Below are 142,333 nucleotides of genomic sequence, written 5' to 3'. Positions count from 1 at the left end.
GCTCCTGCTTAATTACCCCAAGTCTGCCTCTGGGCAGTGGCAACTCCTGTAGTCACACACCCATATCTTCTGTTATAGGAAGGAAAACATCTTCTACCCCCTTTACACACCATGCCTAAACCCTTCTTTAAAAAAGGGTCAGCAGGTGACACTGACTCCATCACAGTCAGTAGCAGCTGACTTTTCCGGGCCCAGGTTTCATGCCAACTGTTCAGCTGACGTCCCAAGAACATTATCATCTCCATGGAGTAATTAGCATGTTTTAGTAGCTGGTGGCTTCAAAAACTGCATGAACTTCAGCAGCATTAGAAGTACCAGACTTTCTTTTTGCCTTGCTTTGCAGTCTGAGTGGTCTTCAAATCTGAAAGCAAATCTCAGTTTTTCGTGGTTTAGATTTGGAATCATGCACAGATACTGAATTTTGTGACATTTATGCCTAACTTCTGTGTCAGACTCCTTTCAAATCACTGCTGAAATCTGTTCATTAAAAATTCTTATTAAAAAGAAAACCTGAAATCAAAAAGATCTTTGGCCAGTTTCTGGAACAGAAAGAGGAAAACAGAAGAGAAAGTGGTTTTGGTATATACAACCAACCAAGCCCAAAGCTTTGAGACGAGCATTTGCTTCTAGAAGGAACACATGTCACTACAAGTATTTCTGTGCTCATGTATACCTAAACACAAAGAGTCACTTTACACTTGGAGTTTTACCTCAAAATCAGCCCTCCTAAACCCATCAGCACTGTCTGATCATAAGTAAGTAAAAAATTCTACCTGTTAGGCAACATCAAATAAACTGAAAAAAAAGCTGAAATGTGAATTCACTGTCAGAGAGTGGCAGCTCGAAGGACCAGACAAACTGCACACCAAAGCTCAAGCTGAAATAACAAAAATCCAAAGACATCCTCTTTTCCTTGGAACCTCCACGCACACAGCTCTCCTTCACTGAATTCATCAGTAATTTTTGCCACTGCAAGCTTTTTGGTATATCACCCACCAGAAGTCTTGCTAACAGTACAAAAACCATCAGCAAGAAAAAGATTCAAGGCTTGAGCTCCTTGGATCCCCCCAGAATGAGGTCACTTCAATTTAAGGCTGAATGACCCAGTCAGAAACCTGTAAGGGTATTCTGCCCATATTTATGTCTGCACAGATTAAGAAGAATGCTTTGTTAATGGTTTCGTTAAGGGGTTTTGGCCTTTCTTTTTCATCACAGTTTTCAAAAAACTATTAAACATGCTGTACCAGTAACAGATGAAAAAAGAAATGCATTTTGGCTTCAGCATTCATTAAGAGCACACAGAGCAGTGTAAGGCTTCCTGCTCATTGATACCATCAGTGTCAGACCTTACACCTCCATGCCTACAGCCATACTCCCTTTAGCTGTCATCTAGGCAGTTCCTGCAAGGCAAGCAGGGTCAGGTTGGGTTAATACGCAGAGGAGAGGCCCCTGGGGAAAGATCCAAGTGCTGCAGATCCTAGAGCTAGTAGTGATGTAGCAGCACTGCCCTGCTCTCTCACAGACTGCCTCCCCCCAGGGAAGCTGCTGTGCAGATCTGCAGCGTGGTACCTCACAGCCTCACAGCCCTGAGCAGACACTGAGGAGACATGCGACGCCCTTACGCAACACACACAGCTCCGCTTTCAAAGCTGATACCACATTATCCATAGAGGAGAGGATAAAGCAGAGCACCCTGGACATCACCCTGCACACCCCATGCCTTGGCTCACTGGCTGCCCTGCAACCAAACCTGGAGTAAGGAAAGTTGAAGCAAAGAACGAGCAAGTTTTTGTAACTCAGGAGAGAAAAAACCAGCCAACAACCAACAGTCTGCACTCTGCAGAGAAATGAAACTTCCCAGCCAGCCAACTGCTAAACTCTCGTGTCTTTATCAGCTCCTGTTTCGGGTTAAATTCTTAACCATTTCTACAGGACATAGTGAAATTCTCCCGCTTTTCATCCGAATGCCTTGTGTGCTGCCACGCTGCCACACAGCTGCCACATCCTACCCCACAACAGGCTGTGGCAGAGGAGAGAGGAACAGCTCCCCTCTACAAGAATCCACAGGGCAAAGTCTGTTAGGGTCTCTGTCACTCAGACTATTAGAAATATGCACTCTTGAGTTATTTTTGTTAGTGTTATTAATGTCACATGGGGGGAAAGGTGCCTGGAAAGCACCAAAACTCTTCTTCAGCATTTGTTTGCGAACAAGCTCCAAAATCCTTTGGGAAAAGTTTACAGCAACCTGTAGTCTCAGTTAATAACATGATTTGGTTTATACACCTAGTGCACACGGGGTAATTCCTGCCACCCCTGTCAATTTAGCTTGACTGGAGATGATACAAACTCTGAGAGGGACACATTTCACAAAAAACCTTTTTAATCCTTGCAACAAAAGGGAACTCTGAGAGTCAGATGAGGAAAATCCCCAGAACTCTCAACTATCGCCCCCGCAGAGTCAAGGTGATTTCAGAGTCACGCAGCTTTAATAATGGGACTTCCTCAGGGACACAGTATTAAACATTTAGAGAAAGCATTTGAAAAGAAACTGTACCATCAAACTGATTTCTAATCTTTTCACTTTCAGCTACTTAGAAGTACTACAAAGTCACTTCTAAATGATGCCAGAGTGATGATGCTTGGCATTTTGCAGGGGGCAGGGCTGAGGGGTAGACATACTCAGCTTCTCTCTCATTAGTATTTTTTACAGATAAAATTCAGACTTTAATTTTTATTGACTGACATTTTAATTTTTCCATCCACTGGGTTGTTTTTAATATTAAAGAACAGTGCCTTTGATAGAACACTATATGAAAACCAAAAGAATAAAACAAGCCCCAAAATACAGTTTCACTTTCCCCTGGTCTTTCACTAGGCAGTCTATTAGAAACTCAGCCTTCTCAAAAACATATATGAACATGGAGGGGACAGGAAGAGAAAGCAAAAGCAAACCACGGAAGTCCTTTTCTGTTGCAGCTGCCTGCAGGCTCCAGGATCATTGCCACACACACTCTTTGTGTACTCAGAAGGAAGAAACAACTGGATTATTCTATAAGGCTGATTGGAGTGAAGTATAGGATAGTGGAACTTCAGGCTGCCTTTTGATGTTGTTAGAAGAAAATATCCAGATAAATCATTACAAGAGTCTTTAAAAATTCTCACATCAGGAAATGGTATATAAAATAGTCTCAGGAACTCCCCGTCCATCCCCCAAAAAACAGATCTGAAGCACAGCATCACATTACTGCAAACCTAAGAGCAAGCAGCAAGATCACTACTTGTTAGGAGCTGACAAGTCTGAGATAAATTTTACTCTTAGATGCACATAATTTTCCCCATTGACCTCACATGTGACATGAAATAGACCCAATCTCCATATATTCCTGTAATTTTTTTTTCTAAATTTGGTGAAAAAATTAAAAGTATTCAACCAACCAGCCTTAGGAAGATAAACCATATGCCTTACTTTAAAAAAGCAAAACCCAAATGCTTTCTGTCCATTTTATCCAAAGGGAAAGCTAGCCAGCTCTGAAGTGAACACTACAAAATAAAGCAGGGTCTGTATCTGTCTTTACAGATTCTATGTCCCTGTGAAATTATATACATGTATACTTTCCCTTCAGGTTGCTCTGGAAAATACTGCCAGCAACAAGAAAATCTGACAGAGTAAAGGGGAAAAAAACCCAAAAAACACTAAAAACCCCACCGCCTAGTGAACCACAGAACATTGTTGAAAGGCAGAAACAAGTTAAAGAATAAATTGTGAAAGAAAAGCATTCTCTGTAACGTCTAATTTATAGTAACTTTCTAAGTCAAAGCTCATAGAAGATTTTTTTCAGATACACATGTTGATCTACTTATCCCCCTTGGCTATTTTACTTAAAATAACATTCATTATCCGCAAGGAGAAGAAGCCAACAAGCCTTCCACTTGCGAGAGGCGGGGCAGGCAGGAGGAGCCGGGCAGACCCTGCCAGGTGCCCGGCCACTGCAGGCACAGCTCGGCTGAGTTCAGCGCTGCCTCGGCAGAGCCACGCTCCGTGCTTGGCACAGGGTCCTGGCTCCTCTGCACGGCCCTGCCAGAGCCCGGCACAGCAGGAGGAAGCGAGCTCGGGCCAGCAGATGTTACTAACACTTACGCCTGTCACGAACAGAAAGGACAAGAAAAGTCTTGAAGAGGCAGCGACTTGTTTTCTTTGTCGGGAGTTGGGAGATGGGGCTGGGGGGAGGGAGCAGGACGGCACCTCTCAGCATTGCTGCTCGTTCAAAGCTGTCTTTGTCGGCATGCCATTGCTTGACTACTATTGCTACCAAAAAGGAAAATAAAATCAGCATTATAATTAAAGCCACTCGGCCATTTCAAATCAACACGTTATTGTAGTAACGAGAAAACTGAGTTTTTAGTGGTAGAAACAGACATTTCAGTTGCAAGAACTCTTTTTTTTTTGGTGTGTGTGTGTGTATTGGGGTGTGTATTTTTGAGGTTTTTTAGTGGTTTTTTTCCCCCGCCCCAAATCACGCTATTTTATTTCAGTTGACAAAAATTCCACAAGGAACTTGCACAGGTAAAAATGGGGGACCTCAACAGGGAACAGCAGTACCACAGAGCTGAACAGAGGGCTGTGCATTTTACCCAACTGTCCAAATAGCACACAAATCCCTATTCTGCTCAGTGTAGATCCATAAAAGTCCAAATTTGCCTGCTCATCAGTCTACCCCACCCTCTGCTCTGGTTTTCTTGATTTCCTTCTCCATGATGGGCTTGCTTGGCATTGCCAACAAGAAGAAATCAGTAAATTTCCTGTGCTTGACACCACCCTTAAAATGACCAAACAAGAAGGAGAACCTTTCCAGTCCGATGAAATGTCTGTGGGGAACTCTGGGATCCCTCTGGGTGGGACGGGTCTCACGTTCAATGAGACACGAACAAGGGAGGATGCCAAGGCATCACATGCTCCAAAGGACTCCCTGCCCACTAGGGAGAAATAATTACAGAGAATAAAAAAAGGAAGGAGCAAGCTAGGGTGGCTATCTCTAAGCTGTGAAACAGGATCACTGTGCCTCTCTCCTTTCTGCTCTTGCTGGTCGCTTCAGCTGGACATCCATGTTTTATACCAGCAAGATGTGAGGACCTGGCCAAGGTAGGAAACCATGCCTGGAAAATGTTCTTGGTTTTTTTTGAGTTCAGATAAAGTCAATGCGAGTTGCAAAGTTATTTTGCTCCTTCACTTTGTAGAAGTGTCTTAAACAAGAAAACCCCAAATCCCCAAAATTTCCTGGGACTGCCCTCTGCCTCATTAAACTCACTAAGGGGTGTGCTGGGTAAGAATCCACCCTCCCTTAGTCTTGCCAGAGCTATTTGTGCATTGCATCCATCTTACACTGTGATCAAACATGGGGAAGAGCCATCCTTATGATGATTCCTTACTATTCAGAAAAGTTGCAACATTTCAGGAGCACAGAAGGAGCAAAGGCAGGAGCATGTAACATTTCCAAGTACTGAGAAGCCATTAAAAAAGAACTTCAGCTCTACTACTTTTCTTTCGTTTTTTTAGCCCTTTATGTTAAATAAAAATCTTGAAAATATCAACTTGCAAGGATCCAAAATCATCTAACAGCAAAAGGATGTCCTCAGCATAATTTCTTTAGAAGCCTTGCAACGTTACTTTGAAGGGGCTAACCACAAGATGTTTCTGAATCTTTGGGGAAGGATAATTCCTTTCAAGATGCATGACAAAGCCGTTCCAAAATCACATCTTGATAGCAAACCAGCCTATTTGGGAGCCTTTTTACATTATTTTCCATAAAACCAAAAGCAAATTCAAGATCTTATTAAACTGATTAAAAATCTGTATTATTGTATACCTAGCCACTCTAAAGCCAAATGTAACTTTTCTTGATACCAGAGTGAACCATAACCTCTACAGCCATCCAGCAGACTTTGTTACATGCAGAGACAAGCAGGGCTGAGAATCCCCAAGGCCATTCTGCAGGTTTCCAGCAAGAAGAAACATGCTACAACATGTCTTGGCTTCTGGGTTAGGTCAAGGCTAGTGTGAGCAGTTCTGCCTAACTCTTACCACAGGCAGCAAATGCAAGTGTTACCCACTTGGAGGCAGAGAGAAGTGTAGGGACCTTTCCCAGCACCTCATCTCTCTATTTAGAGCAGTAGCAGGCTGGTTAAACGAGTCGAGAGACAGTAAAAGAAGGCAAGGGGAAAAAAACCCAAAACAACAACATAAAGGACCTTTCCTACTGCACGTCTCCTCCCAGTTATGGTCTAACATCATCTTCAGGGAGGCTGCAGCTGAGTGATTAACTACCCTTGTGAGCTGCTGGTTTGGTTTTTGGAAGGGGAAGTTCTGCTCAGGGCTGTGACAAGTACTCAGTACTGCTGAAGTGACCTAGGATGAGACCCCTGCTCAGCTACAGCCACTACAAAAATTTCACAGGGCTACAAGTCCCAGTTTTCCTTTTGCAGGCACAAGCCCAGAAAAGGAGGCAGGCTGCAGGGAAGGCATTGTCTCAGAACCTACCACCACAAAGAAGGAAAGACGTCATAAAGAGACCTAAGGCAACCTGTCCCAAAGTCTGTACACAGGTCATGGTGCCCAGCCTGCGGCACACTTGCCTAGGAAGGACAGCTGAAGAGGTCTGCCCTTCTCCTGCATGCTGGCAAGTTCACATTTGCACAGGGCCAAAGCTGTGATACTGGAGTTGCACGTTGGCCCTGAAGTGTAGGAAGTTTGACAGTTTTGCTCCAGCCAACTTCTCTTGAACAAATTCCCTACCTGAGCTGTCAACTATTCTGCTACTGCAAGCTCTCAAGCACAAGCTTTCTGACGGCTTGGCTTTTGGTCTAAAACTGTCCTGGGCTTTTCTCATAAATCAAGTGCAGTCAAGCCCTGCCACATGCCAGCCCCTCTGGGGACAGGATGTCAAGTAGCCACACGACTCTCCAAGGACAGTCAGACTCTCAGAAATTCAGGACTTCCCTGGTTTTTAAAGACCCATTGCTCACCGTTCCTTCCCCTCTGCAAGATCAGCAATCCCAGTTGTGTCGTTATGAGTTATTCAGTGACTATGAATTCACCAAGAAGTATAGGCTCACACAGGTCCTCGCTTTCTTGCCCACTTTCACAGAAGCTATGAACTTTTGAGACTAGTGCATCCCAATCAGATTTGGTCAAAAGGCTCAAAAACTGCTAACAGGGCAGACATAGTCCTAGAAAGAGTCCAATTTTTCCTTCCCTCTTGCATTCTTGTCCCTCCCTGCTAAGACAGATTTTATGATTAACCTAGTCTGAATGTACCCTAAAAGCAGATGTAAAAATGTGTACATTAGAAAATGTTAATATTGGCAGATATTCACATTCCTTTCCAGGGTTTCACAAAACTCTTAAATCCCTGGTGACAGGACCTAAATGGAACATGAACTTTTTGCTATCTTTGCAGCCATACAAGAAACAAAGCAGAAGTTGATGCACTATTATTTATGTCCTTGAAATACTTGCTTGGAAGTGTCTTTGATTCAAGAACAGCCCATCAGATAGTTATTCTTGTAGGTTTATCAACTTCTTTTACTTTAACATTCTGATTTTCTGTCACACAACACAATGATTTTCATGTTTGTTTTTCCTGTTACCAGAGCAAACCATTCATTTTTAACTGTTGATTTTGGCATAGGAGGACTCTAAGTTCATAATGGAAATGTGTTTTCAGCGGTAGTACTGAACAATAGAAAAGTCTCTTTCAACTGTCGGGTTATGAGGAGAACCAGCTGTAATTAAATTTAAGTCATAGTGGCTCTGATTCAGAAATGCAACAGTCTTCACTAACTTTGCAGTCAAGGAGTTTGTAGCATTTCAGGAAAACAGGTACTTTTCTGAAGGCCTTATCTAAAACCAGTACCAAAAAATAGTCTCTTTATTCTAGCTTAATTTGATAATGATGAATAACCAAGTATCTTTCAGTAAACCTTTTCTGGGTGTTGTGACCACAATGTGGGGCCTCAATGACTTATAGCCTACTAATAGAAATGGAATATACAGAAACCAGCAAAAATCTTAGCATTGCCAGGCTCAGGTTCTTTGAACTCATCTACAACTGAATAAAGCAAACACCAGGAATTGAAATCATAATAAAAGTGCTTAATTCAACACATTAGAAAAGTAAAATTTCATCATCTGCTTGATTGACTGTTCTACAGCACTTTAATTGTTCTCCAACTTCCAACAGGGCACGAATGTGAATTCTACAGAGCAGCCAGGATTTCAGAACCTGGAGAGAACAACTGCAGCTGATGAGCTGGGAATCAAAATACCCTCTGGTGTAAAACTTAAAAATCACCTCTCCACCCCGTATGAAGTTATCAGGAATTGCTCTATTATTTCTGTCATTAACCAGCCATTTCTCCCCCCACCTTTGCACCAAATCCTCTCAAGTGCAGCCAGAGATTATCAAACCCAGCGATAGCCTTTCAACAGCTCGGCCAGTTGAAAAATCTCTCAAGTTCTGCTGCTATCACTGCTGCGTGAGCTGACGTCAGGCTGTTGTTTACTGGAGATGGGACGGTGCCAATTTCCACTGAGCCGAAGACAGCCGGGTCCAGCCTCTTTTGGCTGCGCACAAGCAAGAATTCCTTGTGTGTGCTTGCGAGCATGCGAAGAGTGTGCACGCGTGTCTGCTTGTGGGCACACACAAATGTGGGGAAAAGAGAATGGCTCTTATTTTCCACTGAGATACCAGAAATAAAAACAGTGACAGAAAAAAAATACGGCACTTCATCTTCTCTGAGAAATAGAGAAGCACAGAGAGGGAAACACTGTCAGTTTTCTTGTAAGAACTATCACAGTATGGATGAAAACATAATTAAAAGCTTAGGATACGCCTAAAATCCCTGCAAAGAAGTTTACACAGTCAAATAATTTAAAAAAACCCTAATGCCTGTCCGTCCATAAAAGGATTGAGGTGAAAATTTAAATACTTGACAGAAGAAATACTCAAGTTTTACAAGGACTACATAAGCTTTCAGAGAAACTTCACTGCCTTCCACTTCTAAGACTATGAAAGCCCTGGCTCAGGTATAAGTACAATTACTTAATTGAATTTTCTGTATCAAAATATTCTAAATCATTAATAGTTCAGAGGGAAAAAAAAAATCCAACCATGTGTGATTTTTTCGTAACTTTTTATTAATTTACGTTATTCTCTGTAAAGGAACGCATTACACAATAGCATCAAATCCTGTTTTCAAGCACAATTTTTATATGGCACAAATATAATTGTCTCAATGGCTGTAAGATTCTGTTTCAAGTTTTAAGTATTACACTGTCATTTTTGCCGGGGAAAACACTCCAGCATATTTGAATTTGAGGAATACAAAAAGCAATTATTGGCACCTCAGGTGAAGTTTCCAATATTTCCATCGAAGCGTGGACTGCCACTGTCATCTGGGTGAAAGAATTAACTGTACTGAAGATTTTTGGTTCCACTTAATGGCTTCTTCCCCTTAGCACCCAAACACACACTGCTCTGCCTTCTTACATCCCATGAATGTATTACAAAAGGATTTCACCTACACACCAACTCACCCTCCTGGTGATTTTAACTCCATCTTGTCCTATCTTCCCATGTTTAAATAATTTTTCAAAAGTTTCTATTGAGTCAATTATCTGAAGAGGTTTTACAGACCATTAATACTGCTCTGTAGGTTAACCACAAACAACATAAATAATTATTTTCCTCTTCATTTAGGGAAGTACTGAGTTTGAGATCCGTCCCCCCCAACATCAGAAGTACAGTGCACACAGAAAATATGCAAAAGTGGGGAAACTTAATTTGAACTATCAGAAACAGTGAACTTTTACTCTGTAGATCCCATGTTCTATATTTTACTTACATTTATCAAGTTAATTATAAAAACACCAAGCTGAGAATCAGCACAACCATTCCAACTCACAAGAGAGCTAAAACATGAAAGAAACCAAAATATTTAACCTTTAACATAAAAATTTATGAAGAAGGCACACTGACTACAGCATGCAAGTTAGTCAAGACTTTTCAGACAGCCTTCACAAGAACATTCTCCATCACTGCTGGCCAGTGGTATTAAATTGATGCTCTATCAGACAATAAAATACATGCTGCCTTTCTCGTGTGACAAATTTTGAGGGTTGGTGACAATTTTCTAATGTAATAAATTTTAGGATCTTTTACTCTGAAATGATACAAAGCACCTCCTTACATGTCACTGACTGTTTCCTCTCAATTATTTCTCCTCAAAGATACCAGACAGGATATCACCACCTAAAACAAAACTGAGAACTGGCATTTTGAAGTCTAGACATGATTTCCTCTTTTGGAAGCCTCCTCATCTCTGTACCTTCCCCACATAACCACACTCTCAAGGTGGCCTCATGTAGACCTTCTGTATACAGACAACAGTTCAAAATAACATTTTTTTCTGTACATCAGAACCATATGCTAATAACTTGGTTGATAGCTACACTGAATTGTCTACCCTTACTATTAACACCTTTACCTTTTCGTTCATATTCCAGTGAAAAGCAGGATGCAGCATGGATCATACGCACTGTTGGAATGCCAGGACCTGTATCAGCAGCTCACACAACTTCTTTAATCCACTATTCCTTGATGTGCTTCTTGTGTTCATGAAAAAAATGCTCTGTTTCTGTGGTGACCTTAGTATTATGTTCTGCAGCTACATATTTTTTAACTCCTGCGTGGATTCTGTGCTTTGCAATCTGTTCTGACTTTCAAGAAGTATGATGGCATGTATTACCTACACATATATGTATTATCTATGCATGGTAACATTCCTTGGGCTGGTTACCTGCATTTCATACTGCACTCTCATGTATTGCAAATAGGTTTAACCACTGTCTCCATTCAGACTGCAGTTTGACCTCTGTTTAGCTGTGCTCTTCAGCAATTTGACTACTTTTTCATTAGGGAATAATTTTCACTTGCCTTCTACATGCACACTGCTCTTTGGAAAAAAACAAAACTCTGTTTCTCACTGTGACAGAGACTTTCAGTTTTGTCTGTTATCGGTGCTGGGAAGTTTTTTGGTCTGAAGGACTATCACAGAGATGTGTGCAGCACTGCTTTGAAAAGCTGAACAGGAGAGACTCTGGGGGAACTGCAGCTCCATTTCCCTCTCCCAGCTTATATTCAGCAAAATGTGGATTCAAGAGGACAGAAATCAATTTGAATTCAGTGAATAACCATAAAGATTCTTGTTTCCCTGAAACTAGAAAACTGTTTTCAATCACTCTTTAACCTAAAGGACTTTAGACAATACAAAAAACTTGGGTTTAGGATTAGCCAAAATCTTAATTTTTCACATTAGCAAAAGAAACTTTTCATGTTTCAGGTCAAATCGATCCACATTTTTGATTCAGCCACAAGATCAAAAGCAACACAGTTAATCACAGCTGTAATAACTTCTATTGCTACTCCTCAACTTGCTAACTAGTCAAAAACAAAATTCCCATGAATTGTTTTTATACTGCTACATAAAGCTAGAGAAAATGGTCTCAGTTGATCTCTTGTTCTCTCTAAAGAATCAAGAATACCCCTTTCTCGGGTGGTATTCCTCACAGAGCATTCAAACAAATTTCTGGGAGTCTGCAATCTGCTTTCATTTCTCCCCCTAGAGCCTACAGTAAATCTTGGGGTTTGGGATTCACAAGTTTCATTTTATTTTGTCTGGCAAAATGTATTTGAGAATGGCTTCTAGCAATATCAAGGGGAAAAAGGAAACACTTTCAGTAGGGAAGCATTCCAACTGTATCCACTGATACACAGGCAGCGTAGCAAAGCATGGAGTGATGTGTGAAAATACAGAACATCAAAATCTCTACTACTGCCCCATGCCGAGCCATATAAAAATTGATGGTGAAGTGAGCCTGACCAGAAGGCAGCCCTCAGATCTCAGCTGCAGAGCTCTGAATTCAACCAGATCCCATGGATGGTTAAGGTCTACTTTAGCACTAATAAAATCTCTTTCCAAAGATGCAAGGCACCAGGGAAAGACCACTGGCTGCATTCTCCAGCCTGCACACAGCCTTGGCATCATTGCAGATCAAGAAAGCTGACTTTTTTTTGTCACAATCAGCAACAAAAGCCAGAAAATTAGTTCTGCTGCCAACTATACTTTCCACAGGCATCAAAACACCAAAGGGACTCTGTGGACTTGCTGACTGCTTAGCCAGAAGCTTGTCTAGATTTCCTGGAACAGAGAGGACACTGAGGGGCTTTGCACCTTCAGTGCTTCTTGGTGAAGTCAGAAACACACATCACAAGCATGCTACACTGGAGTTACACAATCAAATTTAATGCTGTACTGAGTACCCAGTCTCCTGCTTACCACTCCCCGTCACACACACAGTGGGAAAACCTACTTCAACTGGTCCCAGAGATCCCTCAGTAACCCAAGTTTTGGTTCCCCATTAAAAAGGAAAGGCTTCTTCATGGTATTCCCTTCTTCAGAGACAAGAGGATCAAGATCATCACAGGCTGAAGGCCCCAAGTCAGAAAAATGGCACAACTTGTCTTCCCAGAGGCCAGCCTGCTTTGCACAGTGTGGCTGTGTGGAAGGAGGCACAGTACAGCAGTGTGCTCAGCTCAGACGTGACACTGGCCCCACACACAGCTACTACTGCCTGTGCTTGTAAAGGTGCCAGGGCTGGACACAGTTAAACATCCCAGGGTGAGGGGAAAGCCCCAGGGATTTTCAAGCCACAGCTGCTACACCATTTGTGCAGTGGAGAAAGGCCTTAGCAGGTAGAAAGATGCAGAAGGGGCTGGCAAAGGATTGAAAGTTTTTCCTTGCTGTCCTTTTCTAGGCAGTGGCAGATGATCTTGCTGTCTCAGGTGTCCTGAACAATAGCTATGGAGCCAGGCCCTATTTTGGTGGTAGAAAAGGAACTGGCTTTCTGGGGAGAGCCAGGGACAAGCCAAGCCAGTTTCAGACTGTCATTTTTCCTACTGGCTCATTCTGCTCAAATCACAAGCTAGAAAAACTGGAAAGGTAAGCAGTCCAAATTAATGGGAACATCAAGTGAACTGGTTTGTTTACACATTGGTTTAACTGGAATAGGGAGCACAATTCCAGCTTTGGGCACTAGCTTTGCAGACATTCCCTTAACTTACCTTTCTACCAGAGAAAGCCATATGCAGGCCTGAATTATTCCTGGTCTGTCCCCCAAAACACATCATCGTCTCCTGAAGCTTCATACCTGCATGGCACCCATGACTACAAGTCTTATTATTGGATGGCAGCATTCATATCCTACCTGCTCACTCTTCCAACTCCATATAATTAGGGGGAAAAAAAAAATCAGGAACACCCCAGAGCAGGAAGTTGTCTTTTTCTTCACACTGCTCTTCATGCATTATTGTTGCCATATCTTACCTGTAGCATTGCATTTGCCCACCAAACAGATATTTGTTCTTACAGAAGAAAAAGCAGTTCTTTGGAGTCCTACAACTGGTAGGAAATAATAAATTTAAGACTAATGATTAAAAAATCCCCAGGTATATATTTATAATTAATTTCTACCATAGAGCAGACTTCACCAGATGCCCAATTGCATTCCATCCTTAAAGCAAACAAGGGCTCCTGTAGGTGAGACCTTTCCAGCAGAGCTGCTGCAGATGGGCAGTTCGTGGTGTCCTGCTTAACTGTGCCTGAGACCACTGTGGTACAATGATTCTACTTGCTAAAAGCAGTAACTTAAAGTAAGCAGCACAAAGGGAAGAGAAGTGACATGGATCTTGCACATCATTCCTCTTCAAATTTTTTATTTAAAATATTTTATAAACTGCAGGGTGGGGCCAAATTCTGCAGACAAGGAAATTCGAGCATAGTGGCTTTGCTGCAAAACTCAGTGAGAGAGGGAGTGTTCGATATCCCTGTACACACCAAGGGCTGGCCATCCTCACCGTATTCCATATTATCAGCAATCCCAGAAAGCAGCTGCTTCTGTGTGCACGTTAGAAACATGAATGAGAACATAAATGAGCCAAAGTGCCTTGCACACTTTAATATTACAGTGTGACATAACTGTGAGTCATTGCCATTAAAAGTTTAGGGGGAAAAAAGTCCCCACCTGCCAAATTCAGCTCCATGGTCTACTGCTGAGTTTTAATGACAACTGCTGCATCTTGGAAAGCTGCTCAATAATAAGGGAGTACATTTTCCCTCCAGGACCAAAAATCGGGTACTGTCACTTATCTACACAAAAGGCATACATAGGAAAATATCCCAAAGCCATGTGTCGCATGCAGCAATCAAAATCTTGGACACCCTCTACATACATAAATTTGTTCTTATTACAATATATTTTAGTTGGTCAGCACGCTAAAAATCTCCACTCAAGATTTCTGGCTTTTCCAATTAAGATTATAGACAAAAAGTCTTCTTTTTTTCTTTCTTTTCATGACATTGCCATTTATTGCAAAGCTATGATGAGTTCTTATCTCATTGTGGTGCCCCGTGGTAACTCATTATTCACTGAACTTCACTTTTTGATGTATGATGAACAGCAACATATACTTCAATACTTCTATTTAAACTAGCTCTATAGTTGAAACAAATAATTCCAAGAACAGCACTGCATTACACTCAGAAGGGCTCAAAAGCTTAGGATATGCTATTCCACAGTATTCCTAGAGCTTAGCATCTTCAAGTAGAAGTTACTCAAGCTGATGTATCTTTCATTAAGTCAAAGTTCCTCCAAATGAGAAGAGGATGACTGATACTCAGAGATTACCAGGGCCATCACAGCGAGAGATCACACTCTTTGTGGCCACAAGCAAGCCTGACAGGGCTCAGTCCCCCACAGCCCACCACGCTTGGAAGGCAGCAAAGGAATCTCAGCATCCCTGTCCCAGAGCCCAAAATTCCTCCTCATTCATCACCAGGTCTGTCTGGTGCTGATGGGTAACAGAGGACTGACTGCTCCTTCTAGGCCACAGCTGCAACACAAGCTCTCAGATTTTGTGTAAGATGGAAAAACAAGAGAATGCACAACAACAAAAATCCCCAGAGGCAGAAAACAACACATGTACTAACACAGCTCCAGGCCTCTTCCCCACCCCTCCAGTTACTCTCCAGAGGGTAAAGTGAGATGTCAGGACCTTTCCAGTAATCAGCAGCACTGCTTGGATCAGGTTCTTTGCTCTGCCTAACATTGAAGGGATTGGCTTGAGAATTCAAATTGGTTAAAGGTGCAAAGTCTAGTTTGGGATGTTTAGAAATACTTTGGAAAGTGAAATACAGTCACTGGCCTGGCCTGCTCCTAGCAGCTTCCTACATCAGATGCTTCTGGCACACTGGTATTTCAGGAGAGGAGGAGCCAAATTCACATGTCCTAAATTGCTCCTAAGTCATCCTAAGTCACTGTATCTTTTATTTCCTTCCATCTGACTCCTGGCCTTCAAGCACAGAGCCTTAGGCACAATTTAGATCATGGGAACCTGGTCTTCAGCCTCTCAACAAGTGGAAATCCCACAGCTGACTTGGGCTAGAACAGCACTACAGGACAAACGACACCTGCTGAGTGTACTCACACACACATGGCAGAGCAATTCTTCTGCCTCAGGGGTCCCCAGACTGTAAACTCTGACCCATGACACAGAGAAAAGCAAAACTGAATTTATACACATGGAGCATGTCCCAGCTGGACACTGCAGGTGAAGTGTGCAATGTGAGCATCCTCCACCTGCTGACCGTGCTCTGCAGGATCCAGAAGCCAGTTTTCAAAGCAAGAGACTGAACATAACATCCCTCATCCCTGATGTCAATGTACTGCATACTGAAGTCAAGCTACTGAAATGTTTCTGAAAGTATAGGGAGTGTTACTTCCTTTCCAAAGCTGTTATGTATCAGGAAAGATCATAATCAGATCATATCTCAGGCACAGGTAAGAAAGATGGCAGAGTTAACATATCCAATCCTTTTCACATGCAAGCACACACCCTGAAATAAGCCAAAAATGCTAATTGTGTTTATTGCACTATACTATAAACAGCAATTATGAAGCTAAAGAAAGTAACAAGCATCCCTGCCTGAAGGATCTTCTCCGGGCTATCATGTATCTGAAAAAAGATATACACAGAAGCTTGAGATGTAGTCAAAGAAAAGCTCTCCCCAGATACAAAGTCCAACACCATGCCCCAATATGCAAGAGTATTTCACTCTCCAGGGTAGAACGGCTTTCTAGGACATTTTACATCCCAGATCCAGAGCAGTCCCCTAAAAGCATTTTGGGAGGCAGCAGACAGATACACAGTGTTCAGCTTCAGTGGCACGGGAGGGTTTCACAGTCCCTGCCTGCAGTCACAACAGCTCCAAAGGAAAGGGCACAGCTGTTCTCACCTCAGAAGAGGAGCCCTGCTTCAGAAAGCCTACAGACCCACCAGCCATCTCCCTCTACCCCAAACCCAAAGTATACCAAGGAAGAGGACAGTACTTCGAGCTCCCGAGGTCAGCATGTCACTGTGTAGAGTCAGTGACAAGAGATGTCAAGAACACGGCTGCATCTTGAACCCACCCTTTGCAAAGAAGCAGAAAGGAAGTTTTCCATCCATACACTAAGACAAGAACCTGTCCTTCAAAAAGCTGAAGTGCAAGGCACTAAGCAGCCTGCATTCTCCATGCAGCAGAGCAGGACTTGGTGCTCTCCAGTAAGACAGGCTGGTAATTTCCTCCCTGCCATTCCCACTGTGATCCAAGTCAGCTGAGGTCTTGCAGGAGCAGTGCCCTAAACCTCCACACTATCCTGCGTGAGGTGGAGAAATCCTCTCAGCTCCTGCAGCAAAAAATGAGCCTGCCTTGCTGAACAGACACTGGTTAAAAAGCAGAGCAGGAATGGGGGGCAGAGAGGCTTTTCCTGTCTGCAGAGGCACTCCCCAGCCACTGGTCCCAGCTCTGGAAACAACTGGTCCAAAACACAAGCTCATTACTGCACCAAAGACCCGGAGGGCAGCCAATGAATCCTGGACACTCCTACCTCATCTCCAATCCCCCTTCCAAAGAAGGAAGCAGCAAAGACATGTCCAATCCCACGGACATGTGTTTGTTGAGTTTCAGGAGTGTCTGAAGGAGCTTCAGCAGAACACCCAGTTTCTACATTTGAACTACATACAGAGCTGGCCACTGCTTGCAAAACAAAGATATTCCCAGTCATGGTCAGCAAAAGAGAAAGGTAACAATAGAGATGTTAAAGCAGGGCACTGAGATTTAGGGGCCCTTCTTTCTATTGCCTGTTCTGACACCACATTAAACACTCCTCTACCAAAAAAAAAAAGCAGAGCAAAACCCCTTCTTGACATCACAGGAACACTAAAGACTAAATTAATTGATTCAGGGCCTTGGCCTTCTTGCAAATCAAGTGAAAGACAAAATACATACAAGACAGCTAACATGAACAACAGATGACATCTTTAAAAATCAGACCCTTTTCCTTGTGCACTCAGTACTGGTATATTTTTCCTTGTTCTGTGCAAAGTATACAAGGTTAGAAGCAAAACAAAGTCTTCTCCCACACTTGATGTTACACTGGCAGTGCCAGATGCCTCACTGTCCATCTTCCCACACATGGGGATATTCCACGAGTACCCCACTGTTCCCATCCACTCCACATCACGCTTAAATCAAGGAAAACAGTTTATCAGTGTTATTTCCTCTTCCCAGGTTTTGGGCTGCTGAGGAGGTGCCACAAACAAAAGCGAACAACATGCAACTTTTCCGTTTGCATGTCCCAAGGACTGGCTCTGCACACTGATGCCTGAAGAACAAGCACATTGCAAAAGCATTATGTTTCCAGTGGCAAGATGGATGGGAAAAGTGCCAGCCACTTGCTATAACCCTTTTGTCATGCCAATTGCTGGCTGCTATGAGGATGTACTTTAGATATCTCCTTAGAAAAGAGCTCTGCATCTCATCCTTCCAGATGGAGGAGGAATGATTCATACACACATAAGCATGCTAGAATGATGGCTGAAGAGAAAACATTTTCTTTATGTTTTCTGTTTTGCATTACAGGCATGCTCAGGGCCTTAATCACAGCAAAAAAAATGAACTGAAGATGATGACACTTCATGCCCCAAAGAATGCTTGTGCAAAACCCCAATGCTACTTCTCCCTGACCATGTCAAGCCTCATATTGCATGCACACACCTTATGTGCCTCAGTCCCCGGCTCTCCCATTTTCACAGCATTTCTCTGCACAGAACATGATGGAATAACTCCACTTACAAAGCCGCCACATCACTCAATCACAAATACAGGGGAAAGGATCCAAGAGAGAGCTCAGGAGCTGGGAGCTCTAAACTGACCACAGACTGACTTGCAATGCAGAAGAAAAGCAGAAAGATCTCTTTTTCCAGACACACCAAATGCCTGTTTCTTTCCTGGAGGCTACTGCAGGCAACACCCTCTCCATCTTACCTGCACAGCACCTCTGACACACGCTTGCACTGCTCTCAAGGGCCCTGCATCTTGTGAATCTCGTTCTGCTTCTCAGCACTCAATTCCCACCCATTTACTTTCCTCTGGCCTCTCTGATTTGTGAAGTCCTTGGAGTAGAAACTATCTGTAAGCACCTGGAAAGTACCTGAAATATCCCGAGTCCTACTGCAAATAAATAAACAAACAGCAGCGCACAGTATGTATATTAAGCCAACCATATAACAGTCATTTCTGTTTCAATTTCATCAAAAATTAGGACTGTAGCTACTTCCTACAGACAGTGGCAGTAAATCCACACTTTGGGGTACATCTGTAGACCAGGAAAACCTTCAGATTTGCTTTCTCTGCTACTCATCTCCCTCTTTCCCCAATCACATTATCCATTTCTGGAATCCATGCCTCACTTTTTATTACAAATTATTCTAATCAGGGTTTGTGGCAGGGCAGAAATCCAGCATAACCTTCAGAAATATACATACACACTCGCTATATAGCTTCTTTATTTCATAGGAGCCTTGCAAAGAGCCTGGTACAGAGTCTGGGAGGATTTGGCATCCTTTTTCAGCAGCGTCCCTGTGGTGGTGATCCTTTCCTAAAGGGTGCTAGATGCATTCACCTACACTATTTCACCTCTTTGTAAAAATCTCTCATTAAGGCCAGGAAAAAGTGTTCAAGCAGGAATTTTACCTCTGCTATTTTCCAGGTTGAAGTAGTGTGACTTAGGGGTAGCAAAGGGGCTAGAGAGAGTATCTGAGGTCCAATGCAGACCTTCTTTCCCACTCCATCCTATTCTGAATGGGAAGATGTAAGACAGGCTGGGTAATTGCTCCAGCTCCTTCAGAATCAGGGTTCAAGTGGGAAAGAAAGGCAAAGAAAAAATAAAAAATTAAACAAAAACCACACGAAAGCCCCAACGATTATAAGGACTCTTAACTTTGCTTGGGCAAGGAGCACAGGCTACTTTAGTAGCTCTTGAAAAAATCCCTACACTTTGTTCCCTCACATTGCAATAGTTCCAGAAGGAATCTGGATCTATGGCTTTCCCATAAAACTAATAAGGAGGTTCTGAACCCCACACTGGGGAGGGCCAATAAAAAAACCCCAGAACAACAAGCAATTTAAACACAGAGCACTACCATCTTGTTAAATAATATGTTAAGAACTCATCTGCAAGTCTGTCTTGGCCAATGAGGGACATCAACCAGGAAGATACAGTAATACTCTCTAGCATGCAATTAGTCTCTGCTGTAAGCACTTTAACTCTGGATTTCTTGGATTATATTGTTGTTTGTAACAACTATTACTGTTGCTTTGTAGGAGTGATATGATAGCTGTCCAAGCACCACAATCAAATTATGCTACCAGGACATTTGGGCAAGGGATTATCACAGCAAAGGAAATGGATTATCACAGCTTTTATTCTGAACACGGATAAGAACAAGATGAGATATCATTTTGAACATGACAGGAGGGACAGAAGAAAACTCTAACTGAGATTTACTTTTTTACCTCCTCCTTCTTTTGGATTTTTCAAGACAGGCATGCTACAAAAATCTGCCAACCTGAAAAGAGAGAAACTGCCTTTTCTAGAATTTACACTGAAATATCTGAAACCAAAATAAATTAAAAATATTCCAAATCCAAGGGGAGTTAAAACAGCCTCCCTGGAGTGGCTGAATGCTTGTTCCTGGGCATTTTCCCACTGCTTATCTGCCACTTCCTTCACCTGATATCAGGCAACAGCCATCACCACCACCAGGCCTAAAGAGCTCAGCTCTGTTTTGAAAGTTCACTATCAGATTTGTTCCCTCTCACAGGAAGAAGGATGGCTCACCTCCCTTCAACTGAGTAGGTTCAGCAAAGAACTGATGTGCTCCTCTAAAAAGTTTTAATAGTTTAAAGGTTCTCTGAAAAAGGCTGCATCTTTGCCTTTATTCATTATATCATTTTATACCTTAGTTCACACACTGCATCTCAAAACAAGTATTAGATTTTTTAACTTTACAAATCTTGTTTGATTTTTTTTAACAGTATTTTGGTATTTTCAAGACACATGCATACACTTTTGATGCACGGTACTCAAAGAGACCCTGATTCTGATCTCAATTTCTTTGGCAACAGCCAAATATTCCAGACAGGATGAGGGAAAACACACTAGCCTTAACACTCCTGTGAAGCAGTTTGAGAGGTCATTAGTAGCTATTACATATTACAGAGGAGAAAAGACAAAACTAGAAAAGAGCCAAATAAAGAGAAGCGGAAAAACAAACTGGAAAAAAAGAAAAAAAAAAAAAGGGAGCTCTGCAAAAGATAGAAGAAGAAAAAACCTGCTTTGCTACATTACAGGGCACGTGTCTGGAAGCTGGTGACACCTGGGTATAATTTCTGGCTGTGGCCCTGACTCCTCCTAGATGACTGCACTGATTCAAGTCACACCTCCAACAGGCTCTCCCTTCACGTTTTCCATCGGACTACAGGTCAGCAGTGGTAAACCTTTTCCTTGCTGAGGACAGAGGACACTAAATACTATTGGCATGACACACCTCATCATGGACCTTGTGATTCCATAGGCAAGCAGCAACATTGGTAGCTGATTAAGGCTAGAAGGAACATAACAAATTGAAAAAAAATTATCCGGAAAGAAGTGGAAGGAATCAAAACAACAATGAAAAAGGAATTCAGTACGACAGAAAGTAGGAAAGCAGATGATGAAAAGGTTCTTAGAAGGAAGGAAACAAACAAAAAAAGATAAAAGAGAAAAAGGCATCCACAGGAATATCTGACTTCATTTGACAGGTGGAAAACAGGGTGCATTTCTTTTTTTAATAACAATATTGAAATTGGGTAATCCAACAAGCAGTATTTTATTTTGCCCCACAAAAAATACATTAATATAGATTTGCACATTTTTAAGAAAAAGACTCCAAGCTCTCAATGCACTTGTTTTTGGAAATAATGCTTTAACTATATTAGCAAGGTTACGACAAGACCAGAGAGTAACTACAATCCCTTCTCTATCTAGAACCTGCTTTTTCAGAGTCACAATCACTACAGTAATTTGCAGTTGTGAGAGACTTCACCCTCGTTATTTCTTGGGATTCCTCCCCATTTCAAACGGTAGGAGCTAAAGAGGTTTTGTTCTGGTTCAGCGAAGATCTCTTTATCCTTTTTTCTTTTTTCCCCTATGTATTTCTGTGCTTTTTAACTGTCCTTAACTGGACACACAAGGCCAATGCCAGATATGAAGTACTGTGGATCACTACAGCTATGGGTAAATATTTTAGAGGATCAGGAATTTAATTGCAGATCACATTACTCCAACATCTCTGCCCTTCCTGTCACTTCACCTGCTTGTAATCATTAGAAAGCAGAGTGTCATTTCTAAGCTCTAGTTGAGCACTAAAAGCACCATGCTGGCCTTCCCTGGATCTACTTAATTAGAGATTAGCAGAAACAAAGCATAGGGAGACTATAAACATAATTTTGCCAGTTTATCAGCAAAGAGAGAGTAGGGCTGCTATTTTATCTGTGCTGCTGGACCCCTGAGTTTACCCTTGCTGGGACCATGCCTCCATAAGAATTCCCTCTGAAACGTCAACATGAACCACAGTATTAATTTTCCAAGTTGCTGATCTTTAGTGTTGTCTGCATCATACACTCAGCATTTTGGACTGCGTCTCTTCATACAAGAATGTGCTCCACAAGCCTTGTGATATTTGAACTCTGTTACACAGGCTGCTCACATGTCACAGAACAGATGCTCGCCGCAGCATCCTTGAAGAAGACGCAGGGTTGGACCTTCTTAGCTCCAGAAAGTCCACCAAATTAGCATCCACCACAAAGGCAGAGGGGGTCCCCCAAACTGCAACTCGGCATGAATAACCCATTTCATCAGGAGCCATAACATACAGCTACATTAAAACAGAATAATTTGATGGTGAAGTTAAGTTTCATTTCAATCAGGAAGAAGAGAAGAAAAAGCGAAGCCCTTGGATTAGAAGACAGCCGTTCCCATTTACAGCTCCTCCCAATTAAAATGTTTTATATAGATCATCAGAACCTAATGCACTGTACATGTTCCACAGCGTGCAACATAAGGCTGTTGGTCTGTCATGTCTCTGTAAGAGCTCAGTGTGATGAATGATCTGGGTACTTGTCTCTCTGGTATAAAAGCAGGAGAAGCTTTGAGACAAAGAAATAAAGGCCAATGCACATTATACATCTTATAGTGCTTAATATCATTCCTCCTGATGCACACCTCTGAAAACAGTTAGGGTCACTATTTCTCTTTTATTCTGAATGTGGATTTCAGCATCAGTACCCTCCAAGTCCTTGGGAGAACTTAATTTAAAGCAGAAACAGGAACATCAGGAACATAGAGCATTTGGGCTACAACAGACAATGCCACACGAGCATGTCATAAGAAAAATAAGTGACCTTCCCTTTTGCCTCTGCTGATAAACAGACACATGTGAAGCCACTTGCAGGCCAGGATGTTAGTGTGATTTCTGGAAGACAATCTAATAAATAAAGATTTAAAAGAGTCTAAAAAAAGCAAAACAAAACAAACCTGACTACTGATTGCCGGAGCTGCAAAACCTGCCTTTCCATATCAACTAATGGTTTGGCAAGCCTACATGAAAGGCAGACAAACAAATAGCGTATTTTCCTTTTAACATGGAATCTGCAATAAGGAAAAGAAATCAGCATTTTATTGATTTCCATAATGCCATCTCTACAACTTAACCAACTCACTCAGCTGCTAATGCTAATTCACTGAAGCTATGGAGCCTTCCCATATAATTATACACCCTCCACTTCGCTGAGCCCCAGGGTGCTGTTTCTAACTTTCCAGAGGACCACTGCACCAAAAGTAGAAACAAAAAAAAAAAATCCCTTTTATTACTCAAAGCAAACTGCAAACCAAATTTTGCTTATTTAAATAGGAAGTTAGAGAGACTTGATTTTTAAGACAGGGAATAATCTGCCAGTCTGCATACATTTTCAGACGTGATATCAGGACTGCCAATTCCCATTTAAACTCTCCCCGCCTCTATTATTTTTCTTCCTAAGAGTACACAAGAATACAACACACAAACATTGCCACAAATTTGATTTCTAGGGAGAAATTCTAAAATCCTTCTCAGCTCAAAAGGGTTTCAAAAGGGTGATTCAGAATCAGACATGAAGACTTCTGTGGATGTCACTACAATTAGCATTGTAAAAAAATGATAAAATGTTACCATTGCTACAGGGATGTATATTTCAAAGATATTTTTATTAAGCTTTTATTTTAAAAAGACAACCCTGGAATACCTTCTAAACCAAATTTAAGGAAAATATCTTCTCCAAGTCTAAAATCAAAAATGTCCTAAATAATTAATTAATTAAACTCTGCTATTTTTCTCCATTTCTCAAAAAAATTCAAGCAGGCAGGTCCAGTATATTTTAGTGAGAGTTTCATTCAATTAGGGATGGCAGCATTTGGCCCAATTGATCCTAGTACTGTCTCTCTGGAAAAGATGTAATGGAACTCTGCAGTGTAAACACCCTCCCCGAATGACTGTACCTAGAGTCCCCTTTCCTGCTCCCCCTGTTTGCCCTGCCTTGGTATTTCAGATCCAGCCATGCTCGGTTCACCACATCCATCAAGGTTCATTGTGCCATTTGAGCTAATATAACTTGATTTTGTTATAGTTTCCCATGCATACATTAACTTGGAATCGGTTAATCTATTTCCTCCGAGAATGGTGAAACGTGTGGATTTTTGTTCAACAAACAAACAAGCTGACGGTATCAATACAGAGTTGGAGAGCCTCTAAAAACAATCTAGTTTGCATAATTAATGTTAATTACAATAACATCTCAATCAGTGACACAAAGGCTTAGCAATGAACACAGTCATACGAGGAAGTGAAAACATGAAACAAACATGCAGGGATCTTGTCTTGTTCTGAAAGAGCATCAAACAAACTTTCAAGAGATTTATAAATAAGTACAGAAAGGCAGAAGACAATTCTGCTTTGTTAGACATTTTCTTTACAGGCTGCTTAGCACAGAGCTTTCTTCTGACACTGTGGTAGGACAGTGGATCTGAGCTATGGACACGCCAGATAATATTATCTCTCTACAACATCACATCCAAGTCATTATCAACTGCTTTAAAGAAAACCAGCCGAGGGCCTGATCCTTCTGCCAGTGATTTCAACAGCAAACACCTTTAACAATGCAATGTGAATGTCTGGGGGGTGGGGGCGGTTCTAGAGACACAGGGGAATTAGGAAAACAACTCCAACTTGAACACCGCATATAGGTGTGGAATCCCACAGGGCAGAGGAATTTCAGGACAAGATAATTCAATTTTCAACAATCTTTTTCCTGCTTTCTGTAGAAACAGGGGAAAGCTAAACACACAGAAAACTTACCTGCCCGTTTCACTTGGCAGCACAGAAGTCTTAAACAGGGGGTTTTTGGTACGGTCACTCAACAAAGCAGATTTACATTTAATCCTCAGAAGTTTTCTTCGCGGCCCAAGGAAAAAATAGTTATCCACCACGTTGTCATTTCAAGGAAAGGGAATAAAACAATTATGAGAAAAACAAGCGCCACTCCCCCTCACCCAGACTGGCACTGTGGCACACAGGCAGCCCCAGAAGCATCGCAGGAGCACTTGCGCAGTGAAGTGCCACTCCGAGTGAGTAAGGGTGCTGTAATTGGGTCTGGTGAGGGGAGGAATCACGACTTGTCACGTCATTACTACAGGGGCCTTCCTCAAAACGTGAGCTTCTGGATTACTCCTCGCATTAATGCAAATCTGCTCTGTTAATGAAGTTACGCTGGTGCCAAGCCAGTTCCAGAGGAGAGACAGGCCCGCTTCACACTGACTCAACAGACTGCAGCTGAAGGACCCCTCCCCACAAAGGCAAAATTTAGGAAGTTTTCAGGTTATGTTGGGCAAGTCACCCCTTGGGAAAAGGACTGATTTTCTGTTTCATGTCAATCTCACAGCTGATTTATTTTTGTTTCCCTCCCTCTATTTATAGATAAAAGCAAGACAATATTTAGTAAAGATTTAATTTTCCCTAGAAATTCACTGACCTTCTGCATACACTTGAGTGCCCACTGAGTAAAGCCATTCTTTACTAGGACTTATTTACAAGAGTGCTTGCCTTTAGAAAGAGAAACTTCATGTGGAGGATTCCCAGAATGATGCTGGCCTTTCCTCATAACAAAAATTCAGTAGATTTATTTTTCAGATGCCTGAGACAGATGATTTTGGAGCCCTGTGAGGTTTGGTAAACCTTCAATTCACCAATTAGTTTCCATATGATATAAATTACAAAGATCGAGCAATTAATATTAATAAATAAACCTGGCAGAGTACTGAGGCTGTGGATGCCCTGTGCATGGAAGCACTGCTGTATTTGCTGGGGTTTTCCACGCCTCTGCTTTATTTTAGCTGCTCTGTACATACAGCACACAACACACACCACATTCATGTTCTAAAAATACATTGAGGGGAAAAAAAAAAAGAAAAGAAAAGAAAAATCAATAGCAGTGAAACAGAGACATAACCATTTCACATCAAGCGCTCCCAATACCAAGCCAAGACACCAAAACTCCCCGCTGCGGACCACGGCTTCCCCCTTCCAAACACGCATGTTCCTGCCACGGCAAGTGAAGCCCAGGTAATAGCGAAACATCCAGGACTGACAGGGTGGGGAGGAGGATGGAGCACCTAGAAATACAAAAGGTGGGATTCCCCGCTTTTCCAGCACGGACAGTGGCCGGAGCCCGGCATGGAGGGCTTGTTCGACCCGGGCGGCGTTCGGGATACCCTCACGTCAACCATCACCACAGCCTCAACCAGGGCGGGGAAAATAACCAACATAAAATCAAAATTACATTCGCCGGCAGCACGACACGCACTAGAAGTTGGCAACGACGCCGGGGGGTTATACCTGTATTTTTTTTCCCCCTTCTTTTGCAGTCCGAGCGGGCAGCGCCAGGCTGCGCCGGGAGGGGAATGCCCCAACTTTGGAGCAGTTGTCGGTGGCCGCCCCGCACAGCCCGGGGCTGCCCCGGCCCGCGCCCCCCGCCCCCTCAGCGAGCCCGGGAGGGCCGTGCCCGGCACTCACCCGCTCCGGGGGCTCCGCGGCGAGGAACGGCGAGGGAGGCGCCCGGGGGAGCGGGGGCTCGGCGGAGAGAGGGGGCGCGGGGGAGGCGAGGAGGCGGTGGGGGGGACACGCGGGGGAGGGATTTAAACTGCGGGAGGTCAATGTAAAACGAGCGGCGGGGGCGGCTGTGCCCGGCTCTATCCCATGCCGCCGCGGCGGCCCCGGGCGGCGGCCGAGCTGGGGAGGGCGAGCCGGGTCGGCAGGCGGCGGGGAGGATGTGACACGGTGACAAGTGCGGCCCGCCAGCCCTGTGCCGGGGGAGGGGGGCCGGGGCAGCCCAGGCAGCGCCGCCCGCCCGCACACGGCATTGACGGCGCTGCCGTGACTCACACACGGGAGTTGGTCACAGGGCGGCACCGCGCGGGCGGGGGCGGGGGGGGAGCGCCCCGCCCCCCGCCCGCCCGGCAGCCAACGGCGCGCCGCGGCCCGACGGATTGGCAGAGGGAGCGACCAATGGGAGCGCGGGCCGGCCGCCGGCGGCGGAGCGGCCCCTCCGGCCCTGCGAGTCTTCTGAGGACACTCCGCCGCCAAGTGCCGGGGAGGGCCGGGGGGAGCCCCGCGGGGCGGGACCCGTGCGCCGGCCCGGCCAGCGGCCAATCGGCAGCGAGGACCGGGTTGATGGGCGGCGGGGGCGGCCAATGGGGAGCGCGCGGGGGCGCGGCGGTGGATGGTCGCGCAGGGAGCGGGGGCGGCGGCCGCGGGCGGCGGAACCGCGGCGGGCCAGGCGGGGCCGGCGCCTCCGAGACCCCGGGGAGGGGCAGGGCCCGGCCCGGAGCCGCCTGCCGAGCGGGAGGTGGCCGGGGCGGATCGGGGCTGGCCCCGGCGCCGCCAAGGTCGTTTCCCGCGGGAGGAAGGAGAGCGGGGCCGGGGCCTGGTCCGGGGGAAGCCGGGGAGGCCCCGCTGGCGGCGGTGAAAAGCCTGGGGAGGGGGCTGGGAGAGGCTCGGCTTCCCTCGGGACGCCGCGGTCTGGAAGTGGGAAGCTGCGGGTTGCGTGTGTTTGACAGGTGTCACGGCTCGAGGTCTCGGTTGGTTTTTGATCCTGGCCGATTTTTAGAGAACAAAGCACATCCCGGGATCCGGCACGGTGTCAGAATTTAACCAGGTGAATGGAAAGAAATGAGAGCAATAGCACCGGCAGCGCAATTCCTCTCTCCTGCTGCTGGGGGGGAACTGACAGGTAGGAGCAGCCTCAGTGGTGTAAAAAAGCAACGCTGTTATCAAAAATGATTAATATTTGAGGAATTTATTTTGGGCACGAGAAGGAAGTAATGCCCAGTAGGAGTTTCCAACAAATGCTGGAACCTTACCAACATTTTAGTCCCCGTGAAGGAAATGAGATACTCAAATTGTGTTTCACTTCTTCATCTCTACGTACTAACCCTTATCCTAAGACCTACTTTTTGCAGTAAAAGCACAAAACAGCTGATAGACTTCTGTAAGATAATGAGATAACAGAATAAGTGACTACATTGGTGTTTTCACAGGCTGAAAAAATACAATTTTGTTTGCTTTAAAAACTTGTTCCATCAACAGACTGCTATAAATACAGATTTTTTTTCTTATTTTGACATCCACAGTAATTGAAGAGCTGAAAAATGGTAACCTCCAATAATTTGTTCATGTTTTTCACTTCAGAAATGGTGGGGCTAATTACAGTATTTTCCTGCTTGCTTTTATTGAAATCCAAGGGAGTTGGAGGGGAGAATTCACAGTTCCTCATTTGAAGCAGGAATTGTTAAGCCATACACCAAAAAAGGCTCTCAGATTTGTGTCTTAGCATCTAAGGCCCCATTCTGCCATCCTTGCCATAGTGTCTTGCAAGAAATCCAGGATGGACAGTACACAAATTGCTCTAATATGAAAGGGGAAGAAAATAAGACAATTAAAGCCATCCTGTCAGAATAAAAAAAAAGAAGAAAAAAAAAGACGGTGGGGGTAAGATTTTCTTTTCGACTAATGATTGGGAATAATGAAGGATGTTTATAAGCGACTCCCATCTTTGAATTGATAGCAAAAGCAGAGCATTGAGGATCTGTCATCTTTTTCCCCCCCTTGCCGTTAGCAAGAGGTTAAAATACTTGCAGGGTTCTGCAGCCTTCAGCAGTGCTCACACTGACTCATGCTGAGACTTCTGAACACTGCACTAAAAGAGGGCTTTGCATCAGGTCCTGTGCAATTTGGCAAACAGAATGAACAGAGAATTCACCATTCAATGATAGATGAAAAAACCCATATATATATATACATACACATACCCCTCTTCAAAGAACTGAAAAGGGTGGGGATCTCAGGGCAGACAATTGTCTTTTTGTGGTTGTACCTTCTTTAGCAGCAATAACGTGACAGAATTGACACAGAAATTTAGCTTGTGAGGTAGGGCACGATTGCTTGTGGCCGGTGAGAGTCCAAAAGCAATCATCCTGTGCTGCTGTACAGCCTTCCACGGGGGCTTTGCACACCCTTCCAGAGACAGCAGCCCAGGGAATATTTCATATCATCACAGCACTGCAGCTTTCCCAATGAGCAGCAGGGTTTTCTCAGGGCCAGCGCTGGCAGGGAAGCAGCAGTTGTATGAAGGCTTTTACTCTTAAAGTCTCAATTTCACAGCTACAGAGAAAAGTTTGGAAACGCGGCCTGCCTGCCAAAGGTGATTTCTCTCTGAGGTGGTTTGGTTTGGGTTTGGTTGTTTAGGACTGTGCTTGCTTCAGCTGAACAGAGCTAAGCTGCTCCTCAGTTAGACTGGGTTTAGAAGTTACAGCATTTCTACCAAACTGCTCCAGGAGTGCTCACAGGTGAACTGGGGCCTTGTAGACAAGGATCAGCTCTGCAGGGATAGTTGGTGTCCTGGCTTGGAGATCCAGCAGCTCTCCCCCTGTAATTTGTGTGTGGGGTAGAACTTCAGGAAGTGTGTCATGGGTTTGGCTCTGGCTGCACCTGAGAGAACCAAACCACAAAATGCAGAGCAAAGGGAGCTCGGGCAAGCAGGTCTGCTTGAGGTGTGCACTGTGTCTGAAGCTGGGTAGGTGCCAGGGGCTTGATGCAGCTCTTCCACCCTTGTGAGCAGGGAGTAATTCCCCTGAAGCTCACGGGTCTGAAGTTTCAAAGCCTGAATCAATTCAGGGTCTGGCAAGATGGCCTGATCCCTCCTTGCTCACATCCGTGCACATCCCAAGCAGTCAGAAATCTTTGATCCCATACAGGTGCCCTGCTGACATAAACTTCACTTTCAGCTACATCTTCTAGGGAGCATCAGAAAGCGTCTATCATGTTGAGGGGAACAATTGCTAAAAATATTTGTTCTTCTGCGCATAATTGAGATTATTTTGTTGATAGTTTCACACAAAGACCTTTGGAGCCTGGCTTTTTTACTGCACCACAGCTGTTTACAAAATAAGATTGTTTAGTTAGTTATTGACCTTAGGAATACCTTTAAAAACCTGCAAATACTCACTTTTAAGTGAATAAAAGCAGTGAATTTCCTCCATCTATGTTTACTTTTTGAACACATTCCCATCCCTTAGATTAGTGACTAGAAATGTTTATGGAAAGACTTTTAAGCCCATTTTAGAGGGTATTCATAGAAAGCAAAATTTTATCACAAAAACACAGTCATCTTACCAGGTGTTAATTTATATTCTGGGAATGCAAACCAGTATTACATGTTTGATTTGTTCAGGATTTTAGCTCTGCTGATTATCCAGTCTTGTCTCCTTTTCTGCCATGCTGATTCCTAGTCCTCTGCTGTGCCAGGCATGGAGAACTGAACATTTTATTTGTTCACTTCACACCTTCTGCATTTCCCTCTTGAACAGAGGGCTTCTTTCTTGAGCAACAGTGAAACTAAACCGCTATCACAAAGCAAACTTGGGGCCCTGGAATATAAAACCACTCCCTGCAATATTTAAATTCCTTTGAAAACCATCCTCTGCTGCAGGCCTATAAACATTGTCCAGCTGCAATGAGTTTATCGATTCTTGGAAACCATCTGTATTTAGCAAAGAAATAACAATACCGTGTGCTGAAACAGAGATAATTGCCATTTTCTAAATTTAATTTAGATACTGGGTGCTTCTGATCTACTACCCTGTGAAGCAGAACTAGGAACAAAAGTATACAAGTGTAATATGCCTACTTTTTTAAAATTACATTCATCTTTCTAAATAGTTATGTGAAAAGTATTTGGTTTATTACAGGACAAACAATTTGTGTTGTTTGACAGGTTGAGATTTAAGTTTAATGTCGTTACTACCATCACATAATTATGCTCATGTGCATTCTCCAAAAGTTTAGCATCACATTCCCAATCCCTTTGCTTTGCAAATGACCAGGAGAGAAGATCCAGAGCTCTTGTTGCAAGAAAACAGAGCTTTATCTGTTTATCTAAAGGCAAAATAATCTGTAATGTTTATCCCTAAATCATGCCATTTATACACATTTGTAAGCTGCTCTTCACCTTGGACTGTGTTCTTCTGTTGGTTATAATGTTTTCAGCTGTCCAGTGTCTGTCTCCCCACACAGCACTGCCAAACACCAACTTCTATAATTTTAAAACTCAAATTACTTCACTATTATCTTATAAATGCTTCTGCTCATACAGCTTTATTTCCTGGTTTACAAACATTTACAACCTAATCCATGAATGCGTAAGACACTGGGTTGCTTGTATTATTCCACTACCAGAAGCCACATGACATTTAGCATATTAAAATACAATAATGTTAAGTCCAAAGTTTGAACTGCAATTTAAATACGGAGTTTGTCCCCCACGTGTTTATTGTAGAAATTAGCAGAACTTTTATGTATGTAGAGCTCTGAAATAGCTAGTGGATGCTTGTGTGCAGACTTCCCCAGCCATGTGTGCCACCTGCAACATCTCAGCATTACCAGTTGTCATCTGACTGCAGCCCATCCAAGGCAGAGCCTGGGTGGTTTTTCCTGCTTAGGAATAGAGTGGCACAACGGCAGCACTGGAAAAAATACCAAAAATGATAGCAGTGAATCAAGTACATTCCTCTGTTGAATGCCAAGGGTCAGGTACTTGTAGCAGGGTTGCTTTTGTGTGAGACACGAGAACAAGATTTACTTGTAGGAAACCCCTGGTGAGAAAATTTCACACACAAAAATCAGAGGAAACAAAGCTGTATGTGGACCAGGATGCTGAATTCAAGAGTAAGTTACATCTTACGAGGTTTTTGTCCAGCTCAAATTGGAAGTCCGTCAAAATCAGGATTTTATTGTAGGAGAACTACCAGACATTTATTGTGAGTCATGACCACCTTACACATTGGTGCTGGCAGAAAATGAGGTGTAAATGAAAGGAACAATTCTAGTCATATGGCAAAAATGCTTTTACATGTTAATTGTGCTGCAGAAAGGTCAAGGTTGGATCTTTGTCAGTGGAGGGATAATTTGCTTTTATGGTTTATGAATGTGCCTCTCCAAAACTGAAGAAGTAAGAACTAAGGAATAGATCAAAATTTTCCTGTTGCTTCTGATCTGCTTTTAAAACAACCTGCCAGAGGCATCCTGCAATTTTACTGGCTTATCCTGCATTTCCAGGGTGACCATGCAGTTCTCAGGGCTAGAGCATCTCCCAAGTAGAGAAGGATGCAGCAATGAAGTGTCCCGGCTGTCGTTTGTGGCAAGTATGTACTGATTTGCCTCTGAAAATGTTCTGTAGGCTTTCAGCTCTGCAGAGAAGTAGTGTGAGGAGAGGGGTCAGTGGGGTACATGGCTCTTCAGTACCACACCGTGCATCTTCCAGCATGGTCAGATGAGAAGGGGTGCTTTCCCTTTGCCAGGACCTTTCCCATCCCCTTCCCATCTCTTTGTTTCTAACCATTGCCAGCCTGCTCACCGTGGCAGACACAGCAAGCACAGTTCTGTGAAGCTTCTAAAGAAGCTGCATAGAAGGAATAAGATTTCCTTTCTCTTACCCAGTTTCCAGTCCCACACATCCCAGATGGCCTGGTCATGACACAGCTGTGAGTAAGACACCTATAGCAAGAGTCCCATTCACACTGAGGTTTAGAAATGGAATCAGAAAGTTACAAAGGGACAAGCTTGTCGAGAAAAAGAAATTTTTGTCAAGATAGCTCTTAGTTCTGTGGCCAAATGTCAAGCACCATCTCCAGGTTCAAGTGAATTTCCTGTATCTTCATTGATAAGCTACAGAATTACAGAATGGGTCAGACTGGAGAAGACCACAGTGATCAGATCCAACCTCCCTGCTGAGGCAGGGCCATCCCAGAGCACGTGGCACAGGAGGGTGTCCAGATGGTTCTTGAATATCCCCAGTGAGGGAGACTCCACCACCTCTGGGCAATCTGTCCCAGTGCTCGGGCACTGCACAGGGAAGTTCTTCCTCATGCTCAGGAGGAACTTCCTGAGCCTCAGCTCCTGCCCCATTGTCCCACTGCCTCTTGTCCCGTTGCCCAGCCCTGCTGAGCAGAGCCTGGTCCATGCCCTGGCCCCTCCCTGCGGGCACTGGCAGACATTGGTGAGGTTCCTCTCAGGGTCTCTTCTCCAGGCTGAGCAGGCCCAGCTCCTCCAGCCTCTCCTCAGAACTGAGGTGCTCCAGTCCCTTCATCAACTTTGTTTCTGCTGGACCAGGAGCTCAATGTCTCTTATACTGAGGACCCCAGAACTGGACATGGTAAATACTAGAAATAATAATAAATTTGAAAAGCATAATGCATTAATTTTGGGACCACTTATTTGCAGCTGGGTGTGCCATTCCTCTCCGAAGAGAAAGACCCTGGCCCTGTTATTTGTCTGACAGCGTTTCTGTGAGCCTCAGCCCTCTGGAGATGTGCCTGGAGCTGGTGCTGGACATCCTGCCCTGCAGTGGGAGAGAGCCCTGGAGCCTGCAAGTCCACAGAGATAAGTGTGGAGCAGGGTGCCACACAAAAACCGAGATAAAGTGATTTACTTAAGGATAAGAATGAGAAGACACCCCACCCCCTGATTGCTTTAGCCCTGAAGTGCCGATGGAGCTGCAAGTAAAGGAGCCTCTCAGGTGGGGCAATGGTTAATTCACTGAGAAAGCAGAATAGCTTGCTCTAGATTTAATTCCCACAGTAGTCCTCTCTTACCTCTGTTGTAAACCTGAGGGCCTGCATGCAGACGGGAATGTTTCTGTTAGAAATACTTCTGACAATAAATACTGTGAAAATCAGCATTGTTTTGTTAAAAAAAAAGAATGGATGTGCACCTCCAGTGACCTCTACTTTTCACTTCACTGAAGTGATTATAGATGACTTTACTTCTCCATCAGTGCCTTTGCTGTGGACACTAGGCATTGTTTTTACCTCACTGCCTGTATCCAGGTACACTGAACTTTTTACTCACATTTCCAAATGCCACCTCTGTCCCAAACTGGAGCAGACTGTGCTTTTGCAACAACAGCACTTTAAAACTTGCTGCTGTGGTTATCCATGCTGAAGGAGCGCCCGGGGTCGATGTGTAGGTACAATTTCCATCCACAGCTCCGCTTAGTCCTCGCTGACTCACCCACCAGCACGGGAACAGGGCAGGGGCTGGAGAGACGTGGGTGACAAGGGTGGGGACCATGGGTTTGTCCTTCAGAGGGTGAACGTGGGAGTTGAAGCCTGGCCCTGCAGTCAGGAGAGCATCAGATGTCCTGGGCCAAAATAAGGGTCAGGGCTCAGCCTGGGTGTTTGAGAGAGACACCCAGGGAAGCTCCTGGCAGGAACCGGGGAAATCTGCCAAGCTCAACAGAGAGGTCTCCCCGTCTCTGGTGTGTATCCAGCCCTGCTGAGGGACAGCCAAGCCAGTGCCAGGAACTGGAAAGTGAAACTGCGCAGAGAGACAGGGAAGAAAAAAAAAAAAAAAAAAAAGCGTAACGGGAAAGAAATCCAGGCTGAAAAGGAGGAAAGAGCACCAGAGTGAAAGGCCGGCATGCTGGAAATAATTTGTTCGGACTGAATCCACCAGCGGAAGGGCAGAAATTTTGCTGTGCTTGGGAATGTGGCGCTTGGACTCGCGGCTTTACTGACAGCATTTCTTGTGCTCCCCCTCCCGTGCTGAGCTGAAGCCAGTGAGCGAGAGGGAGGGAGGGAGGCAGGGAGAAAAAGCGAGGCCAAGAGCTTTCTGCGGTCGGTGGGGGGCTATAAATAGCCAGTGAAGTCTTCTAATACCAATCGGGTGCGTCAGCAGGGCCCTGCCCGGCCCCGCTCGGCTGCGGCCGTGCCAGCGGCAGCGGGAGCTGCACCCGAGCCCGGCTTGGCGGGGATGGAGCCGGGAGAGCGAGGCCGGGAGGTGCCGAGGGGCTTGGGCGCTGTCTGCCGCAGTCAAGGGGAGAAATGATCCACCAGTCCCTACGAGCTGCCTTGCCTCGCCCGGGTGTTGCAAAGCGTGTTCTGGTTCCTGCTCTTGCGACTGATAAATGCTCCTTGCTGGAATAAATGGGTGTTCAAGGTCCGTGTCTCTCCTGACGTGGACATTCAGAGGATTTTTGAAGTCCTGCTGTGCTGTTTGCTCCCCCACCTCACTCCTCCTCTCCCCGTTAGTAAAAGGTCAGAGGAGGAAGATGAGGAGCTAAAGGCGGGCAAGATGCTCAGGCTGGTTCAGTGCCACCACTCAGTGACCCCTCGTCTGCAGGTTTCAATGCTGCTCTCAGAGCTGACTAAAGGCAAAAGTGTCAGGGATGCTAGAGAGCATTTCTAGCCCCAATTTCCCCTGTCACCGTCACTCCACACCACTGGAGACATCCCTCCCGTAAATAAAGCTGCTGCTCCTGCCTGGTCCTTTTAAACCACTGCTGTCTAAACCAGGTTCAGGACTGGAGTGATAGAGGACCTGGCCCTTGCTTTCCTGAGCTCCTGCTCTCAGCTCCATAGCAGCAAGCTGTGGTAAAGCACTTCTTCCACAGAACTTGTATCTAAGGCAGTATAAAATGCTTGCATAATCATGGAGATGAATTTTTATACTAATTAAAATGAGACTCCACTTCCCCCCCCCCCCCCCCCCCCTGGAGTTGGCTAAGAGCAGCCTCTGCAGGAGGAGGTGCAGTTTTCTGTGAATATTTCAATAGCCAGCAGGTTTACCGGTGTCCTGGGGTGACTTTATGATGCTTGTATTCCCATTCGTCTGTTTAGCCCAGAAATAAGTTTTGCACCTTTAAGACTGGTTCCAAGAGGGAAGGGGAGAGAAGCAGTGTGGAATTTGTCATCAGGAACTGCACCTGCCCCCCCACATCCTGCTCCTGGACTGTGCTGTCTGTGGATGGACAGACAGCAGGACAGGGCTCTCCTTTGCTCTTAGTTAGTTTTTAGCTAGCTGAGGCAGAGAAGTTCCCTGGACTGTGGTTTTTCTTTTTCTTGGAGCTGTTCAAGCCTGCTCTGGCCTGAACACCCAGCAGAGCACCAGCAGCTCCACCTGTGACCCCCTGGCCGGGCCTGGGCCGTGGCATTTCCAGCACCGAGGGACCGATCAGAGACCGAGTGAGCCGAGCTGCAGCCATGAAAAGGACTTTCTGAGTGTGTCATCTCTTCAGAGCAGCAAGGGGTTTTATTGTTTAATATTGTTAATTTTTTTTTTTTTTTTTGTGCTGGTGAATGCTTTGCCTGTTAAATAAACAGGTTTTTTCCACTTTTCTCCAAGGAAATCTTGTCCCAAACCAGTTGGGGAGCTGCCACTTGAATCTGCTTTCTAGAGGAACCCCTTTGGAGGTTTTATCCCAAATTTGCCCTAAACCAGGACAACCAGTACAAAGCCCAGGACAAAAAGGGGATGATGAGGTTGTGGTTAATCTTTTTGGTATCAGCGGAGATCAGTGGCACATAAGGAACAGCCCGTGGTGGGCTTTGCTGTCTCAGGGGACACTGCAGTGCTTGCAGCAAGTGATAAAATGTCACTGAGAGAGAGCAGGACCATCTCCACGTAGGAACAGGTCGCTTGAAGCTGGGTCACTCCAAAAATCACTGCATCTGAAAGCTTCAAAACACTTATTGTTGAGAGCATTTTAAAAGGATGGATGCAGAAAGAACTAGCAATCCTGCCTCCCCCTCCAAAAGAAACCACCCTAAAATCCAGTGAATAAAATACTTTATATCAAGTTTATGTCTAGTCTAACTTTTAAGAGGAGACAGTGGAGTTGGAAGCAATCAATAAGTAACTATAACAATATTATCGAATATAAAATGTAAATATAATAAATTGTGCACTGAATGTTGTAGCTGGGCTCACCCTTAGATGCGCTTTTCTGTTTCCCTTTCCACCCAAGCCGTGTTCTGTACAGGTTGCAACAGCCTGGGGTGTACACAGTAGTGACCTGCCCTGTTTTCTCTACACCAGACAAGTCCCACTCCTGAGGATGTGATGTCTTGGGTGCCCATGTCCTGCTGCTCACTCCGTCATGCCAGAAGTGACTCCATCATTCTGCTTTTCCTGCTCTGCCTGCTCTTAGCAAAACCCAGCTGGAGCAGGAGCAGCCTCCCTGGCAGACCTGTCTCAGCCACAGGAAACCTCAAACCCTGTTTCCCCGTCTCACAACAGCCACCTCCATGTCTTTATTAATCTGGATAAATTTGGGTATGTATATTTTTTTTCACAGGGAAAATAAAACATGATTTAAAAGAGGTTTAAAACTTCTTTTCTTTTTTTATTAACAATGAGGTCCACGCTGACAACAGGATGATACCAGCTGGGATCTACCTTTCTGATCTGAAATCATGAGGATTACTCACATGTCTAAAAATAAGCCTATGCTGAAATTCCCTTGTTGGATTAAGATCTAAACTCTGCAATTGTCACTTTTCCCACCAGTGTCAGTGGCTTAACTAAATATACTGTCTACACTGCTGCCTGACATTCCCAGATTGTTTCTCTTTCCCCTTTCACTGGAACTTCTCTGTGTTTCTGTAAGTTTATTTTACTTTTTGGTTGCTTGCTTGTTCTTCTCACCAATTCATCACCTTTCCTGCTACATTCCTTTCCCCAGCCATATATGATCTCCCATTCTGGTCTTTCCATTTCTTCTCCAAGGTTTGCCACCCACTGCTTCAAACCTGGGAGAAGATACCCAAACTACAAATTCCTGCAAGTGGTGGGGAAAGTATATACAAATTTACCCTGGATTTGTGTCTCTTCCATGCAAGAAAGGGTAGAAGTGTTCCCGGGGTTGGGCCAATTTGCTGGTAGGGACACTGTGGTGTCTAATAAGAGTTGTGCTGACACAAATTCATTTCCAGGTGGCACACAGTCTTTTGGATCACTCTGATGAAAAAAGTGGACTCATGGTTTAGTCACATGTAGAGAAGCAACCAAGAGCAGACATGGGGAAAAGGCAAGGACTTCATGTGAGTTCAGCATTTCATTCTGTGCTTTAGAGTAAAAAAGTTCACAAACAAGTTTTTAATGTCTTAAAGTTGCATGGAGTTTGACAGCACCCATGTGTGAGGAGGACATCAGACACTTTTGAAGAACAATTACCTCTATAGCTGCTTGACCTGGGTGTAAACCTTCTCACATAGGAGAAGGGAAGTCACAAATGTCATTTCTCATAATGCAGTGTAAGCTACCCCCATCCTTGCTTACAAGAAATAGCCCTCTCTGTCCAGAAGGAAGTAATTTTCCCTCTCTGAGCTGCTTTTTTTTTCTTCTGGGCCTTCCTCACCGCTGCATTGATAAGTGTCTTAATTTGAGAATTTTCCTAATGCACAATGTGTGCAAGATTAAGCTTTTTTCAAGGATTTGCTGGTACAAAAGAAATATATTTCACAATAAGAAGAACAATTGCCATTCTGAATATCAAAGCACAATGATACACACTTTGTAGTTCTGCTCCAAAGAACACTTTTGTTTCAAATTCCCTCTTTTCAGGAGCTGCTTCTTCAGAAATTTCTCACTGTTGTTAAGTAGCCCAAAGGGGGATTTCGTGCGTGTGCGTGTGTGCATGGGAAGTTTGGCATAATTCATTCAGGATATTGAAGTAATGGGGTTATTCTAAGCATGAAACGAGCTAATTTTCATGCCTTTTGGAAGCTGTTCTCCTGTTTGCCTAATTTCAGACTGCTTCCCTTTTGACGGGTTTCTCCTGTAGTTTGCAGCTGATGTGGCTGGTCTGCCCAGGGCAGCAAAGCTGACGCCCTGGGACTGGTCCTGCCGTGGGCAGCAGGCTCTTGCCCATCACCTGGGGTAAATCCTGTCAGTGTGAGCACAAGCCATGGGTAGGGCCAAGGGAAACCACAGCCTGCAGTCTCCTCACTCACTCCTCCCAGCAAGACCCCTCCATCACCTGGAAGTCTCATGGTACCCCCGCAAACAGATAGGGGTGTCATTCAAATTTGGGAGGTGCTGGAAGCAATCTTGCCAGGCTCATTGCCTCACTGGGCTGAGTGAACTGTGATTTTTACCTCACTGCACTCAGACCCTCATCTCCTCACCAAAAAGAGGAGACAAGCAGCAGCACCTGCTCTTACAAGGGACACATCCCCCAGTCCATCCCACCTCCCTCATGTTAGTCCAATTAACCACAGGTTAGATGCTTTGAGTGTGTTTAGAGGTCTGGAAGTGAATGATGCCTAAAATCCCACTGACAGCACAGGAGGCTGGGTGCTGAACTGGTTTAGATGCTTTCAGACCTTCCCATCCCACAGCAAACTTCTGCTAAGCTCCTACTTGTGTCTTCAGGGATGAAATTGGGAGGTTGACCCGTGAGCATGCACGCTGTGCTTATCTGCCTGTGCCGAAAGCCTTTGAAATCCTTTCCCTCAATTTGATAAGACAACAATTTACAACTGACTTATGCCATATCCCAGTCCTTCTCACTGTTATCCTGGCTGTACAAGTGCAGTGTGCATGATTCTGGTGATGATTTATAACACCCATAAACACTGCTCCTAACTCAGCCAAGCCCTGCAGTCGCCCCACAGCCCATATGATGCTGTGATTATGGATATGTATAACACATATGACAAGAGACACTCAGGGATTTGGGGAGGCCAGACCCCCAAATTCCAGCGTGATGGGAGCTGCATGTTGTGCCAGGCAGAGGAGGGATGAAGGTTTGCCAAGCGAGGTTTCATTTCACCTCAGAGCTGTCCCATGCTGCAGCTGGCAGGGGACCAGTGCAGCTCCTGGCATCTTTTCTCACCATCTCAGGGTGGCTCTGATTTATGCCTGGCTCCAGTGGCCCTCCAAGGGCTATCCCATTCAGTGACATCCCCTGTCTTCTGGCCTTCTCCCATGATTTCTACCCAGACCTGGTTTTAGGCAGAGAAATAAGGATTACTCTGCTTAAACTTGGCATATGTGGAGATCCCAGTTATACAGGATAAGTTTTATGACAGACAAAATATTTGTGTGACATGTGAACTAATCAATAAAACAGCTATTGGTAGTGGAACTGAGCATGTATGTCCCTGGCAGCTGAGAAGGTGCATTCCCAGCCCTCGAAGCTTACAAAACAAAAGAGATTACCACTGAAAATTTAATTCCAAACAGTGAAATGACAACCAAAAGAAAGGATTTTGTTTTCCATCTCCTTTTTTTTTTTTCTTGAACTGAACAGTACCTAACTGTTTAACATGCAGGGAAGGATTATTTATGTAGGGCTCTTGTGTAGGTAAAGCGCCACGTCCTTGGCCCTCTGCCCACGTAGCTCAGCGCGGGATCTCTTGTTACAAATTGCAGCTGTGTAACATAACAGGAAACGTGAGGCTTTAAGTTATTCCACTGGAAAGATTAATTATTTGGAAAATAGTTATGCAGCAGCTTTGTGTATTTTTGGAGCAAAGGTGACCAGCACCATCTTAAATTTAAAGAAAGAAAGTTGCTGGGAAAGGAAAAAGAGGAGCTTTGGGGAGTCAAAGAGTTTTGGGACAATTTTATTTTTATTTTTTGAAAGTAGTGTTTGAAATGTTTGCTATCATGGAAGGAGCAAAGCTGATCTCCACAAAGGACAGGCCTGGCAGGGTGAGGGTGAAGGAGGAAGATCTGTTGGATTCAGCTGGACCTTGACCCTTCCCATCCAAAATCTCACCCATCTGCTTGGGAGGAATTATGGGAATCCTGCAGACAGGGGAGACAGATGAGAAGTGAGTTTGGAGGCATAGGCCCAGTGTGGCAGGTGGTGGTATCCCCAAAAATATGCTGGCACAACCCATGGTAAGACACCATACTCTGGGGAGCCTCTTCCCTCCAGGCAAGCACTCTTGAAAAGGCAAACACAGTATCTGGAGGGGAATTTTTTCCATGGGGCAGGGGATGGGGTGACAAGTGATACTCCCTGCTCACCAAAGTAGTGTGGCCAGCAGGACCAGAGCAGTGATTGTCCCCCTTATGCAGCACAAGTAAGGCTGCACCTCAAACCCTGTCTTCAGTTTTGGAGCCCTCTCTACAAAAAAGACATTGAGGTGCTAGAGCATGTCCAGAGAAGGTCACTAAAGCTGGGAAAGGGTCTGGAGAAGCTTCTAGGGAAGCACTGGAATAGGCTGCCTTGGGAAGTGGTGGAGTCACTATCCCTGGAGGTATTTAAAAGACGTGTGGATGTGGCACCTGGGAACACGGTTCAGTGGTGGCCTTGGCTGCGCTGCCTTAATGACTGGATACGATGACCTTAAAGTCCTGTTCCAACCTAAAGCATCGCACAGTTCTGTGTCAGTCCCTCAGCCTTCCCTGGGCAGCTGTGAGCTTCTTTATAGAGCCAAGCTCCCAGGATTTTAATTTGCTCCTCTGCACGTGAGTGATCGCCCCAATTAAAGGAAAGCGCTCCAAGAGCCAACTCACTGCAGTGCCTAAGCATGGGTGACAGCCAAGTCCTCCCAGAGCCTCTGCAGATGCTTCCCAGTCACTTCAGAGAGATCTGTGGCCAGAGCAAAATATCTCCCTGATTAGGATTCCTCTTTGATCCAAATGTGCTTAAATACTGGAGCCCTCTGGAGGCATGTGGTTTGGACAAAGACGTGGTAGTTATTTTTAGGCAGCACAATGCACCTTTTAGTAAAGTTTTTCCACTCAGACACTTACTGCATGGCCATTTTGCAAGAGCAGCTATTCCAGAGCTAGCTTTGAGCTAACCTGGTCTCCTGGGGCTGTTGCCCACTGCAGTGACAGGGACCTGGTGGTCCCTCTCTGTTTGCTCAGCTAGAGCTGCTGAAATTAAAGCCCGGAGGGAGAAACCCTTCTGCATGAACATCTCAATGGGTTTGGGGATGAAACTCATGAAAACTGTGACTTTTGGCCTGGCAGTTGTGCCCTTGGACCCCTCTCCTCTCCTGCAGGCAGAAGGAGCAGGCAAGAGGTGCCCCAGCAGCAACAAGATGTAGAATCTAAACCATGTCCATCATCCCTCCTCCTTCCGTCAGCAGGCTGGGGAAGACTGTTTTCAAAGCAGCCCATTTTTCACAGTCCCTTCTGGGAAAAGGACAATTAATAATAGAAAGAAGATGCATTCAAGGTGTTATTGTCTCATAATTTATGCAGGACAGTCCATTATTTTTAATTTTTATGTTTCAGGTCCTGGCAAAGTAGAGCATCAGTTTAAGAACGGGAGTAAAGAAAATTTCCTATAAAATCAAGAATGTTTCCTACGTAAGTAGCAAACCAAACAGAGAGAGCGGTCTCTTAACTTTCCAAGTTTTTTATTTCTGCCTCATTTGCTGCTACCCCAGACTAACCAAAATCTCCATGTTTGTCTAATATAAAACCCCATATTTTTGCAAAAGTCTTCAAGCCACAGTAGTTTAGCTCTACCACAATAATTTGACATTCTACTATAGCAAATGTTACTATATGAAACAAAACACTGTATATTTAAGGGGGAAAAAAGAGGAGGAAATTATTTAATTTAATGTAGTAATTTCAATGCATTTGATAGAAGACAGGAGGCATATTTTTCACCAGCCAAAAAATAACACCAGTCAAAGGCTACTTTCTTCACTGCATTTGCACCTCATGTGGCTGTTGGCTCTTCTATACCCATAAATGCACTCCCAAAGCAGACTCCACAAAATTCTTCCTGCCTGGGACCTGAAGAATCCCACCCTGCCCCATAGCCCACATCTCCTGAGTGATGCCTGGACAAATCATCTCTGGTATCACCAGAGCACAAGTGAATTGCAACTCAGCTCTAAGCTACCTTGCATATCATTGCATACCACTAAGCTGTCTGAGATGTCCATGGGCATTCCAATGGAAAGAAAGACCTGGAGAACACCAACTGCCAAGCTGTAACTCCTGCTGGGAGAAATATCTCTTCTGTTTTCTGGGGCATTGACTCCAGGGACAACCCAGGATGACAAAACTCCTTATTTGGGTTTTTCAGAGAACTGCTTGAAGCTGGGTGAGACAGACAGAAGGCAAAAGTGAGGTGTGTGGGGAAAAGGTCAGCGCACAAACCTTTTCCGAGGAAAAAAGAAGCCACTGTGCCTAGCAGAAATGTGGTTAGGTCTGAGGCTAGCAAAGGCTTCAGCTGAGAAACAAAGACAGCATAGATAAGCTGAGAAGCTTTCAAGAAAACAGGTATTTTGGGCAAAGCAGCCAACCTTCTACATTCAGAAGTCACCTGAAGACAGAAGGTGCCCGGAAGAGCAAGCTTTTATTGCCAGCTCACGTACAACCTGATTGCACAACCAGAACCGACACCAGAGGGGTTGGTTGACACAGTGGTCTTTGGAGTTTGCCAAAGAGCCAGATACTCCTTGCCATGGGGGAATTGTCTTCCTCACCCTGGCACCTGGGTCCTGTAGCTGCCCGTAAAAGAAGGGGACAGGCACATTGTGCAGGGGGCAGGTGGCACATTGCAATGGCTTTTTCAAATAATTATTGAGAAGAAGTATTACAACAATTTTTGGCTGAAACAATACAAATAAACACTGTGGACAAGTTCTGTGAGCGTGGCTTAGGGAATCACTGAAATTAATATTTATCTCTTGATATTTCAGAGTGCTGGGACAGATGATTTCAGGAATGAAGGATTATTTGGCAATATAGCCCTGCTTCTGGTGCTGTGCAAAGAGCAGATCCTTAAGTGAGCAGGCAGGCAGGCTGTGAGTTATCCTGTGCCCACTCACACTGATTCATGCCCTAAGGGTAGAACACCAAGCTCTTGCTAACCTTCCTGCAGGGCTGGGCATTTCAGAAACCACAAAAGAACAAGAGAAGGGCTTCAAAAATAAGACAGAAAAATAGTGATTCTCTTCATACACCACTCGAGAAATAAACAAAATGTTTATAGTAGAGGCTGTTGCAAATCTGGCATCTCAGTTATGTGCTGGGGTCAGACTGCTGCCTTCATAAATCTCTGTGGGGTCCTTCCCTCGAGCAGGGCATTTGCCAGGTGAGAAAAGCAGTGTGAGCACAGGAACCAAGGCTCCAGGTGCAAATCCCTTCCTGATGGGGGAGGCTTATCTGTTGCAGGGCCCCACAGGGCAGAAGTTACACCAGCCTTAGTGCTCCCCACCCTGGCTCTGAGGGTTTCCAGCCGGTCCTTCCTGCCTCTCCTTGGCTGCTGCTCCCCCACCATCCTGTTCTGGCCCTTGCTGATCTCCCTGGAGCTCAGAAGAGGCAATGGGAAGGTCTTAAGGAGAGAAGTCTGGAAAAATCAGGAATGCTTCCTAAAACCCTGGCTTGTGTGACATCCATCTGCTCAGAGTACACATTAGTGGGTTGTTATTTCTAAATTGAAAGCTGTGATAAACTCAGCTGCTGCCGGCTCCATCACATCGTCATCCTTCAGAGTTAATTTCATGGGATGAAAGGGGCTATTCCCACTGCACAGATAACTCCTGGCCTGCATGCTAGGGCAGACCTCTGCATCCTACTGTAACAGACCCTGGGCCTTTTTTATTTTCCCAGAGCTGCCAAGGGAGCAGGGAGGGGGTGCGAGTGGTGCTGGGCACCCTCGCGATGCAGCTTGGAGCACACGTGGTGGCTGTGCTCAGCTCCCGAGCACTGCTGGAACCATGGTGGAGCCTGGGAGACCTCTGAGCCACCAACAGCAGCAATTAAGTGTAATTATCTCAGGGGAGTGTGTGTTACATGGAAACACAGTCCTGCCATGAGCGCTGATGTTCAGAGGTAAACACAGAGCTGAGTGGGGATATGAAAGTCAGCTCTCTATGAATTTTTAATTTATTTTTTTTTTCATTTTCATGCTCACTGTTACAGAGCTGAGCCTTAGGGGGTTGATTTCTTTACAGAGGCAGCGTTCAGGTGTTTGAGGTTCACCCCACTGCCCACCACATGCAGTAGTGATGATGACCTCAGCAAATCCTGCCCATGGGGGGATTGGTGAGACACTGCCATGAGGAAGTGAGAAATCTCAGGAGCTCTCAGTGTGGTAGAAATTAGGGTGGAGAAGGTGAGGTGAGTATCCAAACAATAGGTGAAGATGGGCCCTGAAAACTGGGAGTTCCCCATTTTATGGTTTCTGTGTGGTTTCAGTCACCTTGAGTGGGACTGAGCAGGAAAGGTAAAACAATGACCTAGATAACATTGCCGGGCAAAACAAAGGACAAGATGTTTATTGGGGAGTAGCTCCTGGCTGGCTCCACTCAGGCTGCAAAGCATTTACTCTTCTCAAGACTAAATCTGAGATTAAAAGGAAGAACTCAAACATTAAAGGACCAGCCAGGGCTTGGGAAGGAGGGGAGCGGAGAGGCTGCGGAGCCATGCCCACTGAGGAGAGCAGCCACATCTTTGGAATAATTAAAAATTGCTTTACTTGGATGGGGCTGGTTTGATGTTAATCTACCAACTGGCAAGGCTCACATGCCTTCAGACTGAAGGGGCCACGGGGCACAAAATCCCAGACAGGTGTGCCAGAAACATCTGGGGGAACTGTTCTTCTGCTTGGAGGGATCACTGTGCCAGCTCCTGTTGGATCTCACGAGTTGGACGCATCAAAAGAGGCCACCTGGGGGAACTTTTCTTCTGCTTGGAGGGATACTGTGCCAGCTCCTGTTGGATCTCACGAGTTGGACGCATCAAAAGAGATGCCAACACCTCTTCACCCTAAAAAAGGGGCACCTGGGGGGAAAAAAGCATTGCAAGGAAAAAAATTTGAAAAAAAAAATCTCTTTGGGTTGAGGAAATTTTGGTGGTATCAGACAATTTTCAAAAGTGGCTTGTAATTATAAAAAAAAATGCCATGGGTTTGTGCTAAAGTCTCCTGAAGTTACCAGGGAAATGACCTTGGATCTGTCCTGATCAGGGTTGAAGGGGATGGTGCATTATATAACCTCAACTTTATATTACAAATGCCTCAGGACACTGGGGTTTTTACATATCAGGCAGAGTACTTGGTGAGAGGCTTTGAGGTGGGAATTGCAGCCTTCTATTTCTCTGAGCATCACAGAAATGTATCAAGGCCGTAGGGAACATTAATATATTTTATTGGACAAGCCACTAGAGCTGGAAACGGCTTGCCAGCTGTTGGGCACACAAAAGCTTCCAGAATAAAAGCAAAAAAACTTAAAAGCTTTTATAAAGTTCCCAGAAATCTCCCACTTGTGCCAACAACACCTTAAATAAACCATCAAAAGTAGCCAGACAAAAACTAAAAATATTCACAGAAGCCAAAGAAGTTCTGTAAGTGTGGATCAACTTTGGACAAATTATAGCTGATTTGCTTGAAAAGCAAATTTTTTTTCCTACACAATAACAAATCCTCCTTTTTTTTTTTTTTTTTTTCTAATTTTCTATCAAGACATGAATATTTAATGAAGAGATTGATTGAAAACCAGCCAGGCTCGACACAGATGGAACTCTGACCTAAGCAGTTTTTATTGATTCCAAACTCTGAACTTTCTCTAAAAATAGACCTATAGGAAATCCCTGTGGATTGGCAGGGTGTTCTTGTGGTTGGTGGGAGGGCCTGAGCAATACAGGTATCTTGAATGAACAAGACCTGGTGGCGAGAGAAATATTAATATTATGAATGAATCTGAACTGGAGCATTCCAGCTCTGGAGCCTCATCCCATTTTGTGTTTCATCCTCTTCAGTGTCCAGGATCAGACAGCTCATAAGGCTGAAGCTCCTTCAGTCACTGGACTTGGATTTCTGAGAAATTCAGTCGAAAAGACAAGTTAATTCAAGGCAAAAGAGAATATTTCTCATTTTCTGTATCCTGCTTCCCTTGTTTTGTGAGTTGTAAGGAAGATTAGACAATTTCCTGTGAACCTGTACAGCTGAAGAGTTACTTGATCACTTATTACCCAGGCACTGCTTTGTCTATCTAGAAGGCATTAAAAAAAATAAAAGTTTTTACCCAAGTAAGAGGTTGGATATTACTTTGACATTTCTTATTCATATTCAGAATCTGCCATGTTGGGTCAAGCTGTAGGGTTTATCCCTGCATCTTCTCTCACTCCAGACACTTCTCTATCAGAAGAAAAGGAGGATATTAAAAGCAAAGTCCACAGTTTGTGCTTCTTGTTTGCTCTGCAAAAGGAATTTCAAGTGGGGCTGACATCAGAGAACAACCATAGGCACCAAGGAAGGATTCCATGATCCATAGGCCAGGATTGAAATAAGCAGCATCTCTTTCTCTTTGGGCTCCTTATTGAGCTGAGGTTTTTGTGAAAGGCACAAACCCTCAGCCCCTTGAAATGTCAGACATTTGCTTAAGTCATGGCGGCTGCCAGAAGAGAATAGCTGTCAGAGTAAAATTACAAATCATTCTGCATAATGCCATGCTGATTACCATGAAAGCAATGGCAGGATTGGAATTTTACTCCTTCTTCTTTTTTTTTTTTTTTTTTTTTTTTTTTTTCCTTTGTTGCTCAAGGAGGCAGCCTCTCCAAGGCAACATTTTTTGTGCTCAGGTCAGCGTGGCTGGCCACTTCTGCATCGCTCTTCTGCCGTTTGACAAAAAGGTTCAGCAGGTACCTTAGGGCAGGTGGATGATCCTACAGCAAAGCATCCAGATGGAAAGGGCTCCTGCTTGGATTCCCTTCAGCAGCAGCATGAGGGAAGCAATTTTCACCTTCCTTTTCATGGAGAGCCCAGAGAAGGGAAGCACAAAAGCCCAAAGTCTTTTGCATTCACAACGCAAGTGGCAAAAAAGGACTTTGCACTTGGATGTCTGGAGCCATGGGGAGTGACACATCCAGCCACTCACCCAGGGATCCCTCAAGTGCCTGTAGCAGGATGCTGCCATCCAACAGAGCTCAGCTAACATCCACCACCTCAAGTGTTTACCCTCAGTGTTGCTCTGTAGTCGTGGCTACCCTTCCCACAAAACCTGATTTAGATTGTTTAAGAGGAGCTCAGGTTAAGCCATGACATCAGTGTCATAGTGTTTTTGCAGTAGGAAATCCTGGAAAATTTTGACCAGGGGATAATTAATGAGGGAAGGTGCTTGGGAAGGTGCTATTTTGTGATGAGCATTTATCCAAAGGGAATCCTCGGCCCGGAGAGAATGTTTTGTAGTCATGACAAAAGCTGGCACTTAATTCTACTTGATGTGAAGAAAAAAAGATCATTATCAACATTTATTTCTCTCTGCTAGAGAATAAGAGACTGCTTGACTTGGGACTTTGCTGTGGGGAGTCATCTGGATTAAAAAATAATTAAGAGAGATGTAGAAATGAAGTATGACAGAGGGCTTAGTTATGAAACAAGAAGCAGAAGATGGGCTGGTCTTTTCACCTTAGCCATCAATAAACCCAGCTAATCCAACCACAAACAAAACGTATTTCATTGCCTCTCTGTGCCTGGACAGCTGCAATCACCCCTCCTGCAAAAAGCAAGAGTCCCTGGGGCATCAGCCAGATGTGCCTGTTGGCTCGACATTGCACCCTGCCTTGGGCAGAAAGGTTCTCTCAGAGCATTGCAGAGCTGCAGGTGTTGCGCTTGCCCCAGTTCATGCAGCTGGACTCTAACCCAAATTTGTTATATGTGCTCCACTCAGTAAACATATACATGTCTTATAGGTGTCTCCTTCCTTCTGTCCTGTAGCAATTTAGCACTTCATGTGTGGTGATAAAATTCTGTCTTTGTGCTGCTGATGTGAGGCTGTGTCCGAAGGGGAAGTATAGATGGGGTTTAGGGTGGTGCTCAGGTGCTTTGCTGGTCCCCATTCCCAAAAATTATTCTTAAAGAAGGCTGAAGAGTCTTTGTGAAGAGCCTAAAGGTGAGATTTTTGGACTCTGGGTCTATGGGGGCTATGGGTCACAAGAGCATATGGAAAATGTGACAAAAATGGGGTCCTGTAATAAATAATAAAAAAATAAAAGGCATCAGGCCCTCAGAAGAGCTGACATGTCACCCTCCCACGCAGGGTCCTGCTCCGTATAAAGTGGAATCCACCACTGGTTCACCATCAGGCTTCCCAAAGACTTAGAACACGCTGTCAATGAAGCTTTCTGCCTTTTAACCCACCCTGGAAGTGCTGTCTTCCCTCTTCCTGGCACCACAGAGCTGCCAGCAGCGCCATTTCAGGGAGCAGAGAAGAGACGTTCATCTTCTTCTGTAACACCCTCAGTTTTTGCTTAGGTCAAGATGTGCTCATCTACCATTTTCTGGTGAATCACAAGCCAGAAAAAGATTCTGGATGCTTCAGAGAAGGGCTGCACGAAGCCCTCAGTCACCATGAGTCACTTCTCTGCCAAATGCTAATTTTGCATCAGAAGCGTGTTTTACTTTTGAGAGGACTTTTTTCTTTTTTTTTTTCTTCTCAGTTCAGTCATTTGAGGACACATCCTGCCTGGGAGGTGGTGAGCACCCAAAAATCCTGTGAAATTTGTGGGTGCCAGAGCTTCTTATGTGGGATTTGGGACTAGAGCTTCTTTGGCTGTAACTTAGTGCAGACATCCTGATTTCAGAGGAGGAACTTAATTTTGTAAGCAGTACAGTGGTCTAAGCAGCATGTTAAAAACTAATCAGAAAAGGTAAAGCTTCACATAGCAAGGAGGAGGATTTCTTATGGGGGTCCTTGAAATCACATCTTTGAACTATTTGCTGCCATTGCACTTGAAAAAAATCTTATTCCCAGTGGCAGCAATAAGGATGCCTGGCAGGTTTTATGGCATTTTCAGGACTTTTCCTGTCTCCCAGTCTGTATGCTTGTGTCCTTCACCCTTTCTCTTTCTTCATTTCATCAAGCTAAACCACGTGAGTATTTAACTGCCATGGTTAATACACGTCAGTGAGGTCAGAGGAAATAGAGCAGTGGTACCATCACAAGCTTCCCTCTTCCTTGTGGATAAAACTTGGTAGGTCTTGTTGGATCCACATATGCTGTCGTGTTTAAATGCTTGAACACCAGCCCTGAGTGGGCAAAGCCTCTGGAAGCCACTGCACAGGAAGATGAAGCTTGCAGAGAACATCCCTCCTCAGAAATGGAGTCAGTGAGGATGCCTGAGATATGACCCTGCTCCCCAACAAACAGGATAGATGCTGCATCACAAGCAGGCACATGGAAGTTCCTCTTCTTCCTTCCTTTCCCATCTAGTTGAAGGTTAGAGGTTTCCACCTAATTGAGTGTTGGGGCAAAGGCTGCAGATGGAGGACAACCTGCAGAGCCAAGCTGTGCTGGCTTGGTAGGGTAACAGGAGCAGCTCCACTGGGGAACAGAAAGCCAGGGTGGAGAGGGAGGCAGACAAAAAAAAAGGACAAAGAGGAAGCAGAATCCAGAAAATTCTTTGATCACCCTCTCTCACCATAAGCATAATCACTGTGCACTCACATGAACAGTTAAATACCTGCTAAAAAGCCTGAAGCACCAGAGAAATACAGGCTGTAGCCCCAGAGGCAGTAGGAAGAATGAAGAGAGATATCCACCCTCCTCCAGGAGGTGTGGGACATAACCGGGCACCGGGAAACATGCTCTCCTTCTTGCTTGAAACATGCCCAAAGAAAGTCTTCAGTGCTGAGACCCTGAGTGAGGGCTTCTAATGATTTATTTACATCTGGGGTTGTCTCCCCTTGGTGCTCACCTATCTGTGTGCAGGGCTGGAGCTCACTAGTGAGAGGTGGGAAAGCTCTATTAAATCATTAAACCTCTCCCCTGAAGCGTGGGGCCTGTGCTCTCCATCTGATAGAGGCTGATACTGCAGTTTATCTCTGTCAGAAGTCTTTGAACACTAAGCATCTGTCTCTTAATCTAGTTGTTTTCTTAAAATACCACATCCTTGGGCTCTGCTGTTATTTCAGCAGAAAAAGGGAAAGGCCAGGGGGAAATTGTGTTTAACCAACCCGGGGTGGATGTGGTGGGAGTGGTGGATTTTCTTTACCTCAGTTTCAGCAGGGCTTTGACACTGTCTCCTGTGACATCCCCCTGGACAAAGTGCAGGTTAGAGGAGGGGATGGCAGTGTGGGTTAAAAAGCAACCCTCTGGCTCCAGAGGGTTGTGGTTGGTGGCATAAAGCCCACTCGGGAAAATGGTGCAGCCAGGGATTGACGGTGGAGCCCCCAGTGCTGCCCCACATCTCTGTCAAGGACCTCAAGGAGAGAATAGGGATGCATCCACAGGGAATTCACAGATGATACAGGGCCTTGTGACCTCCAGAGATCTCTTCCCACCTCAACCCTCAATTTCCTTTCTGACTTTTTTCCCAATGAGGAAGACTTCTCTGCCTCAGGTTGCCTATATTCTTTTAGGAATCGTCATCCAAGATGTGTGGCATCATCAGCCAAAGGTTTCCAGTGTGGGGAAACTGAGTCCTATTCCCAAGGTTTCAAAGGCAGATATTCAGCAAACAGTACTAGCTTTGATCAAGTATTTTACTGCTCTTTCCCAAAGAGATGGTATATTAATCATAATCTTTGGAGGGTTTCAGCAACTATGGGATTTTTTTAATCCAGTGAACCAGAGCTGTGTTACAGCTCTGTGATATTAGCAGAGTCTTCCTGCATTACACCGTGCCTATTTCAATAGGGGAAACCATTTGTTCCCTGCCACCTCCTGAGCTGGTCAGACATTCACAAGTCTATTGCTAACCTGCTTTCTCTAATGAAAGCATCAATTCCCAGCAGCGATAGTTGTCATTAAATCAATAAGACACGTAACCCATTCTTCTGGTGCCTCACAAAAATGCTCAAGCAAATTGTTAACAAGATTTGCTAATGCTGGGGTCCCACAGTCCAGAAGTCTCTGCAAAAAAATAATGGCATTTGGCTCACAGAAGAACTTTCCTGGTTTGCTTTGTTCTCTGACATATTTTAACCCTGTTTTCCCTACAATTTTTCAGTGTTTGAAACCTGTGGAACAACTTTGCTTGGGTGGAGGCAGTTCGGGCTGGAACAATGCACTGACAGCAAATATCAAGGATAGTTTTCTGCAGGTAGTCAAACACTGCCTCAGAGACTGTCAGTTCTTGGTTTGCCCTGCAATTTAGTTTTCCCCCAGGAAAGCACTAAACTGGCTCCTAGTAATCCCCAAGGGGTTTCCTTCTCTCCCTGGGATCTATTCCTGGTATTTTTCCTAAATCACTTGAATGTAAAAGTATGGCCTCTTGTCATCTCCCAACACTCTTCTGGGTGGTAAAAAACCCGTTCCTGGAAATCTGGAGGCTGGCCAATGTTTTAAGGATGAAGAGATGACCCAAAGGTTGGCAGGTTGGAAGTTTTGCCTCCTGAATATTTCTGACATTAAAGTGCAGCTGACGTGGCTTTTCTCTCGAGCACTGGGCACAGCATATGCTGACAAGGGAGTGCTTCTGTGATAAGAATCAGCCTTTTTTACTGGTTTTACAGGGTTTTGGTGTCTGGGCCTGACCACCTCCCTGAAAGACCTTCATCCATGTTTATGTGTGCATTGACATAGTGGGTTTGAGGGCTGCAAAAATAAGGATCCTACTGCTGACCTTCTGGCTTGCAGACCATAATTAGTTTATGTCTGAAAAGCATGGCAACAGCAAAACACATCATGTGTGTCTGTTCAGAGAGGCAAGCAGGGAAGCAAGGATGGTGATGATACTGGAGGAAGAAGAGAAATATAAAAGGAGTGAACAAGCTGGCAAAGGGGCCAGGAGCGCTCAAGAGCGAAGACACAGGGAATCAAGCTGATTATGAGGAAGCAGAGGCTGTGCTTCAGTGCATAAAGGGGAGCAGCACAGAGGGACATGAAGGAGCAAGACTGACAGGGAGATGGATTGGATGGGCAAGCTGTGGATTGAAGGCGAAGGCACAAAAGGGCAAGGACAGATACACACAGCTTTGCAATTAGCAGCTGTGATTTATGGTGGCTTCTTTGTCCTATCATCCTCCCCTGGCAGATGTCCTGCCAGCAGGGGCAGTCGAGGGGTGTCTAGGGAGGGGACAGAGCGGGTGTTAAATAGTCAGACTAACGGAGAGGTATGGAAGGGACTTTCAAGTAATCTGTACAGCCTACCCAGGCAATTCTCATTAGCAATATCTAAATTAAATAGTAGCTGACCTTTTTGCAATAATTTTAGGAAACTCTCTGTTAATCCCAACATCTGGGCTTCTCACAGCACGTTTCTGTTCCCTCAGACAGAGCCTGAACCCTGAAAGCTGGGTTTGGGCTTCAGCTGGTGGCTGCTGAGGGGCTGGGGGGAGTTAAACAGGAATGAAGGTGACAGAGATAAAAACATCCTTTGTTGGCACAAATCTGCTGCACTGCTGCCTGATCCTTTCTCCTCATCCTGATCATCCCCTTTTCTCTGTAGACACACACACAAATTTCTGTCCTATCCCCGGGCCAAAGCTCGAAGCATTGTGATTGCATGGCCATCATGCCAGGTAAGACTGTGAGGCTGATGGAGAAGCTCCAAACCAGGAAGGGGACTTAGATATTTAACTTTGATTTACTTTCAATGAGTTGTTTACACCTCTGGAAGATGAACACTGTCAGCAGGGAGCAATGGGCTGATCGTAACCCGGGGCTGCCCCACAGGGAGCTCCATCCCTGCCAGTCCCTGCCACAGAGGAAGGGGCATCTGAAGGAGGAACTGGGGCTGCACAGGAGGAGGAACAGGAGACAAACAGTGAATTTGGGAAAGGAGGGGTGCACTCCCTTGGGAGCAGAGGTCAGAGAGGCTCCAACATTCAGAGGGAACCAGCTGCAGCCACAGCAAAGGCGAGTGGTGGGGCAGGAGGGATGCACGGGTGACCACAAGCTCCTCTGCTGGGTGTCCTCAGGGAGTGAGTCAGGACATGTGGGCTCTCTCTTTCTTATAATAGCTAGGGCCAAGGGTGTTTACCCTGTCTGCTTGGGCAGCTGGAGCACAGGCACCCTTTGTAGTCCTGCAGGAACCCACCTGCAGCTCCAGGCTGAAGGGCTTCATGCCTAGGGCACCTCGGGACTCCTGTCGCACTCAGGGGAATCAACAAATAAAGCTCCTGGTATTGACTGTGTTAATAATGACACCATAGACATTTATACAAAGGCAACTACATGAGCATATTAACTTTGCTTCACTGTTCAATGGCTCCAGGAAAGCTGATGTTTGGAATGAGCACACTTTGGTAAATCATTCCCAAACACCTGATTTTTTGGCCTGGCCTCGAAATGAGATTAATGCACTTTTTTTCTCCCTTAATCTGCTTTTGAAATTTCTGTTGCTGTTTTTCTCTTATCTGCAGGTCCTTTAGATGAGCTGCAGATACCTGCTTGTCCAGCTTGACTGCTTTTTCTTGATATCCCACACTCTTCCTGGTATTCCTTGGAGGCTGTAGCAGCTCCCATGCCCATAGAGGAGCTCAGGAGGAGGTTCGCCTGAGAAATGGGGATTTGCTGCCTCTTAGGCTGAACAACAGCACACGCTGTGGTAGTAAGGCATTAAATCTCTTCTGACATTTTGTGTAAGAGATACAACCCTGAGGTTTTCTGTCTGGTCTGGGGAATGGACCTCCCTGTTTCCCCTCTAAGGGAATCTATGAGTGGCGATTTAGAAATGCAAGTCAGGTGAAATACAGGTAATCCTCATTTCCAGTGGCAGCTTTTAAAAGAGCCAGAATACCCAAAAAAAGGTGCAAAAATCTGCAGGGGACAGTGTCCCAGGCTTACTTCTGGCAAGAGCTCATCCCTGTGCTTGGAGGTGACTTCTCCTCCCAGCTGTGTCCTGCATCCCCCTGGAGCCAGGAGCCTGCAGCAGACTCTTGAGAAGATGCCTTCCCAGAGGTGCCTCAGTCAAGCATCCCTGGATCTCAAATTAAGAAGGAAAAGTGAAGTGAATCAATTTTTATCCTGGAAAGCAGAGGTTACTGGCCCTGCCTGGCTCAGTGGGGTGCTTGCAGCTCTCCAGAGGAGAGCTGGCATTTGCCCTTTGCCTGCTTGGAGCAGTTTCGACAAGTTCAGGAGAGAGGGAAGCAGTGGGGAAAAGGATGGGAATAAATAAAATAAAGACATGAGAGAGAGAAATTCTTTATGTTAATACTCACTGCCCACCTGCAGAAAGGGAAAGAAACATGCTTGGGTGTTTGTTGCCCTTTCAGAAACACATAGAAATGAAAGTGCATAAATTGTTTAAAAAAACAACACCTGCCAAACTGAAGGGGAGGAGGAGGAGGAGGGGAGAAAAGAAAAAGACATCAATTGGAGGGAGAGTGGAAAATATTTTGATTGAAAAATGTCAACAAGCTCCCCTAGAAGCAACAACAAGCAGCAGTGATTGTGTTTGTACAAAACAAGCCCTTCTCCCTGATGTAGAAGATTGATTTTATTTTTCCCATATGAAAGCCGAATAAAACCCCCCAGACAACCCAGCTCCATCCGCTGAACTCTCCAGAAAACTTTGGGTTGCAGAGAGGAGAAAATAAGGGGAAAAAACCCTCAGGCACAAAATATGACAGCAAGGCCCAGATCCCCATTGACCTAAAAATAGCCGTGAGGGCTGGACTCTGTGTTGTCAGTGACATTTCAGTGGAGATCTTCACACACATCCTGGCTCATAGCTCAAATCCAGGCACAGAAAGGGGTTTTTAAGGTGTTTGGGTTGTTTGCAGGTTTAGTGCCTCGTCAATGACTTCTAGGTTTTTTTATTCCCTAATCCTATGTGAGCATTGTAGGCCAAGAGAGACATAATCCAGACTCTTGAATGAATCTCGCAGAGTTTTGTTCTTAGACAGAAAATGAATTAGGTTAAGCGGGGATTAGAGCAGACACACCACATGCCCACTTGACCCCATGCAATCACAATTGTTTGCGTGTGAGCTGGAGGAAAAACTGGTTTGGGAAAAAGAGTAAGTGTAAAAAATTAATGGGTTTTGCAAAGGAAAAAAAAGGCAAATAAAAAGTAAGCTTGGAGGGTTGGCACTTTTCATGGTACTGAATAGGCCTGGAGGTGTGGGGAAAATATACCTAAGATGGAGACAGTATCCATGGAAAGACGGAAGCTCAGTGGCTTGAATAAATCTGGGAATATTGAAATAAAGCTTCCCTGAGCTAAGAAGGCTGGATAGGGAGGGGATACAGTTAGACAGCAAAAATCATGAAGATTCAGGTGGTGTTTTACAAAGTGCAGCAGGGGGTGGTGATGGCCTGTGGGCGATCTTCCTTAAGCCAGGCATTTCTCTGGCCCTGTGAGGCCAGATCCTGCCCTGCCTGCCATACTGGAGCCGGGCTTGCTGAGCATGGAGCACAGAGCTTGCTTTCTGGATTTTCTATTTTAAGCAGCTTCCGTCAGAGGTGAGGAGTTGAAAGTTGCCATGCCGACAGGGAAATTTCAGGCCCTAAAATAGTCAAAACTTGCTCCCGCATCATGTGAGTGTGCGTGTGCTTCCTGCAAGGGGGGCGAGGACCCAGCTAGAAGGGTGTAGGGTGGGAATGCTGTGAGGGTGCAGGGAGGGAAACCATCATCTCAAGACAACATCTGTAGGATGCTATCCATCCCCTCTCCTATACCTATAGGGTATCTGGATAAATTAAGCAGCAGTGGGCAACAGACTACATCAGTAATGGGGGGATCTTAATGATTACAGTATCAAAAACAATGATTCTTCCGGTTTTCACTGTTACTGACACTGCTGGAGGTCTTAGGCACTGGATCTTGATAAGGAATCCAGTCCTCAGGGGGAGACACAGAGAGAAGAAAATGAAAAGGGTGGTTTTTAAGAGGGAATATGTATTTCTAAAGGAGTTCTTGCAATGTGCTTGTGGAGCATTAGTGGTCCACCAGGATGTAAAAGATTTGCAGCTGTGTGCTGGAGATACCCAAAGGCTGCACCAAGCACTCAGGTGCCTCCTGTTGATCGTGGGCCTGAAGTCTCCTGACATGCAGGGCTAAATGTTCTTGGGTTTGCCTTTTTCCTGCTGTTCAATCCCATTTCACCAAAAATTCCCAAATGTGGAATTTTTTTTTACATTCTTTAAAACTGGAGTAGACCCTGCAGAAATGCCCAAACTATTCAAACCCATGACACAGATCTGCCAGTGGTTGGGGGGCATTTTTGTCCCTTGTACAAATATGTGAGGTTATTCTCCAGTCTCACAGAAGCACGAACACGAATGCTGTTCAGACATCCCCGAATGACGAGAAAACCTATTCCCTACACATGGCCTCATAAATGAACCCCAGCAGAGCCCACGAAGCTCCTCGCTGCATTTTGGCAGGGAGAAATCATAGCTCACCTTCCATTTCCCACATTCTGCCTTTTTTTCCTCCCTCCCTTGCTCCTGTTGTTTTTCCCTGCTCGCCCCTCCAGCCAGTTGTCGCTTCGCAGTCCACGCTTACAAATGTAATTTCTTCTGATGTATGAATATTTCACAAGCGCTCCCTCCCTGGGGATGCTGCCTGTGAGGAGGAGGCAGCCTCTGTGGAGATGGAAACGGTAGCAAACGACAATCTTAATGAAAGATCTCTTCTCCAAGGGCATCTCTGCAGAAGGGAACACCATCCTGCAAGAACTCCCAGCTCGCCAGAGCACGCCCTGCTCTCCGGCTGCTTGTATCGCCTTTGGCCATGGGTGGTGGATGTATAGAAAAATACAGCTCAGTCTTTTCCCAGGGTACACGGTTCTGTAGGATTGGATGGTCTTGGGATGCTCTGGTCTGAGCTCCTCATAAAACTGTTGGAAATATCTTCCCTTCTGTAGATGCAAAATGGCATAACCCAGAGAGCGACATGGCACTTTGGGTGAAATATTTTCCATTTGATGTCCAGACAGAGGATATTCATCACATAATTCCATTCATCCTGATACACATAAGTAGCTGATAATCAAAATATGTATCTATTGCAAACAACAAATTAAGCGTCTTCACTGAAGCATGCACATGGGCCCCTATTTCCCTGCACCACCACATCTCCATCCCCTCCCAATCTCCTTGACTATCCTTTCTACACCTGCAGACCACCCAGCGGGGCTGGCACCCAACTGATGTGTTTTCCCAGACATTTGTGACCTCCAGACACATCCAAAGTCTTTCCAACAAGGTCTCCTCCTCGCTGGATCTCCATTCACTTCAGCTCAGCTTTCTGTGACCCATCAAGACTCAGAATGGTACACAGATATTGATTGATGTAGACAATATTTATATTTATATTTATATTTATATTTATATTTATATTTATATTTATATTTATATTTATACACGCAACTCACCCCAGCAGTATGTATATATCTGTGTGTATATATTCTATGTATGTAGAGAGCTGCCTTACAGACTTCTGTCTCTCTTAGATATCAGAATGATCGATCTCAGATGAATGTCTTTGTTACTGATGGGAGCAGCAAGCGCCGCCCATCCCGCGCAGCGGCCCCGGTGCCGTCTGTCTGTCCGACAGTGGGTGGCACTGTGCAATCAAAATAGCTTTGCTTTCCCTTTATTCCACTGCCTTCATCTTCCAGCCCGCCAAGGTTTGAGCCCTGCGGTTCTGGAGGGACAAGGGAGCTCAGTACCGACAGCATCTCAAAGCTGAAGTTCACAGGATGGGAACCGGAGGATGTTTGCGTATAAAAACCAGAAATTGTAAAGTTTCTCCAAAAGGCTGAGCTTGGTTTGAGCTATGCTTTTTATTATTTCTTCTGTTCTTTAAGGAAACTATTTACTAGGATAAATCAAGTAAGATTGCTGCTTCCCCGCCCCCCCCCCTTTTTTTTTTTTAAATTAAAAATATGGATAATAACTTCCAGTCTACTTTTCCAGGATGATGTTATTTTGTGACACTTCCTATCCTATGTACAACTTCAAAATATTGAGACTCAGTGTTGTGACTTGCTCCTGATAAGAAGAGATGTGGAACTTGATTGGCATCTGTTGCAATAATTTTTATTTGGGTTTCACTTCTGTTAGAGTTGCAAGAGAGGTGCTTGAGCCTGACTTTCATCTGCCCTAGTATTTTCTCATCAGCAAGCTTTCCCTAACTAACTCCCATTACAAAAATTCTGCCAAATTGGAGGGACCTCATGTGAAAAACAATAAGACAGTGTGGTCTGTGAGTCCCTGAGCAATGGCACAGTCACGTTTATCATGAGGGGAAAGGACACAGAAATGTTTGCCTGGATTGCTGGGCTCACCAGCTGGGCTGGACTCGTATGAAAATGTTGTTCTCAAAAAAATTAAGATAATTTCTGCAGTATTAGCAAACACTGAGCTGTGTGGCAAACTGTATTTAAAAGCTGAATGGATTTTTTTTAAGCTAAACCACAACCTTGGCAGGGAAACCATGAGTTGATAAAGAAGCAATGAGAAAACAACCATATATTCATGACAAAAATGCAGAATCTCCTGACACCTCAAAGCAAGATCAGGTTCCAAGGTGCCCATGCAGCAGAGTAAAACCCAGTGTTGGGTGTACCCCAAAGCAGAGTGTCTCAGGCAATGGCAGGTGAGCCTTTTCCCAGTGATACACTATACCAGGAGGTGTCAGTGTCTCCTGCCTCTGCTCTGTGTGCTTGCAGAGAGATTACGGTAGGAGCTGCTGAGTTTCCAGCTGGGACTCTGGGATCTGTTCATGGAAAGCTGCCCCTGCCTTAGGCAGAGGATTGGGACCAGCTTTCAACAGCAGCATGGTCCACAGAGAAAAGCAGCAGGGTTTATAGGGGTCAGTAGGGGAATTAAAACTTCTGTTTGATTCTTTAAATAGAACAGGGGGACTGGGGATACCCACCTGGGGGGATCAAGTCCTGGCTTCACCCTAGTGAAAATGATCCCTAAGTAGGAGCAAAACTCTTTAGTCAGGTGGCCCAGGTTAATGTGGTACCCTGCTGAAGGAGGGCTTGTAAAACAACAATGCATCATCTCTCTGGAGGGTATTTTTCCCAAGGGCCCTTCCACTCTGTCAGTCTTGGCCAGTTCAACTTCCCTGAGGCAGATGAGGACCCAAGTGAGGAAACTGTAACACAAACATCTTCTGAGCCAAAAATGCTGTGTGACCCCAGGAGCTGCTGGTTGTGCCTGCAGCAGCTTGGGCTCAGTTTAGAGGACAGGCTGTGCCCAGCCTGGCACACTGACTGTGGACACATCCATCAGCAAGGATATAAGTCATGCCTGGGCAATAAAATGCAAACAAAGTGAGACTGCTGAACTGGAAATGCTCAATGTCATGCAATGGGGGCTGTGCTGGTGCTGGCAGCCAGGAAGACTTAGGGTGACTCTGCTTGTGGTGCTGACATGGGATCAAGCTTCTTTTCCCAAAGAGAGCACCCCCAGGATCTCAGAAAGCTACAGTTTACTTTGGAGCTGTGCAGCAGCTAATGATTCTCTTAGATGTTTGGAGGAAGCCTTTGGAAGAATATCAGTGCTCCTTCTGGGGGCCCAGACTAGAGAAAAGACTCACAGCACTCAGAAACCCAGAAACACACAGGGAGAGTTGCAGATGGTTGTAAAATCCCTCTGAGGTGCAGTGAGAGGCTGGGCAAGCATGCACAGGATGGGTGCCACATGGTGGACACTCACTGCAGACCCCAGAAGTGCTACACCACCAAAAGGGCGTGAATGTGCTGGGAGAGTCCTGCTTTTTCGACTTCCAGAAAATACCTCTTTGGCAACTGCAAAGAACACTCCACTTTTGCAGGCTACAGCAGGTGACTGTTGTCTCTATGTCCACCTCAGGGGATGACAGCTGCTATGATGCTGGCCCATGACCAATCCCAAGCCCTTTGTGCACACAGTGTGTGTCTCCTTTCACAGTCACACCCTGCTCTTCTTTATTTTAAAGTAAATTACTCCATGTGCCTTATGCCAGCACTTCAGATTCTACAGAGTCTATACATCAGTCTGATCCCAATGCAGTGTAGCTCCTGCAAGGTTCATCTTAGTGGGACTGGGGGGAAAAACAAGAGGCTCTTGTCCCAGGGGAGATGCCTGGGTGTGAGAAAACACCAGTTTCCCTGAGGCACACTGACTTTGTACACCGCAGGATCTGCACAGGCAGAGATGTCAACACAATGTCAGCCCCCTAGCTCCCACTTGCAGAGACCTGGGGCTCAGGGGTACAAACCACACGGGCCAGACCTTCACCCTCTCCTTCACAGCATCTTCTCTGCCTGGGAGGGCATCGCAACAGAGCACTGAGTGACAACACCTGCTGCTGTGGTTGCTGTCCATATGCTTATGGGTTTTGTATATGCTGGTGGAAAAGCCAAAATCTGCACTGGTAGTGAAATCTGTGAGGTTTTATGGCAAGTCAGGCAAGTATGGCCCTGTAATCTATGCCAGAGCTGGAGGTGTCCTGTAATTTTCTAGAGTTTCCCCTGAGATTCCCCCCACCAGTCTCCCATCTTTCTTACTCCAATGGGAGCAGAAGCCCATCGCCCAAGATCTGTCCCCACCATCCCCTTCCCATACATCATGTGCCTCAGTTCCTCGTGCCTTGAGTGGCAAAATGAAATTCTGCCTCTGCAGCTGGGAAATGTCAAGCTTTGCCCAGACCTGTGCCTGCCCGGTGCCCACACAGGCTGCACTGCTCAGAAAAACCCAAGGCTGAAGTGCTTGGCTCAGACTTGCTCTCCTGGCTTTGCTCACCATCACTCCTCATCATGCCAAGTGTGGACATTGTGCTTGGTGTGGCAGAGTCACAGCCCTGGCCTGAAGTCCTTGCTATCAACAAGATGCCCTTTATGAAATGATTTCTGCCAGGGTCATTTAATGAGAAGTGCTTTGCCCTGTTTTATCTCAGTCAGATGCCTCGGTGGGACTGGCAGGAGGTTTGCTCCAGCGGGGCCGGTGTCTCATCCAGCAGCCAGAGGCTCTCAGAAGTGGCTTTTCTGAAATTAGTCTGCTTGTGACTCACAAACTTGTGTCTTGCTTTCAGATGAGAGAGAGAGATAGAGGAAGGATGGGTAAATAGGCAGACTGGTGCAAGTTTCATTCCAGGCTCCGCAAATTGCTTTAGCTACATTGGAGATGCTGGTGGTGGGCTTTATGCAAGCAATTCCTGCCTGCTCCTTCCCTCTGAGCAGAAAATGAGAAGATTTCATTTCCTCACCAGGACTAAAGCACAGTGCTAGGAAGGGGAAATGACTCCTCCCTCTGGAGTGCTGTGGGGGCCTGAGAAGCAGCACGGTCATGAGAAGTGCACAGGGCTCCATCACCAGGGCTGCTGGGTTTGCCTGGGAAACCTTCACCAAAATCTGTTGCATTTCCCACCAGCCTTCCCACATGCCTGAGATCTGGAGGAGGGAACTCTGCATGAAGTAAGCAGCCACAGGGAGGAGTAGGGAAGGAGCCAGCAACAAGAAGCTGGGTAAAACTTCATGTGTCCCATGTCCCTTCCTGCTGGATACCTGCTTCACACATGGTGGGTGAAAAGCTCCCAGGAAATTATTTCAGAATATGCACAAGATTAAAAGAAAATGGTTGTTTTCCTGCTGGCTACAAGAGAGCCAAGAGTACAGCTACACACCTGGCTGCAACCATTTAATTACTGGAAATTTGAATTACTGGAAATTTGTATTTCACTGGATGCATTTAGAAATAATAGCTGTATTTGCCAGTGAGGCTTCTGATAGTGAAAAGACAAGCTCCTAAGATATTTGTGGGGTTTTCACTTCTGGAATTGGTTTATCTGGTGTTAATGAAAATCTAATTCCCTCCATTGCCAGCCAAAATTGTTTTCCATCGATTCCAGGTCCTGGGGAAGGGTCCAGAGTCAGGAATATGGCATTTCCTGCCTGGGAGTTGGACCTGTGTACCCTAAGTATGTGTGTGTACCCTCACACAAACTAACACATCCCTTCTTGTTTATCTAGTTCAGCCTCTTGTGAAATACTTCTACCAGATTCTGTGCATTTTCAACCCAGTTGCTCTGAATTTAATTACCCAATCACGCTAAAACTGTTTAAATGCAATTAGCCAATGCAATTATCCAATAATAGAATATGTCCAAAAATTAAAAGCAGCAGAAAGAAAAAAGAGGGAAGGACAAAAGAAAACAGAGGCATTTGCATCCGATTTTTAATAATTAATTTTCCTATTTGACAGTATGGAGGGAACAACCCCCTGCAGCTAGAAAAAGATTGGTTTCAGAGTGGGAAAAAAAACAACCCCACCTTATCACTAGAATTCATTCTTTGAAAACAGTTTCCTGTCTGAAAATGCTAATGCAGGGAAGATTCTGTGCCATTTTCCCTGAGGTTCTCTTTGGGCCCCTGGGGGCATTAGAGATGGTGCTGTCTTGTTCCACATGAGTGGGAACAACAGTGGTCAATGTCCCATGAAGAAAAATGCATCCAGAACCTGCTGGAGCTGGCTGGTGATGCTCTCCCGTGAAAGATGCTGAGTTCTGGAGGAACCATTTGGGGATGAATTGGAACTTTGCTCCAGATGCGTGGGCAAATGCTGTGTCATGCACAGCAGCAGCATCGCAAAAGTTTGCATCCCCCTTCACCCAAAATGGCCCTTCCAAGGACATTGTACGGTCACTGACTCAGCCTTTGCTGAGAGGCCCTGAGGCTGAGGGCTGCTGATCAGCTCAGTCCCTTTCTTTGCTGATTCCTCACCATTTTCTGAACCATGTGAACAACCACATTAAACATCCAGACACCAAATGAACACGGCTCTCCCAGCTCAGTAATGGAGGTTATAAGCCAAATTAACAAGTCAAGACTTAATTCTATGTATTCACTTTTCATTCTTCATTTCACTAATTAAGCAAGAAACCTGGGTCATAAATTAGTATGATTAAAGCAATTAAGCAGCATAGAGTACACCCTTAACTGTGCAGCTCATGTAACTGTGCAGATCATAGGTTGCTCCATCTGTACTTGTTTGCTTAGCCCACTCTGGACAAAGTCCTAGTAGATTTTGAGCATTTAATTGTCAACTCTTCTTTTTTTACGGTTCATTGCTTGCAAGCCCGCAGATTGGACAGACATCTAGAGAAAAAGGGCCAAATCCTGCCCCATTCTGTCCCACTGGGAATGAACTGAATCAACAAGACAGGCGACTGTGCTGCCAAGGGTGGGACATGGCAGTGCTTGGCCGCTCATGCTGCACTTTGGATTGAGCAGAAGTCAGAAGAAGTGGTGTTTTACCATGGAGGAATTTCCTACCTCCTACCTACCTTGCAAGACCCACCACAGTGAACTCCTGTCCCCATTAGCTTCCCCTTTTCAGCTCAGGCTGGATCTCAAGATTTTTCCTGAACACTTTCTCTGTTTCCAGTTGGCAGCAAGGGGTGGCCAGTTTCCCGTCACAGAACTCACAGCAGTCATCCTTAAGTATTATATCCTTGAGTATTACTCTGACATAATTCATCCTTGTGCACATCCTGGAGAACCCTTGCTGCTCCCCTGTCTTCCTGCTCAGTACCAGATCATTAAGGGACCAAGTACTACCCAGCCACCACTTGAATAAATGTGCTGCAGCACTGGGGGAATCTGAACCCTTCTTGACAGTGCACACAGTCTCCTGGAGAAGAAATTATAAGAATACCTTCATTTAATTCTGGGGATGTAAACCAGAGAGAACAAAGTGACTTGTACTCCCATCTCAGCCATTCATCTCCAGGATGGACTGGGGTGAAAATGCCATACGGCTTTGGCAGGCAGATCTCTGACCCTTCATTAGCTGAACCCAGCTGAACATCTCCCTTCGTGCTTTGTTAGGAGCTGTGGCCCCTGCAAAGGTAAGTCAGGATTTGGGATAGATGCAGGGAAGGAAGGGCAAACCTCCAAACACCAGTATTTTTCTGAGCCCCAAGGCTGTAGGTGAAGAAGTGAATCTGCTGGCTTGAGGTGAATATTGTTACTGGAATTTGGGATGCCTTTTGGATTAAGCATTAGGCAGCACTCACAAGGCTCCACTTAGCTGACATGTCTGAGCTCTGCCTGAAAATCTGATCTCCCTGTCGTTACTCCTAAAGCTGCCTTTGCCTCTCCTTTCTTTTCTGACTCTTTTCATCCTGGCCAGTTGTAACACGCACCTCCCTGTTATGTTCTTCAGATGTGCTGCTCTGTTTTTACTTGAACTAAATAACCCTGTGCTCTTTTCTCCCCCTTTCCCAGTGTTGGCTCTTCCCCCCCCCCTTCCCAACGCAGGCAGTTTGTTTTCTATGGTTTTGCTTCAGCTGAGTTTCGTTATTGAATGTGCTTTCTCCTTTCCAGGGAGACTCCTGGTCCAGCCTCTGAGCTGCTTTTCCAACATATGAAGTATTTCCTTGTCTTTCCTCCACTCCAAGAAGATTTCATTGTAATGTTAAAAAGGTAGCAGTAACCTTGGACAGCTCTCTTTCTGTCCCATTTTCTAAGGACACAAGATTTAGTTAAGAGTACTATGTGTGGGCATAGTTGCTGATTCCTTCACAACTTGAATCCATCAACCAAATTTAATGAAGGTGGACAGAGGGTCAGAGGGCTCGAAGACTTCAGGTTCTGAAGTCTCATGAATGTGCCTGAGTGAGCAGACAAGGAAGATGCTCTGTCATGCCTAACCAAAAGGCAACCAAAAGAATAAACACTTCGTTTTGGGCTAAAAACTCAAAAATATGATCCAAGGGTTTCAATACCAAAGGCAAATTAAGAACATGCACTTATTTTTCTTTCAGACCTCATACTTTTGAAACCATAAAGTCTCATGCTTTTGGAGGGACCTGACTTATGACTTTTAAACCCTTGGGTATGGAAGCAGTCATGTTGGAGTCTCCTTGAAGCCAGGAGTAGTTAATAGACCATCTCAACCCCTAGAGGGTAGAGCCTCACCTCCTCCTTCCTGCTTGTCCCCTGCCATGCAATTCCGAGAGGCAGGAAAGCAATGCTCCCAGCCTGGAGCTGTGCTATTGCATCCTGATATGTGATACAGGTGCCAGAGGGGACAGCATGGGACAAAGCAGATGAAAGAGTTGGGTGTACTGAGTAATCCTGGGCATGTCTCTTTACCTTCCTGTGCTTCCACTTCTCTACTCATCCTGCAGAAACAATTGTTGGGTGGGGGTTTCCCTGGTGTGTCTGTACAGCACCGACTACTACAGCATTCCCACCAGGCTGAGCATGCAGGGAGGGAGTACACCAGGTCCTAAAACAAAATAGTTATGGGCACAGCAATCTCACAGGATCAGCTTCACCTTAGAGAGCAAAGGGGACAGCCTGTCTTGTAGGCTGTCATTGCTCCAGGGCTTTGTTCCTTGGATGGGTTCCCCTTGGCTAGGGTTTGTCTCACAGGCACTCATCTCAAACAACACCGCGGAGATAAAAAGCTGAGGTGTGGTTATAGAAAGAAATGTAAGAGCGGGCAGGAAAGGAAGGCAGAAAATGGGACAGAGACAGCTCTCAGTTTTGCCAGAACAGGTAGTTGCCGATTCAGGGCAAGATATTCCTACTGGAAGACCAAAAGGCTTCCAGGCCCCGGCCTCCTGTGTGCACAGCCCCTGCACAAGCAGCCAGCCCGGAGAGGGTCAGCACTGCTCCCCGCTGAGGAGCACAGCTGAGAACAGCCACGTTTGCTACCTACAGTTCCCACACGAAAAACCCCTCAGCTGTAACCCAGCTCCTGCCTCCATGCAAACAGCTATTTACAGAATTTCAATGGGTAGGGCCGAAACGACTCCATGTCCAGAAGTGCCACTGCCAAAGGAAGGAGATGGGGGTCTTTGCAAAGGGCTTTAATAATCTCTCTGTTGCTCTGGCTGGCAGTTTTCGGCATGCATCCCACATTCTTCAGCAGCCCTTTCCTTAGCAATGAATAGGCTTTTAGCACACTCTCATAATGGTTTCTTTTCCTGTGGCACTCAGAAAAAACGTTCAGTGTGCTCCAGCAGCCGCCTCTGCTGCCTCTCCTTATCCACCAGAAAGATGTGGTGGCTCTGCTCAGCATATCCTCTGCCGCCAATAGAGCCACTCTGTCACCTCTGAAGAAAGGTGGCGTGTGAGCAAGGAGTGGAGGGTGGCTTTGCCTCTCTTCACCTTTCTCAAAGCTCCTTTGCAAGCTGGGGGTAACAAGGCTAAGCAGGACCTCTTCACCTTCCCCCCAGAAGCACATGCGTCCCACAGATGAGCAGCCCCAGTGCTGATGAGGGGCTTCACCCTGGGGCTGACTCCCTGCTCTGTGGCTGCACTGTTCTGTCCCACAGATGAGCAGCCCCAGTGCAGGATCAGGGGCTTCACCCTGGGGCTGACTCCCTGCTCTGTGGCTGCACTGTGCCAGAGGTGAATTGCACCCTGATGCAGGTCTTGGCTCTGACCTCAGGCAGGTGGAAAGTTCACACTCGTCCTGCGTTGTTTTTCTCATCTTAATTCCCAGCTGGGCTATTACTCCAAAACCTGCAGTAACAGGACTGTTACACAGCCACAGTGGTGTGTAATCTATTCTGCACAGGTATGTTGTTGTTTGTTTTGTTTTGCCTGGTTTTGATAATGATGCTGCTTCATTAGGGAGCTAAAATTGCTTCAGTCCAGGCAAGTAAAAGGGCCTTTGGAGCTCCCAGCAGGTATCTCACATACCTACATTAGCCTAGGCAGCTTTGAAAATTGTACAATAAAGAAAGTAAGCTCAGATTCTCAAAGGCTTTGCGATCACTGAGAACTACAAGCCCCAGAAAAACATCAGGTACCTATGTACTTTCCTAGGTCTAGCTAAGAAATGTGTCTGAAACTGTGGACTTTAGCAACAAAAAGCTCATTTTCCATGATGCAAACATGTTGGGAGAAAAGGGGGAGAGTAGCAATGCAACACCCTGCTGTGACTTTGCTTTGAAGACTGAGGTTATTTTCATACTAACCTTCAGGCTCATGACACATGTTTCTGTGTTCCTCCTCTCTTTTGAGTATGCATTTACCATTTTCCTGAGATATACGTGACTGCCCTGTATTTCCACATATTTTATGGGTCTTTTCAGGATTAAAGGGAAAATCTGCATCAGCCCTTTCTCCCAGATCAGGAGAACTACTTTGTGAGTCACACGGAGAGCTGGGAGAGCAGTAAACATAAAGGTAAGTTTTAGCTGGGTACATTGGCACATGCACTAGGAGATGTGTCTCTGCTTGACTCCATTTACCTGTCCCTCATTAACAGCACTTGATTCCAACATGCAATTCCACTGAATATTCTGCTGAAGGGTAGAAATCTCACAGGAAGTGTATTTCTGTGAGTTTCCAAAAAAATGGCCAGGTTGGCTGAAGAGAAACCTCTGCTGAGGAACTGCCTGAGATCACCTCTGAACAGAAATTCAAGGACTGACAGCCTCAGATACCCACAACATTATTAGACTCATGAGCCGAATAACATCTCCTGAGCCAGAACGCCAAATTCCCTTCCTCATGAAGGAGGGAATTGCACTTGGTGGCTGAGCAGCAGCCTTGGAAGACAGAGGCAAAAGATAACACCTTCTTAAATCTGTATGTCATGGACTGTAGTAAACATGGAGATTTTTAGTGGATGCAGTCCTGGTAGTTACCTGTCTCCACCAGGAAAGGTGCAGAGGGTGACAGAAGCATACAGTGAGCTGTGCAGAGGATTAACCACTTCTCTGGAAAAGAGATGAGGGTGTTGAAAAACACAGCAGACAAATTTCCAGGTGGAAAATTAATGGAAGGCTTTTAAACCAAAGGACCACCTGGAAATATCTGAATTGCAGATTGTTGGATACTTGGAAAGTATTCCCTGAAAATATTACATTCTTGCTTTGCTTACCCTTATGTTCTTTTCCAGTTACTTCTCAGATGTGCTTGGTCCCCACACTGGCTCCCACAGCTCCTTAGTGTGGCCACTGTCACATCCTGCAGTGAGCTGGGGGCATGGGAAGACAGCCTTACAGTGGACAAAGGGCAGCTGCCTGGTCCCCTATGTTTCTTGGCAGAAGCTTTGTCATTCCAGTTTGCTGTCATCCCAGTTTACTGTCACCCATAATCAGGGATACAGTATTCATTGTCATACTGTAATCAGGGATAAAATATGTAAGGATAGAGATTCTCCTTGTTGTTTCTAGTCACTGAGTCACAATCAGCGTTCAGAAATTGCTCACACTTTTTTTTTTTCCCCCTAATGTGGCTTTTTATAGCATATTCCATGCAACTGATGTAAATCAATGCACGCTCTGCTTGTGTATGGATCCTTGAATGCCAGGCAAACCCTCAGATGTCCAACTTATCCACCTCCTGCCAGTGGCAAGGCACTTTATCAACCCACTACCATGGGAGAAATCAGCAGGCACTTGGAACATTTTCAAGCTCTTCATTCAAGCATGCTTCCCATGGCTGAGACGTCCCGGTCGCTTCCCTTGCCTCTTCAGTAGCAAAGCTTCATTGCTTGTTTTCAGATCAGCCCAGCTTGTTTTGAAAAGCCTGACCCTAAATTTCCCCCACCAGCTAGAGGCAATGTCCCCTGCTAGGACAGGTTGTCACATATCTAAGATCTTGAATGTCTGTTCTTGTTCTTGCCCTTTTTTCTACTACTTTTCCTTGATTTAAACTCAAAGAGAAACCTCAGGGAGAGCTTATGAAGGAAAAAAATTCTGCTATTCTTGGGGGGTGATTGGTTTTTCTTCATGTTTTCATATTATGATAGTTTTGAAAAAGGGAACAACACACAAAGTTTAAAAATTACTCTTGCCTCAGTACAACTTTGTTTCCAGAGCCATCAAAAGATCCTTAGAGTAAACAAGGTATGTGTGTGTATTATTCTATATTTTTCATCTTCTTTCTGGTAAAACTGCATGTGCCTTTGAAGGATAAAGTTAAATATTTACCCTAGGTCAACCATCCCTGTCTGCAGAGTTTATATTTTGTTGGAGTTTGGGCAAGCAAGTGGTATTTGCAAAATTCTTTGTCTGCCTCTGCTATTAGAAAATGCATTTACAGACGACGAATTTTTTCCTACTCAGAATATTTTTGATCAGGTGTGAGCACTTACCCAGCCTGGAGAAATGCTGAATCAACATGTGACGCTGTGGTAGGATTGTGTTTGGGACTGTGTTATTTCAGTTGCTGGCCAGGAACCTTAATGGAGCAGGACCAGAGCAATATTCTATGGTTTTGTCATCACAGGAGGCCAGGGGGGTTCTTTCTGTGGTTTCAGATGTCTTGAAATCTAGCTTGTTCTGGTAAATCCAGGTAACTATGCATGGGTGGCTGGTCCTGCATCCAGCTTGCAATGAGGTGATCAGGCCAGAGGCATTGGGAAGAGCCGAGGAGCACATCTCATGTTCCTCCCAGATGCAGGCGGAGAGGTTTTCTTCAATGGGGCTGGAGTCTGTCCAAATTGCTTGGCATCCCAGGCCCAGCAAAGTCTTCTTGCCAAACTAAAGTCTGCATACCAAGAAAGTGCTCTAGGCCTTCCTGCCTCAGCTCATGTGCTGTGGCTCTTCTGAGGACTTCATTTTGCTCAGTAGAAAACAAGATCTCTCCCATGTGCTCTTTGTGAATCCTCCTCAGAAAAAGGCCACATTGTAATACAGCCCCTAAGGACACTGCAGGCTGCCCAGCACATCTCCGTTGGGAAGTTTGGGAGCACCTTTATTCAGGCTTCTCTTGAAAAACATGGCTATGAAATGCAACCCCTTCCTGCCCTCTTCTCTTTCATCTTGTTCCCTCCTCCCCACCATGCCTTTGAGGCACCAGTCTTCAAACTACTTCAAATCAAAGCAGTTGCAGGAGGTGACTGATGGATGACTTATCTGGAATCCTGCTGATGTTTCTCTTGGGTCTCCCAAGAGCAGAGAGCAAACAGCAGCCAGACCCAAGGAAAAAGCTGCAGATGACCTTGCCAGTCTTAGGAAGAGGGAAATAGCAGCAGGAAGATGGGGAAAGCGGAGGTGGCAAATGAGTGTTCTCTGCACTCCTGCTGCTATGCAGGTTTGTAGGAAATGTGGCCTGAGGGCTACTCTAACCTGTGCCAGCTGCTGAGACTTGTGTGTATCAGGCATGAGACTCAGGGAGCTACAAACAGCTCTTTGAAGGCCTTCCTCTCCTCCCCTAGCAAAGAAATTAAAATCTAATTTCTTCCAGTCTTTGTGTTGACCTTCCGCAGGTGTGAAAAACAATCACCTCTGTTTCCTCAGGGCATTAAAATCCTACATTTCCAGTGTGTTATTATAAGCATCCATCTGCACTGATGTGCAGATGAAACATAGAAGGGAAGGACCTGGTTCTCTTACAGCCATTAAGATTTTTTTATCCCTTACACTGAGGACAGAATTTCAAATACCACCATCTAAAACTGGTGTCAAGTTGAATTTGACTGGAAGACAGCATGACATCTTCCTTTTGGGCCAGTGGTGAAAACTATACTGGCTGTTTTTTCACTGAAAGCAAAAGGATTTAAAAAAAATATTTAAAAGTAACTGGAATTTTTTTTCTGGTTGTTTTGTTGTTGTTGTTGCCTGTTCATGATCCCTCTGCTGATTTCTGGAGGAAGCACTCTAGCCCTATGCAGGTGAAAGCCACTTAAGCCAAAAAAAGAATCTTCAAGTTCCAATAGCGAAAGTCAAAATCCCTAATTTAGAAGCACCAGTGGGGTGGGCATTGGAAACATGCAGACTCACTCACTGGAAAGCTCCCAAGAACTACAAGCGCTGAAATGAAAACATGACACAATGGATCAGTCAACAATTACTACTGAATAAGCCAGCGGGCTTCAGGGTTAATCACTGCAGCCATCCATGAACTCTCACAGGGTGGAAAACCAGCTAGCTTTGCCTACAACATCTTTGGGATGATGTCCATTTGTATGGTGGGAGGTTCATGTGCTCTGTTGTCTTCTCATTGGCAAAAGCATTGTCATCTGGGGATATGTCAAGGAGGAAGGATAACAGTTTGGATCAGTATTTGAATCAAACAATCACGAGAGGGGAAAAAAGGAAGGGGAAATTAGGGGGAATTCTCATGGTGTCATTGATGAGGAAGCTTGACACCAGCATCCCTATGTCAAAGTGTTGTTTTGGAAGGGTTGGCTATCACCAAACAGCCTCAGCATGGGTTCAAGAACTTTCAGTGGGATCTACAGTTCTGCAGGAGGTGTGTGTTCCTGCAGGCGCCCTGGCTGTTCTCATGGCACTGCTCTGAGCAAGGTCAGTCCCACAAGGACATGGCGGGATACTCCAAGAGAGGAGTCCACTGTCATATGGTGGAAAAGGTTCTGTGTTGGTTCTTGCACTGGTCTCATACATGTGCTGCTATCAATGAGTTTTCTGATTTAATACATTCTTCTTGTTCACACTTTCCTGAATTTCTCCCCTTGCTTTCAGTTTGCACAAGGGAACGGCATTTGTGTTTGTTGTTTGGTTTTAGAATCTTTTCTCAACTGAAACAAGGAATAGATTTCCATATTTTTATATTTATTTTATAATTTTCTGTTGTAATTTATTTTCTGCTTTCTCTTTCCCTTTTCATGGGTAAATTGAAAGAAAAAAAGGTGAGATCAGGAGAGAACGGCAGGGAAAAATGCAGGGAAAAAATGAAGCATGACATTTTCACAAAGAATTTTCTGAAAATGTTAATTTAAAACCATTTTAGAAATGCTTCTGATGGAGAAAGAAACAATTAGGTCAGACAGTAGCTTGTTTATTATTCACAAACCTATTTGCAGAAAAAAATTCAAACCCGATTTAAAAAGATCTACATTATTTTTTGTTCCTTTTGAGGTTTGTGGAATTGTATGCATTTAAAAGTGTTTGCAGACACTTGTTTCCCTGTTTAGTCTTTGTTTCCTACATCTGTTGATTTGATGGGACATTGATTCACAGACTTCCACAAACCAAGTGTTACTCAAAGGGAAAGTTATCAGGGAAAAAAATACAAAATCAATAACAACGTGCTGGTATCGTGACTCTAATTTCAGTGCAAGAGCAAATCAAGAATTTTCATCAAGGTCTAAAGTGGATGGTAGTGTACACAACTGCTTGTCAGTGGTGTTACCTATTTACACACAGAAAATTGCCAGGAGCTCCAGCCGTGGTATAGCAATCTTCAGGTCTATCCATAAGACTGGAAAACAGAAAAGTCTTATTAAATCGGGATTATTGTTGCATCATACCCTGTCAGTCTCCTTAATTAGTGCAGTCTACTCAAAAAGCAGATGTGTGCCTGGCTGTTTTCACAGCGTGTTTTCTGCTAGGCTGTGCTTTGCTGATGTCAAGGGAATGAGCTGAAATGGAGCCCCTGACCGAGTCCAAACACCAGCTGGAGCTCCTGGAAGTGCCCTTGTGAGCAAACATGACACTAGTGCACCCATGAGGCTCTTGTGCTTTTGAAAGCCCCAAGTGCCTTTTATCAGCCCCACGCACCATCACAGATATTGTCTTCTCCTCAGACAACCAGCTTGTGTGGTGAGACATGGGTTTCCTCAAGGAAGGGTGCTCAGAGTCCCTGTGTCCACGTCACCCTGCCCTGGATGAACCCATGGACCTGCTGAATGGCTTCGACCGTGTAGACAGGGGACACAGACACAACCTGTCCTGGTGCAGAGGATGGCTCCTGCCTCCATGAGAGGTTCTCAGAGAGGAGAGGGGGACACTGAGGGCACAAGTGAACCCCACTGATGGGGACAATGTGTGAGTTGTGAAGACATTGAGGGGGTGTCTGAAAGGACAGGTGAGCTGTGGGAGCACTGATGGGGAGGTATGCAAACCATGGGGACACTGAGGGAGACGTGTGTGAGCCACGGGCACACTGAGGGGACATGATTGAACCACGAGAACATGGAGAGGGACATGTGTGAGCTGTAGGGACACTGAGGGGGCATGTGTGAACTATGGGGACACTGCAGGGGTGTGTATGAACCATGATAATACTGAGGGGGGACAATGAGGGGACACGTGTGAGCCAAGGGGACATGGATTCGAACAGAGGGGACATGTGTGAGACCTAGAACACTGAAGGGACGTGACTGAGGGAACACGTGTGAATTATGGGGACACTACAGCGGTGTGTACGAACAGTAGGGATGCTGAGGGGGGAAATGGAGGACAAGTGTGACCCACAGGGACAAGAAGGTGGACGCTGTGGAGACATTTGTTAGCTCTGTGACACCGATGGGGATATGTGTAAACCGTGGGGAGACACGCGTGATCCCTGGGACACCGCGGGGACACTGAGGAGGCCTTCAGGACGCGGAGGGGCCTCACGGCGGCGGGCCGGGCGCGGGGGGGCAGCGCGGGCCCTGAGGCGGCGATGGCGCGGAGCCAGCCCGCGCCGGGCCGGCACGGGGCGGGCCGGGGGCTGGGCGCTCCCTCCCCCGGGCGGGGCCGGCGCCGCTCCCGGGCCTGGGCGGGGCGGGAGCGCCGCTCAGTCCGTGCCTGGAGCGCCGCACGGTAGCGGCACACGAGGAGCCGCTGTTCGGCGCAGCATGGAGGAGGCAGCGGCGGCGGGTGAGGGCAAGGCGGGCCACGGCCGGAACGGCCATGCCGAGGGCCCGGCGGCGGAGGAGCGGCGGGGCGGCGCGGCCCGGCTGCGGGGATGCCGCGGGTTCCTGCGGCGGAACGCGCTGGTGCTGCTGACGGTGTCGGGGGTGGTGGCCGGCGTGGCGCTGGGGGCCGCCGTGCGCGGCGCGGCGCTGGGCCCGGCACAGGTCTCCTACCTGGCCTTCCCCGGGGAGCTGCTGCTGCGGATGCTGCGCATGGTGATCCTGCCGCTCGTGGTCTGCAGCCTGGTGTCGGGCGCCGCCAGCCTGGACACCCGCTCGCTCGGCCGCCTGGGTGGCATCGCGCTCGCCTATTTCCTGGGCACCACGCTGCTCGCCTCCGGCCTCGCCGTCGCCCTCGGCTTCATCATTCGCCCCGGCGCCGGTGCCTCCGCGCTCAACACCCAGCTGGGGCTGCCGGGCGCGCTACCCAAGAGCAAGGAGACGGTGGACTCCTTCCTCGACCTCATCAGGTGAGGCCGCCCCGCTCCCCTCCTTCCCCCGCCCTCCCGCCGCTGGAGGATGATGACAGACCCGGCAGTGTTGCACGCTGCAGCCGAGGAGCCCTCCTCTTCCTCCTCCTTCTCGACCTCCTTCATCTTATCCTCCTGCATCTTCTCATCTTCCTATATCTTCCCCTCATTTTTCTCCTTCTCCTCAACATCCTTCTTTATCTCCTTTATTTTACCATCCTCCTCATCCTAATCCTGGCTGCTCCAGAAACACGGCTCTCTGCCCAAGTACCCGCAGCCCCATCAGGTGTAGGGCTTGGTGCTCTGTTTCTCCCCGCTTTGTTTTTAATTTTGCCTAGGTGGCTGCAAGGATGAGTCGAGGCTTGCTCAGAGTTCTGGGTGCCTAGGCCCGTTTTTGGTTCTGCCTGGAGGCAGAGCGGCTCCTGGGTGCCGGCTGCAGGGCAGGCTTTCCCTGGCACCTTCCCCTGCCCTGCTGCCTGTTGTTGCCTGTCTCCTGCAGGCAGGGCAGGGCTGGGCAGCTCTTCTCATCCCTCACACAAACTTTTTTCTTTAATTCTCCAACACTTTACCCAGTCTCCTCACCCAAATGCCTACCTGCCTGTTAGAGTGCCCTCCCACACATGTGGGAATGGAAACACAGCCCTGTAATTCCGTGGAGGACATACCTTAAACATAGTCCAGTGTAAGGATGCTGTGTAGGTTCATGAGCTTCCCTTCTTACCTCTGCATCTTTCAAAGACAAGACTTACCTTCCACAAATCTATCTGGAAGCAAGGCTTCCACTTCTAATCAGATGATAGTGTTTTAGTGTATCTTTACTCCTCCTTGCAAAGTTGCAAACTTCACATTTTTTGTTTTTCTCCAAGCCCATGTCTTGTTGAGATCTGTCTGGCTTTTTAAATAAGATAGGAGCACACAGACAAACGAGGCAGGCATCCAGATGGTGCTTTGAGTATTGTGCTTCCAACTGCATTTCCTTGTGCTTTGCACCCAGGTACAAACACAAGAATAAGGGAGGTGACCTGTGTGTCACAGCGAAGTGGCTGGAAAGTTGAGCTTACTGGATATCCTGGTAATTACAAAACTGACTGGGGATTTTTTTTTTTTTATTATTTTGATTGTTTGCTTTGCTTTTATGAGTCCAGTTTTTCAGCTGAGAAATGTTTTTGCTCTGTCTGGACAAGTGAATGTGTCAATAAAGATAAAAAGATCTTCTAAAAAAAAAAAAACAGCCAACAGCAAACCCAGACCTGTATTTACAAATTCAGGTTAATGTCCTTTTCTCCCCCTGAGACAAGTATGTTCCCTTTGGATAGAAAGTGAGTCTCGTTTGTTCCATTGGCAGCCATGTACTCAGTGTCCTCAGCTCACCTCTCTCTTAAGAACCAACAATTAAGGATCTTTCTTAAGGACCAGCAGTTCCTGACAGCATGTTAAGAAGGAGTAGCAGGACAACGGGAGTACGTAGTCTGGCTGTGGTGGTGATGTGTTGTTGAATGGAGGGGAGGGAGGTGAAGGAAAACTGCAAAAAAAAAAAAAGGAGTAGGCACATCTGGGAGAGTTGGGAAGATGCCTGGAGTGGTGGCTGCCCCAGTGCATCCTGATGTGGCTGCTGTAGCTGGTGTTACATCCCTGTGTCACCTGGCAGCGTGGAGTAGGATGGAGCTGAGGAACAGGCCAGGGATGTTCCAGTGAGCCTCAGGCTGTGGGTAATATCTGAAGTTCAGAGGAGACAGCTGTTTCTTGGTCTGGTCTGTAAATGCAGGTGTAGAGTTCATCTTCAAAGGGGTTGTGATGGTGATGGGATTGAGTCCCTAATTCCAAAGTAGAGCTCATAATGATGAGACTTGGGTAAAGCATGGTGGGTTGAAGAGGAGTTTCTTTCTTGGAGATGAGGGGACAGGAAATTTCCCCCAGTGCATGTATGGGGGGCTGTGAATACAGCTTTCTATTGGAACCCCAGGGAGAGGCTGTTGTAGCCACACTGTTGGGCTGTCAGGTTGTTACAGCAGTGAAAGTGAAATCCAGTCCAGAAAAGTTGTGTTTGGACACAGCCATCACTAAAACTTTCAGTCTTAGCACAAATCCTTGACAGACTGAGGGATGGAGAGAGTATGTGATTTTCAGGAAATAAGATCTCTTTCTCTGCAGTGTAATGTTATTCTTTTAACTGTTCTTGAAAACCTGGGTGTTTTGGTTTGAGCACTGAACTTGGTCCCTGCTGTGATGAAACTCAGTAAACTCATCTTGAGATAACAAAGGCTTGATTCTATAGGGCCTGGAGGGTCAAAATGATTGCTTTTTGTGTGGGTGGGTCTTGCAGCATCCTCTTCTTTGCTTCTCCTTTTATCTCATTTGGCCATGAAACTTTCTATTAGATGCAAGAAAACTTTTCAGTTTTCAGTGTGGCACAAGCCTGACTGTGACCTTCAAGGATTCGATGCTGCTTGGTTTGAGAGGAGAGGTAAAAATGAGTTGCAAATGGGTAAACTGAGTCCCACATCAGCACTGAAAACCAATGTAAAGCGTGACTCAAGGCAAAGAGGAAATCAGAGCTGTGTGTCACTATTTGGTTCTGCAAATCACTTCTGCCTTTGTGAAGTCTTTTAGGTAATGATTCAAGATGTTGCTTTTCATTGTTGCAGTGATATCTGGAAGCCAGCTTAGTTCTTGGTTTTCCTTTTCAAAGTCTAAACCTTCCCCACAAACATGCGTCTAGGAATGGAGAAATGACCTCTGGAAAAAAGATTTATCTTGGGCTTTGGTATCAAATGAAAGATTACTCTCTGGTGAACCCAAAGGCTGTGCCTGTTTTGTTTTGTCCATTGACCATAACCTCCAGGTCTGATTTGTCTGGCTGGAAATGCTGGAGCACCCTTCTGGCAAGTGCTAGAGGCAAGCAAGCCTTGAGCATGTCCAGTCAGGGCTTAGGCACACTGTCCTCTGCCCCAGGACATGGGGTGGGGACAGCAGAGCTGTCACAAGGGGCTTTTGTGCCCCCAAGCAGGTCTGTCATGTGGGCAGCTCCTTGGAGCTTCCTAAAGATCAGCATGGCCAAAGGCAGTGATCATGGGAGGGGATCCAGCAAGAGTTCACAGCTACTTCCACAAGGCTGATGGCTTTAAAAAAGGCACCCAGAAAGTGGAGTGTTCCTTGAACTCAAGGCAGAATCTTAGAATTCCTTAAGTCTGTCAGCAGAAGATGAGGGGAATGAAGGGAAATTTTAGAATTTCTGGGATTTTCACTTACTCATTTATTTGGTGGAGCAGATAAAGCAATAGAGAACAAAGAGAGCTTGTGAGCTTGATTGTGAAGTGGTTGGCAGCTGGAGGAAGGGGCTGGCTGGGATGTGGTGGGCGCTGGGGCTCAGCCCTCACCTGAGAAGGTGACACTGTAGAGAGCCAGCTTGGCTGTGCTTGTGCTCTGCATGTAAACAGGGAGAGGGAGTCCCAAGGATGGGACTCCAGCCACCTGCTCACACAGCCCACCTGCAGCTTGTTGGAAAGCAGTTGAAACAGCAGGATCAAGTGTTTTGCAAGAATCTATTGATCTGTTAACACTTTTGATGAGCCATTGACACATCTGAATGTTTCAATAAGGTCAGAGTTTTGTTCTAGCTCTGATTTGTATTTGCTGATTCAACAAAATTGAACAGTTTCACAGGAATCTATTGATCCTGTCAAAATTTCCATCAGTGGGTGATCGTGGCACTTCATTCCAGTGAGGTCAATGTTTTGCTATCATTTTATACAAAGGACTTAAGCAGAGACTCTCACTCATCAAAAAAGGAACATTTCAACAGAGTATTTTGCAAATTTTTTTTAGTGGAAAAAAGGATCTAAAACAGGCTTTCTTTGCCCAATTTTGGGATGAAAACATGTTTTGCAACTGTGAAATTGGCTTTGGGGAAGTGAATTCTGTTTTTAATCCAACCCTAGCTGTAAGAATCTGGGAAGTGAAGGAGGTAATCCCTTTTTTTTAATAGGAGGAGTACACACAGGTCCACATGTCTGCCCCAGGCAGTAAGGTCAGGGTTTCCCAGTTTGCCAGCCAAGTCTGCAAAAGCTTTTTGAATTTTACTGCTTCTCAATGCCCTTTCTGTCTCTCTGCTAGATATTACCTGCTGAGCTGCCAAAGGCAGCACCCACAGCAAGCTCATGCCTTTGCTCCAAGTGTCTTCAGAGCCATAGGGAAGGCAGACATGAGCCAGGGAGAAGCATCTGTTGTGTTTGCTGGCTGGGCTGCAGAGCAGGTGGCCAGAGCGGGCCACTCAGGCAGTGACCCTGTCCTGGGCACCAGTTGCTCCAGTAGCACTTGTTCCTTATAGCCTTGGTCTTCCCAGTGAGTCACTCAAAACCAGCAGCCATGAAGGCCATCTCTGAAATCCCAATGTGGAAAGACAGTAAAATGTGACTGTTAGAGGAGGAGGGGGAGATGCCACCTTTGAATTCATAAATAGAATAAAAAGTGTCCAGGCAATGGCTGCAGTTACACCAGGAGACAGGCTGACCTCTGGGTTTGAAGCTGATGGCTATTTCTTAAAGTGAAGACAGCTGTCCCACTTTGCTTGTGTCACTTTCTGAGTCTGGAATGAGTTCTCTAGGAAGAGCTCAGTGTTTTCATTCATGTGCCTGAACTCTTTGACAGGGTTTTGTTAGTAAGCCTCTGAACATTTCTGCTCCTTTCATTTGTTGCCTTTTACAACTGACTCCCCCCAGTTATGTTTTATTTTGCAAGAATCAAAAATACAGGCTGGACCATTAAGACAAAACAGTGTCAAATATCTGCTATAAGTAAACACATTTTCAAGTTTCTCTGTTAAAGCAAATGCACACACTCACAAATATGAGTATGTACAGGGCATGTGTTGTGCATCCACATATCAGAAAGCAGATGAGGAAAATTGCTGTGTGGTATTGAATGAAAATCTTGGGACAGAAAAAAAAACAGGTACTGGAGGAATTCAAACTGGGCTCTGGCATTTTGCCACAGATGGCAATAAAGTTGTTGTGAGTGGACTTGTACCATTGAAAAAAAACATTGAAAACTGGAGATAACCAACACAGAATATTTTTGTAGACTTCCTCAAAAAAGTATCTTTTTCAACAGCAAGGTTTTTGGCCTCAGAAGTGGAACCTTTTTGTAAGAAGCAATGTGAGAGGAATGCATAGTATTTTAGGGTTTCATTCCATTTGTCTGGATTTCCCTTCACGCTTTTGCTGCCAGAGCAAAGTTGTTTGCAGAGCTCTAGCAAACGAATCATTTAGAAACAGTTGTTAATAATAATCCCTTACACGTACAATGGAGGAGTTCCTGTGTAATCCTCATCCCGCTGGTGGAAAGATACAGACCTATAAAGAAGACAGCAATTTGACCATAATATCAAAATGGAGAAGGAGGAGAGTTACAGCCCCCCTTTTCTCCATTTGCCAGCTCCAGGTTCCCTTGGTTGTCCAGGATTCCCAAGAGTGGATGTTGCAGCTAAACTAAGATTTCTATTACAGCAGAAATACAGTGGGATCTTCTTGGGGAGTAATGGTCCATTTTTGACTGGTAGGAGCAGCAGGAAGAAAGGTGCATTTATCCAGCTGTGCATAGGGAGGTGGTGTGATGAGCACAGTATTCATTCAAGCAGGAAATACACACTTAACACCTGCCCTTGGTGCTGCTACTTTCTTGTTCCTCTTTTAAGAGGATCTGAGAAGGGTGCTTTCTCACCCTGTGTGTTGTGCAGTTACGTGGAGGTTTCCTGGCTCAGCCCAGCTGTCGCTTCAGCCCCAGGACACAGCTGTCCCCATTGGCAGCTGTCAGATGGAGTTCTAATACGGCTTTTTTTGGGGCTGTCTGCACAACTTGCAGCAGGCAGAGAGAGGCTTTCCTGCCTGGTGCTTGCTGAGGGGAGTAAAGTCTCTCTGTGCCACTTACCTCACTTTCATGGCACAGAGGAGCTGGGTTCTGTGCGTGTGTGGAGCAAGGTGCCGGCAGCAGTGGAGCATGTGGGGTACAGGCAGCACATCTGTCCCCCTGCCCTGGTGTGTTATTGGCCTGTCTCGTTCGTGCCACGTGCAGCAAGTTTGTGTCCCTGCTTTTGGGGCCAAGGCTGTCTGATCCCACACTGCTGTGCTGGGCTCCTTATCACCCAGACCCAGGGTTTGGCCAGCACCGTGTTCTTGTGATAATCCACATGTGCTTCAGAAAGACGACGGTGTTTTCTGGCACAGGTCATGGGGAGGGGGTCATCAGGAACAGTCAACAATCCAGCCATACAACCAGGGTGATTTCCCTAAACTCCATGTTCACATTTGCTACAGGCTTTCAAAGCACAAAAACCTTCTAAACCTTTGGTCCTTCCAGAAAAAACAACTGGCAGACACCCAAATTTCATTTGCATGCCCAATTACCCTGTTCATCAGCTTTGCTGTTTGTTGGTTCACCCTCACAGGAGGGGTGTCCACACTTCCCCACACAGCTCCTCTGCTCACAGGGACGGAGCTGTGTCTGTGTTTCTGTGATGGTGAGCTTCACCTTCCCAGGCGTGAGGAGCAAACCCTGCAGGCACAAGTCCATGATGGGCCCAGGCAGGTCGCCAGCCAGCTTTTATCTCTCCCTATAGCACGCAGCATCTTGCCCCCTTTTTCAGGCACTGCGGTAGTGTTCTTGCACAAATCCATCCAAAGGTAAGAACTTGTGATCTGACCCACCTGTAATTAAAGTTTAATTTGGTTCACATGCTGACTGATCTTAGGTGAGCAGTAAGTATACTCTGTGCAGACTGCGTGCCTCTGAGATGAGCCATTTATTTGTAGATTGCTTTTTATGACCCGACACATTTTGTTCTTAAGCTTTGGGATTTGAAACAGAGGAGCTGTTTTGCTGGTTTTATTTTATGTGGTTTTGGTATTTTGCAGTCAGGTGTACTTAGAAGCTGGATTGAACAGAACATAAAACTCCTTATGAGCTGCTTAAGATCAACATTTTTTGCTTGGCAAATTATCAAGTCCTGCGACTGGTGCTGGAGGAATAAAGCAAAGTGTCTAGGTTATTTTTTAGCACTATTCACACTTGAAGTAAGAACCTGCCCCTTGCCGTAACAGGATTGCTGGCATCACTTAACTGTGTGCTTTAAATATATGCTTGGAGATAAGTTAATGTTTAGTTACTGAGGCCCCTGCCTGACATACTGTGCAAATTATGGAGGGTTTGGTTTCCTGGCCACATTTAAACATTGGAGAACCATGTTGTTTAGGCTTTAGTATTGCTTCCTTTGGTTTTGTTTTCATCAGGATGGAAAAGCTGATTTAAAAAAAAAGAAGAAGAATTGATTTCTGGTTGGTTTTCAGTCTTTTTTCATCTCTTTGCTTCTTCAAAGTCCAGTCAGTTCTTTTTTTAAGAAAAGTAATCATCCTGCTATGAAAACCTGAAAAGAAATATCTTTCTTTTCCCAACAGCATGAGCCCATTTGTATATGTGATATTTTACTCCTGATAAAAGCAAGTTTGCTTTTACTTTGCTCAAGGTTTTTATCCACCAGAGAGTTCCAGCTGTGCAAGAGCTGATGCATGTTAGCTGTTCCATTGATCTTATTTGGCCAATTCTTGAGTGTCTTTGCTGAGTGAGAGCTCACTCTCCTGCTTCCAGACAGACAGCTGTATTGTCAGCTTATGAGGAGAAAAAGTTGCTGTTTCTTTCATGCTTGGTGGAATGTAGACTCCAGAAGACAAATTATTCTTGCAGCAATCCTCCTAATACATTTTTAGTGCATGAGGGAGAGAGAAGCCGAGGTATTTCACAGCAGACAGCTGTTTGACGAAGTTCCATGTCCTTTACTATTGCTGTCAAGGCTGTGGGAAAACTCCCTGTGTGGCAGGAGGACACAGCCATGCAACCAAAAGGGCCAAAGTCCTTATCTTGGCCACATTTTAATCTCCCTCTTGCTTTCAAAGATTTTACTCTGCTGCTCCTTTTCTTGCTCTGGTTTGGATTTGCTTGTTCCATGCCATTCGTGGAATGACCACAGCCTGGTTTAATGTTTGCCTGGGTAACTGTGGCAAAAATGGGGGAAGTTAGCAGGGCACAGCCTGGAGGGAGCTGCAGCTTCCTGCAGCACAAAGAGCAAAGGATGGGTAGCAGCTATCCGATTGACTGGCTGTGGGTAAGGTCTTCTGTTTCCTTACCATCAGAGTTCTTGTGCCTCTGTGATGCCTTCTACTGGCAGTATTTTCAGCTGATACCCATCACATTCCTGCCCTTGCCAGCTGTGGTCCTGCCATGACCCCAGAAATCAGCTTTTATTCCTGTTTTCCTTTCTGACACAGAAAACCAAGAGCTGTCATTTGGCTAGAGGAACACGTGCTCTTTGTCCATAAGGGGAGAAAGGAATTAGAGCATTAAAACCAACTAAAAGATACCACAAGAAGCTTGGAAGAATGCTCTGCTTGGTCCAGTTCATGACTTTAATTTCCTGTATGCAGATACGTACGGGATGGTCAGAAAGAGTGTACATCACTTTGCATGCTGTCCTCTCTGCACTAAGCTGATGCTAGATGGGCATTTCTGTGTGAAGGCACTACTGGATTCAGGTGTTCCATAGGAGTTGTCTGTACTTTCCATCTGTGGTGTCTAAGTCCTTGCAGGGAAGTCTGGCCTGTGATATTGTTCTGCTCTGCCTTGGGGATCAGGGAAGCTGGCCTTGCTGTGTTGAAGGGTTAAGCCATTCTCATAAGTGGATTTTGCTGATTGGATTGTCCTTCATGTTGATGCTGTGCGTGGAGTGTAGTCACATGAGCAATGTTAAAAACCTGCCTGACACTGGAGGCCATAAGCTGGTGCTGCAGATGGTGTGGCTGAAGCAGTTTCCCTAGCCACTGGGCAATGGGTGTGTAAAACCAGCACTGTGTGTGATTGCCTCTGGTGGCCCTGCCCAAAAGTGAGGTGTGGCAGCAAGCATCTGTCATCTCTTTCATGTGAGCCAAGGAAGATGTCATCCACACCTCTGGACACTTAGCAAGCTCCATGCTGCTGGAGAATCTTCTGTGCTACACACTTCACCAGTGCCGAAGTGCTTGTCTTTGAAAAAGGCATTCTGTTTAAGAGTAAGATACATTGCTGCATAAATTTAGAAGTTCTCCAAGACATATTTCATTTTCTTGTTCGTCTTTTACAGAAACCTGTTCCCTGCAAATCTTGTTGCTGCAGCTTTTGAAACGGTAAGATCTGTGTGGACTTTGGACATGAGCTACAGTGCATAGGCTCTTTTATTGGAAGAGGGCTAGAAAGATGGTGTAGAAAATACCAGAAGTTAATTTACTTACAGAAGGTAGGGTTTTTAAAAGCACATGATATAGTCAGACATACAACTTCTCTGGCAAATTATTGAAAAATATTCTTCAAACAAAAGCATATTCAACGCCCATCTTTTCTGCCTTCACCAAAAATATTTTTTAAACTTTGAGTGCCATGTTGGGCAGCAGTGGCAATCCTGCTTTGTACCAGACTGCTTACCATGTTGCAGGAGCTAGCTCCTGAATCCTTGAGAATTCTGAGAGAATCCTTCGGCTCTGTCGTTTAGAGCTGGGCTCAGAACAGACAAGGCTGAAGACCTTTAGGCTCCCATGTGTGTAAGCATTACCTGTTGCTTGATGGGTTTTTTCAGTAGTTTCCATTGTATCCCTTGCTGGATTAATTACTCAGCCTGGTTTCTCTCCAACAGAGACAGTATGGTGGGATGATAACTGGCACCAGAACATAGTGTGGTTTAAACTGGTGAATCGGAGCTGTAGGGCTCCAAAAAGATTTTGATTTAGTTCTCAATGCTAATTTTATATGTCAGGATATAGAGTGTTGAGAATATTGTCATGGGGCAGAGTCATTCCTTATTGATACAGAGGCAGAATAATAGCTTTTGCCTTCATGGTGGGTTTGCTTTTGTATCAAAACCAGGGGCAAACTCTTAAAATCAAGTTCCATTTTGCATGAATATATACAGCACAGTACAGGTCAATATTCCATGAGTAAAACCAGAAGCAGTACAAAAACAACACTATGAAAGGGATATTTTGTGATGCCTCTAGTGTCAGGGTTATGTGAATTCAGGGATGAAATAAAGCAGTCCTCTTTTCCTCTGTGCTGCTGTTGTCACAGGGAATTGACAAGGGCAGAAGCTTTTTCTTCCCTCCTTTTGTATTGAAAAAAAAGAAGCCCAGAGAAGTGCCCTGCTTTTGTGAGGTGTCTGGTTTGTTTATCAAAGTAAATTGTTGCCCTAGATTTTAGATATTTTGCTGACAATTTTAATGCATGCCTCACCATTTTTGTTTGGTTGTGTTTTATTTCTTACCTGCAGTATGCGACAGACTATCAGATACTGCTCAGGAACACAACCTCTGGAAATGTCACATGGGAAAAGGTAAGGTCATTTCTTAGGTTTTTAAACAAATTGTTGTCAGTAGTATTTGACTACTTCACAGCCTTTAATCCTTTCCGGCAGCCTTGAGAAAGAAACAAGTACTTTTATTTGCCTGGAACTGAGACACGCACAAGCTGAGTGAGTACCCACAGCCACAACAGAAAGCTGTGATTGAGAGGAGAGTTGAGCTCAACTGATGTGACCCTTGATACTTGATTGTTTTAGGCCATGCTTTCTTAGACCTGGTCTCACTTGATCTAAATTTTAGACAGTCTACCTAATGTTTCCAAATAACTTTCTGTAGACTTGGAACTAAATAGCAATCAGGCTGGCTGAGTATGTCCCTTAAACCTTACTCTTCATTAAGAATTTGGAGAGAATGAGGTTTTTTCCCTCTACCCAAGGCTCTTTAAAAAAAAAAAAAGAGATTTGTTAGGTTGAGAATTTTTTCTGGTGGCTGAAATTTTGAAGAAGTAACAAGTGGTCTGAAGGAGTAAAAATTACGGATAGAATATTACAAATAGGCTACTGTTGCAATGGTGTCAAAAAGGGAACTGGTGTGTAGGTGTAGACAAAGTAGAGAGTGTTATCTTCCATATGTAGATGGCAGGACTTTCAGAGATGCTCTGTATCCCACTAAGTGTCATTTCTCCTGCAGACAGGGCTATCAAACATGTTTATTATTGGCCAGAGCCAACATGTTGCAGGCCCAGCAGTAATTACTGTTGTCTTACAAGCAGCATGCTGTGAATCAGACCCAGAGTCCCAGCCTGCAAGGTGTCACCTTGCTCCAAATAAGTATCTCATGTGCTGCCATGGGATTTTTGGGAGACAGGTCTGAGAAATTACTTTCAAGGTGATTTTCTCTACCTCAGGCTCATTCTGGCTGTCTGAGCTCAGTATTAGATGTTGGGTTACTACGTTTTTAATATGATTTCAATTCCCCTAGAGCAAGAGACTTGTAGTGTTTGCATTTGTCATGGAAGGGTTCAGCTGGGGTTTGCCCACCAGTTTGTAAAACCATCAAGGAAAAAGCAGTTTATGCTCACCCGGAGGGACTCTGGAGCCTATCCCTGAGCACAGGAAGCATTAGCTTCATTGCCTTCTCCTCCCCATGCATGGTGTGTGAGCAGGTGATGCAGAACAGTGTTTGTGAACTCTGCTTCTAGCCCTGACCTGAACTTTCCCCAGCTCTGGAGACAGGGTGACAGGTGACTGGGATGACGCATGAACTGAGCAGGGGCAAAGCTGTGCCTTGCCTGAGAGCCTGGCATCACAGGGTGAGCAGCTCCGCTGGGGAAGGAGGCAGCTCCCCCTGCCCGTGCCTGCTGGATCGCCTTAGCCCGGATCCGAGGTCACTGTGGAATCCCAAAAGAGCACTTTCTCTCTGCATGCCCTGGGGCAGGGCACGCCCCTGCAGCTTCGTGCTGCTGAAACTCGTTCGGTATGGGAGGCTGTAGCAACGTGCACTTAGATTTGTGTGTTTTTTGCAGAGTGCTGAGTTATTTGACATTTAAGCAAGGGTAAGTGAAATGGGAATTAAGTATTTTATTTATCTTCACTGTCAGGTTTGATATGAGCTCCGTAGCAACCAAGCATGGATTAAGGCTAACCATATCCATTGAAAATGGTGCTGATGTCAAGTACTTTTTAAATGCTTGTTCAACACCATCACTTTTCCTTAAGAGATAAGAATGCATCTTTTGGCCCTTTAAAATGCAACATTATTTTTTTCATTTTTCCTCTCTCTTTTTCCGGCTTATCAGTCTCCTGTTTGATGTAACATCAGAAAAAATATTCTGAATATGCCACTGGTATCTGTTTTTGCCAACAGTTGTGATGATGTAAAGGTTATTTCTGCTATTACTTTTCCAAAACCTTTTTTGAGTTGTTGGAGCAAAACCAGACTGAGCTTCTTTAATTCCAGAAGACGCCCTACTGTCTCTAGGGAAGAACAGACCAAATAAAAAGAGAGCATCATCTCAGTTTTGTTAACTCAGCTTTAGTACTGGTCTGACCATAGTATTTATGGATAGATGAGGATTAAGTTTGGAAAGAAGAGTATGATTTTTGGATATCATAGTGACAGAAGTTTGGTTCCAGAGGAATAAGGTCATATTCCTATCTACTTTCTTCTTTCATCAGCAGAGTATTTGAGTGAAGAGGAGAAATATTTTCCTTCAACTTTTCATCTGAATAGAGTAGAGCAAAAATTTCCATTGAATATATTTACCCCCCCCCTCCCCCCACTGGTTATTAGGCTCTGTCTTCTCTCACTGATGAAGTGAATAGTGGGACACGTACTTGTTTGCTCAGCCATGTCCTCTTGTGTTGTTTCACATGCTCACCTCATGTTTACCCAGCTTTTATGGCTACATCCTCTCTGTCTCATTGGCAGCAAGACTTCCTGGGGCACAGACTATCTCACTTTACCATCTGCAGCACAGGGAGCCTGGGGGGCTCAGTTCCTCTTTGGACAGGAGTAAAAATACACAAACCAGTGGTTGCTCTTCTTCCTCACATCACATGGCTGCGTTTTCTTTTCAGCCACCTACTACTGGGACTGTTCAATGTCAGCAGTTGTTTCCTTGATAAGCATTTTGTTTCAAGAGCTAAAAAACAATGGGATCTTCAGAGAGATTCAAGGACCAGAAGAGCTCCATGAATCTTCCTAAGAGAATGCATAATTTCAGGCAAACAATAACGTGTCCCACAGTTTGTCCAGGAACAAAGTTCTCATTAAAGCTGTTTTTGTTTGGTATCCACAATGCTGCTTGGTTTGGCTGCCCCTTTGGGGTGATGCACTCTTGTGTGAGAGTACAAAAAGGCTGTTCAGCATCTGCCAGTTTTAGAGGCTGGGATTGTGAGGATCTTCCGCTGAAGATTTTCTGCTGGACTCATTCCATATGGTGTCACAACGAGGTGGAATTCCCTGAATGCTGCAGATCGTGCCCTGGGTTTGCAGGGAGGAATTTCTTGCAATAAGTTACTACTCTAGGCAAGTGGTGCATCTTCTGCTTACATCTGCAGTGTTGGGAGGTGATGGTGAGTGCTGTGTGTTGTAAAGAAATCAGTGAGAGAGAGACAAGGGGAGAGCAAGGCCTGAAAGTGGGGACAGGATGGCAGCAAATAGAGGGAGACAGCTCACAAGCTTTTGGCAGTGGCACACACAGTCATCTTCTGGTCACCAAGAGGTCAGGGGGTCCCCAGGTCACAAAATCTAGGCTTGAAGTGCTGGTGAGTGTGAGCACTTGGAGAACAGCAGCAGCAGTTACCACAGTGCTGGGAGCAAGGTGGACAGAGACCTCTCCAAGGGTGAAAGAAGACCATGTACTGTCATTCTGGACAGTACAGAGGTTCTCTCCCAGCAACATCCAGGTCAGAATTCTGGGCTCTTAAAGCACTGAAACACTGAATTTCTGTTTCATGGCAAAGTTTTATACATTTTTTTTTTCAGAATGGGAACCAAAACAAGAGAGTATTCACTGTTTTTAGGACTTTTTTTGAGGACTGGTTTGGGCCCATTATAGTAAAATTCTGTTCCAGCTGAACTTTTCATATTACCCCTGTATCAAACGAGCCCAGTATAAAATTATATATATTATAGAATAACATCCCATATACACAGATGGTTTGTTTAATTAATAGGAGGGGGTCATTTGTTTTGTCTTAACTTTTCTAGCCACAGAAGAGTTTAGAGCTTTCAGTCAGAAAAACCAGAATATAACCAAAACTATCCAGACAGAAAAGTGTTAGTGTGTATGACAGCATGTTTCCTCTGACATCTCTGATGTGCCTCATGCTTAATATCTGTCTATGTTCTCAGTTCTTTCAATCAGGAATGAAATAAATAGTGGCAGCTTAGCCCTGAACAAGCAACTACCATAAAAATTGCAGATTCCATATCTATTTTTTTTTTACCTAGTGAATAAAAAAAGCCAGTACCTTCACTGTTTGTAAATACTTCTCTTAACAGCAGTTTAATCTTCCTGCTTTTGTGTATGATTTACATTTTATCCCTTTCCCTGCAGGACCTTGTTTCCACCTGCCATTGAGAGACAGTCCAGTTCAGCAGTGTACTTCCAGAAAAAACATCAATCTTAAGCAGGCTGGTTTTATCAGATTTAGGAGATCAGTATCCTGAGTTCTTTAGTCAATATTCATTTCAAACTTGTAGCTCAGAATGTATTTTTCTTTCCTAGTGTTGAGCTAGTGTCCGCTTAAACTAGCCAAAAGGCCAAAACTTGTACACAAACTTCATCTGTTATAGAAATTCTTCCAAATAAAACAACAATTTGACATGTTTGTACTGCCAAGTTGGAGAGAAAAAAATCCCAGTTTGTCAAAACAATTATATTTTTATGTAGCCACAAGAGTACTCATTCAGCTCATATGATACTATATTGCCAAAGAGAGCTCTCTTTGAGAAGCAAGCCATGAAAGACTAACAGAGCAGACCTGTGGGTAGACTAGTTTTTGTCAATAGGTGGATCCTGTTTTTATTCTCTTTTCACAGGCAGTGAGAGATTTCTGAGAAGGGGAACAGGTATCTCTCTTTCTGTTCTCTCTCTCCCACAGCTGTCATGGACAGATGAAGGAGTAGGTTGCCACAGTTTGCTGCTTTTCTCTGCCTTTCTCCCCTCCTTCTGCTTCGTGACATTGGTTGTTTTCTCATGGTTTTCGCCTTGATATCATCATTGCACTAAAGTCCTGAGTAAACTGGGGAGTTTTTTTCTTCAGGTCACTGAGAACACAACTATTATATTGAAGGGCACATGGGGAGGTAGCAGCAGGCCCTTTCCTTCTCAGTGAATCCGTGCCAGCTCATAACTAGGGAGATTTGTACCTGAACTGAATCTTGTACCAGATCTCCTGGATTCCCTTCAACAAAATAGGTTCTGCTTGTTGATTTCAGATCAATCAGACAGCAATAAAATGAAATTACCCTTTTGTTTGGTTTTGTCCTATTCTCATATGTAAAAAGCCTTCTTTTTTTGTCTCTGCAGGTCCCTGTTGGTACTGATATCAGAGGGATGAACATCCTGGGACTGGTGCTGTTTGCTCTGGTTTTAGGAGTGGCACTTAAAAAGCTTGGCCCGGAGGGGGAAGATCTGATTCGCTTCTTTAACTCATTTAATGAGGCAACAATGGTCTTGGTTACCTGGATTATGTGGTAAGTGTGTGACTGCAGATACGTCTGCACTGCAGTGTTATGCTCAGATCAGCAAACTTACATTTCATCTCTCTGTCCAGCTCTTTCCTGTGAAATCCCTCATCACAGCAAAAGTGAATGTTGTGATGTAACACAATGGGTTTTTTTCTCCTTGCTTGTGCCCTGTAATGAGACAGTCACTCATAGCTTAAGGTATCAGGCTGGAGAACTTTAAAGGGTTGTCTATAAATCCTCTCCAGGACTCCATTTTGATTATTTAGTGGAAAGAAAACTCAGTATTTCCTAATGCTGATTTTTTTTCTCTTGCCTATTAATAAGCAAATACATTATTGCACTTAAGTCCTTGGAGTTTGGAAAAGTTTATGGGCTGACTAGTGCTCTGATCAATCCCACAAAGCTTTTGATGCCAAAAAAAGTCTCTTAGTTAGGAACTGGAGCACACTAAACTTTCTCATTAGGCAAGAAACCACCTTTGGAGGAGGCAGGCACCTCTAGAGGGTGGTCAGGCCCCCTGAGCTGGGGTAGGAGCAGAATCCTGGCTGGGTTTTCCATCAGGTGGGATGAACCTGGGCCTCAGAGCAGTATCATGGCTGTCCTTGGTAGCTGTATGGAGTTAGGCTGCTCCTGTGAAACCAACAGTACTAATACCTCACATACAAACTTTAAAATATTCATAAAGATGGCTAGCAAACAAATGAAGTGGGACATTTCTCACTCCCTTTCCAAAACTGGTGAAAAAGCTGTAAATGCACCTAATGTATTAAATGTATACTTAAATGTATTTCTTCCTTCATTCTGCATTTTTCATTCCTACTGTTTTCCTCTTCCTAAGAAGAAGGGTTTTAACAAAACACCTGATTTTAAACAGGCAGGTCTCTGTGTTAGTTGCTATCATAAGGGATTGAAAAATTCAGTCTCCAAGCAGCTTAAGCTTTCTGCTCTTGAGTGTAATTCCTTGGACACTGAATACTGATAAGAGGCAGTTCATGTATTCAGCTTATTACAGTGCTAGCACTTCAAGCCAATCAGTTGGTATGTAATCCTTCATTTTGTGGATTATAGGGACTACTGCTGACCCTTGACAGTGAAACCCTTACTTGTTCTCTTTCCTTCTTTAAGGCTCTTGTGTAGTCCTGGTGTTTGTTCAAAATCTGTAAAGCTGCATGTGCTTCCCAAGGGATACTTTGGAATGGTGAAATCACACTACTGGGAGCAAAGGCAGCTTGAGCTCATATCTGGTCCCATTCAACAGCCACTCTTGTGTTTTAGCAGCACTTGGATCTCAACTTCCAGTTCTTTCCTCTCCAGCCTCCCTCTTCAAGGGGAGGAATTCAGTGTTCAGAGCTTGTGCAGGACCAGGGCTCAGCTGGATCTGGCTAATCAGGGTCTTCGGAAACACAGCTCAAAGGCAGAATTGCATAGGCTAAGTGGGGAATGTTCCACAGGCCTCCCTAGAGATTTGGCCAAGGGAGGACAGAGGATGCTCACATGGATCTGGGATATAGGGAGATGCTCTCTGCATGGAACAGAGGAGCTGCAGAACCACTGAGGGAGAGGCAGGCCAGGAAGAAGTGAGTAAGCTGAGCAGCCTTAAGGCTTGCCCACCTTTCCAGACCTTTGCATGCTTAATCAAACCTTTTGAAGTTTGTCCTGACTCCACAAATCAGCTTCTCTGAACATGGGCATTGGATTCTTTATTCCTAAGATGTACAGGTAAATCTTTTTTAGTCACACATTTTCCTGGGGCAGGATTTTAGGGAGCTGTGTGATCTTTTAGTATTTCTTAACCTTAGAAGAAAGGGATGAAGTGTGGACAGCATCAGCAGATACTCAGATGCAAACATCCCAGTAGAGCTTAGGAAGGAGCTGGCCCTGGGCCTGCAGTGATTCACACAGTTTGTTTAGAGCTGCTGTGCTGTTGGTGCAAGGGCAGTTCAGCCTTTTCAGGGCTACTGAGACCAGAGCTGTAGCCTGCAGGTAGCCCTTCCCCTGGAGCAGCTCCACTTGCTCTCGACAAAGCAAACTTCAAACAAATGCTGACGTGGTATGTTTCTAGATAGGAGCCATGGATGTGTGTGTGCCTGGCTGTTGGCTTGGGGCAAGCTCTGGAAGCCTGATCATTTAACTTAGTCCTTTTTAGGCAAATAGCAGAATTAATTGCTGTCTTTGGCACATGCATCAGCAGCCTTTAGCTGAGCTCTCTGGTATGTGCACAGCTTTTTCTTAACCTCCACAAGAGTTGGCACATAGTGTGTCTGTGATTTTAATGACCTGACTCTGTACTCGTGCTGGGAGTTTCTGCATGTCTAAGACCCAACTCTTTCACTCCTCTCTGTACTCCAGAGATGTGATGCTGCTCCCTTCCCTCCCCTCCTCACTGGTGTCTTGTACTGGTAGCTCCTGGCAGCATTTCTGCTTCCCACTCACCTTCCCTTTGGCACTCTCCTAGTCTGTCTCTGAGTGCATAAGTGACCAGACCTTTTAAAATTTGACTGCTTACCATCCACCAAACAAGAGTCTTAGAAAAGCCTTCCAAATTTGCCTAACCTGAGCGTGTGGTGATTAAGGAACTACCCTTCAGTAAGAGCAGCAGATTGTTTAGGGGAATATTATCTCCAGGACACAAAATGTTGTGTTTTCCAAGGCTATTTGTTTGTACTTCATGACAGTCGATATTTCATTTACACAGGTATGTACCTATTGGCATTATGTTCCTTGTTGGGAGCAAGATTGTGGAAATGGAAGATATTGTGCTTCTGGTGACCAGTCTGGGAAAATACATCTTTGCCTCTATCCTGGGCCACGTCATCCACGGAGGAATCATTCTGCCGCTTATTTATTTTGCAGCCACACGGCAAAATCCGTATCGTTTTCTCTTAGGACTTATCACACCACTTGCTACTGCCTTTGCCACTTGCTCCAGGTGGGTTTCTGTGCCACTTCTGGGACTATAGCCTGGTTATGTTTGTCACCATAAACTGGCTGTATCCAGTTTTAGTTTAAGGTGTGAATATTGTTCCTGAGATTGCAGAAAGAGTCTTCTGAGCACAGAGTGTCATCAGCCTGCTGCACAGCACATGCTGATTATCAGCTGTTGAGAAGAATTCCTCAAAATATTGAGGCCATAGCATGATGCTTAGTTGGAAATATCTTGGGGGAAAAAAAGAAAATTATTGTCTTTAAATGGTCCTGCCAGCTGTCCTTTCAATTTTAAGTGAAGTGAGGGTCAGTAGTGAAGACTTTGTCTTCAGAAGTTTACTTTTTAAGTTCAGAAAAACATGGAACAAATTTAGACTAATTTTGTAGGAGCAAAGCAGACTTGCTTGTTAGTGTAAAGGCATTTAACATTATTTATTTCAAAGATCTGTCCTGATCAGCTTTTATTTGTCATAACCAAATGATTGAGCGTGTCATTTACACTTTTCTCAAGTACAAACACCTGATCAAATGACATATTATATAAAATCATTTCAGGTCATCCCCAAAAGCAGTTGCATGTCTGTCTGTGGAGCTGAAGTACTATTTATAAACTCTCTCCTTCTACATAGTAGGAGAGGGTTTATGAATAAAACCATGTAATTTATAATGCAAGAAATAAATCCAAGAGTGATGTTTTGTTTTTAATTATTTTTCTGTTTGTTTGAGAGCATACTAATACAGCATTAACAGAGATTGCTGTTGCATCTGTTGTGTTTATATTGTCATAGACTCATACAGTGGTTTGGGTTGGAAGGAACTTTAAAGATCATCTAGTTCCAACTTCCCCTGCTGTATTTGCATCTGTTACTGCATGGTTGTAGTTTGAGATGTGTTCATTCTACAGCCATGTAATGCTGCATACTGTGTTAAGTCATGAGTTCTTGCTTCTGGGAGATTAAAGTCCTTATCAGCTATTTCTGGATGAAAGCAGATTATTAAATACCTCTGCTCAAAACTCAACAAGGAGGGTCCCTCATTGCCATCATTCCAGAGAGGGACTGTAAAATGCCATTGTTGCCTTGACAGTCCTGCCTGCAGCATGCTAGAAACGTGAAAGCCATGAGACAGTGATGGGCCATTCAGAGCACCCTGGTGCTCTGTTTCATTTCTCCCTGTTCTGCTTCCAGCTCAGCCACGCTCCCATCCATGATCAAGTGTATCGAGGAGAACAACGGAGTTGACAAGAGGATCAGCAGGTTTATCCTTCCCATTGGGGCCACTGTAAACATGGATGGAGCTGCTATTTTCCAGTGCATGGCAGCTGTGTTTATTGCTCAGCTGAATAATGTCGACCTCAACCCTGGGCAGATCTTCACAATTCTGTAAGTTGCTTGCAACCACATTCTTCTGGCCCCCAGACACATCCAGGCTGTGGTCTCTCCGTTAATACCTAACAGTTAGCATTCCACATCTCTGACCTAAAGCTTACAAACTGCTATGTAACATAATTATAGGGTGATTAAAGGATGGAGTCTTTAAACCTTTACAAGATTTTCCAGAGTCTCAGTGTAATGAAAGGTAGAACCTGGGAGGGGTAATTGAATTCTGAAACAGTCTTTGAGCTGTTTAAAGCTCTTTCTCACGTGAAATTCCTCTCCTTCCTTAAGCATCTCACTCCTCCATCCTTCAGTCACCATTAGGCTGGGTAATTGAGGCATTCTGTACTGCACAGAAAGCAGCCCCTGATTCCCACTCTGGATGTCTTAGAAAATTCTCCTGCCAGCTCCTTGGTTCCTTATGCATGTATTTTGTACTAAAGACTCAGTTCCTGCTTATCTCTGTCCTTCCTGCCATCACATTGCTGGCTTTCCTGATCAGATCTCTTGTTGTTCCCCTTCTAACTGCTTTGCTCCATTATCCCCTCCACCATCCCAGTCCTATCTCCTTCTCTAAGACTCTCTCCCCTCTATGCCTGGAATATCCTCCGATGTCCCATATCCCATGAAGTGTCATTATCTTAATTTCTCGCCTCAAAATCCCTTAAATGAGGATGCTACAAGCAGTTCTGGATCCTCACTGTGCCCAGCAGCCACAGCTGCATCCACCACATGCCTCCTAGGGCTGGTTCCTGGCATTTTTTACCCTTCCTGGCTAGGTTTTGTTTTCTTCTTGATTGTGTTTCCCAGTGTGTTGTTTGTCTATTTAAGGCAGGGCTGGGGCACTGCGTTTTTTTTTGTGTGGGTAGCCAAATTAGCTTTTCAGGTACTCTCAGTGAATCAGGTGTGAAGACAGGTCTGAGGATGATGCCCAAGGAGAGCTCAGTTGCAGACATCTGCACACAAAAAGGTGTGTTGAGCACATGCACTGCAGGTTTGCAGCTCCTGGTTTAGGGTCTGTGTTGGGATGCAAACGAGTCACAGAGAAGGTGCTGTGCCCTGCATGGTGGAGTTTGCCCTTATACACGTGGGGTCAGGAGGTGTAAATCCCTCAGCGTACTGGAGCTGGGAATGTTAGTCAGGCAGCAGGATACAGTTGTGTTGGTTGTTTCTTATCCTGAAAAGGCAGTCCTGGTGTTGAACCCAGAGCCATCGCCATGGTAACTGCTGCGGATCCCTGCTGAGCCCCTGTCCTCTGTACCCGTTCCTTTGCCTGGGAAGCGAAAGCTCCGTGTGTCCCATGCTGGAGCGTTTGTTTACAGTTCCCATAGCGGGGAAGCACATGACAGAGCGCAGCAGAGGACAGCTGGGAGTCCTCTAACCAGGCATGGACATTGATTTGCAGCGTGACAGCCACGGCGTCCAGCGTGGGAGCAGCCGGGGTCCCTGCCGGAGGCGTCCTCACCATCGCCATCATCCTGGAGGCCATCGGGCTGCCCACCAACGACCTGTCCCTCATACTGGCCGTGGACTGGATCGTGTGAGTACTGCAGGCCTCACCTACCTGCTGTTGGGAGGCACAGAAACATGGAATTGCAGAATGGCTAAGGCTAGAAAAAACCATTCAGATTTTGTCCATGTGGCACCACCCACCATGCTCACCGTTAAGCCGTGTCATGGGGACGCCACCACTTCCCTAGGCAGTCTGTTCAAATGATTTACAACTTTTCCCATGAAAAGATTTTCATAACATCTAATCTTAATCTCCCCTGGTGCAATTTGAGGCCATTTCCTCTCATCCTGTCACTTGTTACGTGGGAAAAGAGAGTGACATCCACTGCACTACAGCATCCCTGGAGCATGTTTAGCTGGAAACGTGGTCAAAGTACAGAATATAACCCAGTAGAAAATAAAACTGGGTAGGAAATAAGACCCTACAAGATGTCTGCCTACGGGACAGGTAACTTGTGATGGGGAATGGAAAAGGTGATGCCTTCCCATTTAAAGTAGTCAGTATGCTGAAATCCCTCTTCAGCTTTTTTATTCAGCCGTTGTAGAAATGTGTTTCTTCTTGGCTTCAATTCCCAGTAGAATGGTTGTTAAAAGTCCATTTAGAATGTGTTGATATTGCTGGAAATTAATTGGATGCTAAAAGGGCATGGGAGGACAAGGGAAATTGAGTCTGAACATCATTTGTGGAAAACTTCCTTAGTCACATGTGGGAAGCAGTTTCCATCAGAAGCTCTTGTCACCTATTGTTTGAACTTTTTTAATAGTTTCAAGACTGGTCAAAGCACCACCACAGGTGTCAGAGGGGTGCTGTTCATTGGCAGGGCAGGGACACAGAGGGTTTGTGACACTTGTCACTGCCGTGGGCACTGGCATGGCTGGAACACACTGCTGAGTGTCACAAGTTTAGTAGACAGTATTACCACCTTTCCTTTCCGATTTGGGGAAGGAAGTAAGAGGTCAATATGGGTCAAGTGATCTGAATCCTGCTTAAATAATTTGTTTCCATTTGGTGGATTATTGGGCAGCTCCTGGTTTGGACTGCACATAATGCCTCAGCATTGCCTTTTGGAAACACCAGCCTCTATGTGCAGATGGTGCATTCCCACAGCAGATGTGGAAATTAGGATGCCTGAGGACACCCTTGAATTTCAGAGACTGGGGAACGTGGCAGCTGTATTTTACCTTCCCTTCCCACACAACACGTCTGTGGAGCATATTCCTACAGCCTCCTTAGGGTCATTACACTCTTTCTTACTGTAACCTCTTGGGGATCAGTCACTCCAGAGGACAGGCAAAGCACTGGCTAGCCCTTTGTATCCTGTCTTGCTAAGGAAGTACAGTAGTGGCTGGGTGTTCCACACCTGTACTTGCAAGTGCTTTGAGGCAAGAGTGAAAAACTTGCCCTTCCTTACACTCTGGGCTGCTCTCAAGCCTGTGTTGTGCTAGTTGCCTTCCTTTTAAAATAGGTAGCATCCCTCTGTGGTCAACAGTGTTCTAGTCAAGGAGCTCAGCTGTGTGGTAACAAAAGGGGAAGAGAGGGACGAAGGAGTCCCATGTCTTGCTTTAATGTCAGCTGTTTAATTACCAGAGAGGACCACAATTACAAGTTGAGCCTCTTAAAGTTAGGCTGTAGAATGCCTAGCAAGTCTCAAAAGCCACATGAAAACTTTGTTCATCTTTATGACTCATAAATCTCTTCCATTACACCCTGGCACACTACTTTTGTGTTGTAGGACCAAAAATTAGGGCAGGTGCTATGGGGAACAAATGCAGAGAACACAAATCATTCTGCCTGCTTTTGGAAGGATCCCTTAAGTAGGTGCTTGGATTAAGATACCAGTCACAGTAATTAAAAAAAGAGAGCTGGGTGTTCTGAGTCACTGGATAAGCCTGAAGTAAGTTCCTACTCTGAACATGCATTTGAAAAATGCTGGCCTGGGGAAAGGGAAGAGGAAGGAGATGAACTGTGAAAAGCAGGATACCTGAGAAAGAGTAGTACCATTGCTGCAACTCACAGAGACCAGAACCAGCTGGTAGTAAGTCTGACTGACCTTAAACCTGCTCTGGTGTGCATTTTTAGTTCTGAAATAGAGATGATACTTCAGTGGAAAACACCTGTGATAACTACATCTCCCCTGTCTAGTTCCACTGATGTTAGTGGTTTGGCAGGGGTGAATCAGCTCCCCTTATTGTGTTACAACTCTCTTAAAACTAAAAACTTTGGTTTTTGTTTCTGATCTTCACCAGGGACCGAACCACCACAGTTGTGAATGTGGAAGGGGATGCCCTGGGAGCAGGCATCCTTAATTACCTGAATGAAAAAGACAAGAAAGAGAGAGAGCAGGAGCTCAAGGAAGTCACTGTAGAAGCAGTTGCTAACAGCAAGTCTGAAGCAGAAACGTCACCTTTGGTAACCCACAAAAACCCAGTCTCCAACACAAGCAGCACAGCAGACCCTGAGTCCAAGGAATCAGTACTGTGAACTCGAGGCCGCTCGTCAACACCAGTCCTAGAGGTGGCTCAGGGACTTGTCAACGCACCCAGACGTTTGCAGTGCGACCGGGGGCTGGATGGCTCTTGGAAGTGCTCAGTTCCAGTCTGTTTTGAGATATGCTGGCCTGGGGAAGGGGAGGGAGGTGGGGTGGGCAGAGAAGGGGTGTTGAGAAGGAACACTCGCTTTATAATAGTATTTTGATAGTTTATGTGTGTACATGTATACGTGTTGCCCTGCACACTTGTGTACATGTACATGAGAACTGCCATCAAGGCTTCTGGTGTAACAAGACTTCAATTAGGGAAGGCTCAGATGGGTTGAAGATAAAGAGGTAGACAAACTCAGTATGTGCTTATTGTAGGGAAAATTTTTTGCTGCTGTTTGAATGGAGAAGCAGTCTAAAAACTCCAGAGTGGGTGAAAATGTTGCTTAAATTTGTTTTCTAGCCTGGAAACACCAACCATTACAGCCATGATATGAAGCAACATTTTTCTCCCACTCCCCTTCCTCTCATGTTCTCCGATCCATTAAAAACATTGAATATGTCCTTAAAACTAGCTGTTTTCTATTTTTAATTTGTTTTTGTTTCATACCTAAATTAATAGCTTACATGGATTTGTTTCATTCTCTCTATATTGCAGCTCATAGCAGCTTTCCTTAGTTAGTGACTCCCGAACTGTGGGACCAAACAGAGGAGATCTTCATGCAGATCAGGGGTTGGTTTCCTCCTTTCTTCTAACCAAGCTGTTAAGGAAAAAATCCAGAGGAAGAACAAATTTTGTTAAAGTAATCCCTTTGGGGCTGAAAAAAAATGTAGAGTCTGTTCCAGCATTAGTATGTGTGAAAGAAGCTTGCCTGTGACAACATCCATAAATCCAGAAGTCAGTTCCCTTCATGAAAACACACATGATTCTCTGTTAGCACACCACGTCCTGCTCATGTTTATTTAATGGGTCAATCAAAACAACTTTAGTCATACTCTCTTTCAGCAAAATTGAATAGGGGAGGAAAAATTCTGAACATGCATCACGTGGAAACTGATGACAGGCAACTCTGAGTCTTGGCTTGAAAGGGGAAGAAAAGAGGTGAGTTTATAACCCCAGTGATCTCTGTCTGGGAGCTGGCTACCTGTTCCTGCTAGGAGTTTGGTCCTGTCATAAATGTTTTTCTGGCAGCAGTTTACTTGTAGTAATTCTGGGTGGTGCTGGGCCAGGGTAATGCTTTCATGGCAGATGGTAACCTTTGTTTGCAGCTCAGCGAAATGCTTCTGGATTCTTACTCCTCCTTTTTGCCTTTACATTGTCCTTCCTGAATTTACATCCCAAACCTGAACAAAGTCTGGGAAACTCATTACAAAGATCCTGTTGCTTTATCTTGGCTCTTTGGATGCTAATAGTTAGAAAATTATGACTACGCATGCCAAGATTTGCCTGGACTTGTGATGTTTTCCCTTGGATTCTTTCAACAAGAAATTGCATATGGTCCATCTCCACACTGTTAATTCAGCAATATATATTTACCCTTAGCTTTGATATAAAGTAATGCTAAAATATCCCTTTTTCTTTCTCCTCTCTTGCTTCAGAGGAATCTATCTTGGAAAGATATCAGCACTAGGAAGAGGCAACTCCCAATTCCATAGCAGCAGCTGCCTTCCTTTGCAAAGCATCCCTCCTGGTAAAGGGACACAATGAATTTTGCAGGAAGACACTCAGAGTGAGATGTGGCCACCCCTGAGTGCAGTGAGTGCGTCATGACTGGCTGGTTAATCTGGTGCACTGCAGCCATGCAGACAATCCAAGTAGGAAAGGATTAGTCAGCCCTCTGGGAAACTGCAGGTGGAGTTTCTTCTTAACCAGTTTATTTGTAACCATGTCCACAAAATTTGGTCATTCTTTGGCTCACCTTCAAAATGGAAGGAGACAAACACAGTTTTGTAGGGATGTCTTTTGCCCAGCAGATCAACTTCGCATTTCTTCCTGTTAGAATCATCCCGGCTCCTTTCAACTCAGGAAACCAAAAACACATTTTTAAGTCTAAGCATCTCTTTGAAATATCTGAGTGCACCAGAACCCCAAATACTTCGATTTTAAAATAGTATATGGATGTCTCAAGGAAGCTGAAAATCTTGACTGTCCCCTGTGGGCTGGGTTCTGTAGTTTAATTTTATCCCTCATCAGACGTTTAGCTCTTGTGCTTTTGTAAGACCCCCTGGAATACTGTATACAGTTCTGGTGTTCCCAGCATAAGAAGGACATGGAGCTGTCGGAGCAAGTCCAGATGAGGGCCACAAAGAGGATGGGAGCACATCCCCTGCAAAGACAGGCTGACAAAGTTGGGTCTGTTCAGCCCAGAGAAGAGAAAGTTGCATTGCAACCTTCCAGTAGCTGAAGGGGGCCTACAGGGAAGCCAGAGAGGGGCTTTGTCAGGCACTATAGTGGTAGGACAAGGACCAATGGATACAAACTGAAAGCGATGAAATTTGGTGAGATACTGGAACAGATTGCCCAGGGAGGTTGTAGATGCCCCAACCCTGACAGTGTTCAAAGCCAGGCTGGATAAGGCCTTGAGTAACTTGATCTAGTGGGAGGTGTCCCTGCACATGTCAGGGGAATTGTGACTGGATGATCTTTAAGGTCATTTCCAACCCTTTAACATTCTGTAGTTCTGTGCTGCTCTCCCTCACTGTCACACGTGCAGCCAGGATCAGCACATGAGGGCAGTACTAACATGACAATCCATGAAGCATCACAGCACCATTTCAGAGAAGACATCACAATTTTAATTTTTTTTCACCCTGAAGCTGTTGTTGCTCACAGGTAGAAGTACTGCCCTGGGCAAACCCAAAGGCTGGACTACCTTGCCATTGCCATAGGATCCTTCTTCCCTATGGTTCTGAACCTGGAGTGTGCTTCATCCTTGTAGCAGTGTGCCATAGGCTGTGGTACATTGTTCCTGACAGGGGATCCCAGGAAATGGAAAATTGAAGCAAATACCCCAGTATTAGAATTTTCCAATAGCAATGCAGAAGCTCACAGTCTTCACTGACTGCCTCTCTCAGTCCCCACTAGTGGGTTGCCATATTTTGCATCAAAGTGAATGTCTAGTCCCATGTGAAGCTTGTTAGAGCAGTTGGATTTAAGGAGGTCAAATCATTCTCATAGCAGGAATTTAATCAAGGAAATCTGACATTACTTTTCTTGGAGACAGGTATTGTAGGATTTATATGAACCATGAGTATTCAGCTCTTAACCTGCCAGAAATCTGTAGTCTTACAGAAACCATGATTTAGACTTAAAAATGTGCCAGGTCTTTTGTTGTTTGTGCACGAGAAGATGGATCTATGGAAGCAGTAGTGCTGGATAATTACTGCTTGTCAGAACATCTTCTTGGTCATTTTTTAATCATTTGTGTCAGAATTTACATTTCTTGTTTTTCTGTGATGTTCCCATTCCTCACAATAGCCGTGATGCATTCTAGAACTCTCTACCTGGATTGTTTTCTTGAGGTAGGAATATGAAAGATCCAGTATTGCACTCTCTGAGACTGTAAAAAATGTGGTACATTCCAACAACTGCCACTGTAATGATGTGGATCCTGGTGGGAAGCCTGATGAGGTGGAAGACTTGCCATTTGCTCTAAGTGGTCAGGGTCTTCAGGTAAGGCTGCTGGGAGAAAAATGAAAGGGCAGATGTGGGGTGTACATATGAGATGCTGTTCTTGACCTGCAGTGTAATGTGTTATACTGAGAGCATCCTGTTCCAGGAGGCTGTGAGCTGGGAAGGAGCTCAGGAGCCTTCCAGGTGCAGCCAGGGGTACCTGCTCTGCTCTGCTCTGCTTTCACCCAGGCACTCCACAGATCTGGTACTTAACTCCAGTGTCTCTTGACAGGACATATATTTCTGTTCTTCTCGTATAACTGTAAATTGGTAACCTTTAGTCAGTTGCTTTTTTTTTTTTTTTTTTTAGAGGTTATAGAAAACACTATTTTCAGAAAACACTGTTTTCTATTTGATTTTAGGTTGGTTTTCTTGTGGTTTTGGTTTTTTTCCTGGAAGGTACAAGTTCTCTCCTCAGCTCACGTGCTACCCTCTAGTACAGGAATTGCTTTTTGAGAGAAAGATACGGAAATTACATGGTGTGTTTCTTGGGGTGTCCTGTGCAAGACCAGGAGTGGGACTCGATGATCCTCTTGGGTCCCTTCCAACTCAGTGGATTCTATGAAATATTGAACAGTCTGCAAGCCTTTTTGTAGTGAAGTTTCTTTGACCATTTTGCACCATCTTTTATTTCTTCTCTAGGATTCACTTCTCACTTCATGCTTTATTTATCACTGCCTGATCTCATCCTGTTTCCTGGAACACCCCATGTTCTTTTTATGTTTCAGTGGCTCAGAAATAAATGGGAGAGTGGACAGAGTTTTGAGGCTCCAGTTTGCATTCTGCCTTGCTCCTGTCCTGGACTCAGCAGAGGTTTGTGAGCCTTGGTAATTTAGAGTGGCTCTGAGAGTGCCAAGCAGTATCTGTCTCCCGTATTGAGAAGGGTGCTTGTTCTGTGCTGTGAGATGTGAGTGTAGATGCCTGAAAAACTGTAGTGAGCAGTGGAAGATGCCAGGACTTGACTGCTTGTAGGATATTTTAAGTAGGATATTTTAAGGCTGCTTGTATTCCTAAGAACTGAGCTTTAGCTGAGTCTTGGTGTTGGTAATTGCTCTACAAGCCTGGGTAATGGCAAAGGACTTCAACCCCTTCTGGGGATGTCTCTTGCAATCAGGATGGCTTTTGTGTTGAGAACAGACTAGAGCCAATCCCAGGGCTGCCCCTGCCAGGATGTGACAAACAGGACTGTGTCCCTCAGCTATAACAGAGATGTGGAGCCAGCCAAAGGCTGGTGAAACAGTCTCTGCTTTGTCTTTCCTGGGCAGCCCTGAGGAGGCAGTGGCCCTGAGGTGGTGAGAGACTGGGGGAGGCTGTGAGGGGCAGGCTTTCCTGGTGCTTGCTCTGTTCCCATACTCTTCCCTGGACATTTGCTGTGACTGGTGCCAGACATGGACCTGACCCAGTGTCACCATTCCTATTCTCCTGTGGTTCCTCCTTATTTTGCAGCAAGAACAATGAAATCTGAGGTGTTTATGCAGTTCCTCTTTCAGTCAAGTCAAAGTCCCTGTCATCTCTGTGACTGACCACCCAGCCATATTTTGTAGGTTGTGTCCTCAAGAGCTTGCAAAAGGGACAAAATCACCACCTCTTCTGCAAAGATTTGCAGCATTGGTCAACAGTCTGGGCTAAATCTTCACTCTGGTCCTCTGCTAACACAGAGCATTTCTGCAGCCACTGTAAAGCATCATCCTGTTGGAAGTGATAATTTTTAATCCTGACCCTCCCACAGGCAGTAAGCAGTGGGCCTCAGGTACCAAGTCAAAAGACCAAAATATAAACTCTCACCAAAGAAAAATTGTTACATCTTCACTGATCTTAACAGAGCCTTGGCAGTTCATAATGACAGAGCTGCCTGTAATGACTGATCTGGTGACAGATGAAGAGCACAGAATTAGGCAGGTTGCATAAATCCTATACCTGTGTTTCCTTTTCTGTAAATTATGTTTACAGATATTTACATCTCTCACAGGCCATAGTGTGGAAGATAGTGAGTTGCACTCTTAAGACACAGAGCAGTAAATCTTGAAGAATAATGAGCTTTTCAAAAATTTGAAAGAAATCAAATAATCAAAGTATGTGGAGTTGCATTATGCTAGAGGAGGAATGACTGATGGAAAAGAGATCAGGTGGATGCATTTGCTGGGCAAATTCGGGGGGAGCAGGGGAGCTGGTGTCAGTGTGAGCTGCAGTTCAGAAAAGGGATGTGACTTAGTCAAGGACAACACAGTGCCCTGTTCTATCTGCCTCCTTCCATCTCCACTTGACGTGCCATGAAAGCTTAGGCTCAGGTAAATTAACAGACATCACCATGGATTCAACATCTAAATTGGGAGTCTTGACAGCTTAGTTCCTGACTAGTTTCAGTGGGAGAAAGAGCTTTTCAACTCAAAGAACAAGTTGTCTTGTTGTCAGTATGGGTGACAAAGGCACAGGGTAAGCAAGAGGATGATGAAGAAGCATCTTTTCCTTGGCATTTTGATACGGATAGGATCAAAGAGGCTGCAGGCATTTATCTGGCACATAGCAGAGACAATGCAAATCCCTGCCTGCTGCTTGGGCGGGATTTGCAGGGAGAGGCAGGAGTGCTGAAGTTTCTGAAATGCAACAAGGCAGCATGCAGAGGGCCAGCATGGAGCTCTGATAAGCTGCTGCTGGCTGCTGGCCATGACCAGAGGAACAGCAGTACAGTTCTGGATCAGGGATTGACCCACATTCCTGCTTGCAGGATAGCTAGGACAAATGCTCCTCAAATAAATGCATGGAGACCATTATTCTCCAAGGACAAAGACCAACTTGTTATCTATGGGAGCATATTGATGAAAGCCATGCTCACTTGCTGCTTCAGTTTTCTGGCAGGAGGGAAAAGGAAACATTTGACAAATGATTTAAAACTTTTTCCAGACTTTGGGCAAGACATTGAGACAGTTGCCCCTGAATATTTTAACTCTGACAATAAGTGATCAAGAGCCTTATTTGGCTCACGTAGGTCTTCACATCTGAGCACTGTCTTGGGAAGTTAATGTTAACACAGAATTCATTCTCTGCATGGGGTCTTTACAGGCATTTGTGACCAGCAGGCATCAGTTCACATCTGCACAAGTGAATGAATACAGGAAAAGGTGAAAGAGCTCTCTCCTGAGTCACATGAAGAGTTGCCAAGCCAGCTAGGAGCAGACTCTGAGTCCCAAAGCCAGGTTCATTGTTAGCTAACAACTATCACCTCATTAAAAGAATCCACATCTGAGGGTTTATAAATATATTTGATTCCATACCAAGATTTTAATAGGAGAGGAAAAAAAAATCTTCATGATTTCACAGGGTGGTTACTTATCAAATTCTGTATCAGTGTCAGCAGATGCATCATCCTTAACAGTTATGAAATCTCATTTGGATTTAACCTCCGATCTCGGTGCCAGCAGGAGGTGAGGACTGTGGACATTTCAGCTGGCCAGCAGCTCTTTTGTAAAATCCTGCTCAAGAAACATTTATACTTCTCTCCCAAGGCCACAGATGTTGCTTGCAAGGCAAGCAGGGCTACCAACAGGAACCGGCATGAGGAAATGGATTTTGAGGCAACTCTGTTGTAATGCAAAGTTAACGGTGTGGTTTTGAGCCACAGAGACCAAGAAATTTAGCATTAGATGTTCCTTAGGATAGCTTTCACTTGCTCCTTCTGGTAAAACAACACTGAGAAAGTAATGCTCTTCCTTGCCAAGCATGTGTTTAGTAATTGAAACTAAACTGCATATGGCATGTGCGTGCAACTTAATTGCAGTTACATGTTGCACAAGGAAATTACTGAGGGAACTCTTCTCTCAAGGAATTGTTTACAATATCTGAATCCCCCAGATTACATTCCCACATAAAAAATACTCTAGATATTAAGTGGTTTCAATTGTAGCTTTTTTTAGAGCCAGAAGGAATGCTGCAAAAAGGACAGGCCAGGGCCTTCACTGATGTGCATTGATGTAATTTCCTGAGCTTTCTGTGGTTTCTGGATTTCTGATGGAGATACTTTTGCAGCAGCATAGAGGAATGGTCTGGGCCCTTTAGGACGATCATGCTCAACAAAGCAGGAGTAAAGCAATGTTTTTAAAGCAATCTTTCTTGACTATAACTAAAGGCATTTTACATGCTCAGAGTATTCTTATGATGTGGAGCCTCTAGTAAAAAAGTGTTTTCCTAGTGGTCGGTGTTGATGCAGAAGGAAACTTCCTCATGTTTTGTTCAGTTTGCCTTCTCTATATCCCTCCTGCAGAGTCTGTTGTGCTCCTTGGAGTCTGCCCAGATCCCAGCAGGATCAGGCTCCTATAGTACATAGATCAAACTTAAAGATATTCTGGCCCCATCTGAGGACATGGACTGTTTCCTGTCCTGTTGGGAGGGGAAAAAGACATATTTTCAGCTTTGGAGAGTGTCTGACTGAACAAACCCTGCTTCATTAAGGCAATACCTTAATGACATTTTACACTTAATTAGTCAAATAATTGTGACCAAGGTGGCCCAGCTGTCGCTGCTTCCCTGCTCTGCTCCACAACAGATGCTCTGTTGACTTCTCTTCCCTGTAGGCCAGTGTGGAGGTGATGTGTTTGCCATCCATGAGAATTCCATTCTTTTAAGGACACAGTCTTATGTAGACTTCCTCAGTTACTATCCTGGCTACACTCTTGTAAGGTCATGCTGTGTGGGATGGAGAGCATGCGTAGCACTGCAAATAGCTGAGCAAACCTCTGCTCCTGAACTGCTTCTTGGTTACAGCAAACTGAGACTGACTCACTCACACTTTGTGAGGGTGAAGGCTTTGATTAGATTTTGATTAATCCCTCAGATTCAGGGATAGCAGGGCTGCCCCTGCACATGAGGAGTCCCATTCTGCCTTATTATCCTTAAAGGTGCCTTGTCCTGGTTCCCTTCAGGACAAATTCCAAGTTGCTGTTTGGCTTTCAAGTATAACTATGCACCAAAGCTGAAAGACTCCATTATTCCTGGAGACAGGAGGGAGAATGTGATGTCCTGGTGTGAGACAAGGAAAATGGTTTTCTTTTCTTTATCCTGTGAGCTCTCTGGCAGCAATCCTGAGGTGTGTATGTGCGTGTGTGTGCTTTTATTTCTACCTGAACACAAATTGCTCTAATTAGGAGGGAGTATTATTGTATTTTTATATGCTAAACCGTTTGCTTAATTACTTTAATAAAAAGAAAGATGAACTCTGAAATTCACTGCCATCCACTCCAATACAATCCAGTATCACTGATACAAATGTATCTGCCTTGTGCTTAGAGTAACCACTCCATTGAAGAGTTGTTTGTGCCATGTGGGTGTGTTGACCCTTGTGCCCATCAGTAGCTGTTCCTCTTTCAAAGCTGTGGGTTTCACCCCTGTGACTCTCTATCACCTTTCCACTGTCTGCCAAGAACATGTAGGTGCACATATGCAAAGAACAGACCATCCTGCTGTGTCTGGGGGTGTGTGACCCTGGAGCAGCTGTTACACATGTTTGTTGTGTGCTGTAACCTTTGCAGTAAGAACTCCCTGCCTACCTGGGGAGCAACCAGTCCTGTGGCTCTGGCTGGGATGGTTTGTTGTATTAGGAGGGTGACACAATGGGATATTCTCTTTTTCCCTTCTCTCATTGAAATGTATATTTGTTCTCTCTTTGTGTAGCTTCTCAATCTAAAATAAAAATCACCCCAAAGAGAATTCATGTTTCCATCTTTGTTTGGAGAAGACCTGGCTTTTCAGTTGGATCAGCCTTGCAGAGGCAGTGGGACATCCTGCTGGATCAGGCTGTGTCACCTGAGGAAAGACTCCTTTGGAAATGCCCCTGCATGAGAATTGTGCAGTTGGGTGTTCGATTCCACTTTCCCAGACCCTGCTCTTTGTTGGCATGCTGGTGTCACTGATTGTCAGCATTTAACCCTTTCCCTGCTGGCATTTCTCCAAGCCCTCTGCACAGCTACTGGGCTATAAAGGGTCTTTGGGAGAGCCTGGATTAGCAGCTATGCAGTGGTGGGGTAGAAGGGCTGACAGACACACCTGCTGCCCTTCGGCCAAGCTAATGGACTTTGTTCCTTGGAGAAGGATTGAAGAGTGGGAGTAATCATTAGGAAATGCTTTTCCATAGGCAGCCAGGCTGGTAAATTCAGGATAGTTTTGGATTTGCCACATAGCCATCCAAGCAATGTGCTGGTCTCAGAATTGAGGGCCTGGGTTTGCCATCTAAGTGGGTTCGATACAGCTTTTCTATTAAAAACTTACATATCGCCAAAGGGTGGAGTCTGTCCTGAGATGCACACACATAACATTACAAATCCAGGGAAAAACATCTACTATGTAAGTGTAGGTGGGTTAGCTTCAAGCATTAAACTCTCAGAACAAATAAACAAGGGGGCAAAATTCACAAGAATTGCAAGCACCAGAAGAAAGAAGTAGAATTTGAAGGACCTGCCCATTTATGATTTACAAATTGTGACTGGTGTTATGCCCTGGAATGTAAATCTTACAAAATGTGGTGGTTTCCAAAAAGCCTATCTGACTCCATGGTTGTATCTTTGGCTTCTCACTTCTTAGCTGAACTATTTCACTTCTGGTCCTCTGGGACCAGAGCCTAGAGCCATTCAGATGTCAGCTTTGCCATACAGGTTTTCTGAAGTCTTCCTGGGTGGCTGTCAGAGCCATAATGATTTGCCATATGAAACCCATGGAGCCTTGTGAGACCATGGAAAGGGTGGAATGATTGCTTGTCTTTAATGAGAGCTGAGCTAAGGCTTAGACTGAGTCCCAGGTGCCTCCAGCCAGACATTATTAGCCCTTGTTAAGCATTATTATGGATAAAGCGATGGTTTCTTATAATATTTCAACAAAGAGATAAAAGTTGGAGAAGTTCTACTTAAAGTTTATTGATTTTATTCTGTTTTTTTTCTACAACCACCTACAAATCTGGCCACCTGCTTTACTACTTCTTAATTTTTTGGGGGTTTTTTGAAGCATTTTTTGAGAAAGTGCTCCTCACTTCTTTCTTCTAAGCTCTCGGCAGGCAACACACCTTTCTTTTGTTCATATGAAAAGCATTTAAAAATAAATTTATTACAAAAGCCACTGCTATTGTTCTAACTTAATATTTGCAGAGGAAATGCAATTATGGCTAACGAGCAGATTAGTCCTTTTTTTTTAATCCCCAGTTTGTCTGATTAAGGTAGATAGAATTATAGGAAAGTGCCTTGTGAGTTAAACAGAAGACAATATCATTTATTCTGCCCTGAAATGAATGGTTTGATTTACACAGGTTGTGTGGTACAGCTGCACTAACTGGTCACCTTTAAAATGTGTAGGTTTGTTGGAAGTCAGATCTCTCCTACGCCCCCATTATAAGCATTAAAGTCTCTTTGAATCATTGTAGGAGATATTACAGAAGGAGACTGTGGCATTTATTTACATTTTATGCTCATTGTAGCCACCCACACTGGTTCTCTTACAGATCTCATTCACTGTCATGCAGCAAGTTCTGTCCAGCCCCAATCACTTGTGTGCAACATACATCACAAGGGGTGATGCCTGTGAATTCTTCACTAAACATCCCAGTTTTGGGGCAGTTGTTTAGTAATCCTTAACAAACAATAGTTGTTTTGTGATGATCCTTTGCTGCAGTCTCTCTTCCTGCCTGGCTGCAAGGGAGGCAAATGGGAGATGTCTATTCTCTGCTGTCAGGGAGGAGGCTCTCCCTCAAGCGAGTTGTGTGTCCAGTGGTTATCAGTCCAAAACTTTTTTTCTGGTGTAATTTGTTATAAATTCAAACCATTCTTAGTCCCCCAGTTCTATTTCTTCTGGCACTTACAGAAAAAGATTTTAATCTGTGCTAATCCAAATATTTCTTTTACAAATCTCTGTGCTGATGACTGGTTCCTGCAGATGCCATCTCTAGTTTTGAAGAGCTTCTTGGTTCTGCTCAGAGAACATACAAATGACAGGGGCCCAAGACACCCAAGCAGTTAGAATGAGAAAGAACTTGCTCACATTTTCCCAACAAAAGCAGAAGTAAATCTCACATTTAGTAAGTAAACTTAATTCCAATTATTCACTGCCCATTATAATTCACATTGATGAAGAGTTGCCACTGCCTCTTGACCACTTGGCTCCAATTTCTTTCACAGCAGCTTGTCACCTTCCTCAAAGGCAGAGCATCCGGACCACACCAACTCCATCCCATCCACCACCTCCTGCTCCACGGCACCTGGCCCTGGTCTGCAGCTGTGTGAGTGTTTTAGGGGGCCTGGCCAGAGGTAAGGGGGTGCTGTGAGGGAATACAAACCCCTGGAACCCCCTGCCTTTGTGGCTACGTCTGCAATTGCTGGCATGCTGGCCAGGCTGGGTTCGTGGTGTGATGGGCACATCGTGTGGCCAGAAAGGAGAAGTGCAGTTTCTGTGTTTGACCTTTTCCCTGAGCTAATAAATCCTGCCACTCGGTCCAGCTGTGCAAACAAGTGGCAAAAGGACTCAAATAGCCCAGCTGCTAGCACTGGACAACACACCCAACTCAGCACGTCCATGCTGACGTTAAAATACTTGTCACTCCAGTTTTCCCTCTGTTCTTCCTTAATTCTGCTTTACATATTTCACAGGTGTGCTTAAGTTGTATTTTCAGGTGGTTCTCCAAAGTCAGGAAGAAAAAGCGGTGGCTACCTTTATTAGGAAATATTCAGTAATAGTGCAGTGATGGTCTGGAGGAGCAATGGGAAGTGTGTAGGCTTCAGGCAAGTCTCATAAGAGACTTTTTAAAGAAGTTAAAGCAACATGGCTGACCTTGAACCTGCTTATGGAGGCATCACCAGAGCAGCTGTCCAGCTGAATGACTGGATTCCTTGGGAGCCTACTGTAGTTCCAGGGCCATAAGTAACTGATTAGTGACATAAAATGTCAGAACAGAGAAAATATGCAGGCCTTAGCTGGAGAAGAAGGTCTGGGACAATGGAAAACTGCGGGGCTGAAATTCATAGCAACATCAGAAAAATTGAGAGAGAGTCTGGGAAATATAGAGGCTGGAAAGAATTATCTAGATAGGAGTAATTACCTGCACTTCTGCTGGTGGAAAACAGTAGGTGAAGGAGCAGGATCAGGAAGTTACAGGCAGTCAGAAGCAGGAGTCCTGTGCTGTGAATAAGGCAGATCCTGTTCCAGGGTGTGTAACAGGATCACAGCCTGGACTACCACACTGGCTCTGCCTAAGTACACACAAGCCCATGCTGGAGCTTTGGATCAGTGGTGAGCTTCAAAGAAATGTGGTGCAAAGGATGAAGATGAGAACAGAGAGAAAGGTCCAAGATGTGGAAATCCTGACCTCGGGGGAAAGGAAAAGGCTAACAAGCCTTGAGAAGAGGAGGACAGACACCTGCAAACACCTTTCAAAGGAGGGTTAGGCAGCCCAAACAGAGTCCTGAGCAGTTTGTACAAAGACTAATTAATATTGTTATCAGTCAGGGAACAGATAGGTTAGGCCCAAGCCCTGCATTTGCTGACGTCTCATCCATCCCAAACATTTGCATTGCGAGACTGAAATTTGATGCTGAAGATAGTGCAGATGCTATGCAAGAACATATGGTGCACCTCCAGGCTTCAGGTTTCATCCTAGAGAGCTGACTGTCTGGCTTGTAGCTTGAAACCCTTCAGGGTAGAAAGAAGTAACAAACTGAAGTGCCAAAGATGCTGGATAACTGCAGGTCACTGCAGTCAGGGGCATATTAAAACTCTGAATACAAACAGCTGGTGTTCAGGATGGATCCAGTTCTGTGCATAAAACAGGCATATTCTCACTACAAAGGTAACTTCTCATATATCAGAAGTACACTGCTTTCAAATCTGATCATCACAAGGAAGGTCTAGTTCCTGTCATAGATATGGAGATTACTGCTGAATCGTTGCATCTACAGGTGCAGAGGAATCCATTGTCTTTGCTGGAAAAACCTAAGTTTGAAAGAATCTTGAGGTCTCAAATCAGCAAGAAAATATTCTTGTTATTCTTTGCCAGCCTTGAGTGAGTTTGGGTGGGAGTTTGGCTGGGTTGACCCTGTATTATAGATCAAATAAGCCAGTTTCTCTTCAGCAAAGTTCCTAACAAAGCCAGGTGCCAGCAGAAGAAAATCAGTATTGTCCCCCTGAATTTCTTTGATAACCTCTCCTTTAGATCACCAGCTGATTCCCCCTTTGTTTGCTGACACCCACTCAGCCCGAGCCCAAGGGGAGGGGAAAGGTTTCTCGGCGCTTTGGCAGTTCCTGCAGACATCCTGGCACTCGTTTGATCGGGGGTGGAACAGGACACAGACCTTTCCTGCCGGGCTGGGGCCGCAGCCGGGTGCTATTCAGCTCCCAGAACAATGCCTGGCAGCTCCGAGTAATTTAAACCGGCTAAAAACAGCCCAGCCTGGGGATGAATCATGAGCCATCCGTGTTTGCTTCCGCCTTTCCACTCAGAGGCCTGAAATCAGCACGGCCTCTACTGGCAGGCAAGCGGCTCCCTGGAGAACGAGCAATAAACAACATTTTAAAGGGATTTTCTTTCACAAGGGCTTTGCCCGTGTGAACGCCAATAAAAAGGCAACTCTAGAATGTGTGCATCCGGGGCAGAGGGATGTGCAGCCTGCCGGAAGGCTCGATGTAATATTCATCAAAGAAACCCCCAATACAGAAATACTGCACAGGAACAGAGATGATCCTGGATTTGTCCTGGCTGTGAGTTCTGAGAGCACCCACCGTGTTCTACTGCAGACTTACAGCTCCGCTTCTTGAAGCAGCCCTGGAAAAGATATTCCCACTGTGTTTCTCTAGGGAGAAAAATGTAAATGGGCCAGCTCCCGGATGTAAATGGGGCTGGCTGCACTGGGTGCAGCAGAATAAACCCGTTCCTAGCCAGGGAATCTGGACCATACCACTGGGATGGCAGGCCTGGAGCAGGCTGCAGGGCCAAGGAGAGTGGTCAGGACCAGAGCACTAGCCAGGGACTTGGGATACCTGTGCTGTTCCCCTCACCCTGCTGCCAAACTGATAAGCAAATCCAGGATGTCTCTTTGGTCCTTCCTGGCCTAAAGCTGGGAACAATATTGTCCCATAAAGTGCTTTATCAGACACTTACCTCTACAAAATCTCAGCATTAGCTAAGAAATAATCTCCAGGAGCAGGCGACATGGACAAAAACCAGAATCAGCCAATGGACAGCAACAAGGAAAGGTTTGTATTTCTGCGTGATATGGGAACTTGTCAGGATGTGCCCACTCCAGCCACCAAGGAAGGCTCTGGCCAGGCACACAGCCCAGAGCAGCCTGCTTTAAAGCGTGGCTTGGGGATCTTCCCAGAAAGCTGCCCCGAGGGCAGGGCATGGCCGGCATCCCACAGGGATCACCCCTAGGCGAGGTCTTGCACCGGCACCGCATCCCGCAGCTGTGCCCGGAGGACACCGGGATCCCTTGGCCGTGGCGCTCCCGCAGGGCCCGTTTCAGTCGGTTTGCAGCGCGGTGACGCTGCCAGGGCACAGCTCCGCCTCGGGAAGGTCAATACGGGGGTACAAGGAAACACCCTGTTGTTACACAAGCTCCTCAAGGGCGTCCCGGGACGCTCCTCGCGTTCCCGGGGTCCCGTGGGGCCCGGGCCGGGCCGTGAGGGGCGGGCGCGGGCCAGGGGGCGGGGCCGGCTCGTGTCGCCGCCGGTCTTCCCGCGCCGGGGTCAGCGCCGGCCGCGGGACGGGGCTGCCCTCGAGCTCCGTTCCCATTGGCTGCCGGGCGGCGGGTACGCACGTGCTGACGCACCCGGCGCTGCCATTGGCTGCCGGCGCGGAGGGGGCGGGGCGGGGCCGGGCCGGCGCTCGGTGAGTGAGGGCCGGGGCGCGGCGTGAGGGGGGCCCCGGGGGGGATCCCGGGGGTCCCGAGCCACGTTCCCTTTGGAATCCCGGTACCCCCGGGTGCGGCGCCTCTTCGGCCTCTTTGCCTTTGCTTCTTGTCTGTTTGGTTAATTGCCGTTTTTTTTACCAGCGGCGGCCAGAAAGCGGGCAAGGAGGGGAGCAGAAAATAGCAACCCTCAGAGTGCCGCAGGCCTGAGGGGCGAGAGCGGTGTGGGTTTTTCCCCAAAACAACCCCAGAAATGCTCCCCAGCCACAGCGGAGCTGGCGGGAGACGGAAATTCCGTCAGCATCCGCTGCTCTCAGTGCATTCCATCATCCAGGCGAGCCCCGCGGGGGATGGGGCCGCTCCCTGGATAGAGCCCTCCTTGTCCGCCGGCCTCTGTGCGGCCTGGCTCCCTTCTGGCGGCGTGAAAAAGCTCAGGGATCGCTTTTCAGGAGACATCCCCGCGGACCTTCCCTTTGAAATGAATGAAGTAGCCCCGCTGTCTTCTGTTATCTGAAAACACTGCCACGGGTATCATTTCTGTGAGACAATTGAGGGCTTGGGCGTTTGGGCTGTTTTCCCGTGCTTTTGAGGCCAGTGGAAAGTTTCCACCGTGCCTATAGCTGTGGTCTTACACCCCTCCTCAGTCCTGCCCGAGGATTTGGGATTGCTTCTTCCTGTCGCCAGTTATTCTGGATGCGTCGCTGCCACTGGCAACCTGACCTCTGAATTTTTTTGGGTGTGTTGGAAGATGGTGAGAAAGCTCGTTTTCTAGACGCTCGTGTAGCTGGGAGTTGCACTTAGTGGCAGTAGTGTTCTCACTTTGTTGTTAAATATGACTTTTTGCCCGATTGTTCTGTGTGTGGGGTGTGTGCGACATCCCCGTCTCGTTTGTGTCTGGGTGTGGTTTGGATATAACTTCAGCTGCCTCTGAAGTTAATTGAAATCAGCTGCCTGAATTAGAGACTTTGGAAAGCGCAGTGAGATCTCTGGTGTCCCTTTAAATACCCTTACAAATCCTGCAGTAAGCAGATTTACTCTCACTCCTGTGTATTGGCGGGTTTCCTGGTTTCTCTTTAGCATCCAATTAGCTTCTGGAGATTTAATGAACCTGTGAACCAGCACTTGCTCTTTTTTTAAAGACCAATGGCATCGTGGAAATGTAAATCACTGCATGCTGCCTCTGTAAGATAACAAATGATCTTAACTTCAGAATATTTGTCCTCCTCCACACAGTCAGGAAAATAACAGACGGGTCATGACCTGTAAGTTTTGTTTGATGTTGCTTAAAGCATGATTTTCAGATTTAAGGTCAAACTTCAATATTTTTTACAGTTGCTTTTACTGGGGTGACACCTGACCCAAACCAGCAAACCTGGTGCAGGTAACGATGTTCAAATCCCTTTGAATTTAACATGGCATCTTTAAAATAAAGCTGTCCTGAGGCTGACTTTTGGTTACAGCACATTTTAAACTTTAGAGGCTGCTTGGATGCTCTGTTATCTTTTCTTTCTTCTACATATATTTTTAAGTCACGTAACAAGGGCAGATTTATTGATTACATTTTTTACAGCAACGCCACCTCTTCGTGTGGAAATACAACCTTTGTGAGGGCAGAAGAGAGCAGTGCGATCCATTTCGGATAACGTGCTGTGCGTAGGGTCGGCTTTGGCAGCAATTTCAGGAGTGGCCTGAGGGGTCCAGCTGTGCCTGGGGCTCTGCTCGTCCCCCGTGCGGGATCAGCTGCCGGCTCTGGGGATTTGGTCTCCCCGGGAGACCCGGCGCGTCCTCCCGCCGCTCTTTGTTCCCGTGCCCGTGGGAAAACCCCGCTTGTCAGAGGGAGGGGTGGATCATAAAACGAGACCGTGACAAAAGAGCTGGCGGAGGGAGGGAGGATCATCTTGTTTCCCACTTCCAAGTATTGTTTGGGAATTCTTCCTCACCTTTTTTTTTTTTTTTTTAATTTAGATTTCATTTTAGTTGAGTTTGCTGTTGGTGCTCCCTTGGCTGGTCTCTTTGCTGGCACCAGCTGGGGCAGTACCAGCAGAACCACTCTGCTGACATTTCCCTGCTGCCAGCACCTTGGTTTGGGCTGGAGTTGCTGGAGGAGGCTGTGTTGGGTCTCCTTCAATTGGCTCACGGGTTATCCAGCAGCAGCTCCTCACTCAAGCCCAGTCAGTGCAAGTATTTCCATTAATTAATTTCCCAAAGAGTTAATTTCATGAATTGAGATAGAAGCTGCAGAGCTGAACTCCAGGTTTGAGTTTTACAGCCTCCTACCTCCCTCTCCAACTTTTTATAGCTGCTTCTTGCTTCTGGGCGGCTTCCACTTCAAGGTTTTGGGTCTGTATCTTTAAAAAACACTCAGCTTTCCACCCCAGTGGCCTTCAGGGCTCAGCCATGCCAGAAACTGCTTCATGTCCTGGTTAATGATGTCTCATTTGGGCCCAGTGACCTCATGGTTCACAAAGTGTTGGGGACATTGGCCATCACTGCAGGACTCCGGTGCCTGGTATAAAACCCAGGCTTGTTCTTGGCATGGCCAGGGCTGGAATGCGATTTTCCCTGTGTGTTTCCTCGGAAGCAGAAAATGCTGCTGGGATGTGAGGGTTTGCTCTTACCACTGTCCCACCTGGTGTACCAAGATGCTCCTTTATGAATTCTGGGATCTCACCCCGATCATGCTTCAGCTTGTTGTTACTGGGCAATCCCAGTTTCTTGGCACGGAGACAAGGGGGGACGCTGAGATGCCATTGCTGTGTATTCCAGAGGGCCCGAGGCTCAGCATCGTCCTGCGGAAGAAGCTCTGTCCTGATGGCCGTGGATGTGGGAAAATCACCTTCTGAGGAGTCACTGAGCAGGAAGGCCGAGGGCGATGCCAGGTGGGACAGCGCAGATACAGAGATGGACTTCCCGGAGCTGGCAGGGAGCCTGCAGCAGCTTTTAGGGACAGAGGAAGCCAAGCCCAGCCTGCAAGGGACAGAGGGTGTGGCAGTGAGCAGACACAGTCACATGGCCGCTGACCTTACCCACGGAGGCTCCAGCTGCCACCCAGAAGTGTCTTCAGCATCTGCACCCGGATTTCCCAAACCAAGAGCGAACTCCTCAGGGAAAGGGTTGTTAGTGGATAGAGCTGCTGATGGTGGCCCTGTGCCTTGTCGAGTTGGCCACTGGTTCCTCTCCTCAGAAGAACAGCAGGTGAGAGGGTTTGTACCTGCAGGTGTTGCTGCACCACCAGGAAGTCTCAGGAGAGGTGGGGACTTGTTTGTCAGGGCTCTCCCAGCAAGGGCTTTCCATCTCTCCCAGACAGAGTGTGCCCACGCCTGCCCAGGCTAAGATGTGTGGTGGGGAAGGGCTTGGGCTCCAGCACCCATGCTGTTGCTTCCATTCCATGTTGCCGGTGCAGAGCTGGGAACTCGCTCAGGACAGTGCTCTTTAGATAAGCCTCTTGCTGCCAGAGGACTCATGCAGCTTCCCAAGCCCTTGAGATGCCTTTCCTTAAAAGCAAGCCCTGCTCTGAGCAGCTGCCGGACATCCCACAGATGGAACAGGGTCTCACTTCCAGCCTCAGCTCATGGCAGGTCCGGGGCTGGGCTTTTCTCTCCATATCCCAGCACAAAGGACCCTTTTGTCTGGATGCTGTGCTTCATTTTATGCATGTCTCTCTCTCTCTCTCCTTTCCTTTTCTATCCCATCCTTGAGCAGGTGAAGGCATCGGGCGGTGGGGACCCGGTGTCCAGCCCTCCCAGCCGGCGCAGCTCTGCCGAGGAGAACGTCCTTGCTGGCAGCCGCCACGATGCCCATGCTGGCCGTCGGAGACAGAGTCTGGGAGCTCAGTCCCCGTGTCCTTCCACCCCAGAGCTCCTGCGGCCCCAGACCCCGCCCAGCCCCGAGAGCGCCCTGCGGAGCCGCTCCGTGCTCAGCCTCTCTGCTCTGTCCTCCGAAGGAAACGGCCCCTCCGAGGAGCCGTCCGGAAGCTTGCCAGCCAGCACGGATGTCCCTTCTGCGGCCACCACGGCTGCCCAGGACCTGTGCTCCCGATGGGGGGTGGAAGGCAGGGCCCTGCAAAGGCGGGAGCCCCCGGGCGCTCTGCTCGATTACCGCAGCTCCGTGGGGCGCATCCGGGAGATCTCCTCCTACCAAGCCGATTACTGGGCCTGTGCCATTCCGGATTCACTGCCCCCATCTCCGGACCGCAGCTCACCCCACTGGAACCCCAACAAGGAATACGAGGACTTGCTGGACTATGCTTACCCACTGAAGCCGAGGTACAAGCTGGGAAGGATACCGGAGCCTTTCCTCCATGACTCAGGAATAGGTCTGGACAGCTTTTCTGCTTCTCCTGACGGCATGTCCAGGTCCACCAGCATCTACGGCCGAGCTGGGCAGTCTCGGGGAAGCAGAGAAAATGGACTTTGGGAGTTCGTGGCCTGTTCAGAGAGATTCTCCACCCCAAAGCCTGGAAAAAGAGGCTGCTCAGGAGCTGTCTCATACTTTGAACCTTCACCTATTGCCAAAGCATCATTTACAAGCAGTGCTTCCTCTCACCTTTCCAGAGGTTTTGCTAAGGATGTAAGGGTGGAATCATCTGAGCCAAGCTCACCTGGGCGCCCTGCTGCCGATGGGAGAAGCTGGGATATCAGAGGAAGCCCCTGCCCAAACTACACAGGGCAGGTGAAAAGCACCAGTAGGTTTTTACCCACCACAGGAGTGCTCCCCCTGAGGAAGAAGTGGGAGAGTGATGAAGAATTTCTTTCCCTGCCTCCAAGACTGAAGGAGCTGGAAAGGCTGGCTCAGTTTTTGTCCAATCTTTCCTTAACTATAAGGACGCCTGGGCATGACCACCATAACCTTCCACATCACAGCACCAGCAAGGAGCCCCTTTCATCTAGGCTGGCTCCTTTTGAAGAAGTGAGAGGTGGGGGTGACAGAGGGAATACTGAGGGTTATGCTGGGCTGTGGCAACACCGCAGCTCCCAAAAGCCCAGCTGGGAAAGCACAGACTCGAATGGCTGGATCCACATGGATCATCCCCGCGGGCTTCATCTACCTACTGGTCTCAGGGACACGTCGGATGGGATGTGCCTAAATGAACCACGGGTCAAGGGGCATCCAAAGAAGAGCCAGCAGAGCGAGTCCCTTATCCAGTGTGTTAAGGTAGGCTGAGACCAGAAATAAACTTTATTCTGGGAAGATCTCGCATAAAATGTGCCTGTCTTTATGGCAGGATTAATTAAAGCTTCCCGTTCTGCATGATGTGTCCTGCCTGACAGCTGGTGGTAATTTATGCAGGGGGGCTCAGCAGAGCAGATAATTCCTTCTGATGGAGCAGGAGCCCATCTTGCTTTCCCTGGGGCTGTGTCACAGGCCAGGCTGGGTGGAGATGTGGCACTCAGCTGGGTCCCCCAACCCACTTGTCCTGCAGTGCTGCTGCACCGGGCAGGAGGCAGGAGCTGCAGCAGCTCTGAAGAGTTTTCCTGGTTGGTTTGTGGATTATTACATTCGTCCCAGCACTGTGCTTCCACCCTCCTCTCCATCTTCTTCCCACCCCAGTGCTGGGACGAATTTGGAAACGATGCTAGGCTGTTTGCACAGGAGCGCTATCATGCACATAGCTGCAAACTCATCCCCTCCTCTGGTATGGAAATAACTCTGTTGATTTAAAAGCATCTTGTCTGTATTTGTCATGCCACAGAGAAAAGCACTGCTTTACGGCAAACTCTTGAGGAGCAGGAACAGGTCTTGAGCCTGATTTTGGTGCCAGCAGAGGCCCCTGGGTTTCATGCAGCATCTTACAAAAATAATCCCTTACGGAGACACTTTAAAAATAAATGAAAGCACTTAACTGAACCGAGACAATCTCTTGGGGAAAGCAGATGCAAATTAGCTGTATGGCTCTGGTGAAGAGGATGAGGATATCTCCTGGGCTGGGAGGTGGTGGAGACCAACCTCTCCTTCAGCCTGAGTGCTACCAGCCTCCAGCACCTCTCCGTGCAGACATTTCATGGTGGCCCTCAATTCTTGCCACACAGTGAGTGCTGGAACTGTTCAGGAGTTTATTTTTGCCTTTTTCCCGTTGACCCTTGGTTTCCCAAGCTTAGGGATGTTTGTGTGCTAGGGTCAGGTAAAAACAGGGAGCAGGCGCTTTCCAAAACACCACTGGCTCAGCTTTTCATGTCCCTGTGCTGTCTCTGTTGCAGAAATAGATCAGTGACCCCTTTTTTATGCTTTGTTGAGCAGATGTTTTGCTGCCAGCTGGAAGAGCTGATCCGTTGGCTGTACACCGTGGTGGATGTCACCGGCAGCTGGGTGCCACCCTCGCCGGATGCCGAGAGCGTGTTGGCCTCGCTGCACCGCTACCTGGTGGGTGTCACCCTTGCTCTGCTTCCTCCCCTCTGCTGTGCTGCAGGCAGCAAGCAGTGGGAAGCCAGGCATCACTGGAATGGGCCAGGGTGCACTGGGTTTGCCAAGCCAAATTTGGGAGCACTAGGAACCTGCTTGGCAGAAACTGCACCCTGGGCAACCTGCCACAGGTGTGTGTTTCAAAAACCCTTCTAAGAAACGCTGCTCTTGTCCTTGCTGTGCCAGGAGTTCAGGAAGGATGTGGCCGACCACCGGAGTCTGACTGAGAGTGTGCTGGAGAGGGGAGAAGCTCTCCTGGACTGCATGGCATCAAATTCGCCAGGTGAGGAGGAGCACTTGTGTGGGGCTGCTCATGGACACAGTGATGCTGGCCAAGGCATCTGCCCCCCTAAAATCCCTGGCCCAGCCTGGCTAGCAACACAGCACACGCTGTGGTTGCTCTGGTGGTTTAGAAGAAGGGATTTCTAAGGGCTGGGCTGTAGCTGCAGTCACCAAAGGGGTTTTAAGAGTGGTTGCTCTGGTGATTTAGAAGAAGGGATTTCTAAGGGCTGGGCTGTAGCTGCAGTCACCAAAGGGGTTTTAGAGGTCGAGTGCTGCATTATGGATGGGCTTTCTCAGACAGTTCCAAAGGTTTTCTCTAAGACCCCCTATTTCTGCATCTTCATTATGAGCCTGGAGCCTCCTGGGTCAGTCCCCACCCCTGCAAATGCTACATCACAATGGGGATGGGATGAACAGCACATTATTGATTTTTAACACTTGATTTCCTTCCAAAGTCTGCGTGGACGAGCAGAACTGTCAGCTCTGACAGACACTGAATTATGGCATTCCTGTCACCTCCATTCAGGCATTTTTTGCTTTCCAGCTCTGAAAGACACGCTGGATCTGATTGCCAAACAGTCGGAGGAGCTCGAAAGCCACGCAGAGCACCTGTACAAGTCCATCCTGGTTGCTGTGGGGCAGGACAAGGCGGCTGCAGCACACGGCTGCTCCCTGGGTAAGCAGGGGCAAAGCAGCCTTGCTGCAGCGGGCAAAGAGGGGAGGAAGTGCAGGAAGAGAAACACTCGAATTAGCAAACACCAAACATCAGGCTCCATTGTTGTTTGATTCTGTTTGGAAAGCCTGAGAAGGCAGCAGGGAGACTCAAAATAGATGCCCTGTCGTGTTTAACCATGTCAGGGAAAGAGCAGTGCGGGTGAACCAGCTGATGAAACCCAAGAGCACGAGGGGAGTGATGGCAGCTCCGCGGGGACTGGGCAGGCAGGTCCCTGTCACTCAGGACTGGGGGACGGCAGCAGTCCAGCACAGACACCTGCTCTCCCCAGATCCCTTGCACAGCACAGGGGAGATGAGGAAGGGATACATTTTGGTTTTGTATTTTCTCAGAAACATTCTGGTTGCTGTATTAATAGTGGGAAAGGGAAGCAAGTGATTTCAGGTATAGGGGCTGGAAAACTTGTTTGCTTATTTCTTGACCATCTCCCTTGAAAAAAACTGGAGGCAAGTGTTTCAGGGGTGCCAGCCTCTTAGAAGACAAAAACAGTGTCTGAAGTAGTGTTTGGTTTGTTGTGGTTTTTGAATGCTGCCTCTACCCAGCTGTACCCTCTGCAGGGGTGAGATGGGGGAATAGAGCATGGGGGTTTCTCTTTGTCAGACTGCAGGCAAAGCACAGCACCAAACCCCTCATTTTATTTCAGGTGCTGCCTCTGTCAGACCTAGGCTGCGTTAGCCCATCTCAGGAGGGCTGAGAAGAATTGCAGCAAGCACCAAACCACCTCCATCACCTCACCAGAGATGCCAAAATCTGTGTCCAGTTGCCCACAGGGCTGATTTCAGTGTGGGTTTGTGCCATGGCTTGAGAAAGGTGTTCCGTACAGCAGGTGTGCTGGGATGTCCAGAGTTGTGTAAGGAATGTACAGTTGGCCTTTTCTAGTTTGTTTTTTTAACATAGCTTCCTTTTTTTTTTTTTAATTTTTTAATTGAAGTGGGCTGTTCTGTGTTAGCAAAACGTCAGGGAAGAGTTTTTTAACTGAGCAATCCATAGTGTGCCGTGCGCTCGCTAAGTAAAGCCGTGTGATTTTAATAGCCCTGTTCTCATGGTTTGTTTATGCTCGTCAAAAATAGGTGCAAGAAGCCAAGAAAAAGCAACTCCTTCTGGTTCTTGGGAGCAAACTGAAGGCCTGTTTATAATTACCACTCCCTGCTAAAGCAGAGCCTAACTTTCCATTTTGTTATTCATAAACACAAAAAGCCCTAATACTGAATCCAAATAAAATAATCAACAAGCGAGTTCAGGCAGGGAGGAGCCAGGTTCCGTGTAACCTGCTGGTACCTGCTGCTGGCAGGAGCTGGGTTAGTGCCGTGCTGGTTTGCTGGGGTGAAGTTGTGCCTTCCCCCCTTCCAGCTACTGCAGTCAAGTCGCTCCTGAGAACATTCATCAAGGGTTTCCACGCCCCTTCTGCAACAGAAAAAGGGCAGCTCTGAAGCAGCATAAGGTAAGTGGCCAAAAAATGTTACAGAATGTTGGTACTTGGCTTTAATTAACCTTTAACCTGAATGGTGATGATGTATTCTGCACAAGAACACGATGATTTCCTCCCATTCCTGTGAACAGAGCAGAGAGGTTTCTGTTCTGCACAAGTAGAAGGTGAAAGCGAAGTTAACTGAAGCAGTTACAGCAAATAATTCATTGGGGTTTGTGGGGGAGGGTTGGTATTCTCCCATCCTCTACATCCTTGGCTTAAAGGACAAATTTTTTTGGCCCATTGTGGCAAAAATATTCAATATTTCAGCTCACAGGTAAGAAACAACAGTGCCTTTTCCCAGGAATTTTAGGCCTGCTCATCACACAGCTCAGCCTGACAACCCCAGGCTTCAGCACGGAACAGCACCAGCCCAGTGACCCATTGGTGACTGAGGGGGAAACAAAGAACCACCAAACACCTGGTGTAGCCCAACTGGTTTTGCAATGCTTTTATTACTGTATATATTAACATTGGTTTGGATAGTATGTAGCAGGCATCTGACATTGAAGTTCATTTGTGCACTCTCTGCAGGGAAGATGTTTTACCCTCAACACACCTCCTTCTGCTTCACTTCCTGATCTCAGCAGCACTCACTGCTCCTGAGAGCAGCAGGTCACATTTATAATGAATTATACCAACAAGCACATCTCTACTAGAAAGCACATCACTTTATTGTGAAGGTCTCAAGTGGAAGAGTTCAACTTAACCATGACAATACTTTATGTATTACAATTGCCTGTTGATTTATGCAACTATGTTGAAGAAAGCTGTTAGCCAAAGTCACCCCCCCCCAAAAAAAAATCAGAGGATATTTGCACCAGTTTTAGTTTATACCTCACAACATACCTAGGCTATATTTTTACTATCACAGGGTGTATTTACTACTAGGGGAATGTTACATGGTCTTTCAAACATGAGACTATTTACAGAATAGGCTGAACATTTGAGTTTAGATAAAGCTGAACAATTTTACATGTATAGGAAGTGTTATAGGCTAGCTTTCCTGTGGCTTTTAGCTAGACATCAGGCACTAATGATTTGATTAGCTCTGTACAAAGAATCACACACCATCCAAAACCTCTTGGCTGCTGGTTAGTTCCAAATTGTTTGAGAAAGCGCCTACTTTGAGCAACAGTATGGTGGGGGCCTTGCTATCCCCATGTCACCCTCCTGGTGCCTCGCTGCAGAAGGGAACAGAAGCTAAGCTGTTGCACTAAGTCAGAAGGTACTGATTAAAAGAGGATGGAATTAACAGTATATAGAAAAGACATAATATACTGGTAGAAAGTCATACCTCCTCAAGGTTTCGCTGAAATCATTCGTGTTAGGGAAATACTGTTCTCTCCCCTGCTATGCAAAGCTGATGGGAATTCCCTACATAGAGTCCTTGAGAAATAAATTAAGTTCCAAGACTAAGTTAGGGAACTGTTGTACATTCAGAGTGCATTATGCCTCATGAACCTTGGCTGGGTGTTTCTGGTACAGCACTCGTGCCTTAAGCACCATGACAGCTCGGGCTTTGGGGCCACAGTCACTGGGCGAGTTGCAGGGAAGGTCTGAGAGCCATGGCTGCACACACAGATATGTTGTTTTGTGCACAATGCAAGCCTGATTTCCCCCTTAGCCATACAAATTAAGACAATATTTATCACCATACAGTTTGATATTACTTCCAATAAGTACAATATTTATTAAACATTTCTTCAGTTTTGTTACATATTGTGCAACAAATTACAATATTCTGCAGCCACAAATTATGCAGAGTATGAAGAAACTATTAATCAGATAGTGTGATCTCTCCATTTATAATTCTACAAGAAGGAACTAGCAAATCAGATCTTACATATATCTTACTAAATTTTATGCATGGAAAGTGACAGACACTGTTGTGCTGTTTGATACAAAATGGCTAAACTTCATCTTCAGAAGACTAAACCTGACATCTAAACATGCCAATAGAAACATCAAAACAAAAATACATCCTAACCAACCACAGGAAACAGTCTGGTATCAGGAAAAGCAACAAGGATTACACGTTTATAAACCAGCACACAAAGGTTTAAAACAGTTCTGAAAATGAAGTTAGCTGTCTTGAGTCAAGGGAATAAAAAAAGTCAGTATTGACCATTTACAATCTCTGACCTTTGTGGAGACGGTAAGAATCTGTTGTAGTGCAGCTACATACAGTACAATTCAGGCAAATTTTTTTTCACTTGGGTTCAGATTGCAAATTCATTGTTGTGAGACAAAAGGGGGGAGGCAAGTTTTAGCAGCAACCTCCACTAGACTGCTTGACTGGAGTGCTCTGAATTTTAACATTGGACTTCTCTGCACCACCAGCTGTCGCTCCCGGACCCATTCGTTTTTTAATCTCGGCAGCCATGGTCATGAAAGACTGTTCTACATTTGTGGCATTCTTTGCACTGGTTTCCAAAAACGGAATTCCAAGAGAATCTGCAAATTCCTGCAAATCGAGAAACAGTGAACAGTAAGCTCATACACAGGTTCATACCTCACCTCATTTCCTGGAGCACCACAGGATAACTCACAAGTTCCTGGATCCCGCCCCACACCCCATCTCCAGTCTGAGGATGAGTTGCAGGGCAGGAGGTCATTAACCTGCCCCCATTTGTGGCACCAGGACACCTCCATGCACTGGAACCTCTGTGCATGACAAACCAGAGCAGGGGCTCAGCCAAGCAAACACACAAGTCCTGACATACCTTTGCTGTTGTATAGTCTACTACTTTCTTTGTGGTCAGATCACACTTGTTCCCCACCAACAACTTGTTGACGTTTTCACTGGCATAGCGGTCTATCTCCTGCAGCCACTGCTTGACATTATTGAAAGACTCCTACGAGATAAGAGAACTGTAAGCAAGGCCCTTGATGAAGGGGAAAGTTCAGCACTATCCCTTTGGTCATGAGCAGGAAAGAGTATGAAGCACTGCACTTATCCATGTGATTCACAACCATGGGAAAGGACTCTCTAATGCTGCCCAACTCCCCTGATGGCCTCGGGACAGGCCGGTCACCACAGAGGCCATACAGTCCTGTTCCCAGCCCTACACAATCAGCCCTTCCTGCACTCTTCCTCCTATTATTTTTCCCTGCTCCATATATTGAATATTCTACATCTTCTACCATCTGGGGCTCTTCTTCCTCCTCTTGTAGCAGAAATAAGAAATGTGGCACACAGCTGAAACCAGATGCATCCCACATATTTTCTAAGCATCAGGTGTTAGATGCAAGCCACTTTGTTGTAGATATGGTGGAACAACCTCTGACTCCAGAAATGCTGGACTGATACTCCAGTTAGTGACTGAACACAAGTGTTCTTTTTTTATTAATTCAGGAAACCCTATACTTCCCAAGTGCCCTTCAAACAACTGCACCAGTTCTTCAGAGATCCTTTCAGAGAAAACACTGGCTCAGTTGTATCTTGCACACAGGCTGACAATTTTCTGTTCCAAATGCCGGTCTTTACTGCAGACCACAGTTCAAGTACATTCAGAAATCTTTCAACAACTTCCATCAGTAACTCAGATTTCCTGCTACCAAAGGCAGGGTGAGAGGATTCACACAGAACAATCAGTTACCCACTCACCAAGTTTTAGGTTAAGCCTAAGATACAATTGCTTAGGAGCCACAAATCCCACCGCTCTCTTTATTTCTGTGTTTTATTTCTGCCAAACCAGAGGCAAACACATACATTTAGCTTGATAAGCCTTAACACAGCCTGCAGAACTCCGTCACTGTCTCCCTCAAGAGGTGCCCAGCTGTTAAATTCCCAGTGTACTCCTCAGCCTGGAGAAACTGCAGGCACAGGTTTAACACATACCTGATCTGTAACATCATACACAACTATGATGCCGTGAGCTCCTCTATAGTAACTGGAAGTGATAGTCCGAAACCGCTCCTGTCCCGCCGTGTCCCACTGCAAGACAAGTGACAGGGTCAGCTCCTGCAGCGTGGCTGAGCCAGTGCGCTACATCAGCTTCCAGAAACACAGCTCAGCAGAGCAGCCATCCAACTGCAACCACATCCACGCCACAGCAGCTCTGAAGCTGTAAGCATCAAACAGGATCGAGGAGATCACATATTTTAACTGAGAAATACACTTTGTATGTACTTTTCTAAAGTGCTCATTTGTTTGATTTCAGCCAAGTGTAGTCAAGAGATCTCTGGGGAAAACATTAAGCAGTTTTGACCCATGAAGAAGCCATGGTTCAATGGTCAGAAAAGCAAACACAAGCCAGGGCTTGAAAACCTGCTAGGAGTAAGGTCAGAGAGCTGCAGGTCCCTAACATGACCGCTCCCTTCAACTTCCTTGGCACACAGGCTTCAGCAAAGGTATTTAAAGGCAACAACTCAAACCAAACTTGGTTCCCTTCTCCTGCTGGGAGAGTTAAGAAAGGACATAAGGCACTTGATCTCTTCTCCCACCCAGGACGGGAACAGGACTCACCCAAACATTTCTCTCCCTGGAGCTGTGTCAAGAATAGGCCTGGCTGTGTATTAAAAACAGACTTCACAGACAAATTTCAGCAGTGACAGCACTCCTAGTGGGCTGCTCTGTACTCAGGACAGTTACATTAGAGTCTGGAAGCTCAGACTTCTGGCTGTAAGCTGGACTCTGCTCCACAACACTGAATCCCTGAGTCATTGCCTTCAAGTCCTGAGAGCCTCTGCTTGAGCTGGAAGCAGTGGCTGACAAGGATTGTCTGACCTTGCACAGATATTAGATTTCATCACACCAGTCACCCTTTTAGAGTGCTTCAAGATTAAAGAATTGCCAAGTCTCTTCCCCTGTTTATTCCAAGTGAAAGGCCAAAAGCATAACCAGAAAACACCGCCCAGTGCTAAGGCAGCCAGGCCAGTTACAAGCCTTTGTGTCAGTTTTTCCATTCAGGTCAACAAAAGTAGTTTCCAGCACTTAAGACACTGCAGCCTGGTAGTAACAGCTGCTGTGGAATTCAGGCATCTTGGACAACTGTGTGGAATTCCTGCACTTACACTGGAACTACACCAGTTTTGATATGAGAGCAGTCCAGCACAGAATCTCCTCTTCCAGGCAAATAGCCTTGATAATAAGCACCCTTCTTTAAGGACAGGTAAGTCTTGCAAAAACTGCCTCACCTCTTGTAACAGGGAAAATACCCCTTGTATCTGCAAGTATTTTAAAGTACCAAGACGACCACCAATAGCTACGGATATAACTCATGCTCCAACAGACTGAAGCACACAGGAGTTGAGAAATACTACTTACTATCTGAAGCTTGATTGTTTTCCCATCTAGTTCTATAGTTCTGATTTTGAAGTCCACACCAATCGTGCTGATGTAACTTTCTGTGTACGTGTCATCCTAGGAGAGAGTGAACATAAGTCAAGCCAGCTGCACCTCTTCTGCAGTCACCTACTTCATTATGCACCAGTCAGACAAAGGTGCTTAATTTCCTTGTAAAACCAGCCTGATCTCTCATAGCAAAATCCAGGAGGTGGCCAAGCATTTCCACTGAGTATTTACTTTTCAAAAATTCTGCAGCTTTTAAAAGCACCAATCAGAACCAGTCAAAAAAAGCCTCTTTTCTGGAAATCCCGTAGTGTCAATGCCCTGTGAGCTGCAGTGTAAAAAACAGTCTTTGCTCGTGTTGGCAGACTGAAGAGCTACTTAGAATAACCACTAGAGTTATTGAAACACATCACATTTTTATTTTCCTTCGATGGTTTTTCATCTGTGTTACAGAGCAGCTACCTAGAACAAGTCAGAGGCTCTGTCTCAGTCACAAACGAGTGTCAGATCCTCTGCTGCTGCAGCTGGTTGCTAAGGCAGGTTAGAGTTACAGCTGGAGTACTCGTGCTGAGGCTCTGCTCTGCAGCCCGTGTCCATACAAGAGGGGAAGCACTGCCTCAGCAGCTTGCAGGGACCTGACTGCAGTCTCCAACAGGCCTTAAGGCACACAGAAACTGCTGGGTCAGTCTTTGCTACCTTCTAGTGATTGTCAGCATGAAGGAAGTTTCTACTCCTAAAGTACCCAAAGGGAGAACTTCACATACAATGTACCACAAAAGGCTTTATGCAACCAGTAGGTATCACAATAAGCAAGGGATTCCTCTGGGCTGTAAATGGAAGACATCTTAGGTAATACATGCAAGTAAGAATAAAGTATTAAGCCTTTCAGAATGACATGACATTTTAAGCTACAGCAGCAAGAAAACACAGGTATGGTATGCTGTGGTAATTCCTTATGTCAGGGTAAAACAGTTTAGTTGGAAAAACACATGTCAAAAGGAAAAGGCTACTCAGGTGAAGAAACATCAGATAACAGAGCACAAACTTAAGCTGGCTATCAAAAAAGAAAAGCTGGATTATTTACATGAAGCCAAAATTAATTCAAAAGTATCTGCAAGAGGAGCAGGCTAGACCACTCTGGGAATGCTGCTCTGGCTGTGGTGTCACTTCCAGGCCACTGCCTCCATACTGTAAGCAGAGCAGGTGACATCCTCCTACTGCTCATCCTGCTCCAACAGCAGCCACAATGGCTTTAACTGAGGCTGTTTGTACACCCAGGCCACCACTTCACATTAATAACACCAGGTACAACAGGCTTGTTCCAGAGGTGCCCAGAGGAACTGCTCAGGCTGTGAAAACAAAGCCATCACCTTGCAGCCGTGCCACACTCAAGTTTCTAGGTTCATGCCCCATATCCTGCTTCCCTTCCTCTCCTCCCAGGGACACGTAAAGCTGCACTTTGGCACAGACAGAGATAAGAAGTTCACTGGACTTCAGCTTTTTCTACTAAGACCTGTCAAACCCATTTTACATTTTCTTGTTGACAGGAAAACTAGAGCCAGAACAGCTCACCAGCAATTTTAACATTCACTAAAGAAAGCAGGAGGCCTTATTATTCCTAGAGTATTATTTACATTACTTCTCTGACTAAACAACTAGTAGGTCTTTTTACTGCAGATACCAAACTTCATCTGGCTGAAATGTTCTTATCAAGTAGTAACTGATCAAGGTCTGTACTCCTCATGCCTAAGGGCACACCCGAGAATTCCTTCCATTTTCAGCATTCTACCACTACTGTAATGATGGAAGTTAAATTCAGGTACCTTGTTCTCAAGTAACAGGAAAATTAGAATTAATCTTAGCTGGACATATTATTGATATTATTTCGTTCCAATTTAGTGAAACAATTACATCAGACAGACACAAATTCAGAAGACAGGAGGAGTTTGCAATACTGTACTTATTCTTTGGTATTACCAGGCCTGTCAGACATCAGCCCTGCTACCTGAAGGGGAGCTCTTGCTAAGTACCTCTTTTACATAGCTGCCAAGCATGATCACTTACTGCAAACCTAAGTAGAAGGCAAGATTTCCCAACACCGGAGTCTCCAATCAGAAGTAGCTTGAATAAATAGTCACTGCAGAAGGAAAAAAAAAATAGGTCACTTAATGAACACTGTCAAGAAAGAAGTTCCTTACAGCCAGTATATTATGACTTTTGAGACAGGTAAATTAATTCACTGCTAGGGAAATCACCTACAACTCCAAGCTCCTCTATTCAGTTTAGAAATTCACAATTTACTTGGTAAGGGAAGTGTGAGGTAGATGCTCTGAGCACAGCATTGTTGTGTGGAACTGTGCCTCCCTGGGAAGTTACTCTGAGGATAACAGAGGGACTATCAGCAGGAATAGCACAGTCCTACCTCACCTTTGTGGTCTAGCTGAGATGAAAACCATGCCTTGCAGTGAGTGCAAGCCCCCTGGTTTGGCTGAGTAACTCCAGTAACACACGTGGTGGTAACAGCCTGCTGCCCTCCAGGGCCATTATCTTTGTTTCTCTGGACTCAGAGGTTTGATTCCACTGCTCAGCTTCACCAACACCAGGGAGCTGCCAAATGCAGCCATTTCTTTCCCCAGTTCAAGTTACTCATATTTAAGTTCCAGCAGAATGCAACAGCACAACTGAATACCCACCTTCCACAACAGACTATGAGCGGTGACCAATACCACACCTGCCTTCCAGGAATTACAGCAAAGCTCAAGTCATTTCCAGATGAGGATACATCTCTGGGGGACATCAGGTGTGGTATTAGTAATTCTCAAGATACACTGGAAGAATCGACAAATCTTTTGCTTAATGTTGAGTTTTCCCAACATTAAAGAATAAGCACAGTTCACCAACCAGCCTATATTTACACTTCAAAGAGTAGTGAAGATTTCATGGTTGGCAAAATAGGAGGTTTTGTGTTGGTCCTAAGACTAATGGGGAAATTTCATGCTAAAGAACAAGTAACAGAGAAAAATAACGACCCACCACTTACACAAGTTATTTTGCCTCTCAAGTACTACACTAACTCATTCTCAGTTAACAACTCTTCGGCCCTGTAATGGCCCAGGACTAAGTCTTGTTCTCACTTAACCACAACAGTTCAACAGCCATATTTTTATGTCCACTTAAGCAAGGAGAGGTAAATATTAAGGATTTGTGGAGTGCCTGAAGTCCACTGTCCCCACCTATTATTCCCTAGAATCGCCACTGCCTCTGGCTGGCAGGAATCCAGCCAGGAAACTGCATCCATCCCCAGCTGATAAGAGCCAAGCAGATGGCCAACCACAGCTTCTCAGCACTTCTCTGTTCAAGTGCCTCTCACCTGGCTGGGCCCCGGCTGCAGAACACACCCAGCTGGAACCTCCAGTCCCTGCAGCACTTCTGCCAAGACTAGAGAGGAATCAGAAGTGCTAAATGTAGCAACTAATAACCCAATCCTTAAAAATGCAACCTTTCCTAACAGTGTACAGCTAAAACGAAAAAAAAAAAGTCAAAGGATACCTAGCAGTTTACAGTCACAGAATTCACCACTCTACCTGTCAAGTCATGTACTACCACAAGGCAAGATGGCTTTAGGAGAATGACAATTAACCCAAACTGTTCAGGGGACCTAAACTACATTGCCCCACAACCCACACATCTCAGTAGGTTTGAGGTGGCTGAAGCACTACTACAGACCAGAAAACTTCTCACCCCCAATAACAGTTTGGTCCCCAAGAGCAGGAGAAACTCTGTAACCTGGAGATCCAAGTAAAGTATGAGGGCTCCAGGACCTGCTCCACTGTTACACCTATGCCTTGCCTTATTCCCCACTGCTGGCCTCAGCTTTCACTCAGCTCCTTCCAACTCCAGCAGGAAGCTTGGGTTGCTCAGTTCCCTACAAACAAAGAATTTTCAGCAATCCTGAAGTCAAATTATTACTTACAGCTTGTAACATGTTATAATCCCCTTGAGAATATTAACACAAGAATATTAGCACTGTATTGCCTTCCGTAAAATTAATGGAACAAAAGTAACGCCTTCCTGGTAGAGGTAAGGCTTCAGCCGTGGGTCTGAGATCCACTTAAAAACTACCACTTGCTTCCAAGAGTAATTCAGGTTCCCCCAGGCCCCAAGCATGAAAACTTCCCTTCCTCTGTTACTCCTCGTGCTAAGAGCAGCTCCCAGCCAAACCTACCCATTACATCTCTCACTCTTCAGCAGCAAACAAGAACAGTAACAGTGGGTACCTAGAACAAATGTTAAGCTAACACAGTAAGACCTCAGAAGCCTTAAACACTGGATTTGATATCTTTGCTATCCCCTCACTTTAGCTGTCCCCTCACTTTGGGCTTCAGTGTTTCCAGAATCACAGAGACATACAGTGGTCTTAAGCCACCTGCCTCAGCCCCACCAAAACCAGGGCCAGCACCAGGTGCACAGCTGGAAACAGCCTTTACTGAGTTAGCTCTGTCTCTGACCCTAGAAATGGGTGTTGTGTCACAAAAACCTAATTTTGGTGGTAAGACTTTCATCAGTTTGGGAATAGTATAAGTAAGACTCTAGGAACTTAGGGTTTTAATTTTTTGGAACACTCCATAATCCATTATTATAGGGCCTTCCTTTCCAAGTACAGCTTAAAGCTTTAAAAGATACAGCTCCCAAGACCTTTTAAAATATAGCAGGTGCCTATTTAGGGCCATAAGAACCAAATGTGCAGTTTGTTAGAGTGTGATGCTTGAGACAGCTCTTGGGTACAGCAACAGTTTAAATCAAATAAAATTTTAAAAATCTATAAAAATTTGCAGAAACTTATTTCTAGACTGAGCTACACCAACAGAATATTTGGGTAAGGGGTTCAACTGTAGCAAGGCATCCAATAAGTCACACAGGTTATTTGGTATTTACTCCTGAAAAGCCACACAAACATTTCTGAAGCCACTTAATTTTGCTCTTTAAATCTGGAAGCTCATCAGCTCCTCTGGTTGAGGGAGCCTTCATAAAGCTGGCTGAGCTATGCAGCACAGCCCTCTCCACACTCCTTGGGAGACACTGGGAATTCAGGTTAATCATTCAATTATTTCTCACCATTTACATAAGCCAGGCATACTTGGGTCGTTTAAAAGAGCACACTGGAAGAGCATGTGCAGCAAGGCAGGTGGGTACGGTGAGTAAGAGTGAGGCTTTCAAATCCTCCCCATAACTTCCTCTTGCCAGAGAGATAAAGGACAAAGATGTTAAATGTAACTGCTTCTTGCCAAAAAAGAAAAAAAAAAGAAAAAAAAAAGGCACCTCCAAATCAAGTCGAGGACAGACCTGGCCAAAGCTGTGTGGAACAAGGGATCTATCTCTAAGATAGAGCTGTTTATCTAATTTACATAAGGAGGCATGTGGGGATTTTTTAAATGCCTGGAAGGTTTTATGCCAAAACAGACAAGGCTAGGTAGTCACCTGTGTGCAACAAGGAACTGCTGGAATTGGGTTAATCACTGATGTCAGCTGCAGGTTTACTGTAAACAGGTACTCACAGCAGCCTCAATCCCCACTCTTTGTTCTACCACCCCAGAAATTTTGAAGGGGTGCATGACTGTCACTCTGGTCACACTCTGTGTAGGTAAACAGAGCTGGAAGACACGCTGCCACTTTGCATGGCAGATTGCTGTTTAGAAAGGTTAGAACACAAACACTTTCAGATGATTCCAGCAACCTAGGAGCTGTCACTCAATTGCCATCTACTAACCACCATCACCCAAGACTGAAACCCACCTCACTGGTATTCCCAAACACTTCTGAAGATCTAGAACAAGATCCAGGCAGAGCACTGATCTGATCAAGACTAACTCCAGATCCACCTGGCTGCTCTGGACCGGGCACTTCACCAGCGTGTTTATGCTACATGCAAGCGGCAGAAGGGCAGGAAATGCTGAACCTGACACGATCTAGTCACAACAGAGTCAATATTGACATTCTGCTCACTCAAACACCGCCAGGCAGGAACAGAGGGAACACATCCCAGTGTTGGGTGGGCAGATGTTTTCAGAATTTAGCTTCCAAACACTAATTTTAGTATCACATCCAGCCCTCTTCAGCTCCTTCACTCAATCTAAAAACTAACAGTCCACTTGGCTGTCCCACAGCCCTGAAGCTTCAAGGAAGCTCTCAGAAGCACAACTCCCCTTCAAACCTTTGCATGAGCAGGACCTAACCCTGTAGCTTTATCAGGAAAGCTGAAGGAAGTATGTCTTTGGTTAGAAATTTTAACTAGCCATCCCACTGACTTCTGATGGAGTTCTGGCATGCCCAGGAGAGAGGATTTGGGGCTGCAGCCTGATCTGAAGCTGTGATAGGGAAGTGAGAACGTGTTACATTATATATGCAAGGCACTTCTGAGAGGGCAAATGGACATATCTCTTTACAGGGAACAGAAGGAGCAATGTCGTAATTCCTTAAATCTTATTCCTGTTTTAACAGGGATCCAAGTACACACATCACAGTGACAGGTATTTTCTGTCCGTCTCACCACACCCTTCCCATCTCCTCCCCTCCTCCTGCCGACTCCACCCTCTCAGGAAGTGCCAATTTAACACTTCGAGTTAATCTCCAACTCCAGCTTTTCCTCTTTGTTTCACTTTCAAGAACTCGGCTGTGCTCACCACCAGGACCAAGAGCTCTTCACTGAGTCTCTCTGAAAACACTGTCCTCAGCACTCAGCACCTGGCTGCAGGGAACCACCCTCTGCATCAGTCTAGAGGGCTGACGGACTGCAAGAAAGGCAAAAAACAATCTGTGGAAAAAGCCCCCTCCAACTCATTTCTCTTAGCGGCCTAACACTCTGCAGGCAGCTTTCCCGCTACAAAACTCAACAGTCTGCACGGTAAATTTGAGTTTAACTCTTGAGAGCCATTAGGACCATGGGGCACCAGCAGTTTGTTGGTTTTTCTTCCACTGCCCACCTCCAGCTACTGTTTTGGTGTTTTCCAAAGCTACACGAGCAAGTTTGTGATGTAATCTTGCCAAGATGTAACTCGAGTTCCTGGCTGTACCTCCCGCGTGTCACCAACTCCCTCACCAGCTGATGACTACTTGTTTGCTCCTCAGGTGATTTTAATGGACTCAGAGTGCTTGCAACCAACCCCACTGACGTAAGTGGAGAGCACAGGAGCCATGGCCACACAGGTCAGGAGCCCCAGCCGAGAGGACAAAATTGTGGGTGTCTTCCAAGAGCAGCAATGTCACATCACATGTGCATTTCAGTACCAGAGCCACTCCAGTGGCATCAGATGTGACAGTGGCTTCATCACCCCAAACTGGGGTGCCAGCAACAGGGAAAGGCTCCTAAACACACCCTACAAGGCTGAAGCGTTGGAAGAGCAGCAGCTGATTTTTTCGAACTGCTTTCTAAATTAAGCCTAAATCCTTTCTCTATCTCACACAAGAAAGTCTTGAAAATAAAGTTTATTGTTCCCGACAGCCTGGTGGGCAGGACACAGCTCCCCGAGCTTCCAGAACAGAGACAACCCCTGGGCAGAGAGCTCAGACAGCTCAACTCCCGAGCAGGCCAACTAAAGAAAAAGGCCACACTCACCCAACGACTCCCCCAAAAACCCCTCGTGTTAAAAAGCCACCAGGCTTTCTAAGCAAGTGCCATTTCAGCTGGAAACAGCCCCAAGAGCGTTCTATTATCAAGTCACAGCGTTGCAAAATCTACATAGGCAAGAAGTGTTTTGCAAGAGCCATGTGACACACACATGACTTGCAGCTAAAGCGAAGGGTGGACCCCTGGCTACGGAGCCGCCACCGGCCGGGGCGATCGGCTTTCACAGGGCGCCGGTGTCCCCCCGGTCACTTGTTGGAGTCAAGGCCCCGATGTGCATTCCCGAGGTTCGGGAAAATCGCCGTGGCTGCGCCCCACGGCGCTGCCGGGCGGCGGATGCCGGTTCCCAGCAGGGACCCCACAAACCCCCCCGGCCCCGCCGGACCCACCCCCGGGCGGCCGCGCTGCCTCCCGCCCCGCACCCCTCCTCCTCCTCCTCCTCCTCCCCCGCCGCCGCTCGGGCCCGGGCGCGGCTCCGCGGGGACCGGGGGGGGCTCGGCACTTCGGACTCGCGGGCCCAGCGCGGTCCCCCCGCGCCCCGCGGCGCCCCCAGCGCGGCCCCGGGGCCGCCCCGTCCCGCACTCACTATTCGGGGTTCATGCTGGACATGTCCGTGGGGCCCGCGGCCCGAGGGACGGCGAGCGCGCTGTGAGGGGGCGGTGCGGCGGCACCTCCCGCCGCCGAGGCAGGCGCTCCGCGGTGCGCTGGTCCGAGGGAGCCGCGATCGCCCGGCGCTCGGCTCGGCCCGTCCGCCCGCGCCCGCTCCGCGGCCTCCGCGCTGCGCCTCAGCCCAAAATGGCCGCCGGAGCCCGACCAGGAAACGGGGCGGCCGCTCGCTGAGCAGCGCTTACATGGCCGGGGGGCGGGCAAGGGGCGCGACGGGAAACCGAGTCCACGCCGCCGCCTCCTCCCGGCCGCGCCCCCTCCTGCGGACTCGCTCTCCCGGCGGCCACGGCTGCGGCGGCAACGCATGCGCAGTAGTCAGCCTTTCTTCCCTCGGCTCCGTCGGCTCGGAGCGGCGGCCGGCGCCGCTGATTGGCCGGGAGGCGCCGGCCGGGGGTGACGTCAGCGGGCAGACGTGGCAGCTCGGGCGAGTCAGCGCGCGGGCGGGGTCTCGGCGCGCGAGGCCAGGCGGGGCCGCGCCCGGGCTCCATCCCGGACTCGTTCCCTGCCCCAGTCCCTCCTCCCGTCCCTTCCTCCATCTCTGCCAGCAGCCCTCCGTCCATCCCGGTGCGGCCCCGGCAGGGCGCTGTCTCTGCCGATGGTTCCCTTGGCTCCGGGCCCGGCGGGGTCCGGCTCCGCGGGCTGTCCGCGCCGCAGCCGGGCCTGTGCCCGGGGCTGCGGGGGGCGGGGGCGGCAGCCCGGGGGGAACGGCGTGCGGAACGAGGCTCGCTGGGAATGCGGGCAGGCCTGCGGCTGCGGGGAGGCGGCCTGGAAAGGGAGACCCCGCTGCGCCGCCCGTCCTGGCGCTGCCGTCCGGCCGGTGGCGGGCAGCGATGCAGGCTGTGCGCTTTGAGCCTTCCCACTTGGAACGTGGGAAGCGCATCTGGGGCAGCACAGGACATCGCTAGCTCCTCTACGGCCTGTGTTCTTCACGTGAATTTATACGTCACTGTCCCTTTTTGCATCTTTTATCAAAAAAATTTGCCATTGCATCTATTACCTAAACTTCTTTACAAGCATAAATCACATTTCCCTACATTCTTCAGGCACAGTAAATATTTCTCCGCTCTAGTGACTGCTGGGAAGTGGGCATGGAGAGACTGCCACACGCCTGGGATCTCTGAGCAAGCAACCTGTTAAAGCTGGAAGATTTCACAGTATGGGAGACTGGTTTGTGGTCAACCACTTTTAACAGTCTCACCATATGTCAGATTGTATTGCTGACACTTTAGTTGTTGACGATCTCAGGTTTGTTCCTAGCAAAGCCCTGGCATTTTCAATAGCATCAGAGAGAGCACAAGCACTGCAACAGTACACATCATTCCACAGGGCACTGCTAAACCTTACAACAGCTCCTTGTAATCAGCTCGGGAATTTAAATCCCACCACTAATACATATTACCCGACGTTATTTCTCTACAAAGGGCACAGTATAATACACTGACCAAAGTTTATCTTCCAACCAGCTCAAAGGACAGGAGGAACAACCTGCAAATGGACTGTGAGATCACCGAAACACCTGTGCAGGGGTGTGTGAGCAGGACTTGGGCTACAAGCCCAAGGAGGTGTTACTGCAGACATCAGGGTGTTAAATGTGCTCCATGCCCAGGGACTACTGGAATAACCCACAGGAATGGGGTGTCTTTCACTTGGACAGAATCAGACTAGAGCTGAAGCCACAGAGGAATTGAAATCGCGCTCTAGTCCTTTTCTCCCCACAATAAGATGAAGAAAAGCCACTCATGCTGCACACATCTTCGAGGTTTTAGTTAGGTTCAGTTCCTTAGACAAAGTCGGTGAAGTGTGCTGGCTGCAATAGGAAACACTGAGCACTGCTTGCACAGGGTTTGGGTTTCCTCAGCTCTTGCTCTGCTGGTTGGGTAATGCAATCTGCAGCTGAATCTACCACATAACTTGCTGTATGTTCTGTTGTTTCTGTGGGGGTCATTGCTGAAGTTTCCACTTCCCTTTCTCCATCAGTTTGTGTATCTGTGAAACAATGCCCGTTTTGTTTGATGTTTGCTATCAGAAATCCGCAAAGTCCTTTGAAATGTGCTCTCCTCTCTGGTACAGTAGTTCTCTTTAGGCATTCCATGGAAGGTGACCAGATGTGCAGGAATACCCCAGATGACAAACTTCATTTAGCAGACAGCAATTCATTCTCTGCTGAACACAAAAATTGGTTTTGCAGGGACATTTTAAACGTATGTGCTTTAACTCTTCTCTACCCCTGTGAAACAAAAAGCTCCAACCACCCCAATTCCTTACTCTGTTGTGAAGAGTGATGCTCACAAGCCACAATAAGCAGGACTCTGCCACATATGGCGCTGCTAAATGTACCCACAAAATCAGAGAAGACACAGGGAAAACCAACATCAGCACCAGCTAACTATGAAATTCCAAATTAGATTTACTTCTGAAGTAGGGCACAGGTCAATAAGAGTGTGGGAAGCTGTTTCATTTCATAGAAATAACAGCTTCCATGTCTAAAAGCATATTTAATCCGTGTGACTGTCCGGGCAGCGTGGCAGCTGTAGCAGCCCACAGCTGCAGGGTGTGAGGGCCGAGGGAAGGAGTGGGTCTCCTCCAGCTCTGCAGGAGCTGCAGCGGGGCTTTCTGCTTCCCATGCGGCGGGCTGAGGTCACCTGCTGCTGTGGTGTCACCTGGTGCTTTGTGTCACTGTCTGCACGGGTACCTGTCTGACTGGATGAGCAAGCTCAGGACCCCTGCCTGGTTTCTATCTGGAATCGCAGTGATGATTTATACCCCTCTACCACATTCTGTCCTGTCCCTCCTCCTGCCTTCAGGGGTTATTTGTGGTTTGTCCTGAACACCACCAACCACTGGGAGGTCAGAGGGGCCTCGCTTGTTTCCCCGCTAACAGGATCTAATGCAGGGAGCAGTATCAGATGCAAGTTCAGGGGACATTATTCATGTACCTTCAGGCTGAATTCTGCCTGTGAAAAGAGAGGTTTATTTCATCCTGTTAGTAAAATCAGCTGCACAATTTCCTTCGGCTTGGACTGCAGTGCTCTACCAGAGCAGCCATGGAAAAGCCATGAGCACAGACTGGCTCCACCTCTAAGCAACTTCCTCAGTCCTGTCCACCCTGGGGCAGCATCCTGACCCACTAACTCATGTTTTTGAGGTTGTACTCTGCTGGTTCCTGGTTCCACTCAGGTGATCTGCCCTCTCCTGCTCCCATCTTTCTCCTCCCCAGGCCACAAAAGGCCCTTCCCAGAGGAGCTCTGAGGAATGAGGGGACAAGTGGACAGAGGATGGGAGGGAGAAAGCAGTCAGCTGTAAAGGGGGAAAGGAAGGAGGAAAAGTAGCACAGATGGTGGAGGAGAAATGCTACAGCTGCATGAGCACAGGTTTTGCATAGCAGTACAGAGCCCCAGTTCCCCCCCTGTCACGGGGCTGGCAGTGAGACTGGGATGGGACTACCTGCAGAGAGCACCAGCCTGCACAGGATCCATTCTGCCTTTCTTTTCTGCCCTTACTTTTTAGGAAATCATCCATATTTTTAAGCTATATAACCACACCACACAATCACAGGGCAAAGGAAGGTTTCAGCTGTGCTATCTGGCACCCTACCACAATTTTACCCTGGAAATGTCTTTCTTTCCCCTGCGTAACAGTTCTTGAACCAAAGGTAGGAGGAATTGGGCTCCTGACCCAGAACTGCCTCTCCATAAAGCTGTCATGTTAGCACAGCAGTGCTCAGAAATCATTTGCCCCCTGCTAGGTCCTTTTCCCTGGACTATGTGTAAAATCAGGAAAAAAAGTAATACAGGTATTTATTTGCCCTCCTGCCTTTCCTTTCCCCTCCCCCTTCTCAGTGTCTGGTCCGTGAAGTGGGAAGCTGTCAGGCTGACAGATGCACAGCAGCCTCCGGAGAAGGTCAGGCACCAGGAGCACACAACATTGCAACTGGCTGTTTGGGTCCTGGGAGTGCTGGGGAACAAACACTGATTGCAGCTTATCAACAGCAGCGTCTCTCTCGCCTCGCTCACAGTCCTCCCATGTGCATCATTTCTCTGCAGGACTTGTCAGCTACCAGTGTTTTTTAGACAATATAACCAGGCCGTTTCAGATGTGCTGGCAGCACACCTAAAATGGTGTCAACAAATTCTTCCTATTAATTCTTGATTTAGGAACTCAAGGGCAAGGGAGAACTTGCTGATGGACCTGTGGTACCCCTGGGAGGGAAAGTACAATGTACCCATACTCAGACGTAGTAAGATATCTGGAAAATAATCATGGACAGGACAATGGTATTCTGGAACTGTTCAACGGAGCTGGTCCACTATCACACATAGCTTTAAGGGAATTTAGTGGTCTGTGAATCACCAGGAACCAGCTCATGTCCAGCTCTACCTCTCACTTTGGCTGGACATCTGGCCTGTGCTTTCCCCTCCTACAGCGAGGGGAATGGAGCCCAAGGTTTCACGTTGGTCCCAGTCACAGGCAGGAGACAAGAGGTACAGGCAGGGTGGAGTGTCAGGAGCACTTGGATGTGAAGTGACAGCAGGATGCTCTGGGAGCAGATGTCCAACTGTGGTGAGCTACATCTCTTTTGGAGAACTAGAAGTTTTCCTTGTTCTGGTTCCTTTCTTCAAGCCTAGTTTGCTTCAGTATTGCTGTGAGCACACTTGTGTTTTTAGAGCAACTGTCAGGCAAATTTGAAGTAGAAAATAATGTTGAGCAGGACACAAAACACTGTAATAAGCAGGTTACCTATTAACTTTGATATCTTTCTGTTTTACTTCACACTGTTGCTACAGTTCAAATCTTGATTTCACAATATTTTGCAAAAATGACAAAACCACATTTTATATTGTATGAGTAGCCATGGAGGAAGTAGAGGGGTTTGGGAGCTGGAGTTTCTGGGACACAAGCCTCTGGAAGCAGAGTGATATTGCCAGCTTAGGACAGCAACTGAACAGATTTGCTAAAATCATGCAGAAAAGAAGGTTGGAAGAGACTCCAGGAGATTATCTACTCAAGTTCCTCTGCTTCAGCTGCATCTATATGAATCTCAATAGTGATATTCTTGAAAATGTCCAGATATGACAATTCTACTCTTCCCACAGGCCATTTATGACAGCACCCACAAGAAAGGTAAAAAAAGCTCACTGCTAAAATGATTCCAAGGATAAATTAAGCAACTTAGGCTTTTACTTAAGGCTGCTGGTAAATTCAGTACACTTTCCTTCATCTGTGACATCGTGGGCATCTTTTCAATCATAATCTTCAGTGCCCCAAGCAATAAAAAACATGCAGCTCGAGCTACTATGCTGAGTTTCTGTGGCTCTGTGCCAGCTGAGGATCTGGCCTGTTTGTTTTTATAATGACAGCTCAGACTCTGGACCACAACTCTGGAACAGGAGGTTGGGCTTTGAGGGTGCTGTCTCCTGATGTCCTGCTCGCAGCACTCATCTCCTTTCAGCAAATGAACCCTTTTTCCTGCTGCAGACCTTGGTTCACCTCCTCACAGACATCGGGGCAGAGTCCTGCCTGGAAGCACATTTGAAAAGGGCCCAGAAACACAAGGTTTGCACAAGTGGGGGTCAGAGTACTCCCTGCAGGTACTGCCTGGGGCTGTCTTCTCCCTCTGACTCACCTGACTGGATTTTGCAACACAGTGGAGATAGCAGGGCAGTGCTCCCTGGA

The 142,333-nt window shown here is 46.0% G+C and overlaps 4 protein-coding genes and 1 long non-coding RNA gene across 11 annotated transcripts in view; 3 read left to right on the top strand and 2 right to left on the bottom strand.

Moving 5' to 3' along the window:
* Positions 1–27,024, bottom strand: part of SERTAD2 (SERTA domain containing 2) — an 81,223-nt gene extending 54,199 nt beyond the window's left edge. For 3 of the 4 annotated variants that reach the window (XR_005955913.1, XM_041476907.1, XM_041476909.1), the window contains exon 1: positions 26,640–27,024. The gene's annotated coding sequence lies outside the window, so the exon portion shown is untranslated. Of the gene's footprint in view, positions 1–24,926; positions 25,463–26,639 lie in introns of those variants that run through there. The other variant, XM_041476908.1, reaches the window with a different exon arrangement.
* A 493-nt stretch (positions 27,025–27,517) lies between these two features.
* LOC121358700 lies at positions 27,518–33,842 on the top strand. Its single transcript, XR_005955934.1, has 3 exons — positions 27,518–27,855; positions 32,238–32,323; positions 33,402–33,842. It is a non-coding gene; the product is annotated as an uncharacterized LOC121358700 (long non-coding RNA).
* Positions 33,843–74,198: 40,356 nt separating this feature from the next.
* Positions 74,199–98,755, top strand: SLC1A4 (solute carrier family 1 member 4). The gene is made up of 8 exons (XM_041476815.1): positions 74,199–74,793; positions 83,957–83,999; positions 85,133–85,195; positions 90,202–90,368; positions 93,058–93,291; positions 94,475–94,669; positions 96,069–96,203; positions 98,423–98,755. Exons 1-8 carry the CDS (start codon positions 74,267–74,269, stop codon positions 98,655–98,657), a joined length of 1,599 nt encoding a protein of 532 aa, XP_041332749.1. The 5' UTR covers positions 74,199–74,266; the 3' UTR covers positions 98,658–98,755.
* A 3,885-nt stretch (positions 98,756–102,640) lies between these two features.
* CEP68 (centrosomal protein 68) lies at positions 102,641–122,706 on the top strand. 4 transcript variants are annotated; one of them, XM_041476811.1, is made up of 7 exons: positions 102,641–103,138; positions 116,962–117,390; positions 117,898–119,349; positions 120,433–120,555; positions 120,781–120,877; positions 121,421–121,552; positions 122,253–122,706. In XM_041476811.1, exons 1-7 carry the CDS (start codon positions 103,034–103,036, stop codon positions 122,282–122,284), a joined length of 2,370 nt encoding a protein of 789 aa, XP_041332745.1. In that variant the 5' UTR covers positions 102,641–103,033; the 3' UTR covers positions 122,285–122,706. The 4 variants fall into 4 exon arrangements, with proteins under 4 accessions (XP_041332745.1, XP_041332746.1, XP_041332747.1 ...); XM_041476812.1 differs by lacking the exon at positions 102,641–103,138 and adding an exon at positions 108,142–110,604 and having other exon boundaries at positions 122,253–122,701; XM_041476813.1 differs by lacking the exon at positions 102,641–103,138 and adding an exon at positions 114,000–114,176 and having other exon boundaries at positions 122,253–122,701.
* Positions 122,707–123,513: 807 nt separating this feature from the next.
* Positions 123,514–136,981, bottom strand: RAB1A (RAB1A, member RAS oncogene family). The gene is made up of 6 exons (XM_041476816.1): positions 136,581–136,981; positions 130,438–130,510; positions 128,350–128,445; positions 126,922–127,017; positions 125,804–125,935; positions 123,514–125,544 (listed from the first exon to the last, which is right to left on the bottom strand). Exons 1-6 carry the CDS (start codon positions 136,964–136,966, stop codon positions 125,347–125,349), a joined length of 981 nt encoding a protein of 326 aa, XP_041332750.1. The 5' UTR covers positions 136,967–136,981; the 3' UTR covers positions 123,514–125,346.
* Positions 136,982–142,333: the final 5,352 nt, after the last annotated feature.

This window comes from Pyrgilauda ruficollis, unplaced genomic scaffold (assembly GCF_017590135.1).
Source record: "Pyrgilauda ruficollis isolate IOZ18807 unplaced genomic scaffold, ASM1759013v1 scaffold4, whole genome shotgun sequence".
In the NCBI taxonomy this organism is placed as follows: Eukaryota; Metazoa; Chordata; class Aves; order Passeriformes; family Passeridae; genus Pyrgilauda; species Pyrgilauda ruficollis.
Note: the sequence above shows the minus strand (reverse complement) of the source record. Positions and strands in the feature narration are given on the sequence as shown.

What these genes read in the sequence shown, in the direction of transcription:
- SLC1A4 (XM_041476815.1), top strand. Translation starts at nt 74,267, where the DNA reads ATGGAGGAGGCAGCGGCGGCGGGTGAGGGCAAGGCGGGCCACGGCCGG. An exon ending in TTGCTGCAGCTTTTGAAACG is followed by an intron (nt 84,000 to 85,132) that starts GTAAGATCTGTG and finishes TCTTACCTGCAG; the next exon opens with TATGCGACAGACTATCAGAT. An exon ending in GAAATGTCACATGGGAAAAG is followed by an intron (nt 85,196 to 90,201) that starts GTAAGGTCATTT and finishes TTGTCTCTGCAG; the next exon opens with GTCCCTGTTGGTACTGATAT.
- CEP68 (XM_041476811.1), top strand. Translation starts at nt 103,034, where the DNA reads ATGTTCTTTTTATGTTTCAGTGGCTCAGAAATAAATGGGAGAGTGGAC. An exon ending in CTGTCCTGGACTCAGCAGAG is followed by an intron (nt 103,139 to 116,961) that starts GTTTGTGAGCCT and finishes TGTGTATTCCAG; the next exon opens with AGGGCCCGAGGCTCAGCATC. An exon ending in AGCACACGGCTGCTCCCTGG is followed by an intron (nt 121,553 to 122,252) that starts GTAAGCAGGGGC and finishes ATTTTATTTCAG; the next exon opens with GTGCTGCCTCTGTCAGACCT.
- RAB1A (XM_041476816.1), bottom strand. Translation starts at nt 136,966, where the DNA reads ATGCGTTGCCGCCGCAGCCGTGGCCGCCGGGAGAGCGAGTCCGCAGGA. An exon ending in TCCAGCATGAACCCCGAATA is followed by an intron (nt 130,511 to 136,580) that starts GTGAGTGCGGGA and finishes TTCCTTCTGCAG; the next exon opens with TGACTATTTATTCAAGCTAC. An exon ending in TAGACTATACAACAGCAAAG is followed by an intron (nt 125,545 to 125,803) that starts GTATGTCAGGAC and finishes CTCGATTTGCAG; the next exon opens with GAATTTGCAGATTCTCTTGG.